The following is a 144,179-nucleotide window of genomic DNA, read 5'->3' as shown; positions in this document are numbered from 1 at the left end:
CATCAGTGACTTCCGGAAGTGAGGAATATTCATGGCAATTCAAAGCTAAAAAAAAAAGGCCCATCACTCTGCCAAGAGAAGTTGCATAGGAAAATGCTGCTGTCTGTGGACACGGAAGCTGAGAGATCCCATTTAAGCTGGAAGGAGATTGACCACATTTCCACCATGAAATGCCTAGTACACTCAGACTTGGAAGTCTGTTTCAGTTTCATTTCCCATCAGGGCTCACTGCAATCACAGCTCCACACCACAACTTTAAGCATTTGATTTTCTATCTGCATCTTGACATCCTTTCTCTAAAGAAAAGAAGTAACTCTAGAATTCCTCCCTGGAGGTCTTCTGAGATTTGTTTCATACTTGGTCAGCGACATAAGGCCCTCAGAAGGAAGGTGAAAAGAAATGCAAGGGAGGGTTATTATTAACAAGTATTGTCCCTGGGGTGAGAATATCTCTTGCTGCAGAAAAAAAATCTCTGCTCTTTCCAACTTTTGTTACTTGAACTTGTGACGTAGAGTGGAGCTGCTGGCTTTCTCAGGAATTAAAGCTCAGCTGTTATTGAGGATGTTTCCCAACACATTTCCACAAAGGAAAAACAAACACAAATACCCAGTGTCTTACCAGCAGCAGAGGAAGTATTTGCAAGCAAAGCTTAACACATGAGGCTGAAAGTCTACTTGATTATACCAACACATAATGATGTGATAAAGGCACTCCCATGATCGTTCAGTAATTGAAACAGAAGGATTTTTTTCCATTCCATTCAGACCTGCCCATTCCAGTGACAATGAAGTCATCTGGGGTGAAAAATGTCATAACTGGGCCTTCATTAGCTTTGGGTTGCTGACAGATCTTCCCCTCTTTCATGTTCTATCACTCTGTCTCTTCCCTAGGAGAGCTGTGGGGAACCAGTGCAGAGAGTGGGTTGTACCCCAAGTCAGGTGTTTACTAGAAAAACTCAGATGTCTTCCCTCACTGTTGGGGTCCCTCCCCTGCCGTGTAGCCCTGGGAGAGGGGCCCTGAGGGCACAGACACGGGGTTTCCCTGCCCCTGCTCAGCCTCGTTCCCACTGGTTGGTTTGTGTTCCCTGCGCGGGCAGAAGGACCCTTGGTCCCGTGACTGGAACAGTTCCTCGGCAGAGCTCCGGCCATGCGGCTGGAGAAATAAACATCTCTGAAACAGCTATCAAGAATCTGTCTGTCCATATATGTTTCCTTTCCACGGGACTCCTGGTTTGATATATGCGTGTTGCAGGATCCCCACTGCAACAAATGGTGGAGATTTGTGAGCAGAACGATCCCCGATCCCTAAGCGACTGATTTGTGTGAGTAAACCCTGGAAACTTTGGATTCCTCTTCTTGGTTTTGCTTTGCTATTCCATATCTAAACTATGGAGGAACCGTGGGAAGACTCTTGGCTCTCAGAGCCGCATATGGACATTTATCTTAAACTTAAAATGATTCTTGAACAACGATTTGTGAATTTTAGCTTGATTCAAGCTCAAAAAGAACTGAAACACTTCCTGGCATGGTTGTTTAAGAACTTTTTCTATGTTTCTTGGGATTTAATTCTTACCAAGGGCTTTTGGAAAACCGTTTGGACACAGTTAATACTGGAGTCAAAATATATGCCGATGGAAGAATATTTTCGTGAATATTATTTAGTTACCGAGACTGTTGAGCAATGTCAGCTGTGTCCTGGCGAAGGGAAGCGTGGCGCAGGGACCGTGCGGCCCAGGCCACGTGCACCGAGCGCTCTGCGAGCAGCAGCGAGGCAGTTCCCGCGCGCGGGCGGAGCCACGCGAGCCGCAGTGTCGGTGGCGGAGCGAGGCGCGGCGGGACCCGGCAGGACCCGCACGGCCGCGTGCAGCGCGTGGTGGAGCGAGCCCCGTGAACGCCCGACCGAGAGGGGCGGCACGCGGGCGGCGGCTGGCGGCGGTGGCGGTGGAACGGAGCCGCGCCCAGCCGAGACGCGCGCTGGAGCGGAGCGCGGGGGGGTCATCGCTCGGGGGCCCGGCCGAGACGTGGGTGCAGCGCCCGGCAGCGGCAGCGAAGCTGCGACCAGAGGAGGCGACGCACGGAGAACGGAGCGGCACGGCCCGGCCCGGCCCGCGCAGCCCCGAACGCGACCCCGGGAAGAGCGCGCAGGCACGAGCAGCCCCGACAATTCCAACACGGGAGCGACTGAAAGAGAGAGCAAAGACGCAGCGAGACAGAAAACAGCAGCCACTCGGAAAAAGGAAAAGATCACAGCAACTAAGACCTTAGGGATAGTAAAATGGTATAATGTTAAGCAAAATTATGGTTTTATAACAAGGTGTGACAACCAGCAAGACATATTCGTGCATAGAACTGCTATTAAAAAGAATAACCCTGAAAAATGCATCCCAAGCTTGGGAGATGGAGAGGTGGTGGAATTTAATATTGTACTAGGGAGAAAAGGGTTACAAGCATCGCAGGTCACTGGGCCTGATGGTGTTCCTGTAAAAGGCAGTATATATGCAAAAAATCGTAGTCATGTTAGACAGTATCTCCATTGTAAGCCCCCCCTACAGTTTCCCTTTCCTAATCCCACCTTTCCCTTTTACCCTATGTCCTATTACCCCCAGTGTATTCCCAATCCGTTTTTTCATCCATGGTTTCCCTCACAAAACCATGCTTTTGCCAATTGTTTCCCCAAAAATCCCTTTCCAATGCCGAGTGGGGGATGAAAAGGGGGAGGGAAGAAGTTAAACCCTCTCCTGCCTCAGTTTCCCCACAAAGCATGCTCAGAGAGTTCTGTCTCCCTTCTGTCAGCCCTAAGATGTTCCAGAGAATCTGTTTGGACATTTAAAGACTCAGGAGGGTGGCTTGTTTTGTTTTGAAACTGTTCTTGTTATGTTTATCCAGTTGTTTTCATTCTCCTTTTATTAAAATAAAACGGGTGAGGTGTTGGGGTCCCTCCCCTGCCATAGAGCCCTGGGAGAGGGGCCCTGAGGGCACAGGCACGGGGTTTCCTGCCCCTGCTCAGCCTCGTTCCCATTGGTTGGTTTGTGTTCCCTGCGCGGGCAGAAGGACCCTTGGTCCCGTGACTGGAACAGTTCCTCGGCAGAGCTCCGGCCATGCGGCTGGAGAAATAAACATCTCTGAAACAGCTATCAAGAATCTGTCTGTCCATATATATATTTCCTTTCCACGGGACTCCTGGTTTGATATATGCGTGTTGCAGGATCCCCACTGCAACACCTCACCATCCCGAGCTGAGGACTCTGCTGGATCCAGTTGTCCACAGAGTCAAAAAGCAATCTTTTATCAAAGCCCCTGGTTATTGGATAGGCGAACCACTTTAATTTCTAAAAAAGAGCTCTTGAACACTGTCTCAAGTTATCTCACTACAGGTTTCTGTCTGGAAATGAGGTCACAGTTTTTTTATATCTCATCAAAAAACTGGCCTCATGCCACCAGCATTGTCAACCATCCCTATTACTTTGACCAGGATGGGCTAAAACATGCAAAGAGCCTCTGTTCAGCTACTGTCTCTGTCTCTCTCTGCGGTGGTCATCCACCTTTTCAAGCATTTCAGGAACACATTAAGTCACTCTAGACAAGCTTTGCTATGCAGCTAAACAAATGACCTTTTCTGAGCATCAAGCAAAATAAGAGCTGAGGAACAATTGGAGGAAGTGAACCAAGCAGACGCTCCTGCAGTAATTATCATCATTCACTTGGGGAAGAGGGGGAGCAGGGGAGCACCCTAGCTAGGACCACCCTCTCCTCTGAGGCTGGGGTCTGCTCCCATTGTTCTCACCAGGAGCCATACCTCCACCTCCAGCGGGAGCAGGACCAGGTCTTTTAATCCCCATTTCCTCTTGGCCGAATGAACTGCAGTGCATGCCAGTGACAGCTAAATGAAGGATTCCTTTTTCCAGAGGACCGGCAACAGCTCTTAACTCATAAACTCAAGGTAATTGACATTACAAACAAGCCTTACCCAGAGGGACCCCAAAGCAGTCAACAATTGTGCTTTAATGAGTAGGAAGGGAGAACGGGGGAAGTCTTTATATGCTGCAGTAGGACATTCTAAGAAAAGCTCTTTCCCTTTTCCAGGCAAGGCAATGATTAAAGTCTGTGCATGAAACCCAGCAAGGAGGGAGGCCTTGCTGAAAACGCCTTTCTTCCTGGCTTTCCTGTGGAAAAACAAGGGGGTTAAAAAATGGTTATTGGGACTTGAGAAGGACAACAGCAGCCAGTTAACAAACCCAAACAATAAAAGAGGAAGCCAAGCTCAGATGAAAAAAGTTGAAGATCTCAGAACTCTGGAGTTTTGCACACTAACAGAATTCATATACTAGTATGAACTGCCACAGAAGGGCAGAGAGTGGGGTGGAAGTAGCTAAGGCTGATGTAACACCACTACCCACCTAGTTTTGTGTTTTAAATACAGTAAACCTGTGCAAGGCAAATCAGAGACAAATTTAACATACAGACTCTTGTATAAAATTGACCATGGATTGCCTAGACCGGTAATATCATTTTGCTTGAGACCTCGAACTGAACCCAAACCATGTTCCCAACTTTGAAAGGCCAGTGCATTATCTGCTAAGCCATCCATCCTACTGGAAAATCTTCTCCATGTTCATACAAAAGGAAAATAAAACCCAGGCTGCTCTGGGCTCTAAGCCAAGTCTGAACACAACATACACACTCCCCAACAGGCAGGGAAAGTGTTGCACCAGGGTTTGGCAATTATGAACAGGCACTGATAGTTGCAAACTAGGCTTTGCCACAAAAGCCTTTATGCTGACAGCCTTGAGTATGCTCAGTTGTTTTTAAGCTGCAAGTATGTTTCCTTACTAGTGCTATTGCATTCCTTCTGGAAGGGAAGGCAAAGCTGGAGTATGCTAGCCCTCAGTAGAGGAGAGCTATTTACAAAGAGACTCTTGAAATGCAGGGCACCATCTTGCTTGCTTTTTCTTCTCTGCCTTTCTAGACTGCAAGCACCTTTGTTTTACCAGGACAGGTGCAGAGAACAGCTAGGCACTCAGAACAAGATTTTCTATCCTGTTCTTTGCTTTGAAATACCTGGTCATGGCACTCACCTAGCTGATGCTCAGTTATTCTTCAAGAACATACCCCATGTGAGGTTCCATCACAGTGTAGGTCTGTTGCTACTTACACTTTAACAATTTATTGGTTTGTTCCATATCAAAGCAAGGCACCATTTATTACCCTTTATCTGCATGCCAAACTCCCCTTGAAGTGACTGAAAATGTGCCCATATATTCAGCTGTTATATTGCAAATAAGCTGGTGGAGCACCAATGCTTGGGTCATTGGTTAATAGTGCTAGGCTGGCACTCACAGAAATGGATTCTGAAGAAGGTGCCTGGGTTTACTAGTGGACCTCCAAGTGGGAAGCTGAGGACTGCCTTAACACCAAACAACAGCTGTGTTAACTGCCCAAACTGCAATAACAAGGTAAATAATGCCAATCCACCCAGAGCCAGGGACCAGGGTCATCATGGCTGGCAACATGGGCTTCAGTCTTCACATGAAGGTTAGTGCAGGTATGTGAGGGTGCCACTGTCCATCCCTGTCAGTACAAGCAGGGAGTCCCACAGCAACATCAGAGACCAGCTTCCACAGGGACAGCGACAGTTTGCCAGCAGACGTGACACACTGAAAGCCCATTTCCAGGGGATACTACTGGATATTAATAAGGGATTCCCCCAACTTCTGCTTCAGAAAAACCACAGTGTTATGTTCAAGGAAAACAGACACAGTGCTGAGGGGTGGCAACACTCCTGCAGGACAGCACGGTGTGTGGCACTACCTGAGGGCCGAGCTCTGCAAATGAACTTCTCCACTGGCACTAGGAGATACCCTCTTCAAGGTCACACAACTACTTCTGATGGGGTATTTTTGTTATGGAAAGGCTTTTCCAGAAAAGTAAACGAGATGTATACACAGTGCTGGAAGGGAGCCTGACAGCATTACAAAAGATGGGACGGAGGGGCTATTTTTTGGATATATGAATAAAGACCAATAGAGACATGGAGAGAGCAGTTTTTTCAAAGATACATGCCTTTGAAAAAACTGCAAGGCTATTTTGAATTAATTATATTTATATTTATACAGCACAGACATCCTGTGAGGCTTGAAAATTCATGTACAATGTTGCACACTGCATATCAAGAAAGCTAAGGAGCTGAAGTGCATGCAGCCGACAAGCCTGATTCAGAGAAAAGGAAATTTATTCTGAGTCCTTCTGAGTAAACCCCTACTTTTATAAGAAACACCATGAACTGTATGGCTCAGCCACTTCTGCATAACAAACTGCTTGGTTTATCAGTTTCAGAGCAGCTTAAGGCAGTATCAATTTTGCCTAGATTTGTATCTACATTTCCAAAGCACAGAGATAAAATAAACTTGTGTTTAGACCACAAACCCAATGCCCCTACTCCCTTAGTGGGGTGCTTTTTCGGGATCTTTCACTGCTTAGGCATTGCATGAAAGAGATAAATTGACACTAGTTCACAGAATCACAGAATGGGTCAGGTTGGAAGAGACCACAGGAGAGCACCTGGTCCAACCTCCCTGCTCAAGCAGGGTCATCCTAGAGCACATTGCACAGCACTGTGTCCAGGCAGTTCGTGAGTATCTCCAGTGAAGGACACTCCACAGCCACAGTGGTTCAGAAACCATTAAAATGCACATTAGTAAGCATCAGTGAGCATCATCACCGAGGCCGTAATTGTGGGCTCCTTGGTCATACCCAAGGAGCAATGTGGTACTTTAAAACTTGCCAGGTGATGTGAGGTTCTTCCCAGTCACTTATGCTTGGAAGAGGAGTGAATTTGCATTTGGCAGAGTGAAAATCTTCCTGAGCCTTGGCATTTGGAAACCCTTACCCCCAACCAGATTTTTGGTACTGAGAAATCATCCTTAGCCATGAGATGCATTGCCACAAACTACTCCCCTGAAGCTCAGTTACCACTGGGAGTGACTTCGAGTACTAATTTATTTTAATTTCTTGCCTCTTTGGAGATGAAGTGTCCTATGAATGAAACTCACCTGGCCTTCCTCTAGCCACCAAATCTGCTTGGGATGGGCATGGGTCCAATATGGATGCCCTGGGGTTGGAAAGAGCCTATAGACCTTTGGCCTTGCCAAATCCCCAGTCAGTGCCTCCCTCAGCCAGGCCAAGCTGCCATCCTGGTCCTGACAGAAACAGCAAGTGCTGCAGTCTGCATGTGCCTCCAGCCGGGCTTGAAAACAGTACCAACCCTACTGTGATGCAGCAACAGACTGCTTTAGAGAGATATGCCTACAAGAGAGCGCTCCCTTCCTTCTCCAGAGTACGGCTTGTTCCATGAGACCACAGGCAGATTCACAAGACCACACGAGACCAAAAGGCAAGTTCCTCATCTTTCTAAGTGATTCTGTGGCTTCATTTTCCCAGACCCACTGAATAGATCCAGTGTCTGCTCCGAATAACAGGAGCTGTAGGCACTCAGCATCTGAAACGTATGGATTTAGGAGCCTTTATTCCCCATGATTAATCATTTTAACCCCTCTATGGTGTTCAGAGCCTTAGCTGAAGGGGGATGTAGCAACCAGGGATCAGACTTCTGTGGACTGTAGCCACGTAAAGGTCTCATCAGCAACACAGCTGTATAGAACTGATGCAGGCATCTGGAGAGAAAGAGAGCTGTTTGGAAAAAGCATCTTCCGCTCGCCCGGCTGGCCCAGCGCGGCCCCGGTGCGCACCCCAGCAGCCACGAGACGCACACGCCGCCCGCAGCAGCAACTGCTATTCACAGAGAGAGAAGGAGCCATTTTTTTGTCATTAACAAAAGGCCGTGTCTATTAAAAAATAAAAGGCATCACAAAACAAACAAAATGATTCATTGGGATTTTAGAACTCACCTCCAGACACAGCGGGAGGGGAAGAGCTTGCCATTACCCATTCTGGCTGCAGAATGGGATCAGCCCAAGAAAAAGCATGTTCCCACAGTAGATAGTTCGAGCTTGTTTTGTCAGACACTGAGGTTCAAATGACCTTTCTTTTTTGGCACAAGGATTTTGGCAGCCTGGAGAATGCTGGTGCTAAATAACAGTAACACCAGCTTTTTCCTGGTACCACATACAGTAAACAATGCAAACAGTGTTTCAGGGACTTGGTGGGGCTGAGCTGCTGATTGGGATGCAGAGACAGATCAAACTTTGGTTAGAGAATTAATAGCTCTTATTTACTTGTAATCTCCACCTTGGTGGGAGACACAGACATGCATGAGAGCAGCTCCTTCTTCAAAAAGATTTTTCACCTTACTTGTCTCTGTGTTCTTCTTCTTCAAATATCTTCCTGGATGTCATCTTGTCAGCTAATGTGTCATGCAGAAAAGGTACCAGTCACAGGAACAGTATTGAGAAGCAAATGTACAGTATTAACAGCTACAGAAAAAGTAAACGTAATCCTGCACTGCAAGTTTTTTATCTCAAGTTACCTTTTAATTCAGCTAGTTCTGATTTTATGTCAATTTTTTGTTTAAAAATGTTTGCATTCATAGGAAAATTTCAATGAATTTTGGCAGAGGGATAGGGATATTTTGTACTTCACCTTCTCACAAGGTTTCTGAAAGGCTTTGTGAGGAAAGAATTCCTCTTAAGTTCTGATACAGAAGGACCCTGCTCTCTGGGGTCTCTCAGACATTACTAGACATCAAAGAATCAAAGCAGAGGCCAGATTCCTTCTCCAGATCCGTCTGGTCTGCATCTTACTGAACAGCACTTCACTCCAAAAGTGAGCATGCAGGTATCTACAGCTCCCTCCAACTTCCTACCAGGAGCAGACTTCTCAGGAGGACAATAGAAGGCAAGAACAGGCATATCAGGTGGGGGGGGGCGGGGGGGGGGGGAAGCAATCCAAAAAGCTAAGTGTCATTATCTTCTTTGTCTTTTTATTAGGTTAGCTTTAGAATCACTCTAGGCAGCAAGGCAGAAGGCTTGCTGGGAACTCTCAAAGACACAAGAAAGGTATTGCATGGCTCAGAATTACCTGGAAATGTTTGATTTATTTCCTGAAGACACTGACCCTCTCGAATGCTCCAATAGCTTTATTTTCTGTCTGGCTGTTTTTTCACTGTTCCACTCTTGACCTCGTGGCTAAAAGACTTCCTTCAAATTAAGTGTTTTACACATTATTACAACACTCAAATGAATCTAGGTGGTAGTTTTCAAAGGAGCTGAAGGTAGAAAGTCAGCACCTAATTTCTTTCTAGAACCTTTGACAATCCCATCTTCAATCCCAACTCCCTGCAGCAGCATGCACAGCAGTTCACACAGGAAGGACAGGCAGGGAGGATGCAGTCACCCACCAGCTCAAAAGAAGGGCTGAGTCAGTGGTCATTGGTCTCTCGGAAGGAGCTCAGCTATGGTACCCACTTGGCGGGGAGCAGTGTCCTCTGCAGTCACTGGAAAGGATGTGGTGATGCAGTCTGAGCTCCCACAAAAACACAGCTGTCCAGGTCCCAGGCTGCAGGGAGTGCCAGAGTCTGGCACTGGAGCTGGATGACAGCAGAGACAACAGCTGTGTGAAATGCAACCAGGCAGATGATCTACTCATCATGATGGCAGAGCTAAGAGAGGAGGTGGAAAGGTTAAGAAGCATAAGGGACCCTGAGGAGGAGATTGGCTGGTGGAGCCACTCTACACCATTCCTGTGGCAAATGCACCAGCCGGCTGCATCACAAGAAGCAGAGGATCCCCTACCATCTCAGGACATCAGGCAGAAAAGGGGGACCTAAGAGTTTGGGGGGGCGGGGGGGGGGGCGGGTGGAATGGGAACAGTTCTCTGCTAGAGGCACAGAGAAATCCGGTGTAAAAGTTCTCTGAAAGAGAAATTACTTTTTGTGTCGACCTGAAATATACTGAAAAACATCAGGAGGTATTTGTCTTCCTCTGGAAACTGATGATACTAATTTTTTCACAGAAAGATCGTAAACATGATATTGCTTTTGCTCTGTTCAAGTGTAACAAATACTGCCCTAACCTCATGGCAGCAAAAAAGTTAAGACTGAGTGAAGAAAACCTTGCACAGAATCAAACCCTATTACATGCCAATTAACATCTACTCCTAAGGAAGGTACTTATCTTGCAATATGAAACCATTGCTCCTTTACATAAAAAAAACATATTTTTCTGAAAATAGAGAGTTCCTGGTACTTCTTTCTAATCTGACCACAGATTATTCTTCTGTATATCTTTCTGTCTGTCCATCTACTTCTGTTCTCCCCACAGAGATACCTTAACACCTCAAATGTAAAGAACTTCAAACTCCTCAGAAAGGTGAGAGTAACTCATGCTCTTGGTGAGGAATACCACTTTCTCATCAAGGAGGTGAGGTGGAGCACTGAACAGAAGCATCCAGGGGTCCCACTGTCAGTGGGAATCAGAAGAGACATTAAAAAAAAAAAATGTATTTTCCTATTTGTCCAAAAGAATGCAGAAAAAGGAAAGGCCAGAGGGTTTCTACAGGACCAGCATGGATCAATACAGCTAACAACAGGCATTTGATCACCTTAAGTAGAAATTTGTCATTTATATTTAGAAACATAAGCAAAAGTATCACCTGTTCAGAAAATAGCTCCCTTATCTAACTGTGGTGCAGACAGTGTGTCCACATAGATGTCAGTGGTACAAATCCTACTTGCTTGTGTCTGGTCAGATGAGTCAGGAGTATGAACAGCAGATTTTCAGGACCAAAGGCATCTTGGAAGTGGCTTGATCAGCTGCCTGGGTGTTAAGCCACAGCCTATCCAAATGCCAGGAGAGCTGTTAAATATTTCTTCCATTAAGCTCAACTAATGCTACCTCTGCTTTCCCAATGGGCAGATGGGGAAACCCGGCCTGATCCCTGCTGCAGCCCTTATACCCAGCCCTGTCCCCAGATCCCAGGTCTTTCCTTCCCCCCGAATTAGAGTTCTGTCTCTCTGCTTCAGCCTTTGCCTGAGGCACACTGCCTGACTGCTGCCAGCCAAGCTCTGAGACTGGAGTGGGTGGCAACCAGAGCTCCTTTCTGTTTCTGCACTCCTGGGATGAAATGCCCCATTTTCAAATTCAGACAATGAAGTTCAGCACCCTGACCTTGCATCCCATTTCTCAAGTGTCTTTTCGATTAGTAAAACAGGTATTTAGGGACCAGCGCACTCATTTGAATGTTCAGACACAGTAATTTGGCACCTGGTCCTGGTTTGAAAACTGGGTCAACTGTTATTTTCTCCTCTGATCTGCCTCCTTTCTCTGGTGACAGTCAGCAAAAACTACTTTTCTAATCCAAGTCAGTCTTGCAGATTAATACGGTAGAACATCAGCACCTATGTTGGAGAATTACTGTCTATGGGGCTGCAAAACTATGTGGTTCACCCTATTGAAAAGGTAGGATCTCAGCAGCCTTTGCAGAATTACCTATGTCCCGAGACATAGGACGATTCTCCCAGCAAACAGATGCAGCCAGTGTGAAAGAGCTTTTATACGTCCTTGAAAAACCTTCATAGGCTGATGTTGTGAACAGGGTCAACAGACATAATTTGCAGTTTCCCCTGAGCAGATGCTCAGGTAAAAAAAGGCTATATGAAGGGCAGCTGGAAAAACTGAAAAGGGGATTGATTGTGAAAAACATGTTCTATAGGCTGAGTGCATATTGAGTTTATATCAGTTTCACTTCCAGTCACCTATGTGCTGACATATTAATGAGGGCTTGCTGCTCACTTCTCAGTTTTATTATTTTGTTGTGTCAATCCTGTGCACAGAGCTGCCCACAACCAGAAAGCTTGGGTTGCTACGTATTTAGATTTAGAAATTGCCAGACAGAGCTGTTGACCTCAAGCTTTCTGTTTACTAGAACAAAACCAGAAGTCTGCAAATCCATGTTGGATTTGGAGATCCATGTTGGATCCAAAATCATTTGGATCAACTACACAGAAAAACCATGATCAGGCAGGGCTCAGTGTTTTACTAGGCTGTGCCAATCCTAAACCCCAGCCTGCTCAGTGGAGCCTGTGAAAAGGGACAACTGAGGCAGGAAAGCAAATCACAGAATCAGTATCTCGATGCCTTTCCATTGGAGAGATCATGGTACCCCCAACCCAGCTTGTCTCACCTGTAGGTGCCACAGTCCTGGGTGAACACACAAGCACCCTCACCAAGCCCAGGTGGGGTCCTCAACACAGAGGTTACTTGGGAACTCAAGAGGCAGCCTAGTATCTACTGACATCTTTTCAGCCTGATTCATTAATCACAGCTTCCTATACATAATTGGTGAGGGTGATAAAATTGTATCCAGCCCCTCTGGTTGTTGTCTGTAGCCAATCATTCCCTCGTGTCATCTTGTGTGAACTCCTGCCAGTTAACCTTCATCCCAGCCCAAACCTTCTGTAAATATTAGATCATCTTTTCCACCACACCAGCAACACCAGCTGTGGTGAAAACATTCCACTAGATTTCAGCCCCATGCTGCAGACACCACTCTTGGTGTTTGCTGGCTCACCCTCAGGGATTGGACACTTGAAGCTTCTGGGATCTCCCAAAGGAAAGAGATGGAGGTTATCAGTGCTTGATTGGCTTGATTGTAGCTTTGGGTGTTGCCATGATCTGCTTGCAGTGCCCTTGCCCTGGCCTCTCTTATTCTCAGCATGTTGGACACACTTTAATTCAGATTCTCATTTATATTTGGTGTTTCAGTATACACCCCACAAAATTCAAGTTCCTGTTTTGAGCAGCATGCTGCATGTTTTTGGTGATAAGTCCCAAGACACTCATCAACAGATGCTTGTTGCTCAGGCTGACAAATGATGTCTGAGATCATATACTGTGTTTTAGCTATGATTTTTTAAAGTCTCAATTCAAGACAATTTTTTTGCCAGTTTCAAAGCACAGCTGAACTACCAGAGGGACTCATGCTTAGCTTGCATGTATTTACTATCAAGTGTATTATTACAGCTCTCCTTTTTCCCAACTGACTGACCTTGTGCAATTTCCTTGCGACGATTTTGGAAAGAGATGCTCGGGGGAACGGGAGTTCCTCAGTGCTCTAGTGAGACTGATCCATCTCCAAGCCCTATTCAAAAAAAGTTACCCTGAAGACTCTTGTGGTATTGGCAGAGGCTGGCTCCAGCAGCGTGTCACCCCAGCCATCCTCTCCCAATGATAGGGCCAAAGCAGGGAGCTGTGAGGGCCAGCTGCACGGCCAAAGACTTTCAGCTAGTCACATCAGGATTTCTCTAGCCATACACAGACCTGGAAAAGTAACAAAATGCTGCGTCAGCATAGAGAATGTTTAAGTCTTCCAGAGAGTTTGTTTAATTTTATGATTCTGCTAATAAAACACAGGCAGTTGACCTGTTCCACATTGTTTCTTCTTTTCCTTACTGCTTGTTCTATATTTTTCTTAACAGTTGTCTTTCCCATAAATGCTGTTGCTGAAGAAATGAAGTTTTTCTATTAAAAAAAATTTCACTATCATTTCTACAGCCTGACCAGGCTCCTCTGTTTGTTACACTGTGCCCCACTAGGAACTGGGAGGATGAGCTCCACGGCAGGACCCCCGCTTCGAAAGCACCGGGATGCACGTGTGCATGAGTGTGTGCATGTGTGCAGAAAGGGAATGCGAGAGGGAGAGAATGTGTGTGTCCCCAGTTTAATTAGAAAATTTAATTGGATGGAGTTTGGGTCATTTTTTCCCCCCCTTTAGAGCTGGCTGCAATAAACAGACTTTTCTCTTTCCCTTTCATCCTTCAGTGGTTTGTAGTTCTGCATCTGCTCTGCTGGCATTGTCTCTGCTAACGGCCATACCGATCAGGATGCCAGAGCCAGGAGGCAAATGAAGGGACTGCATTGATACCGCTGATCACCGAGCCCCACATAACTGGCAACTGTTTCTGTCTTTTACCTCTGGAGATGAGCTGAACAGATTGTGTAAAATTTGGTGGCTTCCAAAAAAGAAAGGGGGGTGGGGGAAGAGGGAGGAACATCTTACTGCCTCGGGCCTCTTGCTACCTGGTACCCAGGGGTCTGTTCAAACAACATCCTCAGCACAGGAAGCAAAAGTGAAAAATTCGTGGAAGTGAGCAAATCCGCTGATTTCAGGGAATGTTTGTACAAAAGAGTGAGAGACTAAACACGCTGCTCCTTTTTCTCTGGGGGCAGATACTACAGGCTTAAGTCCTGCCACAGAACCCTCCACCTCTCAGCTTTGGCTCTGCTGTGGCAGGAGAGCAGGCAAAGCTTTGCACCACATGCTTGGGAAAGTGCTCATCTCGGACACCGAGGAACCAGTGCCAGGAAGAGTGACTAACATTTGAGAGAGTCTGAACATGTGGGACACTTCTCACAGATGCAGCTTTCCATTGCTCAGCAGCATCTCATCACACAGGATATGGGCCACAGTCATAAAGTGAGATGGATATTTGTCATCTCTACCCAGAAAAAATGGCCTGGGCAAACTGACTGATGGCTTTATTGTTCTCCTCAGTTTGACTTTCAAGCAAGATAGTAAAGATCTTCTCCCTCACCATGTTCTGCTGCCTTTCTGAACATGTTAGCAGCTCTCCTGATGTTTGCTGTGTGTTTGAGAATGAAGATGATTTACATGGAGGTGGATGTTTGCCCATCCTTGTCTAGCATAGACTAGGATTATGACAAAAAAAGCCTCTAATAGAGGACAAAATTTGATGCAAACAGTTCCTTTCTCTGAATTTTAAGACCAAAGGGACAAGGTGGGCCCCCACCATATCATCCTGCTGGTTCCTCAGGTGGATTAAGTTCAAACACAAGCATTATATGGTCCACACACCCTATAATCTCTCTCTCTTTTTCTTCTTGCTTCCCTGCCCCCGCCCCCAACCACATTACACAGTCAGGCCAGGATCAAATTCAGCTTACTTGAATGTATATCATTTCCAAGTTGAAGTCTAATCTGCAGCCTTGTCCCCAGTGAGATACTCAATTTACTACTCCTGTAACTAAAGCTCATTGTTACGGCTATAATAATCAAATGTATCACTTTCCTAAAGGATACTTCTGGTCAACATTTTGCATTTTTTAGAAAGTTCTCTATAAAACTCTTCTTTTTGTTATGTCACATGCAGGCTTCCTGCTCCATTCAACCTTTCTTTTTCTTTCTGTGTCCTATTCATTACACCAATGTAGAGGCAAAAAAAAAAAAATTATATTTCTCTTGGAAGAATCAAAACTGTTCATGTCTATGAAAGAATAATAGCATGACCAGGGGACTACAGATCAATGTTATCCAGATCAGCACTTAAATGGAAATCACTCTGCATGAAAAATTCACGATGCCCTCTATCCTTTACATGGATAATGGGGACATCTGGTTACAGCAGACAGAATCATTTTACGTACATATATATATGTGATATACAGAACTGTGGGCTTTCAGTGTAATCCAGACAATGACTGACATTGTCAGAATTAGTTATTTTGTAACTATTTTGAGGAGGCTAATAGACCTTCCTCTAATGAACACAAGTTCCTAACAGCATAATCAAGACAGGACAATGGGCTAGATAAGATCACTGATGAGATCCTGTGATACCCGCAGGTTTTACCTCTTCTGTTTTTTAATTGAAATTTTTCATATTGATACAAGGAATGGTGGCCAATCATCTTGTCCATTCATTTCCCCTTCTTTGGCCTCAGCCCCAGCGAGGTTTCTGCAGCCCTCGGACTCTTGGCAACACCTGCATTAAGAAGGAGGAAGCGCAGAGCCTCTCTACACTCCAGGCATTTTGCACACTTTTTGCACACAGGTGTCCAAAGCCATTTATGCCATGATGGACTCATAGAGCAGCTAGGGAAAAACTGTATTTTAAATCTCTGACCACCCTACTGAGGATTGTACAAACCACACGCTCACCTACCACCCTGACTCCCCTTCTAAAGGCTAATGCCTCCATGCTTTATGTCCCAGGACCAAACAGGACCTTCTTACCCTTTAAACACAGCTGGAGGACAAATGACAGCAGCTCCCCTGGCCTTCTGATGTGGTGTACTTGGGCTAGGAACACCCCTCTAGAAAGTAGAAAACGCAGCTTGGTCCCTTCCCTGGTCCCACAGGACTTGATCCCCTGCTCTCACCAGTCTGGGGAGGGAAAGCCTTGAGGAAGAGGCTGAGCAGATGGGCAATGTGTCCATCTTTCCTCCCACAAGAGGCTGCTCCATGAAGGCTTCAAAGGCTAGAAGGAAAAGCAGTGTCAAACAGAGCCCTGTGCTGCAGTCTTCACATTTAAAGACATACATAAGTCTCAATTTCTCAGCCTTACCCCTCTGTGGCTTTATACTTAACATGATCCTGTCCTTGGACAGAAGTTGCTCGTTTTGATTTGTAATGGGGATATCTCTGTCTTTAGTTAGGCTTTTGAAAAGAACATTAGGCCTATATTGTATTTCTTCTCACAGAACCCTCACAGCTGCTTTAGTTTTGCCTGAAAACACATCAGAAGTTTAAAGAAATCAGTGAGCTTCCCTCTTCTTTCTTGGGAAAGCCAAGGGTCAGTGAGCAGTGTTGCATAGCACCCCAGAGCCCACACGGTGCATCTCCTTTCTGTGCCCACTGGCAGCCAAGAACAGAGGACAGGAGGGCAAGTCTGGGATCCAGGAAGGGACACAGCAGCACCTCATCAGCGTGCAGTAACATGGAGGAAGGAAAAGTGGGCAGCAGCGGTGCTTTTAACTGTTAGGCATGAAATGTAAAGGCAGAGGCCAGCATGGAGACAAGACCAACCCAAATGGCTTCAGGATACGCATATACAAAGGTGCATATATGTTAGCATTTGAGATTAATACTTGGAGATAAATACCTTGTCTTATACCTGGAGAAAAGACATGAACAAAAGAAATACAAGGTCAGCAATCCAGAGATAGAAATGATAATAGATGAATCAAGATTATCTCCCACCATAAAGGAAAATCAAACAGCATATTAGTTGTTCAAGTTAATGATATGTCAGTATATGCTTTTATTATCTATATATATTTAGCTGTCTTGGATAATATAATCAGATTAGATCAGCAGAAGAGGATCCCATACTACACACTTATGTCCTAATAAATATGCACAAGAACTACTTCACACACTGCTCAGGCCAGAAGCTGCTCCCTCCACTGCCATTAATATTGATTGGTGTTTAAGCGGAACTCGCTGTCAGTCCATTGCACCAGCTCTAATGTGACAGCCATGGTTAGTGCAATTTCTGTTTCTAACACAGACTTAACCTTCCTGCACTTTCTGATTCCCTCAGTACTCGCTGTCTCCTCAGGTGCTGCCTCAATCAAATGAAGGCCCAAGACATGGTTTACATAGAGAAGTTTTCATATATGAAGAGCATAAATTTTTTCCCATCACTCACACAATTTTAAACATTCAAATGAGGAAATTAGTGTTGAGTGGTACAGACTAGATCTAATCTCATTAATCCAACAATAATAGAAATACAGGACTTCCCCTGAGGCCATGGATTAATGACCAGCTAGGTGGAGCTGCTGACATGAAGCACAGCCAAGTGCCATTAACCCCAGCCAGGCATTATTTAATCCCAGAGGAAATGTCCTGTGCAAAATTTGTTAGCTCTTGGGTGAGAGGAAGAGGGAGGAGAAAGGTGCATGTGGGCTGGGTGCATGGAGGGCGCCCTTCCGGCTGTCGCGCACGGGGCATCCCTGCAGACTCCCATGTGTCTCCCACATCTCTCCCACGTCTGCCCCAACCCACACTGACCAGCGGACACATAATTAAAATGAATGAATGATCTGAAGCAGAAACTGTGTTTAATGAAGCCCCTCTCAGACTTGTGTGCTAGTGCCAGCCCTGTTTGCAGACAAATATTTACTAACCCTCTGTGCATAAAGTGACAGGCCACCTGTTCTCCCCTCTCATTATGTCTCTCTAAGTCTAAAGGTAACACTGCCTGGTTAGACCTACAACATTCAAGCCCCTTCAGAGGCTCATAAATGCCTTCAACAAAGCTGAGTCAGATCTGCCAAGCTCTATTTGTTTCTTTTTTAACTCCAGCTATTGTACACGCCCTAGATGCAAACTCAACTAAATACTGTTGCCTCTTTTAGCATAAGACGTAATTTCCTGACTAGATTCCCACCAAATAATTTCTGTCTTCTCAACCAGAAGTCCTTTAAGGTGCATAGGTTGTTCCCAGACTTGACAAAGAGCTCCAAAGAGAAAAGAAATAGGCAACGTCATATTATTAGTTGCAATAATGACACTAGCAATGCTAATAATTGTAGAAGACATCATAGTCATAGCAGTTGCATTTAGCATCATTGTAATATAATTAATAACAGCAATGGTTTAAGAGCCTACTCTTGTTTTCATCGAACTAGATGGGAGTTTTGGGATTTACTTTAATGGGAACAGGGTCAGATCCTAAACAAACAAGTTATCTTACCAAAAAAAAAAAAAAAAAAAAAAAAAAAAGGAAGCAGTATAGGATTAAGTCTTCCTCCCCTTTCCACTCCAAGTAAAAGAAAACCAGGAAAGATTAGAAAGCTGTCTGGGAGACAGACAAGCAAGAGACAAGCACAGGTTAAAAAGCAAACAAGGCCACATGCATAGCACTGGGTGGTGCCCCTATTCACACCAGCAGGGGAATGTCCACCTGAGCAGTCCCTTGCCAACGGGAGTGAGGGACTCCATGCACAGCTCCTCTGGAGAAATTAAAATGTGCCTCACATTTCACCTCTCTGCTCAGTGGTTTCTGCTTTGATGCTACATTGAGGTGTTCGGTGTTCCTACACGCTCAGGCTGCCCACCCATCCCAACGTGTGAGTGTGGGGAGTTCTAGGATCCACTGGAGGAGACAATGTTCCCACACAGACAGGTAACTCTCCTCCTTTGGCACACAGGATGGAGGTTGCTGCACACAGACAAGGCAAACACACTGGGGAGAAACTGCAGCCTGGACATTCAAGTGACACCAAACACGTGTTTCTTTACAGCAGGCCAAGTCTGGTCTCACAAGAGCCAAAGCTGAACCAAAACATACCCTGTCAAAGGCCAGGAAAAAGAGCCCTACAGGCAGCCCTGCTCAGGCTGCACCATGTTCAGCACAGTTTTTGGTAAGCTAGACCGACCCAGAGGGGCAGGTCTGGCCCCAGAGGTAGGCTGAATCATGCACTCCTCGTAGGACAACAAAGAGTGGTTCTGAGCGCAGATGTACTCGACAGCTTTTTTTTCACCTCTGCCTCCTCTGATCTGCCATCAGCCACAAAACTTTCTGTTTCACATCTGTATTTTCCTGGGAATGGCATGACACAAAGCAAAGCCCCATGGTATTACAAGGTCTTGAAAAAAGGCAACAAAAAAAAAAAAGAAAAAGGTACTGCCTGCTTGTTCCTCCATCTCACAGCAGCCAAACATTAACAACTGACTGTTCCTTTGTAGATAGTTGACTGCTTCCAGCCCTGACATGTGCAATCGTTTTCTGGTGTCCCACCCGACAAAGCACAGTGTGAAAGGATGTACACATGAAAGCTAGGGTAAATTCAAAAACATCAGTCCCAGGCTGCAAGGGAGCTGAATTCAATATCAGCAAAACATACAGGAAAGGACAATGTATAATGGAAGTGGAGGGGGACAGAAGGGAGGGTGTGCAGGGGGAGGGGATAACGTAAACATTCACGCATGAAAATATTAGATGATTCTTGTTGCGCAGTGACTTGAATTCAAAGCATTTATGTGGTCATTTCCATTTCTTTTCCCAAGAGGGTGCTGGGACTGGCATGGCTGTCAGAGGAGTGTGAGAAGATGCCAGCACAGGCAAGCAGTTTCCAAGGCAGAACTACAGCAATGCCTGATATTGTATTAATGTGAGTGCTGGCCATCTGGCCATTAGGGACGAGCTGCTGCCAGGGTGTCTCTCTTTTTCCATCTCATTTCAGAAGCTCTGGAGCCTGGGACTGAGACCCCTAGGGAGATTCTGGCTAAAGATCATTCCAGCATCCACTCAGATGTTGTAGAGAAAGGGCCAGAGAGCTGATAAGGCAGGAGAATGTGCTCACACCCACACAGGAAAAAAAAAAATCAACAGAGAATAACACTGAATGAGGGGGTTAAAGGCAGAAAGAAAATGAGAGCAGATGAACAAGGGAATGGTTTAAACAAATAAGAGGGAGGAAGCAGGAAAAGGAAAAGAAAAATAAGAGGCACAGCACTTACTCAAAGGAGCCTTTAAAGGAGGAAAGAGGAACAGAGAAGAAAAGGAGTAGAAAGGGTTCAATGAGGAGAAATGGCTATCATTAAAGGCGCAGGGGCTATGAAAGGACTACCAGCACAATGCACCTTTTTGGATTTTAACTACTCAGAACTAAAGTAAGGGCTTTCAGTCTGCCCTCTTGAATAGTACCTTGTCCCAGGAGCCTGCTGAAGCCAGTGCTTGGGTTAACGAATTAGGGAGTGCGAGTAGAGGTGCCAAAACTCCGCCCTGTCAAAATAAATGCTCTTCCTTATGTTTATCTACTTTTTAATCATCATTGGAGCTGCTTAGATTGGGAATTTTTTCAGTGTATAGAAAGACAAGTGCAAAGTTGATAGCCAGTATTTCATATCTGTATGGAAGATTGCATTCCTGGAAATGTCAGCGTCTTACTTGATTGCTGCTAAAAAAAGAAGGAAGGAAGGAAGGAAGGAAGGAAGGAAGGAAGGAAGGAAGGAAGGAAGGAAGGAAGGAAGAAAGAAAGAAAGAAAGAAAGAAAGAAAGAAAGAAAGAAAGAAAGAAAGAAAGAAAGAAAGAAAGAAAGAAAGAAAGAAAGAAAGAAAGAAAAAGAAAGAAAGAAAAAGAAAGAAAGAAAGAAAAAGAAAGAAAGAAAGAAAGAAAGAAAGAAAGAAAGAAGAAAGAAAGAAAAAGAAAGAAGAGAAAGAAAGAAAGAAGAGAAAGAACGAAAGAGAAAGAAAGAGAAAGAATGAAAGAGAAAGAAAGAGAAAGAAAGATGGGCAGCCAATTCTTCTGTAAAATAAAGCAAAACATCACCCTACAAAATAAATCTTGGCTAATGGGCAAGAAAGTGTCATGGAAGATCACGAGCACTAAAATGACAGCCTGTGAAACCTCACTTCCTGCAAAAACTGCTCAAGAACCAGAGTTACAGTGATTTCCTGAGTAAAGTACTGAAAAGCATGCATCATGTGCAACTGTTACTTCTGTTGCTATTATTACCACACTACTATTATTTTGGTCCAAGAGAATCCACAGGCAGGCCTGAAGTCTGAAAACAGGATCCCTTCTGAGATTTCCCATACTTCCTCATTTTACCTAACATCTGTCTGGCGGCATTTAAAGGATCTTCTTTAAAAAGACGCTTCTGGCGTGAAAGCTGGGGTAGTAACTCCACACAGAGGAGCCTAAGTCCATCTCTGTATCATGCCAAACTAAGAGGAGCAATCTGAACTGCACTGTGACACAAAGGACATTCAGGTCTCAGTGGTGAGTCTGGTGTGGGTCGCACAGTTTGGAGTTATCAGTAATTCCAGAAGATGGATTACAAGAGAGAGGAGCTGGGAGGAGAATGCTCTTCATTGACATGGGGTCTCCCACATCAGGAGACCCACTGCAGGAGTGGTCAAAGAGGATACCAGTGCTCTCTGGGGCCTCTGGGGCCTCTGGGTTAATCTGGTTGGACAAAGCAAACCCAGAGCCCAAGCATCTGCTGCCCAGTGGGGTTAAAGATAAGAAATCAAGGTGTTTCCTTCTCTCTGTAGATCATGTGGAGAAGTACAATTTTCCCCCACCTCTGAGAAGCCTGCAACCATTACTGATTCCCCAGGGAGGTGACTTGGGGCACAGCCTGTCCTGGAGTAGGAGAATAGGGGATCCCCATATTGTTCAGAGAGGTAACACTCAGCAGAAGGCTTCCTTGGGGCACCGCCTGCACAGGTGCACTCATGGTACTTCTGCTCATTCTGAGGCCAGGAGGCAGCCACCACTGCTCTGTGGCAGCAGTCACACAGCTGGGGCATGGATACAGCTACTGGTTTTGCCAGGAGCACATGCTCTTGCAGCTGTGGAGATATCTCGCCTCGTCAGCTTGAGACAGTGGAAAGAAGCAGCACAGGAATGAATAGAAGTGAGATGGAGACAAAACTGTGAGAAATCAGAGCAGGATACTGCCAGCGCCTGCCAAAACAGGAGTTTGCAAGGGGCATTTCCCAGAGCAACCTTAGAAATTATCATAAAACTGTTATCAGTGTGGTTCTGTGATCTTGGCTGGACAGAGAAGCGATGACACAGAAATCGACGACAAAGTTTCCCACAGTGTCAGTTACATGAGGTCCACAGCACAGGAGAAAGCTGAAGATCATTCTGCAGGAAAGCACAAACCTCTACATCACAAGTAGTGCTGAGCCCAGCCTTACATTATTTACACCCTGTGATTATGATACTCCCTGGTTAGGAGAACAACTAGCTAGCAATAATGGATTACACATGTTCTTTGGGATTTGATTTTGCCCTGTCCTGTGAAGGCAGAAAAACTATGAAGGACTTATTATTCAGAAATAAAATCATTCACAGTCCAGAAAAATCAAATCCTAATTCAAACGTTTAAAAATAAATACGACCTTTTCCACAATATTCACTTTAACATTGGAACCTAACCTTGACATGTCCTGATAGACAAAGTTCTTCCAAAACTAAAGGTTCTCATTACCTTTCAGGACCAGCCCTTAACCTCAGTGTCTCCTTAATGTTCATATGGAACTTTCTTCCCTTTTTAGGCTTATTTTTGTTTTTAACCAAGAGCCAATTAGACAGGTTTTGAATAAGGTTGGAGGACTTTTTGTTCAAATGAGAAATTTTTAGTCCCTTGAAGTGTAATGGGTTTTCAATAGAAATCCTCTCCTGCTGTGCATTGATCAGCTATTGATTGGTGAGGGTTTAAACTAAATTATCACTGCCAAATAAAAGACTTTCAGGATGAAGGAACTGAGCTGAGCAGAGTGTTATATGAAAAGTAAGCCAATCCTTTGTGATGGAATCGAAAGGCCCTGGTCACACTTGAAGAAAAAAAATGTTAATTGAAAAATTCCTTAAATAGGTAACAGCTCTGAAAGTCTGCTTTACATAAAAGATATGAAATCACAATCAGCCGACAGAGAGAAAAGGACCCTGCAGCTCAAGTGGTTTTTCTCTCTAAATGGTGCTGATTACTTTCCCATTCATGGATGACATGGAGTGATGGAAATTAGTCATTTCAGAAGAAAGGACTAATGACAGCTGAACTTGTGGGTACTGGGGGAAGTTTGACGATTGGTTCCTCGAGACAGAAAGTTAAAACAAAAGAACTTCCTATTGGGTAGAAAGATTTATCCCAAACCTAGCAGGAAAACAAATACACAGGCCTGGTCAGGCTTCAAAAGATCTGGGTTTTAATTTTTGCTTTCACCGGCAATCACAGGAGTTTCAAACTTTTCACAAAGAGCAAGGGAAAAGAATTGTGCTGACCACACACAATTGGCTATTAAAAAAAAAAAGTTCTCAAGCCATTTTCTTTCAATTTGGAAATTAAAAGAATGGATCTTGCTGATCATCTGAGACAGGTGTGGGAGGTCAGAGCTTCATCCAGCTGTTAGAACTTCAATCAAAGACATGATCTACAGAGGCACTAAAATGCTTTTGGCAACCTCTGTATAAGTTAAAAGGGAGCTCAGTATTCTTAAAGACAGGCCAGATCCTTGAGGAGGTAACTCCAGATACCTGTATCTCAACATGGACTGCACTCTGCCAGAGTCACAGAGCATTGCAGTCACTCCAAAGTCTCCAAAGCTGCATCCCCATAGTCCCACTGGAGCACAAACATGTCTTGTCTTGCCCACATCCTTGACTACATTCACCTCTGTCTCTATGCTGCAAAGCCCACCAGCACCACCCTGGACATGGCTCTGCCTTTCTGCCTTCTCTGCTGGGAAACGTCTTTGCTGTCAGTCCCCAATATGTCTTTTTATGGGCCAGATGTTAATACTGAACATCTTTCTTATCATATCAAAAGGTAATATGGAATAGGATCATTCAGTCAACACATTTAAGTATGTCATTTTATTACAAGCAAAGTTATTTCAGGAGAACAAATCTATGACCCTGTTTGCAAGATTTCAGTACCTCAAAGTCCAGGATTCAGGACAATTTTTTTCCCATTTCTGAACAGCTGGCTCAACAACCCAATATGGATTCCAAAACACCACCATTCAAATTTGTATTTATAGGGCTCTGTAGTTCTGGTTTAGGGATTAGTTCAGTATGTTATCCATACCTCTGGAAAAGAAAGGTCTGGTTTAGACTCCACGAAAATTCACTTTCAGTCTGGCACTTTGTACAACAAAATCATGTGCATTTCAAAACTTCTGAGGTGTCAGACCCAACATGGTTGCTTGGTTTCTTTCAGTCAGAGGAACCATATCTATCTAGTAAAAGCAGTCTCTTTGATTATGCTACTCTGTAGACACTTAGCTGCTGGTAGTTGTAAACTGAGTGAGTGCTTGTCCAGATTTTGATACAAATATTTCCTCCAATAAGATCCAGTAGAAGCCTGCCATATAGCAGGATATCACAGCAATAACAGAATAAATACTCCTCTCTCCTAACTTCTATTTATTTATATCATAAGTATAGTGACCAAAGCCAGAGCCTTCAAAAGAATAACAAAATGTATCATAAACCCCTCAATATTGTAGCTGTAGATACCTTGAATGTTAATGTCCCAGAAGAGCCTCATCATTCATCAACAAAGACTGGATAGCATTCATGTAGGTAATCTTTTTATCCATACAGGTCTCTACTGCTTTTTAATTTATTTTACTTATTAATATCCCAAAGATGTGAACATCATTAGATAATCACTTGTGTATCAGGAGAGCACAAGCTGTGCTTTAGGCAAGTATGCATTGAACCAGGCTTGAGAGAAAGGTAATAGGAAAAAATGTAACCTTTTTGATAAACAGGAGGTCAAACTAAATTTTCTAGTTGTCCCATCTGGCCCACAGCTCCGTGAAACAATTTAGCATAAAAAATCATTCCCTTCTGCTCATTTTACACCCTCTGCCTTTTAACAGAGACAATTCATTTTTCATGTACTCTGTGTGCTAAAGTAAGTAGGAAATAACATCTATCTCCAGTGCAATTTCCTGTTGAAAACACAGATTTCCCCCATTTTTTGTTAAATAATTACAACAGAAGAGTATGTTGGATAATGAAACGTAGGTTTTTTTACCATTTCAGTAGTGATGAGTCACCTGGCCTTAGTAGGAGTAGACCCTGAGGCAAATTAATTTGATGATGCCAAAGACGGCAGTCTGGGATAAGGAAAACATATGAGAAGGAGAGTGCAAATATTTTCTTCCCCTGCTGGGCACAAAATATCTTCTTCATTCTTGTTCATCCCAGCATATTTATGCAACAGACAGATTAATAAATTAAATAGTGCCTCCCTAATCTCCAGTCTATCCCCAGCATGGATAGGATGAATTTTAGAATTGGAATTAAAAGAAAAACTTCTAATGAGGATGCAGAAGTTTATCATCCACGTAGCAAATATTGACCAAATCATGTCAAGTTAAATCTGATGGTTTTATTGGAGGACCTGATTTGACCCACAACTCATTGCCAGATACCCTGTTATGTCTCTAGGGAATCAATGCTTTGGGTGGCCAGGACGGTCCACTGGCCTGGAAAGTCAGGGTGCTGGAGCAGTGCTGGGTGTCTTCCCAGAACACTCTGCACAAGCCTGGGGCCAGAGTTTGAAAAAAGAAATTCAATAAAGGGAAGCCAAGTCTCACCTCTCTTGCACCTTGAATTTCAGAACCTACATTTTATGTGTCAGTTTCACATTACAAGCGCCTTACTGTCAGACTTTGGCATCTGACACAACATGCCTACTGGGCATGTTTTTCAGACTCCAGAAACTCACTGGGCAAATGAAGAACAATTTGTTTAACCATCCACACTGCTCCTTTGATGCGGGTATAATGAAAATGTCAATTTCATGACAGAGAAAACTGAGGAATGGAAAAAATATCACCTACCTAAGGTGAGGAAACCAGCATCACAGACAAACATCACAGAATTCAGATCCTCTAATTATTGGACTGTGTTCTTCTAATTGCCAAATAAACCCACAGCTCTAGAACTGGAATGATTATGCCATCATCACCATCCTGTTTACTCAACAATCCAGTAATAGAGCAATGACTGGGAGAAAATACACTTTGGTTTTGAAAAATTATCTCAGAGGTTTGACAAGTCCTCACGTAGAGACCTGTAATGAGTTCAGACCGCTCTTAAAACTAAAATCTAAAACACGCTTCTGAAAAGGAATCTGTGTCACTTTCTGAATTGAACTGTTCATTTATATTCCTTTAATGATCTGACGGTATTGAACCCAATGCACTGAGCAACCCATGCAAGAAAGCTCATTTACACTTCCAACTTTGTTTTTCCAAGGGAGCTGTATTATTTACCTCCTCATTTCCTTTGGAGCATTTACGACGGGAGCTATAAGCTAAATGTTTCAAGCAATACACGGAAGATGAAAGGTGACCAAATATATTCAAGCGGATAATAAACAGAGAGCATTTGTAGGTGAAAACAACCAGCTTGGCAAGAGACAGAGGGAGAGAGGGAGAGGGAGAGGGAGAGAGAGAGAGGGAGAGGGAGAGGGAGAGTGAGAGAGAGAGAGAGAGAGAGAGATAATGCAGTGGGTTTAATAGGAGGCTTTTAACGTTTCCTGTTCAGGATTGGCTGGCTTATTAATGATTTAAGCACAAATTGAATTAACCAAATATTGAACATATGTTCTTTTAAACTCTCTTAAATCTACCAGAGCCTTGCACGAGAGAGCTATGTGGCCATGCTGTTCAAGAGGGGGGAGGATGACAAGGGGGTATTGAGGGTGACTGGGTAAGTAAAACATAACCTGAAGGTGGTCAATTTAATGCTGTGTTAGTGGCCTGAACTTTCAGTTCCCAAAGGGAAAGGATGATTAATGCCACTACCAAATGTATACCCATACCTGACCCTGATCTCATCAAATCCTGCTGCCACCATCTGCTGTTTTTAATTCCTCTGCAATATTTGTATTTGCTACCTCCCTCCTACAAAGAGAGGGAGAAAAAAAAAATGTTCCCTGCTTATGAATGGTGTGATCTGGTTGTACTGGCTGAACGCTGGCCAGGAGGCATCTGTTGCTTATAGTCCTGACAGCATCTGCTACTATTTCTCACTTTTCCCAGCATGCTGTGAGATATGGTTTCTCCCAAAGGTGGCCTTTGTATGCACCATTGTCAATTCCATCATTGTCTGCCACAGCCTGTTCCCACGATGCAGTGGTAGTTATTACCACGCTGCAAAACCTTTTCTTGCACGCTATCTGTAATCTAAGATATTGTGTGATTGAGTTATGCAGTTAACCCTTTTCCTATGCATCAAACCATTAAAATAAAAAGAAACAGGCTGGACCATTTTTGGTACGAAAAGCTTCAGAGCTTGCAATGGATGGGAAAACGAAGCAGATTTTTTGTTTTGATTTGTTAGGTTGTTTTGGTTTGGTTTTTTGGGTTTTTTTTGCTTTTAAAATAATGACAGTTTGGCATTAAGTCAAGGTTTGAAAACAAGCAAAGATACAAAAAGCAAAAAATGGCCCAACTAGCAGTTTTAATTCCTTTAAAAATACTATAAAGGATGCATTGTTTTTTCTCCTGATTCCTGATACGGCTATTAAGCATTGTAACCAAATGTGTGTGAATGCTATTATTTATGTGTCTGATCTTTAAATACCCTCTGCTAGTGGGATACAGACTGAGACTTCTGATGGACATAGGCGTCCCAAGCTGTCATCTTGCCTTGTCCTTCTGTCAAACAGTTAGTGTGTCAAGCGCTTCTCCTGGGAACTTTTAGAGTACGAGACTGGAAGCGCAGAACGGTCCCGTCTCCAGAGAGCCACTTTTAACTCACGACAATATCCTTGGTGTCAGCTCAGAATAGCCCACTATGGGGCAAGGAGAAAGAAAACGTAACAGATGTTACCAGTAAAACCATGTTTACAATTCTGTAAAGTTATTGCCCTTATGCACCTTCTGACCAAAACCCACTTAAAAGACCAAGTTCCTAGCAGCTGGATTTTTTAAGTCAATTCTGTTCACAAAAATCTTCATGTAGAGAACCGGTGCTATTAAAGTAGACATCACACCTCTCATGTATGCGTCACTCCCATTCCCACCGAATAATCTGTCACACTGTGGACTTTCAAATAATACAGTTACCACTTACATCTGTATTTATGGCAATTTCTAGATCCACATAAGCATTGTAAATATCTCTCCCTATAATACATAAATCACAAGTGGTTTTATCTCCCCAAATGCCTACATGCATCTTTTATCCTCTTTTTTTCTTCTTCTTTTTAACTCTTCATTAATTTGGAGCTACTTACTACACATAAAATCACACCTAAATCCCCTCAGAGGTACTTTTAAAATTTCATAGTTGTTAAAGTAAGCAAGGTGGCTGACTCTGGAAGTAGTAATGATAATTAGCTGAATTTTTTAATGCATTTTAGTGATGACCAAAATACTGGAGAGAGGGAAGGGGAAAAAACAACTATGGAACTTGTGAAGAAGGCTTTTAAAACTAAGCCCCCCCTCCCCAAATCATCATCTCTCCTTCTGCCTAGTCTCAAGGAACTGTCAGGCAGTGCAATACAGCACATGGTGACAAAGCAAGTATCAGAAAAACATTTACAAGACTACATTTGGCTACTGTTTCTATTAGTCTCATTCATATTACATTTTTTGGGGGGGAAAATACTGAGGAAAGGAAAAATTGTGCCATTTATTATCTCTGTGATTCCTATTTTAAATGGGGACTCATGCTAGTCTTTTTACACTGCCACCTCCAATAAGGCCAGGTGCAGTACCAGCATGGAACTTAAACAAGTACTGTACAGACAAACTACTCTCTTTAGCACCAGTTCACCTTGCCTTCACACATTTGCGAGTTATTTAAGGTCCATTTTCAGTTTTATCATAAATTTAAATGAGGACTTCTGATTTAAAACTGGTTTGTGTTCTCTCTGTGCATGTACAAGGTTAGGGAGAATATGGGCACTTTACAGGCTAAGCCAGGTGTGATGTTAGACAACAGATCTGCTGAGTTGCTGCTGGTCAAGACCCTTTAAAATACATTGCTGAATCCATGATCAAGGTCCTCTCTGCAGTCTGAAATCCTTTCTCCACAAGCAGAAACAGAAGGAAAACCATGTGTTGGTAACTCACTTGCAGCTTTTCTACCACTAAAATGAGATGAGCCTGGGGAAGTGCAGACTGTCTAGAGCTGGACATCTGGACTTAGTATCTAGTCTCCACAATGGCTACAAAATCTGAACAAGTTCATTTGCATGGAGAAATTCATTATTTCCTTTTTTTATATGGAGGATAAGAAAGCGTGCATGTGAAGGAATCCACAGGTACAAACTGTGTATGATCCACTTTTATAAAATTTTATATCCATAGGCAGAAAGCAATAAAATTATCTTAGCAGCCAGAAAACATGACTTGTGACATTGAGCAGGATTATAACATACAAATGCTCTGAACAACAGATTTGAAGCTACAGATTCTTCCCAGGCTGGCTGTGAGAGCTCAGTTGCTGCAAACCTACCACCCACCATTCCTGAGACTGTACTTCCCTGAGGCACCACTGTATCCTTTGCTATTGCCATTAAGACACGGGATTCTTCTTCACTGACAGCTTTTTTTGCAGGACGACCTGTGTGTTTATTACTTCCTGTAACAAGGTAAACCAAGGCAAGACCATCATGAAGGGCACTATGACCTTCCCAAGATCTTCAGTAAAACACAGTAAACCCCAGATGTGATGTCAGGAGGCACATAAGCACTGATTTCAACAGAAAGAGATTTGCACCCTAATGGCATAACATGGCTTCAACAAGCTTCACTGGATATTTTTTCCAGTTTCAGGCTAACCATACAGACCCTGATGCTCTTCATTTTCACCACTCTCTGCTCGTGGCCTGGCTGAAGCCAGCGCATGGCTCCCATGAGAGGTGACAGCCAGGCACACAAGCCCCACCTGAACTAGCATCAGCCAGCCTGCCAGCAGCTCCCCTGAGTGAAGAGCAGCACTGGCACATTTACAGACAAGCCCGTGTATGTTTTCTTGTGTCAGGAAATATTGCAGGGAGGCAGCAGTGATTTTTTTTTTTTTTTTCCCCTGTTGTTCCAGCAGCAGGAACAACTATGGACACAACTCCTTTTAGGATGGGTGTGCAGGGTATTTAGGTGAGGAGCTGTTGTCTCTCCTCCTCCCTGCAGCATTACTGCCAGCAGATCCGTTTGCAAACTAGGAAAGGGCCCCTGCTGTGTGCGGGCAGGTTCGGAGGGCAAGCGAGAGCTGCTGGCTGCCCCTGCTCACCCACTCTGTTCGGGGTGGGTTTAGCCAAGCAGCTCCAGCTCCCGCCCTGCGAAACACAGCTTGAAATACAGCACAGTAGCGGCGGGAGGGAAGGGGTCACAGGAGGAGAAGATCACGGGTGATCGCCCACCCCACCTCAGCAGCGGTCGCCCAGGTGCTCGCCCCAGGTGTCAGGGCCATGAGCGACCTCCTGCCCATCGCCCACGAGGCGTCAGCCAGCGGCCTCCACCCGGCCACTGCACCAGCGCCCAGCAGCGGGGCCGGCTGGGCTCCTATCCTCCAGCCTCCTCTGGCCTTTCCGGCCTTCCCTGCCCTCTCCCCGGCCTTCCTTCCCCGGCAACAGCGGGGCGGCAGCCAATGGGGCCATGGCGGGTCAGGGCGGCACGGTGGCGGCCGCGGCGGTGGCGGCGGCGCGGGCCTTTGTGCGGGGTGGCAGGTGACCACGGCGGGAGAACAAAGCGGGGTCAGGGCGGGAGCCGGGTCCCTTTTCTCAGGCCCATGTTCTCCACTCCTCACAATCTGTCTGAATTTAACTTGCCATTGAGGGCCCTGCCTGTAGAAAACAGCTTTATGTCGACTAATCCAGGCAGAAGTAAGGGTAGACACAGAGACAGGTTTGAAGGCGGGGACGTGGCTATTCTCTTGCCTCTTTTTTTTTTTTAAGTCCCCCTCCCTTCCCCACTGCCTCCAGTGAAAAGTTTTCTGAACAAAAAAAAAAAAAAAAAAAAAGGCAAAAAAAAAAAAAACCAAAAAAAATGGTGACAAGATTAATCAGCCCGTGGAGCTGAAACACATGCTTGACTTAAACAACCTCTTTGCTGTTATTAACAACTGCTCCAGCATTTCTCTTGTTATGCTAATGGTACAGATTAGAGTAAAATCTATTCCTTCTTTGCTGAACAGGCCAATTGATAGAGGCTGATCTATTTTCCTCCCCCGTTTTAATTCTTTTTTTCTCCAGGCACAAGTGTTTGCAGCAGCAAGAACAACAGAACATGAAAAAAAAATCCTAAAAAGCAAAACTGCACATAAGAATGACTAGCCCCCACATTCATTAAAATCTTTAATAAATACAAATCTATATCATTCTCCACTACAGCCTGGAAATAATGTCTGAGTGTTGTAAGGTACTGACCACAAAGGACAGGAAATTCAACATCGAATCTGATGTCCTGTCTTTAACTCATTCATTTATTTTTTAACTTGCAGAGTGCCTGCTAAAGGAGATGGCTTTGATTAGTTTTAATACATTCCTTGGATGAAAAATGAAGGAGAAGGGAGTGTTGCTGGCAAGTCCTGGAGAGGGCAGCTTGACTTGACACCACACCATGTGCTGGAGTGTCATTCGGATGGAAGGAGACAGTCCTGTTGCCAGCCTAAGTTGTAAGGCTCTTTGCTCTATGGCATCAAGGGGAGCAGGGAGGGGCCTGCGTGTCAGTCTGGGCTTGGTGGTTTGTGCCTCCTGTTAGCTTGGGCCTGACCCTACGCACTCTTTAGTTTTACGATATTTCCCCCCCCAGCTTTCTCGTAATCAAAGACTGGAATCTGTGTCACAGGTAACAGCAAAGATGACACTGCAATCTATGAGTCTACAATATTTCAAAGCCTAATATGTCTGACCTGTCAGAGAGGAGCATTCAGCAGATAATAGCTGCTGAACTAGAATAAATGCACCGACTTCCATTAGCAACGTGTGTCTAGTATTTATATTAAACCCTTTATCACCTCTTCTGGATTTGAATTGTTCCTATTTAAGTAAGTGGAAATATCATAACCCTGGTTTGGCATAATCCTAAGTCAACTTAAATCAGTGAGAATCCTCCCAGCAATCTTGCTAATTTCTAGATTTGGCCTACCAGTATACAGTGTATCTGTATACAGTCACTGCCAAAAGGTAAACATCTGCTGCTGCCTACCTCCTACTTCAACCTCCCCAGACCCAGTCACAGCTGGTAGATACTGTAAACTTGTTCAGTTTCAACATTCCATTACTTCAATGAGTTCCTCCACTTGTGATGCCTGCAGTAACACCAGGCTGATCTGCCTGGGTCCAAAGACATTAAAGACAGTCCTGGTCCAACCCTGGATTTGGAAGTCTGCACTTTGCTAGCACTAAATTTGATCAGACAGATTTCACAATTGCACAGAGTCAAAGACCACAGGGATTTTTAGATCATCTGCTCTGACTTTCTGCATACCATATGCCATAATATTTTTCCCAGTTTTTCCCATATTGAGCCTAATTACCTGTACTTGATTAAAACAGATCACCCATCCTGCTTTAATGAGTAGAAATTAAAAAAAAAATAAAAGGAAACTACTACCTCCTGTGGTAGTTTGTGCCAGTATTTTAATGACTTTAAGTTTCAAAAACATGTACCTAATTTCTCTTTTGAGTGGGCCTTGCTTCCATGTCCATTTTTGCCTGGTTTGGCCTTCCTGAACCTGACATTTTCACCTTGTAAAAGTATGTAGATTTCTTCGCAAACCTGTGTCTAGATATAATTTTTTTGACAATATAAACTGGTTGAACTCCATAAGGTGTTCACTGAAAGCCACTTCCTTGATCTTTCTTGGCTATTAAGTGAGGATTTACTACTGTCACTTGCAAATCCTGTGCAGGCACCCAAGGACTGCTTTGACCCCTTTGCCATAGCTCAAGCAGCTTGTCCACTCTAAGTGCCACCCCTTTCCAAAATTGTCATATTCCAGGAGGCAAACCCACTTTTTGGGGGGGGGGGGGGGCACCTACTTTGCTCCTAAGTATGCACGATTTTGCAGTTTTAATGTTTTATCTGTCTGACACACGATCACATTGCTTCATATGAAATGCTGTGTCCTCAAGCATTCTACTAATCTTTTTATGTAAATTTATATTTAGAAGGGCAATTTTTTACTCCAAGATGAGCAGGATGAGGCTTGCATCTGGCTGTTTTCAAGCACACTAGGAACAATCTCGTTGAAAGATAATTACCCAGGGACACCTTCTTTCCATACAGGCCAATATCTAGCTATTAATCTGTTTATAACATGATCTGTTGTGATATTTTAAAGGATTTCAGTCTTATTTAGTGTCCCATAGCATCAATGCCATATGAAATATATTATATTTCTGTATATTTCTGTCTTTAAAATTTGAACTTCAAATCTCTTTAAAGGGGTTGGTAGTTATCTGGCAAGTTCCGCTTTCTTTGGTGTCATTAATCCAAAAAATATTTCCATCATCTAATTCTTTATTGATTAAAATCTTTACCAGTCTAAACATTATTTCCCCTCAGATAAATGGTAGGCTAATTGGGTCACTGTTTCTTGAATCCTCCTACTTGCTCTCTTTGAATATTTTGCACTCCTTACAGCTGAAGTATCCAGCTCTGAGGTGAATTTAAACTGAATGTCAGCAAACTGAAGATTTTGTCAGTCAGTGGTTTCTGAATTTCCATGTGTAAGTTACTGATCCCTGATGTTTCATAAATTATTATTACTAAAAGATGTTGCCTTGTTTCTCTTCTAGTAAGTCAGTGTCTGAAAGGAACTTTTAGGAACATCAAGGAAAAAAAAAAAAGCTGTGAAATACCTATTTATCCACATCCAAGTAATCCGTTTCTGTAATCTTCATCTCCTAATATTTATATCACATCAATAGAATTTCTTTTGTTCCTACTGTAGTTGAAAAATTCCTCTTCATTGTCTTTAGCAATTCCAGATACCAATTTACTGAACTTTGGCTTTCCCTTATCAATTTTCTAAATTTCGTCCCTGATTATATCCTTTAGAGGAAGCTATTAGGTTTCAAGCAGAGTCACCACATTGGTTCGGTACTAATGCCTCTTGTAGCAAAAACCTGTAACCCAGCATAGTATTATTAAAAGGGATGAAAACAACTATTCTTGAAAATCAATGAGGAAAGAGCAAAAGTGGCTATAGTTGTATATATTAGTTATATCATAATATTTGCTATTATTAGTGTTGTTATTATTACGCATCTTTTTTATTCCTGATGCTTCAGCCAGAGACAGTGAACTTCCTGTCACAGCAGATAGTTGGGAAAGCTGAACAAAACTACAATTTCCATTTACTAGCATTCACACAATTTGCTTTGGTCAACATACCATGCAATCCCTGGTTTACCCAAAAATAGCTTGTAGACAGAATCTGTGCCTAAAAATAAGCCAGCAAGGGAACTAAACACAACAATAAAGAGACTTTGGTGATATGTGTACATTTTTCAAAGAATTGCACAATATCTAGCAATAAACACTTTTACAAGCTTGAACTACTCCATAGCTAGTTGTGTTGTGCACTGCCTTCTGTGTGGTTTATGTTTCTGTAGCATTACAGAGTCCTATTTGTGGAGCCATTATATTTAGGCATCAGCACTCTGTTGAACAATACCAGATTTTGTGGTCTTGCAAACCAGCTACTGGTTGGAGAAGTAATGCAGAGTTGGGAGATTTTCTCAGTGTGGAAGTTACCAGGATTTCTGGATCAGAGACTTGTGACAGGCATTCACATTTCTGTCTGTCATATGGTAACCTTAAACATTCACCTCTTAGCTCAATGCACTCCAATGGGAATATTGTTCCATAAACTAGCTCTTTGTACAGCTGATGCTCTACTGCACTCAGGCTGGAAAACAACTGGTTAGGCAGTATTTCATAAAAGCTCCAGGGGACAGAGTTTTTGAAATGAATCAGAACATATTAAAGAAATGCCTAGACTCTGCATCACTGTCTTAGGGTTTGGCTGCAAAAACCTTTGTAGGCTGACACAAGCTCGCTCTGCCCACACTCCAGGCAAGCACAAACTCTTTCCACCCTAGTCAAAACCAAGAAAACTTTGTTCTAGCGGCGATGCAGCTGTATTAGTGCTGCATGGATCCAAGGTGGTTTCTCCTGCATCTCTCAACAGGACTTCATAGCAAAGGCTCAGCATCCCTGTAGCCACAGATTTCACTTTAGAGCTGCCATAGGTCCAGTTACCTCACTGAACAAGCAGATTCTCACACAGCACCATACATTCTGTATACTCTTGTGTGCACAAGAGGTGGGCAAAAAACACTCAAAAGTCCATTGCATAAGACCTCTCAGCAAAAAATATTGCTGTACAATTCATAAGAAAAAACCTTGTTTCTAGAATTTGTTCTTGTTAGACAAAAACAGGTCAAAATCTTTTAATCTGGAAGTGACTTCTCCAGGAAAGAGGCAAAAATATCTAGTCTAGCAGTTTTTCAAGGGCAGAATAGTGTTCTTCCCAAGAAAAACAACTGGTAAAGCCACAGGTACCGACCCCATGCCGGGACTGTGCCAGACTGCAGTTGTTGTATGCTCTCAATGAATGATGCCACTGCTGTAATAATTTGGCTTGTATAAGAAGATACTCTATTTTCATAAATATGTGTAATTTTATAATCTATCTTCTATGTTATTCATATATATAGACTTTACAGCAGGTATTGTCAGTGTGTGACAGTCCTGTACTTAGCTCACCATTGGTGCTCTGTGCAAATTTGAGTATAGCTGTTGAAGCAAGATGCACAGAAATTGGAGGAAACCCAAAGAAGATGAGAGAAGGCTGAACAATTTCAGGTTGTCACATTCAGAAAAGTCTGATTGGCACTAGGATAAGAGTATTCAAATACACAAAAGATCTCCAGTAAAGATGAGAATAACCTGCTCTCCTTAACCACAAGTCAGGAGCTTATTCAGACGTTAGGAAAACTTTCTGACAGTTGTGACGGTGAAGCACCCAACTGGATCACTACGAGTGGTTGCAGGATCTGTGTCACTAAAAGTCTGAAAGAAGCAGATAGAAAATATTTCTTGGGACGGGAATGATTCTGCCTTGGTGCAGTGTTATGGACTTGTAGACCTCCCAGAGTGCCTTCCAGGACTATTTTTCTGTGTTTTCAGTATTACTGCCTGAGTGTAAAGGGCTCACTGTGCATAAAAGAGAAAGAATTCTCCCTCTAAAGACCCAAAGACCAGTATGTTAGCAAGCTCCAGCTTGTAAGTGCTAAAAGCTTCAGAATAAGGGCTAGCGCCAGCAGATTTCTGTGGGTTAAATGAAAGTGTCTGGAGGAATTAACTGCTGCCCATTCCTGGTTCTCAACCATCACCCATGTGCTGGAAATGCAACTGCAGACATGACAAAGAAGCAATTATCCCAACAAAATCAGTTATTACCCGTGATTCATATGGTAATGATAGTGGTGAGGATGATGATGGTACTGCTGAACTGTAGCGAGGATGATAATAACCAGTGTTTTAGGGGACGGATTACAGGTTTAATCAAAATGAATAGTTTATCACAGATAATGAATTTTACAGGGGAATATGGTCCTAGAAAAATGCCTTGTTCTGAATGCCTGAAAATTACATTGACTTAAGTAGTGGGCTACCATATTTGCACTATTCATTTAGGAGAAGAGAGAATGTAGCATTTTTATGTAGATGTTCTTTGCCATCCTTAAAAATGAGTATTAATGTAATGATCATGGCAAGGAGAACCATTGCAGAGCTCCACATCTTTATTGGCATCACTTTTATCAGCTCTAAAATTTTACTTGAGTCCCATTATTTGTTTTGTCCCTGACATAGAAAGAAAAAAAACTATCCATATGCTAACATAAAACTAAGATTTGTGAGCATCTTGTGAATTTCTCAAGCAACAACTCAGGAGAATGTTGAGGCTCCTATTATTACAGTGGGACTTAAGCATAGATGAGAGGAAAGCTCTCTCTAACAAAGAATAAATGGAAAAGGTCTGGAATAGTATATTATCACAAAAAAATTTGTTAAGCATATTCATTTCCTAGCATATGTTCTTTTTTCTAACAAAAAAAGGTTAGAAGCTTCACTTATATGTTGTAGGGGGAGGCTAAGGAACAAAAAATGAGAGAGAATGGTGTGATAAGATAAAATTAAAGAGTTGTCCATATTTTCAAAATGGATAGAGACATTTCAGATCCAAGAGAACCCCAAAAGAAGCAGGTCTGGGCTACTAGCATATGTCCTGTCCCATTCATTTAACTTTTCCTTGTATAGTTCGCATGTTGAAGTCTCTAAGACTGATTCTCGTTCGTGCTATTTTGCTGCCGTTGTTGATTTCGAACTGTTGACTTCTGCTTTACTTCACCAAGTACCCTCCAAATTCAAACAAGCTGCAGAAATGCTGAAATCAATACATGCCTCTTGAAGGATAGATCTTTTGTAACACAAAGGGGAGAATGACTAATAGATTACTGAAGCCTTAACAAAACCTCAACAGATCCCCATATGGTACATTGCAATTAAAAGAGTAGAGGATGGATTTCTAATTTTTTGGGTGGAGAAAAGAAAAAGAAAAGAAAGCATTTTGGACAAGAAAATGAGGGAGATGGAGACAGAAGTGATGTGTGACCATACACCAGATAGAAACCCTTCTTTCTGAGCCTTTCATCTCCGGGTCACTGGTTCCAATCGAGCCCAGGTCGATAGCGAACAAAAATCATTTTAATCTGATGGCTGTTTGCTGACCTATGTGAAATGAACTGGTTGTGTCAGTCCACTTCCCAGCTGACAGCTCTCCCCATCATCAAGGCCATTGCTACAGGTGGCAGTAATTGGTGTTTTTTGAGGCCAGATCATCTAAAAGGCTGAAGAACGGAAAAATCAGTAGGGCTGAACCACCTCCTCCTCTTGTTCAGCTGCTCCCTCCAGGTGAGTGCTGGGGGAAGCTGGCACTGCTGTTGCCTGCACCACATCTGCTCTTTGAGCCAACAAAAGGCTTCAGGGCAAAGGGGAGTTCTCTGAAGTGGTAAAGACCTCTTGTCAACACAGATCTTGGGGAGGCTGAGGGGTAGTCAGGCCCCTACCCTGCAGGTGGATACCATTGTTTGGTGGTGGCCCCAGGAGAGTGTTGGTGTAAGCATGGGGCACTGAAAGGACCAGTCAGGCTATCAAGCCCAGTCCTTGGGGCCTAATGGTCTATAGTTAAAATTCTGCCTGCAAAACAGCACTGAGGTTTAAGTCCAGCTTTGACTGATGTCAGTGGAGGGACATCGGGGCTCACATGCGGATATGTCCAAAGAATTTTAATAAGCTTATGTGAGGGGGGACCTGACGAAATGAGCTGAATCTAAGATGTTAAAATAATACAGGAAGAAATAAAAGATGAACTTTGCAAGCTTAGTAAAAATAATGCCCTGGAGAGGACAGCTTTAATCTTTAATTTGATCAGTGCTTCTCTAAGCAACTGATACCTCCCCTGTTGTGAGGAGATAAAGTATTAAGAAGAGGATATTATGAGGAGGACTTTCAGTTACACTGTAAGCCACAGCCACCTACCTTGTGTCCCTCAGACGCCTCCTGGAAATGGTGATTTTGCCATGGGACATCAGAGCTGCCAGGATGGTCTGGCTAACTGAGGTACCAACAGGTGCTCCAAAGCCTGCCATCATGGTGCTGGCCAGTGATGTTTTCCACAAGGTAAATCTGTGCCTGCCCCACTGCAGACAAGATGGAAAGCAGTGAAGGGTGTCAGAACTGCCAGCAAAGCTGTGAAACGAAACCTCAAAAAGTGGGGAAATCCACCTTGTAAGTATCTGTTTTCCCTTTCAGGGATACCTACAGAAGTATTAAGAGGGTGAGTTCCCATCAGGCAATTTCCAAGTGGAAGGATACATGCTGCATGTGAATTACCTGACATCTGAATGAGCTACGCCCAACATTGCACTTCACAAGAAGATTGTGTGCTAGTGCAGCTATGAGACATAGATGCATGGGATATGGACAAGGAATGAAAGAAGCCTTAATAAATTAGGAGGAATCTGTATGTTGCACATCATTCCTTGTGCAAGTGTCTTTGCCATACATGCTCCTCTCATATACACAAATGTCCTTATCAGCACCCACATGAAGCATCACTGTTAATTGGCAGACTAGGTACTAAGGAAAGCAGCACCTCAATTCTCAAAGTAGATTCAAAAAATACCATGGTTGTCCCTCATGTGAGCTCCCACAATTCCCTTTCTATCATCAGATGGGCTGTGGCTAGAGGCAATCTGTGTGGAAGGCTTGAAGTGGTCCTCACTGGCATATATAATCTCTACTGCATTTCTCCAGTGTTGGAGAGAAATAAGTGATACATCTGCATGGAAGATATTCCTTTTCAGTTTTCATTGGTGATCCCCCATATTTCTGTCAAGAAAAGAAAATTACTGGAAACTTTCAGCAACTTCAGTCTGGACACTAATGAACATGGACCGCAAGCAAAGCTATCTGTGCACACTGAATTCCCTTGTAGCTCACAGTCTGAAGAGCGGGAATTCTCAGGATATTTCCAAAATCTTAAAGAAAGCTGTTGCTTGCCTGCTAGCTGAAATTATTAGGAAGGCTGTGGGAAGAGGTAATGGTTTAGTAGGCACTGGTCCCACCTGAGCCTGAGTCCGTCCTTAGGCAGGAGGATGAAAAGCAAGCACTTAGAGGACTGCGAGTCAGAAGTACGTGTGATGACAACTGAGCTATCTGGGCTTTGGCTGAAGTCTTTTACTTTCTAGGATCCTTTCTCTGTTTAGGTGAAGTTAAGCTTACTTTGCTCAGAGGTTTACCAGTAGGGTAGGTGCAAGGTTAATTTTGCTGCCATGGATAAAGAGTTGGAATGAATGTCCTGCCTTCGGCAAGGAAGTGAAATGGCAGAGCCAGGATGTAGAGTTTGTAGGATGAGCCCATCTCCATAGTAGACTGTGGGATATAAGGTCTGTGATTCACAAAAGGGTGAGGATTTATATTAAGAGGAATGTCATTCAGATATCATCAACGAGTAAACTAAAATATGCATTGTATGTTATATGCTGCTCTTCATCTCTTAGACTATAAACCCAAAAAAATGTTCAGAGGTAGATAGAAGCATCATCCAGAGGTGAATTGCACCTGTGAGGTTTCTGACCTTCCTCTGAATAATTTGATCTATTCGTAAGTTAGAATAAATAGGCTGCAAATAAATAGGCTGCAAATGGCAGAATGCTGTTTCAGTTGGAAACAGAGAAATTTCCACGGTGGCTCAGACCTCTGGTCTATTGAATTCAGTATCCCAGTGGAGTCACCAGCACATGCTTCTTCAGAAGTTGTTACATGCCTGTAATAGACAGTTCTGTGAAGATACACCTGTTTTGAGCTGTTTATGTCTAAATATTGCAGTATTGTCAGCTTTTCAGAATTTGGGTGAGCCTCAGTGAATATTCATAACTTGTAAGCTATGGGGTTTAGGGCATTGGAGTTTTGTGGTAATTGGGAATTACATGAGACCACCTACTTCATTAAAACAAAATGAAAGACAGAGTCAAAGCCAGGCCTACAAAGGTAAACAGTGCATGAATTCACTGCCTCCATATTTAAAGCCTTCAAAGCCTTTCAGTTAAAATCCTTTTCCGCTCTGGATCTCAGCATGAGTCTGGCTGCGGGGAGGTTTTGTGTGGTGGCCTGTCAGCTTCCATCTCCAACACAGTGAAATTCAACTAATTGTAAGTGCACATTGCTTCAGGCATACACTGCACACTGCCACTCGGGCCATGCACACGCGCCGTGACCCCATCCACCTACTGCAGAATGTGGCATTCTCTCCCCACACACACACACTTTTCTTTTTTGTTACTTGCAATCACTGAAAAGATGACAGGCCAGAGCAAGGAGCAGAGATCCCTATTGTGTTTCTGCAAAAACCAGTATGGAGGGATTTAGTCCCTCAACTACATATGTGCCAAGAATTGCAGCAATCTTTGGATTGTGCCTCCATTAATGAAAATGGGTTGGCTGGAGAGCACAGTGTGAGGCTGTGCCTGCCTTTGGGCTTTGATCTTACCTGCTGAAGCTGACCTCACTGCCATGTCAGGCTTTCTGCATTGCAGCTGAGGATCAGAAAGCATCAAGAGAAAATGAGGAATAGAAAAATCGGAAATACCTCACAGTTGAAAACCCTCCATGACCCAAAATAGCCTCTGTTAGTGCTAATTCTGAGTTGCTCCTAAGGTTCTGCAAGGTTCATAGGAACAGTATAGTCACAGATTACTGGCAAACTGTCCCCAGCAGGCTTTTTTTCAGCACATTCTAGTTCCTCAGATTTTTCCATCAGAATTTCACAGAAGTTATCTGCATTTGTTTCTATTTCTAGTTTGGATAGGCCAGTCTTTAGTTCAAAGCAGGATTTCTCCTCTCACTCCTTAAGCAAGAATCTTTTTCTACTGTTGTATTTGGCTATCAGCTTGACCATCACAGATTATGAGGGATGAACTGCTTGCATGAATGCCATCATCTTCAACTGGACTCTCCTCTGGAGGACACAATGTAGGCCTACATTTGCCTTCCTCCCCACTAAATTTCCTAATTCTCCAGCTGAGAGGATCATTTGCATCACTTCTGCTGCTGCCAGTTTATCAGCAAACTAAGATGTCTGCAAACCATACATTTTATCCTTCTATGCTCACATTTAGTCTTTGTGTATTCAGTGAGTTAAGCAATCACCCACTCCACCTGATCTAGCATTCTTTGTACAGGCTTCCATGTCTTGGGGTGCATTAGGATCCAGACACACTGCGAGATCAGCCCCTTTAGGGTTCTCAAGCAGAGCACAGATGTCTACAAAGTTCAATGAGCTTGGCCTGGAGGCAAGCACCTGCCCCCAGAATCATAAAGCTCCTGTAGCAATGGGGGAATTTTAGGGAACTTTGTGATCCAAAGCTCAGAAGCTGAATCGTACCAAGCATCTCCCCAGCAATGAGGAACTGGGATTCTGAATCAATCCCTTTGTGCCTCAGTCTTGTTTAGCTCTTGTATAAGGTCCTGGAAGGGGTAATTTCAATCTCACCCTATGCCTTTATCATGTGTTAGTACCTTATCCTTCACTGGTGACTCAAGGTGCTACAGTTGAATGAGTTATTTAATAAGATTAATATTTGGTTATTTGTTATCGCAACTTTCAGACTGATCCTCATAAAGTTAAGCTCAGTTCTGAGCAACCTTCCTGATGTGACTAGCTTTTATTTTTTTCTGTTACTCTACTGCAGAAATGTTTCTTATCCATCAGACCATCTGATAGCTCTGCTCTCATATTTGACCTATGACACTCTATAATTCAATGCTGCTTCAGTGACAATAATATTGAAAATCAACCACACAAGATCAACAATTTAAATAAATAGTTCTGACTGCTCTAAAAAAACTTATAATCCAAAAGACTTTCACTGCCACTCACCACTGAACCTCACCACTTATGTTCACCTAACTATGCAACACTTTTCTTCCCAAGCCGTTGCACCTGAAGTGCTGATTATACTGTACTTGGAGTTCTGTATGCTCTCTGAAGGGCTGTTTGCCATCTCTGTGAGGCTGCTATTTACTTCCTGATAGAAGTGATCCTATTGCTATTTCTGCTTTGTTTTGGAGGGAATAACTGAAGTGCTGATGTTCCAGGATGCTTCTACAACATTGCAAGAAGTACAAGTGCAACAATTCCTTTTTTGGAGATGGAAAATTGTAGCACAGCAGTTAGCCCAAAATCTTGTCCTCATTTTAGTGTGAAAACTATCATCCAGAAGTACTAGACCCCTCTCCTGACTGTGAGAACACCTTTGTCCAAAAATAAACTCTAGTCACAGGAGCTCTGAGGAAGATAATAGCTGCCACTAGTTCCGTCTGAAATTCATTGAAGATAAGACAGTCTCAAAAATATTTGAGGCAACAATCCAATTTCATTAAATAAATTTTAAAATCTCTGAGGAGTTCATAGAAGGAAACAGAATATGGTGATGTGTGTAGTGTATGTATGCATGTGTGTCACAGAGATATGGATACATGTAAAGATACATATATGTAGAAAAAAAAATATCTAGTCTCTCCCTAACAAAAGTATTCTCACCAGTTTTATTGCTTCATTTCTTTATTTCTAGGTGTTTTGATAAATAAATTTTAAAGAAAAAAGTAATTCTAAGCACTAGAGTCAAGAATGACTTTTCTTGAACTTTTCATGTTGATATGGAATATACTGGATTTTTCTTACAGAGCAAAGACAGCCTCTGCACATACAGACAGAAGGAACTAGTGTGCCTGTGAATTCTTGTTTTGAGGACTTAAATGCTAGGGACCTATGGCTTTTTACTGATCTTCTGCAAGACATGAGTTTCATGCACAAGACTTCACAAGGTAAAAAGTGGCACCATAGCAAACCGGAGACACAAGTATACCTCTTCTCACTTGGCCTGAAATGTCTCACCCACATGAACTAACGTTTCCGAGAAGAGATTACAATTAGGAAGAAGCAGATTAGATAGAATTGAGTGGGCCAGCTGATCTTCACATGTGGTCTGATAGGTTTTGTGGTTTTGGAAGTAGCTATTCAAGAGAGTTAGGGCTCCTTCCTTTAAAGGACACTCTAGGTCTGTCATACCAAATGGACTCTCTCAGAACACCTTACCCACCTTGTGGTCAGAGAGCCAGTTTCTAACAGCAAAGAGGGAAGTGTAGGAAGCAGAGCTCAAAATAATGAAGAAAATAAATTGTGTGTCCTCACGTGCCCTTCTTTACATAGGTTCTCAAGAACGGCCAGACCCACCATTCCCACAGATTTCTGAGTCCTGACTCTCGTCTCCTGCCTTAACACTGTTTTCTGCAAAAGACTATTAAATTTTTCCAACCAGGAGACTCTCAAAGGATGTCTTCCGACAGCTGAGCCAGTGCAGGGGAGCAAATGGCTTTCCACGCTTTAAATTCACTGATCATCTGCCTGTTGTGAAACCTGGATTTTTCCTCCAGCATTCTGGATGTGAAAGCAGAGCATTTTCTTACAACAGGTTAAATTTACTTGCCTGTTGTCCCCTGCAATTGCCCTATGGTTTCTCTGAGAAGCCAGAAGTGACTAGAGTGATTGCTAGCATGGGTGATTTTTGCCATGTTGACAGTAAATGGTAGTCATTAGCAAGGAAATACTGAATTCCCCATGTTGTATATTTTTCTTGCAGCTAAAGACATTTTTCTTCTCTCTCTTTCTTGTCATGCTTCTTCTAAGATATCCATAGGGTACAAAACTCACAATTAGTCTTCCACTCTTCTATTCCTAATCATGATATGCAATATTTTTAAAGAGTTACTGAGAAGTAGGGAGGAACTGTTGGTTTGAGGTGCAGCAGAAAATTGTTAACCTGCAGCTAGTTAATAATCCCCAGGAAATGTCCACCCTGCAGACATTACTGGTCTGATGATAAAAAGTGTTATATAAAAACAGAGTATAATTATGAGGTGGGAAGCAGGGGAAAAAGTTTTTTTTTCTGAAAGTGCCCTCCAAATTTTATTGGTTTTGATTTCCTTTTCCTAAGAGTATTAAATGTAAGCAGAATGAGCAGTGGGTTGCTTTAAACCATTTATTCCCTCATATGTAAGCCAGTTTGTGCAGGCAAGGGGGGGTTTGGGGTGGGTTGTTGTTGTTTGTTTTTTTTGGTTTGGTGGTTTTTTGTGGGTTTGGTTTGTTGGGGGTTTTTTTGTTTCTTTTTTTTGTTTTGTTTTGTTTCTCTGAATACTGTTTATTTAAGTAATTGTTGGCTCTTTTCCTGTCCTTTGTTGACCCCAGGAAGCAACTTTTTTTAATGTGTTTCCATTCTGGGATTTCTATTATCTACTGACTTGTGCTGGGTGTACCTCAGTGAACAGGCCCAAAAGAGAAAGAGAGAGCTGAAGTTCCTATTGAACTAAAGACAACTTGTCCTCCAGTTTGAGGCCCAAGAAAACCATCACTTGAATCAAAGCACTTTAGAATGTAGTTTACAAGTCTACTTCCCGAGAAGAAACCAGGATGCAGTGCTATCACCTTCAAGAAGTTAAAGGAGGTGGTTTTACGATTTAGTGGAGAGAAGCCATGCTGTTAATTAGTCACATTTATTTGACAAAAAAAGTAGGGGAGGGTGAAAAGGGGAAAGGAAGTTGGGAAAGGAAAACAGAACAGAAGGGAAAAAATCTTTATGATGAGGTGCTTGGCAGGATGAAGGAACAAAAGGAAGGCTTTCTGCCTGTCTCCTGATATTTTCCAACTCAGCAAAAAAATCCATTGTGTAGCTTAAGGGGAAAAAAAAATTTGAAGTTGAAAGCTTAGTGTGTGAAAGCAACTGCTGAACCATTGTGTAATATGGGCTAATGTAATGTCACTGTTTCCCCATGATGTAAGTTGCAATTTTTGTTCCAGTTGCTGTGGTCAATGTTATCGCTTTCACTTTTCAAAGGGGGCAAGGGGGTGCATGGAGATGGTATTTCTCTTTACCCACACCACCCCTTCCCCACTCCCAAACAAATACTTCTGTTAGGACATATCAGTGCTGACCAGATGTCACTGATTTTTTTTTTTTTTTTGCATGTGTCCCTTAACAGCTGGCAAGAATATCAGCTCAAATTATTCACCACAAGCACACTCTTTCTGTTTGTCTCCAGATAAAGGGATTTGAAATCCTGGTTGTCAGAGAGGGATGCTGAAAACTGTGGAATGGATTTCTTTGGGGAGAGGGAATACTTCTTGAAGAACTTTAAACCAGTTGGGGATGGTCATGCCTAGCATGGACATCCAAAGACATCCCTTAGGGTTGGCACTTCATGTTTTCTGAAACTGTTTTTAAGCCCAGGATGTTTTCTTGGAATCACTGTGAAGTGTTCATAGCAATCAGTAATTCTAAATGTAGAGATGCTTTTTGTTTTGGTCATGTCAGCTAAAAAAAAAAATCAGATGTGGTTACAGATGAGAAATACAATGGGTGGATAGCAGATAGAGACTGCTGTGCAGGATGTTCTAGAACTGCTTGGGACCATATCCATGGGTCTTTGCTCCACTGACCTGCAATCTCCACATCTTGCAGATGGGCTGAGGGCACAAGACAGCACAAGGTTTGTGGTGGGCCCACACACAGCCCTGGTGTCACAGCACTCGGGAGATGGCAGTGGGGACACAGCAAGTGGCGTTACACCCGGAACCACACTCAGTGGGTACCATGGTGCACAGCACACAACAGGGGCTGATTTATCCACATAGATCATAAGCTACTGGCCTGTGTCATCCATATCATTACCTTCTGCCTAGCCATAATCTTCTCCTTCTCCCCTCATATTTACGGTTATATCTGCTTTTCTCTTCAAAACTGTCACAACTAACTGGAGTTGCATAGAACAGTGGAGTGTGCTCCCCCAGTTACGGCTCTGTTGCAAAATAAGTGTGTTCTCCTTACGTGAGCAAAGATAATTAAGTGGCTCAGTATGTGGAAGTCATGGCTTGACAGCATTTTTAACATTATCTTCAGACAAGTGAAAAAGCAAGATCGGATGATGATAACTCAGAGTTTCTGCATACTCATAGACTGGGAATGCAAATCAAAACTTCGGCTCTGTCTCTAAACTGGAACAAATCATTGCGTTTATTTCGCACTGCATCTTGTCTTTGGTGATGTTTTTAAATAACCACCTTAAAAGAAAGAGACAAAGAATTTTAATGAACAGTAAGCACAGATACTCACCTAGGAAGAGCATGTAACAGATGACATGCCCCAGGTATGGTAAAGTGATGCTTCACCATATTAAGGCTTGTATTCTGTTACTTCCTGTCTCTACTGTTGCCTCACTGTTGATATGAACAAGAATGCTTTTCTAAACCATGCTAAGCTCTTGAAAATGTTCTTATTGTTCATATTTACCTACCCTTTAGTGAGGAAACTCTTAACATTTTATTATGACATGGAAGCCTTTCCATATGCCTCACCACCTCCACCAGTCCCTGAAATCTGCTCAGTTATGAGGCCACGTGCTTTGAAATGCAGAGATGGAAATTGACTGTGGGTTCTGTCCATTGTAGGATGCAGGGAGATGGGGCTCTAGACTACTGAAAAGGCAGTCTTAGGTGACATACATTTCTGTAAGAAATTCTGTCTCCATCTGAGTCAGTACCAGCCTTGCCATTGACTTCAAAGGGGCCAGGATAGCAGTCCCTGTGCCATTTTTGCTAAAAAAGAGAGATTATGGTACTTCATTATTTCTGAAATGGTTTTACATGCACATAAAATAAAATTACTAAATAAGAATTAATTCTAATTATTACTGTATTTTCCATATTATTTTCCATCACACCGTTTTGTTTGTTTCCCTGATGGCCCCAAGGCACAGAGCAGATGTTTTCACTGAGCTGTCCTCAGTGACTTTTAAATTACTTCATCACTGAAAAATGGCAACAGTGCCAGTCTTTCTTGTGACATTCAATCTCATCATCCTTCATATGCTTATAAAAAAACCAACTTCAGGGCTAAATATACACAGCATTGGAACCACCATCTCCAGATACGTCAGGTACAAAGAAAGAGATAAAGGGGAGGAGAGAAAGGGGAGGAGAGACAGGGGAACAAAAACAGACAAAACAAGATGGAAATTGGCAGAAAAAAAAGAAATTAAAGAAAACAAGTAATTTATGTAATTGAGAAGCATTATGGTTTGAATCTTCCTCAATTATTGATGGCCTGAAATTCAAATATTAATTTAGATTAAATCTTGAATCTGTTTAGCCTTAGAAATAATTGGGGAGCACATTATTAGAAAAAGGAAAAAACATTCCTCCAATGTCTTACAATGGAGTATTACTGAAAACTTCTGATTCCCCCAACAGAAAACCTATTTTAAAAAAGACAAGTCATTAATCAGTAACAGCTGCTCCCAGCACCTGTTATTTATTCCCGTCATTAACACTTCCTTTAGCATTTCTGACAGAAATGGGTATCTTTTCTAACTGATAGAAAAGTGATCTTTGGAACATCCCCAGAACTTGGTGGCTACATTTGATCTACAACGTGTGTTTACAGCTTATTGCAGCTTTTCTTTTTCACTTGTGGGCTCTTTCTTTTTGTAAAATGTAGATTTTAAAAGCACTGAACATACCATATCTTTTGTTGAATATTTGTGCAGCCTCTAATTTTTGGTATGCCCTGGTCAGCTGGTCACAGAGGCAGGGGCACACAGTGACTGTGAGGTGTGTACGAGTGCCAAAGCATTCCCAACCGACACGGCTCCCCCAGTGCCTAATTCTCACTGAGGTAAGTAGAAATGCAGAGAGCACACAAACTGGGGTTTCAGTGCTACAGGTCTTGCAAGGTTTCTGTGTCAGTTTTGTCTTCTGTCAGAGTCTCCATCTCCCTGCTCAGATCAAGCATAGCCAGGGTACCCCACAGAGCTGCAGGGGAGGTTCCTCACCTGCCTTCCCCCACCCTGACACTGTCTAGAGGAGCAGGGTTCCCCAGGCAAAGCCATGTCCTGCCTCACCTCTTCCTACAACAACCCTTGGCTGCCTCCTGCCCTTTCCCTTCCCAATGCAGGAGGCATCCAAACCTGGTGAATCAGGAGAAAACAGGAAATCAAACAGCAACAAGCATCATTTAGAGGCACTGTCCTTTATGACTGTTGCTTGTAGACTTCCAGAACCAAAGCTAGTTGTGGAAAGCCCTACTTCCCACAATAATCCAAAACCCTCATGTGCATGTGAAGAAGTAAGGCCTGAAAGGCAAGCCTGGTTTAAAAACCTTATGGTAAGCAGTAATTTACAGTATAAAATAACATATAAAAGATGTGTAGATGTGGCTTTTGGGGACATGGTTTCATGGTGGTTTTGGCAGTGCTGGGTTAACAGTTGGATTTGATGATATTAAGGGTCTTTTCCAACCTAAATGACTCTATGATTCTCTATTTCTGTGCATAGTTAAACACAGCACCAGTGAAGACATATAAGCATACATGTAATACTGCTGCTCTTTGTCACCTTTTTCTTTTTCTGGGTCTCTCTTTTTGCTTAATAAATATCTGTCAAATCTGTTTCATGTTTATTCACAGTTAAAACATTGAGATTTGTTGTGGTTTCCTACCACCTTTAGAAAATGCTTTTCATCTGAAAGCCACTGTTTTCATTTAAGACTGTTGAAGTTGTGACAACATTTCTGTTAGTCTTGGAGTTTATAATGTTGTTTTAGTAAAAAGTATGCATGGGGTTGGATTTAGGAGAACATTGTTTCTTTAATACAGATAGATAAAGAAAGCAGTGTATTGTATTTATCAAAAGGAAATGTCAGCAGAACTTTATAGTCTGGTAATTAGACAACACAGATAAGTCTGCTGAGTTTGTGTGCTCACAACTGCCATTCCAGATAACACTTCCTGAAGTCAATTAGAAGAACTTACACAATATCATACATTTTTCACAGTTCCTTTCTTTAAACTGATACAGAGAGAAAGAAAGAAAAGTAAGATACAAGCCATAGCCATAGCATGATATGTAGTCGTTCCAGGTTAGTTTTTGCTCTGAACAATCCTACTCGCTTTGAGTGAGAGTAACGGGCATCTAACTTTTCCAAAGACACCCACAGTCACAGAAGCAGCAGCTGTGTCAAACCATCACCACTGCAGGGCAATGGAGAATTCCATGGGCCCTTTGATTCATGCTAAGGTAAAACCAGACCGAAGGGAGAGGCTTACATTTTTCAGACAGGTGGCCTTGGTAAACACCCCCGTTTACATGTATGGAAAACCTTGTAAAGGAAAATCTCTTAGTGTCTTAAAAAGGAAAGCACACAACTAATAGGCAAATTATCTTGGTTGTAGAATTTGGATCAAGTGGAAGGCCTGATTCTCCTCCATACAGTTTTTATTTTAAATGTAGATGAGGTATTTTCACTCTGTGCCTGTTGTAAACTTTCTGAATTATTTAGACTAATGGTAAAGTATTATGCTAAAGTTCATACCTCATAACACTTTTTGCCTCATGTAATTAGTTGTTCTTTAGAATACCAGTTTTTCCTTATCCAGGCTACCATTAAAAGTATTTTCTGATATATGGCCAAAAATGCAGTTTGCTTATACTAAGTACAACCCTCCTCAGTACACTAAAGTGCTACTTAGGGCCAGAAAATGGGATAAGAGGGAGAACTTATCTTTAAAGATGCTCACATTCTAAAGCAAAATCCAAAGTAAAATATACAACTTTTTAATGAGATAAAATTCCCAGATCAGTTCTATTTTTGGTAAAAAAAAACCAAAAAAAATAAAAAGAAGTTTCCAGATAATTTGTTGTTTGCTGGGAAACACTTGTCATTTTGCTATCTTGTTTCACGAAGAAAATGAAACTCATAAGAGGTTTTCAAGAGGGTATTTCTGTTTACCATAGCTGAAAAACAGTTTCCCCACTGAAAATCTCCTTTGTAAAAACATTGACTTGTAAGTGTTATGGAAAACATAGTTTTCTGGTAGGTAAAAATTCTGATTAGAAATTACCATCAGCTGCCTCCAGCGTGAATACCTTGGCACTGGTGGGAGCAGAAATGGCTCTGTGTCACGTCCTCCCTGCAATAAGTGCTGGTCAGATTTGTCTATCTTCTGTGTTCTTTCCCACAGAAAATGCTGTCCTCACAAAGTTCCAGTTTCATGTTACGAAAAAGAACACAGGTCAGCCCAGTTCTTATCCTTTCTCCTTCTCAGCCTTCAGCACCCTGGGAAATTACCATGTGAAGATACACACACTAACTTGCTGTAAGCTCTCAAACCTTGTCCGAACAACCATGTATTCTTTGAATAATACTTTCTTCTTTATAGCTGCACAGCCATGCTCTGGAGAACACAATGGTACAAACTTGCTTTTACTAGCACACTTTAGATAGATAAACAAGGGAAGGGTAGGAATCTGCACTGGTGTACATGACATTTTTCCAATATAGCTTCATCCATACTGGCCGTTCAGATGGTAGAGTTTTATACCATTTAAAAAATTGCCCTGTTCATACGTAACACATGCATAGGGCAGGCTTTAAAATAAGCAATGCCAGTTTATATAGTTGCCCTAGCAGGTGAAATGGATCTGCACTGACCCTCAGCTGACACACACCATTCCTCATCTGTGCCAAGGAGTAAGGCATTCCTGAATGTGTCACTAAGATACTCTGGATACACCTGTCCTGGAAAACTAAGCAGCTCCTGGTCTCTAAAATGCAATCATTTGTAGGGTTGCATTGCTGTGGAGGTCCCTTGGGGGCAAGCTTTTGCCCTCACAGTTATCAGAGTCCCAGACTGTTCTTTGGCACAAAACAGAAGCCATCCATCACAGGCAGTGTGGATGTAAGCAGTTGATTTGGTGGAGTAAGGCAGTTTAATACTATGGTTGCAGACTGATTCATACTGACTGGCTACAGGGCCAGAGAGCAGCCCCAGTAGTGTTGAATTTATTGGTGCAGGAGATGAGGCTGCAGCAGCAGGAGAAAAGACTAAGGATGTTTCTTCCTAAGAAAAAGGCCAACCTGTCACAAGGATGCTGTGACCTCCAGCCCCACCTCCCATACCGCCCTGCCCCACTGACTAGGCAGCAAGCCCCCACATGGCAATGGGTCTGTCATCCACCTCTGCTTCACTGAGAGCAGCAGGATCAGCTGTCATGTTGTCACAACAGTAGGCTCCAGGTTTCATCTGCAAATCTGCCTCGGAGTACATGTTGGGTCTTTTCCGGCCAGGCTCTTGATTTCTCTGATTTGCATAGCAGGTAACACAGACACTGGCAGAAAGCCAGGTCTTAACAGCCAGGTGAAAAATGTACCTCCCAAGGAGGGAAAGGAACAGAGAGGCTCCTCATTCTTCTGACACAAGTAGATGTCAGGTGTCAGAAGAGACTGCTTCTGAGGTTGGGATTTGGCCTAGGAATAGTTCTCAGGTAATTTTATTTGAAGTACCTGACTTTGGATGTTAGGCTGTAACAATAGGGAAGTTTCCCAGGGTCTGTCAGTAAAAAATTCCCATCTGTATCATTTCTGCAGCTTTCTTCCTTGACTGTCATAGTTCTGAGCTGAGTTTAATCTGTATCTACCTGCAAAATTGTTTTGCTGTAAGAGAGCCTACCACAGCAGAGAGATGACAACAAACCATGCTTGCAGATGCTGATCTGCAAGAGGAGGCTGATGGCACTGTGGCCATCCATGTCAACACTGTGATGTGTGACATCCTTTCTGGGCCGTGGACACACAGCTGTATCACATTCCCCCTGCACACACTGTGCACACACTTATACCACCACAGCTGCCTCCCTCCCCCTCCCAGTTTGTCTCCTTGCTGCCAGTGCAGGATTTGCATATCCTCTCTGAGATGATGGATGTTTCAATTGTGATAGGGGTCTCTATTCCATGCAAGCATCTGAAAGCACTTTGCAAAAATAGCTCACCACCTCACAGACAAGCAGTCTGATGTGCAGAAATAGGAAATAGCCTTACTTGCCTCGAAGGGTGTTTTAACATTCCCCACCACCACGGTATCCTCTCACAAGCACAAATGACCTTCTCCCTATTAGAACAACCAGGAGGCCCCCATTTTCCTAAGGTCCTGGAAAGATTAAGTGACACAGGTCCAAGGTTGCACAGGAAGTCTGGAGGGAGTGCTGGAAATAGAAGGGGGCCCTCCTGAGTCCCTCTGCAGTGCCTTGACCACAAGACCATCCTTCCTCTCCCAAGGTTACATATCAGGTCTGTGGTGAAGCCAGGAATAGCACCCAAGTTTCCTGACACACAAATTGTCCTGCACTGTGTACAACGTAAGCACAAATATATATTTAAATCAATTTATAAAGCCGTGTCTTGTAATTAAACCTAAGACTGCTGTCTGAGCTTTAAGTTTTCTATGTATTGAAAGATGTGATACTTAAGAAATCCGTGTCCACAACCAGAGCAGCTAATACCTCCCAGCAACTAATCTCTTCTGCTTCTTCAGTGCTTCTAATTTCCTGAGATGTCCTGTCTATGCCAACAATGCAAATGCCACTTGCCACAGAGACACAGGTTTGCTGGCAGAGGTGTGGATGGAGGGGTGCCCTCTCTGGCCACCCTGTTGAGAACTGGCCCTGAACAAGGAGGCCAAGTCCTTCCTGGCTGCTCCAGGACGGAGAGGAGGAGACATTGCAGGTTGAGGTATGAACATGAATTAACAGTGCCACAGTGACAGCCTGAGGAGGGACCCCAGGCCTCCAAAGTCCTGGCACAGTGCGTGGGCTGGCATCAGGGAGATGAGTGCCCAGGGGACAGACCTGGCTAGGCCAGCCACAGTCTTTGATATCCACCACCCGGAGGGCCACACGCTGCATCAGTACGTGCAGCTTCCCTGGGGAGGGACGGAGATGTGCTGTGTCAGGAGGGGCACGGTGCCACGTGTCCCTGCAGTTTGCTGGAACCTTTCCATTAATTTAATGGGCTTTGGATCGGGCCCTGAATTCTCAGCTGTCCCAGCTAAATGGACTCCCCAGGCAGGCTCTCCTCTCGTTTTAGAGTGAGGAGGCCTTTCAGAGACCCTGCTGACCAGGAGGTTCCTGCCATTCTTTGGCAGCAGAGCTCCTGGAGCGAGCACAGGATGCTCCATTCTGGAGCGAGCATTGTCACTGCTCCTTGGCCACAGTGTGCACCACCTGCACACACGGCTCCACAGCTGCTTCTGCCATCCTCTCTCTCAAGCAAAGACATGCACCACTTCCACCCCCTGCCCAGATCATCCATTTTTTTATCCCAGTAAGGCCCAAGTACTACAGGTGAGGAGCGTGGAACCAGTGCTCCACACTGCATACCTCAACCCACTCTGGTCACTGAGGGCCACTGTATACACATATACTCAGAACTGGGGCAATTGGTAATCCTGTAAAAGAAATAAATCCTCTGTGTGTCTCTAGCCCCAACCCTGCTCAAGACAGAAACAGAAGAAGCTATTGGGCTGATCTGTGTAGCCATCATTGCAGGAGGTGCTTCAGAAGGACAGGACCACACCCTTCCCTTTGCCTACAGTTTTCTGTCACTCACCAAGCTCAGCACTGCTGATAATTAGCACACTTGGACAAACTTAGCTTTTCACAGGTGTTTTATTTTTAAGCAAAGATAGGTAGATGCTGATGCTGTGCATCTTCACAAGAGCAAGGAGCTGTGTGCTTTTCCAGACCTTTACCTGACAGTAAATTAAAGTAGATCCTGCTGTAGCACCAAAGACCTAATGTTACAGAGGTACTCAGCCACTGATGGCCTTCCTTTTGTTACTGCTATTTCTACAGAAGCAGCATTAAGAAGGTCTAGCCAAGACCATTGCACTGACTATGCAAAGTGCCGTACATTGTACGAGACGAGCCTGCTCCATAAAGCTTGGGAAGAAGAGGAAATAGAAATAAATTGATTTGAACAAGGTTGAAAAACAAATTAGCAACAAAGATAGCAATAACACCTTCCAAGGCTCGCTTTTCTGTCCAATCTGTGAGATTATGTTGCTCTGAGCACCTGCTGCTGTACACACCATCATGCCTCATTTAATATATGATGCATTGACTGGTTATTGACAGGTTGTTATGTTACTGCTCAAATTGAAACTGCTGTTCAGACCATCACTGACAGGCTGGTTTTCAATATCTCACATCACTCTCCTTATGAAAACTTTCCTTAAAAGGACACTTTGGGATAGATGAAGAAGATAACCGTGTGAGGTCATTTCTTGAGAAGTCTGTATGGCTTGTCTAAGGTTTCACTTAGCAAAAAGCTAAGCCTATAAACAGACAAGCCTCTGCAGTCAGTGTGAGTTTTCCACTCACCTCACACCAAAGTAGAGCTTCAGTGGTTCCTGTACTTATGCACACTAAAATAAGGGGAACACATAGAGATCACCAGCTGCAATAATTGCTTGATTGTATCTGTTATCCCACTCCTTGTGTTTAGGATAGCATCCCCCTTCCCTGAAGTGAATGGGGACAGAGGATCTTCATCGTCTTTGCAAAGCTGCAGAAGGTGGCCCACAATGATTGGGGTTCAGCTTAAAATGAGATTATTCCTTAGATTCTCCTTATTTTCCTGAAGTGGAAGAACCCTTTGCCTGTTTCTGAAGGGTCTCTGCTGATTAACATGCAGCACAACATGAAGGTGAGCTCATTGGAGCAAACTAAATTGGGGAAATTGCCTGAGCATTCAGAGCCAAGCCAAGGGATGGGATCACACTCTGTCCCATTATGAAAGCAGCAGGCACCAGGGGCAGAGCAGAAACCAAAGACGAAACTGGTACTTCAGGCAGGTGTCATAGCCAGGAGAGTTGTGACCACCGGTCAGTTCACTGTTACCATTTCCTGGAGAGGGAAGTCTGGGGGAGCTCACAGCCCACGGGCGCACATCAAGGACCTGAGCTAGGGGGCCTCCCTTGCTGGTGTGTCCTAAACTCCCCTGTACTCCAGGCAAGTGTTTGAGCTTGCAAGAAATGAGGAGTTGAGTCATGGCAAACCCCATGTCTGGATTGCAATGGAGTGCACTCAATTCTTGCTCTTCCTGAGGAAGTGACTCCATGTGTGTTTATATAAACACACAGCCCAACATGATCGGGCAAATATTACTCAAGGTTTTGCCATTTGCCTTTGGGGTAAGACTGAGCACAAGTATGGGGTCAACAGGTCAGAAGGTTAGGAGGGGAAAGATGGAGAGTCTACACACAACAAGTTGTTCCCCAGTCTTTGTAATAAGTGTCAGTCCTACTCAATGCACCCATGAGTCCACAGAAGCCTGTCGGATGCCTGGTTGCAAAGTTCAGTCAGTTCATCATCAGATGTGGAGTAAACATAGCACTCTGGTTATCATTAATAATATTTATTTTGGAAAAATATTTTAAAAATGAATTTCTTCATTAACAAAACGGTAAAAAAAATCAAATAACATTTGCACAATATTCCATAAATACATTTATATACAAAAAAATATAGTCACATAGACCCGAAGTGCCTTTGTACATATTTACCAAAAAATTTAAATTATAAAAAAATGAACATCACAAAATACTCAAGCTTTACAATTATCATGAAAATATTTTTACAGATTCAAAAAAATAACACACTTTTTCTCACCTAGTAAAAACACATTTTAGTATCAAAAAAGACAATAAAGGCAGTGTTTGTGTCTCTAATTCAAGAAAAGACTGGCTCATAATAATCCAAAATATACACTTCAGGCAGTGCATGCTTCTTATGTAGTAATTAAGTCCATTCATTTAAATATATATAGAAAAGCAACTGACCATAGTGCAATGATAAAATTCATAAAAGGCAGTGCAACAGTAATCCTTGAACACAGACCCTTGCCTGGTGTCCATCTTGTTTCTTTATTTTGCAGTCACTTTGCTAACTTCAGTAGAGAACCAGCTCAAGCCTGAATTTAGTTTCTCAGCAGCAGTCAGTGAAGGAATCTATCTCCCATTCCTCTTTCAGCAGCATTCATCGGGGCACGTCTCCTCTGAAATTGTTCTGAACAACCACCTTGCCATATCACCTCTGGTTTACACCTGGTAAGAGAAAACACAAGCAGAGATCAGGAGAGGTTAATGAAACACACGAAGAGGGCTGTAAGGCTGGAGAGGGTCAGGACTCTGCATGAAGCCCACCAAGGGGTGAGTCAGCACACCTCAACAACACTACCATTGTACCCTAGTTTACAAGACTTGTCAAACCCACAACATCCTCAGCATCAAGTCACTGAGCTTGTCTTTACAACATCCACAGCATCACAAACCCAAGGTGGCTAGATTTCAGCAGGTACAAACCACCATGGCATTATGGAAAGGAATTTATCTGCCCTGGCGTGTATTGGATGAGAGCTGCAGACTGACTTTTCTCTGCTGTTCCAACCCTACTAACCTCAGTTGCTATGATGCACTCGTCTTTCTCTTCTGATATGACATACACCGACTGGTACTTTGTGTCCTTTGAAGTGGAATATACTGAATCTGGTCGCTTTCTTTCAGAAGTATCACTATTGAAGGCAAAAAGAGAAAGAACAGGTCAGATGGCTGTTGCTTAATGCTATGAGATATACACTCCCCCTTCAAAGTGAAGCTTCCCCCTGCACTCAGATGTGAGATACCTCTTTAGTTGTACTGCACTTTTCTCCTCTGCCTCTGAATCATACGTTTCACACTTGGCTTCACATTTGCTGTGCTCTTCCTTAACTGAGTCCTCATTTTTGAGTTCATGCACCAAATTGTAATCCACTGATGGGTATCTGACTTTGTAACCATTTTTATCAGAGTTATCGCTGTGAAAGTCTACTTTCTTATTTGTGTTTTTAATCTGAGTGGCACCAATGACACTTATGGAAATGTCCTTCTCGCGCTGGCAGTTTGCCAGGTTATTCATAGTCTCAGTCTCACTCCTGCAGGCATCAGGCTGATGGTGCCTCTTCTGCACTCTGAGCCTGACGCAGACGACCACAGCAGCACACCCCAGCAGCAGCATGAGGACCAGAATAATCCCAGCGCAGACAGCGATCCAGGGGAACTGGGAGTTATGGCCTTCCGTGTACTTCTCAGTGAAGTCAACGATGACGGGTCCCTGCGGCGGCTCAGGGAGCAGAAACTGGCAGTTGAGCCCACCGTACCCCCGGGCACACTCACAGACATAGCGGTTGTTTCTTTCGTGGCAGGTGGCCCCGTTGTGGCAAGGGTTGTGTTCGCATCTGCTCACTGGGGTGCTGCAGTTCTTCCCGTTGTATCCTGGGGGGCAGGTGCAGGAATAGTCATTGATGCCATCCTGGCAGGTCCCTCCATTGACACAGGGGAAGGAGGCACAGTCGTCCACATTATCATCACAGTGTCTCCCAGTGAAGCCAGCCTGGCACTGGCATATGTAGGAGTTCCCCAGATCGACGCACTGGGCTCCTGCAAGACATGAAGGGGGACGAGCTGAGTGGTGGGCAGCCAGACACAACAGCCTCCCACTCACTGCTCTCGGGGCAGCTGGCACAACCAGCAGCTGAGGAAAGTTTTTTTTTGAGAGGTTAGTTCAACCTTTGCCAGGTCTGATCCAACATTAAACGTACATGTTTTTAAGAAAGATTTTTGTTAAGCAGATTTACTTCTCATTCTCAATCCTATTCCTTTTCTAACATTTCACTCAGCTCAGACCAGAATACTAGTCCAGGTCAGGTTATCACCACATCTCATGTTACAGAGTTTGAGTGGCAATGAATAAGGAGGACTACAGTAAAGAAAGTCTTCACTAGTTTAATCAAAACAGGAAGATTACTGCTACCATATTACAAGTAATAATGTTTAGCACTCATGTGGCATTTGCATCCACAGACCTCTAAGACTCTTTGCAAAGGATTTGTAAGTATGATCTTCTATGCCTTCATGCATGAAGCTTCAGACCAAGTTACTTGGACACAGCCACCCCATCAGAAAATGCAATCTGCAGCAGTGGCCCAAGCCACGCCGTTGCTTTCTTTTTCATAGGACAGATCCTCCACCAAGTCAACTATTGACATGGCAAGGACCTTTTTACAAGAGGATGTAGTGATGGGGCGAGGGGGAATGGCTTTAAACTGAAAGAGAGCGGGTTTAGATTAGATATTATGAAAAACTTCTTTACTGTGAGGGAACAAGTTGCACAGAGAAGTAGGGGATGTCCCACCCCTGGCAGTATTCAAGGCCAGGTTGGATGGGGCTTTGAACAACCTGGTCTAGTGAAAGGTGTCCTTGCCCGTGGCAGGGGTTTGGAACTAGATGACCTTTAAGGTCCCTTCCAACCCAGACCATTCTATGATTCTATGATTGACCAGTGTGCCTTGATCAGTGTGCCTTGTTATGAACTCCAGACCAGAAGCCAAAGTAAGTGTATGGTCTCCTTTCAGAAGACCACTGTAGCATGTTTGGCCTTACCATTAGCACAAGGGCTGGAACTGCAGTAATCGATTTTCTTCTCACAGTTGAACCCAGAATAACCCAGTGGGCAGCGGCAGCTGTAACCCCCATCAGGGTTGTCGGTGCATCGCCCACCATTGAAGCATGGTCCATCAGCACAAGTCATTGCGCTCAGCTCACAGTTTTTCCCATAGAAGCCTGGGGGGCAGGTACAGGAATAGCTGTTCTCAAGATCCTGAGGAGAAGAAACGAGAAATTACCAAAATATTTGTCTAAACTTGCTCTGAAATCCAAAAAGGGATTTTGAATATTAGTAAAACTGACATTAACTCCTCCCTTGGAGTTCCAGATGATACAAACAACTCAAACTTACAGTGCAGCTTCCACCATTCTTGCATGGGTTGGCATCACATTCATTGATTTCAATCTCACAGTTGGAGCCTGTGTACCCAGGGCGGCATGAACAAGTGTAGCTCCCCTGACCAGTATTGGTGCATGTGGCACCATTCTTGCAGGGCTTGTGGTGGGTGCAGTAGTTCAGGTCTGTAAAAGATATATTTTCTGTTTATAAAGAGAGCAGCCAAGGTGCTTGCTACTTTGCAAGGCTGGGACAGGGTGGGTGAGCTGAAATGAGTTGCCTGCTTTCTGCGTTTTAAAACAGATGCTCAGGCAAGGAGTGAGAACTCACCCTGGTTGCAGAAAAGACCACCCCAGCCTTCCTGGCAGTTGCATTGCCATGGCTGCTGACAGGTACCATGAAGGCAGCCTGGGTATCGGATGCATTCATCACAGTATCGCCCCTGCCAGCCCACTCTGCATCTGAAAAAAAGGATGACAACAAAGTCTCATCAGATTTAGATTTCTCACAGTTGGAAACCCTATCATAAACTCTGCAAACACACTGATGCCAGGGATCAAGTTTCCTAAAAGCCCTCAGTGATCCTTCATGTGAGAAAGTCACCAGGTCCAACTGTAGCATCAGCTTTCATCGGTCCTAGCTTTTTCTTCCACTTCCTTAGATAGACTCATGGTTCCAGTTAGTTGATTTGTTTACTCTAATAACAAAGAGCCAAACCTTACACACAGCACTGTAAACCCATTAAGTTAATATTAATGGCACTGATGTTTGACTTATAGAATAATACTTTGATCCGGCATCACCTGGATTTCTCAAATTTCCATCTACTATGAAGAAAGGCCTTTAAACCAACCCTTCAAATGTCCAATGGCTTACTTAACACAGAGCATCGACACTGAAAGACAAAGAAGGAAGCAGGAAGGGAGTGGAAAACTTACTTGCATTCCCCAGGCTTGTCGCAAAAGCCGTGTTGTTCATCACATCCAGGCAAACAAATCGCTGTAAACAAACCAAGGAGGGAAGGACATCAGCACTGGTGCCAAAACAACTCTCTTTTACAAGTCTGATTCTGACAGCACCTTGTGGGTGGGGAGGGAGTCCCTTTTACTAGGTCGGGGCAGTTAAGCGCAGCTGAATTAATCTCTGGAGTCTGCAGGAGTATTGATCTTGCCCCGTAACTGGGCACTTTACTTATCACCGGGGATGAGCATTCTTCTTAATACAGTTGCACACAGACAAAAGAGGGCTCACAATTGCTCCCTTCCCTACAGCCCCTCACCCCCCTTCCCTTCCCAGTGAGGGTCAGAAGTCCTTTTTTCCAATTCTATGCACACAGCTCCACCTCTTAATATCCCCCGAAAGTGTGTGTGCAGATAAGAGTGGACAGCTGGTGTGCAGGGTGCCAGTGCAAGACAGCTGCTCTATTGTCTATTCTCTCCCAGCAGCTGCCCCACTGCAACAATACCCCGGCCCCGGAGCCAATGGGGCCGGCGGCCGGCGACCGGGCAGCCTATCCCTGCCCACAGCTAATCTATGGCACGCGCGTGATTTCGCTGCAAAAAAACTTTTTTTTTCTTATTCAAATAAATAAGTCTAAAGTTCTTCCTCCCTCCTTCCCCCCTCCGCCCTGCCCTGAAAAGGGGCGGGTGGGTGGGTGCAGCCCTGGTAAAAGAGGTAAGCGGGCCAGCAGGAGGGAGGATGAGAGAAGGGAAAAAAGGGACTTCTGCTCATTACTTCGCCTGGTTATGGAACTCATTAAGCAGGCACTGCAAAGTTTTAATTCAACAAAGCCAGCCGGAGACAATGGCATGCGAGGGGAAGGAGGGGGGAAGAAAAAGAAAGAAAGAATCGGTGCTGATAATCAGATCGCCTCCAAGTTGGAAAGAATGGAGCTGGGGGCAAGGCAATGGGAAGCAATCTGCAACTGGCAGCTCCACTCACTAACGGCAAAACATTCTTTTTGCATGCACACATAAACACATCTCCCCTGCCTAGTAGGTTTGTGTCAGTGTTATAAGCTGTTTTTTTCTGAGAGGGAAAACACAGCACAGAGTGTGCGTAATGAGTCAAGAAAGATGGACAGCCTTCTGCTTCGCTGTGGGAATAGCAGAGATGTACAGGCATTCGAAAGTGCTGACAGCCCTGAAAGAGCTCATTATCAAAATGCTTCCTTTTTCCCCACCCCTTGACACAACTGGACTAGGCACTTCTGATCATGGGAAAGGTTGTAGCTCTTATTTAAAACACTATCAAAGAAAATGCGAGCCCCTCTGCCTGCTCTTTATTGTGCAACATCGTACCATGAACTGCTAAAAGCATCCTAGCAGCCACTAACAGTGTGAATAATCAATCAGGGATCGTTTGATAGCAGCTCAGCTGAGACCACAGTGTTGGTGGCTTTAAAGAGAAACAAAAACACAACAAGAAGAAAGCTGAGAGCCTGCTTTACAGCCTGGAACTGTTTTCTTCCTGCCTGCCTGGCCCTCTGATAACTGCAGAGGAGCACTCACCCGGTACGTCATCTGCCAGCATATTTCAGATCTGTGTATTCACACAAACAGAGAATGCCATCACACGCTGCAGCAGGGGCTCTGTGTGCACATTTGGGTGTACACCACTATGTATCTACAAAGGGCGGAATCTTGTACAACCGGAAAGTATCTGACATCCTGGACTATCCTGCCTATGATCTGCTTACTGTCCCAGCTTTTCCTGCTGTATCAACACACTACATTCCTCAAAAACTTCAAGCTCAGGGGTATGTTTCGTGTCCCTCACTACTTTATTAGTACCAATGATCATGGCAATGGCACAGAAGGGAGCTGGGGAAGAAGTTGAACGTTCTTGTGGCCCCATGTGCAGCAATTTCTGTTAGTGGCAGCATATGAGTACCCCAAAAGATAAATGTACAGTCTAGAAGCCACAGAGAATGTCCTGGACTTCCTGATATTTTTCTCAATACAAGGTCACAGAAGATGAGACCATAGCAAGCCTACCAATAAGCCTGTCACATGGATGTTGCCAAAACCCAGCTCCCTCCCCTGAAGCTGTGTACCCTGTAAATGATGATATCAAAGTTGTGTGGTTGGAGGGGTGGATAGGTGTAAAAAGTAGTCCTGATATATTTTAATAAATCCTCAAACAACTGCTGAACATTTTGCTACCAGACTTGATGGTCTAAAGTAAACAAGCAAGAGTGTAGTGTTGGCACTGACATTTTGTTGGCTTGAGAAGGGGCTGTCTGCATTAACTTTCTGTGGCAATGCTGAGGATCTCCCATCCCTCACGCTGGTAAGGCTTGGGCACAGAACCAGACATCCACGCACGATTGCTTGGTTCTCTCTCCCCATGAGGCCTGATGTCAGAGAAACACCCCTCCACCAACCCCAAGAGCTCAGGAGACACTGCTGCAACAGGCACCCAAGGAGACAAGGAGGTGGATACTCACGCTCAGTGCAGTACTGGCCTTTCCAGCCCGGGTTGCAGACTTTCTCTCCACGCTCCCCACAGGTGAAGTGGCCAAAGGCATCATCCCGGGGACGGCAGAAGACAGAGCAGCCTTCTCCATAGTAGTGCTCGTCGCACACGAAGCGATAGGAGTACTTGAGGTCAGTGCGGCCGCTGCTGTGCAGGTCCTGGGACCACTCTTCACCCACTGCCAAGTGTCTCTGGGTGGCCAGGCGGCTGATGAGGCGCTCAGGGTTTTCTGTGTGAAAGTGGAGAGGAGAAGAGTGATTAGAGAGCCCAAAGCAGGCAGGGCATAGGGGGGTCTCTGGTGGGAGGGGAACTGCAGAGGCAGGATGACATGGCTGCATGCCAACAGGTTGGCCTCTCTTGCCACGGGTCTACCATAGAGGAGAATGTGCTGCACACTGCGGAGAAAGGGGCCAAGCAGGGCTGCAAGGCTGCGATTATTATGGGGAAAAGTGTGTTTCAGAACACTTACCTGTGGTGAGGTCGTCAGGTGAGTCCGTATGCAGCGCCTCAATGATGAGCGAGAAGGTGCCCTGTGGAAAGAAGGAGCAGAGACAACCCACCAGGAGAGCATGAGAGCAGGTAAGGCCCAAGGGGCAGAGCCACCCCAGAAATCGTTATCTCACTCCCATCTTGACACTTCAAGGAGATTGGATGCCTCTTGGAAAGGCACGGGACGGGACGGGACGGGATGGATATGTGCCGCCCCCTCCAGCATCGCCCCCCACTTACGGGCCAGGTGAAGCCGAAGGGGAAGCGGATGGGATTGCTGAAGGCGGGGTCGGCGCCGCCCGCGCCGTCGGGGACGCTGAAGGAGTTGGCGCCGAGGACGGGGGTGATGGCGCTGCCGTAGGTGCAGGGCGGCTCGGGGGACACGCTGGCCTGGTAGTGCTTGAGGCAGACGCGGAAGAAGGTCTTGCAGTCGCACTGCTGGAGCCCGCCGGCGCCGGGGCCGCCCCCGCGGCAGCAGTTGCGGTTGCTGAGCAGCCCCTTCTTATTGACAAACTCCTGCAGCTTCAGCTCGAAGACCCCGGAGGAGCCGACCTGCGGGGAGGGGACAGAGGCCGTCAGCCCGCCGAGTAGCCCGCTCCCCAGCCCTACTCCGACCCCGACCCCGGCGGCACTGGCACCCCCTCCCCGGTCCTCAGCTGCAACAGGCAGCGACAGTCCCTGGCATCCCCCGCGGAACTCCCCGGTGCAGGGACCCCCCGGTGCAGGGACCCCCCGGTGCAGGCATTCCTGTCCCCCACCCCGCGGGCACTTACCTGGCAGCGACTCAGCAGCACCGAGAGGACGGCGAGCGTCAGCAGGAACCGACCTCCCATTTTGGAGGTGCAGCTCTGGTGCCCTCGCTTTCCTCTCCCTTATCTTCTCGTCAGAGGGAAAAGGGGAAAGTGTCTCTCGGGGTAAGGGAAAAAACACAGCGGCCAAAGCCGCTCGTCCCAGCAGAGCTGGAAGAGTTAGTGTCACGGTCTCCCTCTTTCAGGAGTGTCTCTGACTTTTTTTTTCTCCTTTTGTCGATACCTCTAGATGTAGCTTGTCAGCAACTGGCAGCTCTTTCGGATGGCAAAAGAAAAAGAGAGGGGAAAAGGACGGGAGAAAAAAAAATGTAAATATTTATCTGTTAAACTCTTTTTCTTTCGCAATCCACGATGCTCCTCCTTTTCTCCAGGAAGAAAAAATAAAAATAATAAAATAAAAGCAACTTAATTCCCAAAAGAGGCAGAGAAAAGGCTTCCCAAGGAAGATTAAAAATTGGCGATCTGGAAATCCCTGCAGAGGCAGCGGCGGAGGCAGCGGCGATAATTCCCGGTGCGGTGCGATTCGGGAGCGGCTCTGCGCTGCTGCGCTCGCCCTGCGCACGTCGGGGCTGGTGGGTGTCAAACAGCAGCGGTGGCGGGCAGGTCACGTCGGAGCCTTGATCCCCGTTTTTCTTTTTTTTTCTCTTTTCCTTTTTTTTTTTTTTTTTTTTCAAAGGAAGCGAAGCTCTCTTTCCTTGTTGTGGGTTTACTTTTGTTTTTAGAGGAATTCCAGCCAACAAAAATAAGCTCGTGTCTCAACAGCAGCGAACAGAGCGTGTCCGGGTGTGCTCCTACGGGGGAGGGGGTGCCTGCTCTGCTCTGCTCTGCTCTGCTCTGCTCCGCGCCGCGGCTCGGCTCGGCGGCTCTCTCCGAGGGTGAAGCGCTAAGGATCTGCCTCTCCTAGGGCGCCTGCCGCCCTTATATCCCGCCGGCCGACTGCATGCTTAATGAGATGCAAATGAGCAGCCCCCCAATCTGGCTAGAGCTGTCACAAAGGAGCCACTTTTCCAAACCCTCCTCTCAATGGATCGCCAAATGGTCAGTGAGCTGTAAAATGTGCAACCCTCCTCCCCCTCCCCTTCGCGCTCACAAAACGTGTTCATTTACATTCCTGCAAATTTGGTAACCGCAAGAATCCCCCTTCTGCTCCGGGGAGAGGGTAACACCCCCTGTGCACCGGGAAGAGGCAGTGCAACACGCTCCGGCCAGAGAGCAGCCCCGGGGACGGCGGGCTGTAATTGCCTCTTGGAACGTGCAGAGCAGCCGCCGTGACCCCAAAAAGTGACTCGGTGATCGTGACCACTCCAAGGGGCATCTCCGGCGTTAAAGGGACGAGGGAGGTGGGAGCCAGCGAGCCACAACGATGGGAGTCCCATCCCATGAAACTCACACTGCATTTACCCTGCCATAACCGGGGTAATTGGGGAGGGGGGAAACGAATGTGAACGAAGTGACCCGGGGCTCGCTCTTCCCTTGGCTCCTCTGACGGCGTGCGTCCCGCCGGCGGAGGCACGGGGGATCCCCGGGGTCCGGCGGCGAGGGAGCGCCCGGGCGGGTTCGTGGCAGGGACTCGTGGAGGGGACCCGTTTGCGGGGCTCCGCGGGTCCCGTCCCCGCCACCACCGCTGCCGGAGAGAGCCACTCGCTGCGCCCGGGTCCCGCACCCCTCTATGATTATTACCATCATCACCAGCAACTTCTCCCTCTCTCTCCCTCTCTCTCTCTCCCTCTCTCTTTTTTCCTCCTTCAGCTTAGTAAAAAGTGAGTTTGGTGTGTGTCGTTCGCGTGGCTGTCATTAAGGCCGTTTGTTATTGTGTGAGGGCTGAATCAGTTAGCTCTTTGTGCTCTCAGCTGTATGGTAATGTAGACAGCACCTGCTCCCTGCACAATGCGAGGGAGAGAAAGAGCTCCCCTCGGCGCACGCTACTGCCTCTACAACAATGTCCGCACATTTTTTAAAGAAATCCCTTCCAGCACTTCCCCCCTCCGCAACACATACACACACATACGCACAAAATAAACTAACCCAAATTTACACCAATCATCACCTTTATAATTTTTTTACATATCCATCAGACAGTACAACTTTTGTTTTGATCTTTAAAACATGGAAAGGAGTTTACCGGTGCGGTGAAAAAGGGATAGAGGCTATTACCATTTGAGCAGTTTCTTAATGATGGATGGAAGCAGGGGATAAAAGTTGGAGGGCGACTCTGGCATGTCACTCGAAGCAGGGTTTTCCACTTTGTTTAGGCCCTCTGTTTAAACACCTTTGGTAGGCGCAGGCGGATTCATTAGGATGCAAGGTGTAACTGTCTCTGTAAATGTCATTTTAATTGTAACAGATCATTTCAGCACAGATTAAGCTTGTGTGCGAAAGGAGAGGATTTGGCTACAATAACCTCACTGTAGGTATGCCGTGCTAAAAGCCTTATTATGGCGACTTTATTGGGTTGAAACGTGCATTTGCATGGCAAAATGTGACTTCCATTGAAGCAGATGTCTTGATCACAAATTATCTTACAATGCGCTAGGAAAAAAAAAAATCTTAAAGACTTCTTAAAGTAAAAGCATTGAGTAATACCAATTAAAAGAAAATCACTAATGAGTTCATTCAGCCCAGCTCTTCTCGACTGTTCCAGGACTGTAGCTGCCCACATTCATTTACTAGGGGTTTGTGGCACCTACCCCAAACCCAGGCCACCTAATCCAAACCTCGGAACAAGCATCCAGATCTTTGCAACCTTTTGCCACTCAACGCGTGTCCTTTACATCTAGCTGTAGTCGAACGAGCCATCTACATTCAGGTGCTCTTCTTCTCTCCTCTCTCCGCCCCTCGACGCATAAGCAAAAGTTTAAATGTACAGGAATGTTTGGGTTTGATTTTTTTTTTTTTTTACCCCGGAGTTGCTCCGGGCAGAGAGCAGACCAGCGATCCCGCAGGCACAGTGCGGAGACGTAGGGAAGGCGGCGCAGGACGGAGGGGAGCGGAGCGGACGGCGGATCCCCGGAGGCCCGGCCGCCCGCCCCCGCCGTGCCCAGCCTCGGCAGCGGGGAGCGGGGGGGCGCATCCCGCAGCAGCGCCGGTTTTCACTGCACATTACTTTTGCCACCTAGCGTCAACATCTTTTCAAGTGGTTTGTCGCTGCTTCGCAAACTTTGCTGCGGCGTTATCCCCGGGAAAAAGAGAGAGAGGGGGAAAACATCACTTCGTATGGGGTTTACTAAGCGAGTGGGGCGGGGGGGGGGCGGGGGTGAGCGGCAATATTTGCCTTGAAATTTGGGTGGTGGCCCGTCGGTGGAGGCGAGAAGTGATATATCAACGCGGATCTTTTAATCTACGAGAGATAGAAAGTTGGTCCATTGGCATCCCCTTGCTTAAAAAACTGGAAATAAAAAGTTACACGCGCGAGGGCTTTAACCTAGCGATAGGAGGAAAAAAAAAAAAAAACAAAACACCAAACCGAAAAAACTTGCCCCCAAATCCTTAACAACCCCCCTTCGGTACCGGGTATTTGTTAAATTGACGTGGCACAGATTTCTCGATTACCGCTGCTGAGCGTGACTGAAAGGCGCCGTGAGAGCCGGCAGGATCCTGCCCACGGCGCTCATTCTTCTCTGGCTTAATTTATGCCACGCGATTCTGTATTGGGGAAATCAAGCAGAAAGCTCCTTTTTCTGCTTTTTTCCCCCCTCTCCCTCTCTCTTTCAGATGCTGGACTAACGGGGAGACTGTTTAACTTAAGTGTTTCTATAGGAGGCTGTTGTAGTTTAACTCCTGCCCACCAGTAGCTGAGGCGAACAAAGGAGGGACTCGAGGTCTAACTATTCATCCATTCTCTGCACTTTAATTTTCATTGATTTCGAAGACAAGGGGAGCCCTTAGGGATTCTCGCTGAAGGGGGATGACACGCCTTTAGACGCGATCAGCCCCCCAGCCAGCCATCTGCTCCCAACCAAATGGCGCTTTTTCGCTCCCAACCGCGTGTCTCCGCACCGCGCTCGCCCGCCGCCCCCCGCCGCCCCCCGCCGCCCCCGCGCTGTTAGCCGTGCCCGCGCACCGCCACCGGCCCCCGCTGCCGGGCACGGACGGGCGGCCGGTCCCGTCCCGCCCGACGCCCTGCGCGGCCGCACCCGCCCCGCCGGGGTGAGCCGGCGGCGGGACCCCCCGGGGGCGGGCGCGGGGCCCGGGACCCCGCCAGGGCGCGGTGACCCCGCACGGCCGGGACGCGGCGGGCCCGGCCCCGCCTGCCAGCGGCTCGCTGGGGCTGGTGGGGCATTGTGTTCTCCCTCCCTGCCCATAATTGATACCTTTCCCGCAACGCCGGCCCCCCTCTCCTGCTCCGGAGAGTATTTACGGTCGCGCCGCGCACCAGCGCGGCCGAGAGCTCCCCATCAGCCGCAGCTTTTATTTCTAAGCGAGCCAGATTATGGGAAAAGTCACTTAAAAAGGGGGGTGGGTGGGATATGTGCGTGTGTTAATTAGGGCGACGCGCTGCCATCGCTGGCGTGCAACCCTGATTTTTCCCGGGACGGAGAGCTCCGGGCATATGGCGAACGGTGCGTCGGCGGAGGGATGTGTACGTGTGGAGCTATGTGTAGCCGAGTGTGCATAATATTTTAATTAGGTGTATAGTCCCTACGGAGGTATGTGTGCGCGGCTGCCCCTCCGCCGCACGCCCCCTTCACCTGTTCCTCCGGGCCGGGCCGGGCCGGGCCGGGCCGGGAGGGAAGGGATGGGAAGCGGAGGGAGGGCAGGCGGGGTGCCGCTGGGCCGGGGCCCTGGCTCCCCCGCTGGCTCCAGGCTCGGCGCCGTGACCGGGGTGCTGGCGCTGCCCCGGGCCCGAGGCGGGTGCGTGACGGGCGCGGAGGAGCCGCGGTGCCGGAGGGGCGCTCCGCCGCCCTTGCCGTGTGCGGGGAGGAGGATTAAGAAGTTTAGCGTGTAGGTTAGCCCAAAGTTGCAAAGGCATGTGCTGATTAGAATAAGAAAGGGCAGTCGCGTGGCTCAGCTGGCACACAGCGAGGCCAGATGATAGATAAGCAGCTCTGGGTCTTCCCTTCCCCCCAGCCCCCTTTTTCAAATCGCAAATCATCTGCTCCGGCCCTATCCTAGCCCCTCATTTTCATTACAATGGTTGTGTGTTTACCTGTGATCCTGGGACGGGGCATTCCTTTGTCTCCCGAGGAGATTACCGCAGCCAGCTGCTCTCCAACCCTTCCCTGGGCAAATCCCGAAGTGGCCCCTATATGTGTTTTACTGATTGCACACGAGGAGAAAGCGAGATACCCCCTCCCCCCGCCCCGGCCCCGTTTCCCTGCGCTACTTGTTTGTTTGGGTTTGCTCCCTGGCTCGCTTCCGACGGGATTTTGCTTGTGGGAAACTAAGAGGGATAAAATTGGTCACTCGTGTGCGTGAGCTGTCGTTACTCCCAAAGGCGGAAGGCTGAAGGGCTGCTTACCTCCGCCCGGGGGCAGAACCGCGGGGCCCCCAGGGAACGACGGGACATCAGGGGTTCGGGGAAAGAAGGATTACTCCCGCCTTGCCCTCCCTCAGCCCTTGGGTTCCCCCCGGTCTGGGACATCACTTTTCCTGAAACCTCCCGTGGGTGCCCTGAGCCGGGCAGGTTCCATTCCTTCCCCCGACCGCTGCTCTGGGACACACAGTTTCAAATGCTCTTCCTGCCCGTGCCCCTCTTGGGAGCACCTCGGCCTTGCATTTGGAGTACTGGCATCTTTGCCCACCTTGAATTTCAAGAATACTCAAGATCTTCACCACACCAGAAACCAGAGACCACATTTGAACTAGAAAACCTTCTGAAGTCCCTTACCACATGAAATATCCCTTGATCCTGTTGTTTACCCTGCATCCCAGCACCCCAAACACCCGGTCAAGCAAGCCCAATGTAACCCCATGCAGCGCTGAGGCCTGGCTTGTCGTGGTGGGGGTGTCACAGAGAGTGAGGGTGAGCAATAGGATTCAGATCCTGTACTGATAAAAAATGTGATGGCACTTCTCAAAAAAAAGTTCTGCATTGTAGCTGAGAGATTTCCCTGGATGGAAAGATTCCCTTCTGCTACAAACTTCAGTAGCAATATTTGCTGCCTTCACCCGTTCTCGTAGGAAAACTCCCTCTTTTGCCCAGCATTATTAATCGTCATCGTAAGCCAGAACTCTAAACAGTAGCTGCAAACTACCACTCCAGACAGTAGCTGCACAGGCCACTCTCTAGAGCCCTGTGACAGCACAGCGTGCTGCTGTACTGCGCTGCATTTCATGCATGAAGGGTTTTTCTGTTCCCCACTTTGCACAGTGTGCACATCTTGTGCATTGCATGCTGGCTGCAGCGCAAAACCTGCTGCTAATAAACTTTGGGGGAGGAGAGGGGACAGCAGTTTGATTATACGCTTCCAGGGCTTTCCAAGCCTCTTCCAGTTTGGGCAGTTTTTATTTCTTTCTGCATCTCTCCACGTTCAGGGTAGGCAGGGGGTGGGAGAAGGTGGGGGCAAAAACTCCTCTGCAGAAGGTGATTATGAGAAAGAGGATGGGTATGGATGGGGCGGGCCTGAGCTTTTGGAAATGCTCTCCCCTTTTCTGAGAGCATCTGCCCGGAGACGAACAGATGTGGGCACCTGCGGTGACAGGCCACATATGCTCCATCCTATTCACAGGCATTCAGACACCGCTACAATGGTGAGGCTTTGTGCACTCGGAGTCACCAAATATATTAATCTGCACTCCCCAGAGCACCGCTCTCTTTTAATTTTTCACCGGCAATAACATCTGATCTAATCTTCCCATGGGCTCCCCCGTGTCCCTCTCCCCCCTCCCGGAAAGATGTGAAGTTATTCAGGTCCCCACCTGTTGCCGGCGGGCTGCGAGCGGGTCTCACTCCCGGCCCGCACCCAGGGCGTTATGCCGGGATATGCGGCCCGGGGAAAAAGGGGGGTTCCCCTCCGATGGCAATCGCCGGCCACGACAAAGCGAACCCACCATCCGCCCCCCCGGCCAAAGGTCGCGCTGCCAAGGGGGGACATAAATCTCCCAAATCTCCCAAGCGCGACTCGGGGGGGCTGAAGCGGTTTCGGTGCGCGACGCTTTCATGTCCCCCGCCCCGTCCCCCCGTGCCGGCCGGGTTTGTTCGGGGCCACAATGGCCCATCCGCTCCATTGTGGCCGTACGAAGCCGAGGGACCACAGCCCGCGGGCGGGGACAGCGGCGGCCGACACCGGCCCGCCCCTCACGGGCACGGCCCCGCCCCGCCGGCGGGCGCAGGCGCGGGCGCGCCCCGCGGGAAGCGGAAGCGGCGCTCGGGTCAGTGCCGGGCCGGGCGGCGGGGCCGGAGCCGGGGCCGGGACTCGGGGGCTCCCCGGGGCGGGGCGGTCACAGCCGCAGTCCCGGTGTGCGTGGGCAGCGTGGCCCGGGCGCCGCACGAACCCCGGGGTGGGGGGCTCGGCCCTGCCGGGCTGCGCGCAGCGGCCCCCGCACCTTGCGAGGTCCTTAAAGGCCCCTTCCAAACCCAACTGTGATTAAAGAGGGTGGTATTCAGAACTCTGTCTTTAACTGGTAGGATTCGGGAATGCTTTTAAAAGCTGTGTATTCACCATACTTTGTTAACTCGCCTTCCTTTCTTTCCCTTTTGAATACCATAAGCATGTATATTTTTTAATAAAACAAAATCTATCTTTGTTTTTCTAGTACTCTGTACTTTTCTGTATGCTATTAACCTGAAATCCCCCTCACTGAAGATACTCAAGAACTGTCCGAATGCAATCCTGTGCCATGTGCTCTAGAATGACCCTGCTGGAGCAGGGAGGTTGGACCCTGTGGTTCCTTCCAACCTTACTCTTTCAATGAATCTATGAATTTTGTTTGGTCATATTTATGAGAATCTTTTGATATTTATATTTTTCACTGATAAACAGAAGTGGAAAGGAAAATGAATGAGTACTTAACGTTTAGTTTGCTGATTTGAAGTAAACCATTTCAAATTGTTAAAAACCAGGATAAGACAATGATCTATCAGCAAAAGAAGAAAAAAACCCCAGTTCTGTTTCCAAGCAGCTTCTTTTATTATTATTGTAGAATTTCATTGTTTCTCAGTATTGCATTTTAGAACATTGTTTTTATTTTTCTTCTTTCAGACTGCTGTGAGTTTCCAAGATCAGCCATGGGTGTTAGAGGCTTGCAGGGATTTGTGGCAAGAGTTTGCCCTGATGCGTGCAAAACAGTAGATCTGAGAGAAATGGCAGAAAAGCATCGCATCGATCATCCTGATTCCCCACCTGTTATCGTAGTAGATGCCATGAGTTGCGTTAGACGCTGGTACACACCAGAATCCTGGGTGTGTGGTGGCCAGTGGCGGGAGTACCTTGCCATTTTAGAAGATTTTATCAATGCTTTTATAGCAGCTGGCATCAAGTTGGTGTTTTACTTTGATGGGGTGGTAGAAGAGAAAAAGAGAGAGGAGTGGATCAAACGGAGGATGAAGAATACTGAGGAAATAGCCACATTGTTTCGTTTTATCAAGACTCACAGGAAACAGCCAGGGAGAGAAATGTTTGTTCTTCCTTCAGCTCTGCCTACTTTTACACGTTTTGCCCTGAAATCACTTGGTCAAAAAACAGTCTGCACATTGCAAGAGGCAGACTTTGAGGTGGCTGCATATGGTTTGCAGCACAACTGTATAGGAATTCTGGGGCAAGATAGTGACTACCTCATCTATAATACGTGTCCCTACTTTTCCATTGAGAACCTCCATTTGGACAGACTGGTCACTGTTATGTACTCTCGAGAAGTTCTTTGCCATGTACTGGGTATTAGTTCGACACACCTTCCTCTCTTTGCATGCTTGCTTGGCAATGATGTTGTTCCAGAAAGCCTGTTGGAAGGCTTTTGGCACAAATGTTTAACCACCAGTCCCCACAGGAATAACAGCTACAACAGAAGAACAAACATACTGCTATCTGTAGCAAATTACATCTCAAAAATTCCATGCTCATACAGCAGCCTGAAACACTTGGAAGAGATGCTACCTCTGGGATCAGACAAGTCATTGCTTTACAGAGGAGTGAACTCCTATCTTTTGCCTGGGCAGCAGTCTCCATGGATTCCTCCCAATGTAATAAATTGTCAGATGTCATCCCTTCAACAACAGTCAGCTCTCTGTCAAGATAAAGAAATCTTTCAGGTAACTAGTTTTTTAAAACTTGACCACTTTATGGCCATGACTACTTAGTGGAACTTGGTAATGAGTACATCAATCCTGTTGATTTAAATTTGCTTGTGCAAAAATCTTTTGTCTGTTAAGTAGACCCCCAGTTAGGAGTATTGCATGCATTAATATGAGCATAGATGCAGCACATTTAGTAAAACGTGGTTTCTCTCTTTTTGAAGTGTCAGGTAGGTCAAATAATGGGGAGCAGCTCCTGTATAGGCCAGCAGCTGGGCACAGAAATGTACTTCCCATGTATTATATGATTTCCCATGTTTATATGATTTGTGTATTGGCTTGTTTTTTACTTTGAGAACCCACAGGTCAGCCATAAGCTGGTCAGTGGTTTGCTTGGCTGTGCCTGGCACATGCAGTTGAGGTATCAAATGTAGCTGTGCTAAGAATGCAGAACTTGAAATTGCTCTTATGGTGGAGATGTGGAAACTCCTACAGAATCACGTCATAGAATCGTAGAATGGCTGGGGTTGGAAAGGATCTTAAAGATCACCTAGTTCCAAACCCCTGCCCTGAGCAGGGAGACTTCCACTAGACCAGGTTGCTCAGAGCCCCATCCAGCCTGGCCTTGAATACTTCCAGGGGTGATCCAACTCCTCTCTGGGCAACCTGGGCCAGTGCCTCACCACCTTCACAACAAAGGGCTTCTTCCTAATATCTAATCTAAAGCTACTCTCTGACAGATTAAAGCCATTTCCCCTCATACTGTTAATACACACCCTTGTGAAAAGTCCCTCTCCAGCTCTTTTGTAGCCCCCTTTAGCTATTTGAAAGCTGCTCTAAGGTGTCTCCAGGGCCTTCTCCTCTCCAGTTATACAACCCCAGCTCTCTCAGCCTGTCTTCACAGCAGAGGTGCTCCAGCCCTCTGATCGTCTTTGCAGCCCTCCTCTGGACTCACTCCAACAGGTCAAAGTCCTTGCTATGCTGGGGACCTCAGAGCTGGACACAGCACTCCAGGTGGGGTCTCACCAGAGCAGAGTAGGCAAGGAGAATCCCCTCCCTCACCCTGCTGGTCACACTGCTTTGGATGCAGCCCAGGGTGCAGTTGGCTTTCTGGGCTGTGAGCACACATTGCTGGCTCAGGTCAAGCTCCTTATTCAGCAACACCCTAAAGCCCTTCTTAGAGCTGCTCTCAATCCATTCTCTATCCAGCCTGTATTTGTGCTCGGGATTGCTCCAACCCAAGAGCGTCATCTTGTACTTGGCCCTGCTGAAATTGATGAGGTTTGCACAGGCCCACCTCTCAAGCCTGTCCAGATTCCTCTGGATGGATCCCTTCCCTCCTTCATGCCGATGACACCACACAGCCTGGTGTCACCAGTAGACTTGCCAAAGGAGCACTCTATCCCACTGTGTTGCTGGCAAAGATGTTAAACAGTGCTGGTCCCACTACCAACCCTTGAGGACACCACTTGTCACTGGTCTCCACTTGCACATTGAGCCATTGACCACAACTCTTTCAGAGCGACCATCCAACCAGTCCCTCATCCACCAAGAGGTCCAGCTGTCAAATCTGTGCCTCTCCAGTTCAGGGACAAGGATGTTGTACAGGACAGTGTCAAATGCTGTAAGTCTGTATTTTGTGATTTTTGGTTCAGGTTAAATTACCCTTGTTTTCATTGTCCCTGAATGACCCAAAAGCACTTCACTGGGTTTATTAATTCCCAAAGGGCAGGTCTGCAGTAGCAAGTTTTACTTATGGCTTCCCACACAGACAGGGATGCACTGGTGTTGCGATGAGATACTGTATGTCAGATTGAGTCACTCTGGGAAATTGGATGTATTAGCTTAGGGTGGCCTGCCTGGCTGATAGAAAATGGGCTACCTGGCATCAGAGTTTATGGAACGGTGGTAAGTCTAGAGTACAATTCTGTAAATTCATGGCAATTAAGATAACATTGGGATTTTTAAAAAAATGTATATAAGGAAGTGTATTTTAGACCCTATATTAGCCATCTGTTACTCCCTATTTTATTAGGTCTGTGTAGACTTCAAACACAGAAACTTTTTTTCTTCCTCTTGCTTATCTTGAGCATTTTCTTTAAAACTATTTTTCTGTTTCCTCATATTACTCTAAAGTAATTATATAATTTACATTTTCCTTTCTAAAAAGACCAAAACATTTTAGAACTACATTGCAACCTATGCAATGCTCGTTTCAGCTAAACTGTAGATATATTTGATCTGTTATATTAACCACACATAGACACAATACATATAACTTCTGACTGGTGTAGTTAAATAGAAGATATTTTAAAAAATCAGCAGCCATACATCATAATAAGGTGCTGAAAAAGACTCTTTATGCTTGAAGTGCAAGGAAAAAATAGCCAGAATGCAATTATCTAGGTTGGATTATGGCCAGGACAATAGTGGCAGTATCCTTACTCCTTAAGAGAATGTACCATGCAGTCTTTATGACAAGTGGTCATTATTTCGTGTCTTGGTCTTTAATTTGAAGGGTTGGAGTTCTGAAGCATCATGCTGAGCTACTGCTCTAATAAAATAATAATGTTTAGAAACTCTATTGAGGAGTGCCTCACGGTTGTTGCATGAATCCTACATGAAGCCAGTCCCTGGGTCAAGGAAATTACAGTCAAAACGTTAGACATGTTAACTTCTCTTTTGTTTTTGTTACAAGTGTTCAAATATTTGTATATGTAATGTGTGTGCTTTGCTTCATATTTTGAAACCCATGTGTAGTTCTGCTTACCTTGCACATTGTCTGGACTGCACGTAAATGACACACAAAGCTCAATTCCAACCATGAGGACATACCCTCATGGTGCTGTTTCTCTCAGAAGAGCATAACTTTCTAGCTGATTGTAGGTACGAATCAGAAATATTTTTCAAGATACAGACATTGAATACAGCAATACTTTTGAAATCACCTTGTAGTTTTTTCAGTACATAAGGATGTGTAGATGATTGGCAAGTTGCAATAAACTAGTGTTGTTGATCTCATATCTCTGGATTCTGTGAAATAGTTCAGTGCTTCATTTAAATCATGCTTAGAAATACTTGATGCTCTGTTTTTATTTTATACAAAAGTATACTTGGGGGATTACAGTGTTTACATATATTAGGAATACTAAAGTATTTCTTGCAGGGAAACCATTGATTTATTGTATAAGTGCTCTGTTGATTGGCACTGTACACAGAAAGTATGACATTTCAGTAGAATTAGTTTTGATCAATAATGACCCAGTGACTGACTGCAGCTTTCACCAGCTGAGTTCCCAGGTTTGCAGATACTGGAATTCTGCAGAAATGGTGAATTTGGTTCTGGCCAGTGGTCCAGTAACTCAGTGAAAGAGTCTGTGATAGCTGTGTGGATGGCAGAAACCGAATAGTACAGATAGCACAACACATGCAGGGAATGCAGAGCAGAAACGTCAGTGCCTGCTCACCATATGGCACGGGTCCTGGAGAATTTATTAGTGGCACCCCATGGAAATAATTTGCTCCGCTCAGCTGTTTGAACACCCCCAGAGTTTTGGTCTGGGGTTATGAAGTAGAAAGTCTATCTGGCTCTGCCCTTGGCCAGTCCAGATTGCCAGTGTTACTGGTTGGAATTCTGCACTGCCTGGGAGCATCTTTGTTGCTTTCTCATCTAGGGTGCTCCAGACCAGCAGACCCTGTTGGTACTGAGGCTGCTTGTAGCCAGCTGCTCCAGCCAGAGGCATCTGCATCCAGTGCGTGGTTAATGTGCAGCCTGGGTGATGTTGTTAATTCTGCTTTTCAGCAGCACGCCTGCAGACCTGGTTTTCCTCACTAGAGTAGATTTCATTTCTTTCCACAGTGAAGAGCTATTGCAAAGTGAAAGTATGATGAAGTTAAGTATTCTAATTTTACCAGAATGTAAACTACACCAAGTCAGGTCAGGAAAGAAATACAGCTATCTTATATAGTTCATCTTGCAATATCATAAGTTTGTATTTTGTCATGCCTTCACTCACTGTTTAAAATGAGAAGGTACATTTTCAGGTCACCAAAGGAGGGGCAGCTGTGTTGGAATTCAGAATTCCTTGTAAGAATAATTACTCTCTAGAAAACTGTTGTTCAAGTTCCCAAGTTTTAAGAATTAAATGAGGAGTTAAGAAAGGCAATCATGGTTTTCCTGGGGATTCCTGTCCACAAGAAGAGGGATGTCTGAAAATATACTATACTGGTGTTATTTGAAAAAGCGCTTGTTGCCTCCTTGGCTGTTCTCTCCATTTCTACTGATAGAGAAAGATCTATTTCCTCCAACAGTGAATACATTTTGTTAGTTTTTGATTTTTCTTAATTTTGGAGATAATGCCTTCTTTCTTTCTTTGAACAAACAGTTAGCCAAAGAACAGCATATCCAATCTGAAAATTATTCAATCTTCAATATCCTGAGTAATGGAGAGATTGAGTGCAGCAACTCCTTGGAAGATGACTATGATACAGAGATTCCTGGACAGGCACTTATCTACCGCCCTGCTCGCCAGCATATTTATTCTATCTTGTTGGAATCTGGAAAAGGTAAGGATTAAACTACTTACACCATTATTCAAGTGTACTTTCAATTTTGAAATATGAAATCTTGAATTAATTGCTTCAGTGGCTGCATCAGCATTTAGGATAAAAACTCTGAGCAGCTGAAATGTACATCTTATGGAAGTAAGAGAAAATGCGGAGGTGAAACTGTGGGGCTTTTTCTACATGCTGTTCCATTTCAGTGCTTTTAACATGATTCTTAAAAGTGGAGGTTTTTTCCTTGCTAAATGGGAAGTTGTGATAGGTGTTAATGATAAAAAGATTGAGCAAAACAATGATCTTTAGGAGATTTTTGAAAGTTTGAGGGTATATGAAACCTAATGGTTCTTGGATAAGTGTGGCTCTGGATGAATTAGTGAGTTGTAATACACTTTTACAGAACAGTAATGCACTGTTAAAGTTTTACCTTCTGTTGATTCTAAGTCTGCAATTTTCAGAACAGTCAAATATAGTTACTGTAATAATACAAATGCAAGTAGTCATGCCAGCAATTATTAGTTTTTTCATCCAAGTGGAAGAAAATACAATTTCCTTATCCAGCGGAATAAACAGATTGGGTAGCAGGTACTCATATCTGTGCTTGCATTCATCTCCTTGAAGACAGAGAGTTCTTTATTCACATCCTTGGACCAATTTCATGTTCTTAAGACTTCCATTAGTTAAGTGTTATCTTTACAGTGTCTTTCAGCCAGTGAGTTGAAAATTAAAAGTGTACTGAACTTTTCTTCTTTTCAATGTGTTGATTTCTCCGTAGTAATCACTTTACATTTTATTGATGAAAGTGCACCGCCATCAAACCTAGTATTCAAACTATTTGCTTAGAAAGGCACAAAAAGGTAATTAAGTGCATGACTTCCTTCAGCAGTCAGAGGTTGAAGTTGTGCCATAATAGGAAAAACTGAATCAGAGTTTACATAGCAATTTGGAGAGAATAACAAAAATCTCAGCAGTAATCATGCACATCTGTCATTTTTCATTTTTTGGTGTACTGCCTCTAAATTTTGTATATAATTATAACTTGGTTGGATTTTACTTATTCATCTGAGCAGCAGGATATTCACTGATGTTTTCAGAAAAACTCAGACCAAAATTCCTAATTAACAATTGTTGCTGCAAGATGGCAGGGTAATAGGCACCTTTGCATTTGTTACAGTGTTTTTAGTACTCAAAGAAAATTAGAATTGAAATACAGAAACATTTATTTAGAGTCATATTGAAAATGAAATTTTAATGCAAAAGTCATCTTCTTTTAAGAAAGCAGTTTTAGAATAAAACCACAGATAGCATGTGCTATTTATTCTCAGTTCAGGCTTCCAATTCCAGAGATAATTTTCTAAAGTAAATCATAGTACACCCTCAATCCTTAACCCTTCCAGAAAGGTAGGTAGATTGTGTCTGCATGGGTGCCTCTATTAAATTTGCATTTTCAGTGCATGCATCTACCTCTTAACTGCTTTAACCATGTCACTTCCTAGTAGTTAATGGGGTTTTTGTTTATTCCAGTGTATAGTTGCTTCTAAATCAAGAATGTAGATCATTAGTCACAGTCTGTATTGGAAGGTATAAGTACATGTAAGCCTTATTTTTTTATGGATTCACTGCTAGACCTACAAGGAAGCTTTTTTCTTTACAAAGTAAGTAGAAACCTTTGCCAGTTTCCCTCAGATGAGGTTAAGTTGCCTGGGTTTTGTAATTTGATAAGGGATAGGATGGGAAGAAGTAGTCTACTCTGTATGTAAGTTGCAGTATAATGTAGAATCACTTTGGATTAGCATTAAAAAAGAGCTTACTGGAACAAGACAACCAATTAAATTAGTCCATGTGGAGTCTGCTGCCATTATACAGCTGCTGATGTAGCACATTTGAAGCTAACTCAACTAACTCTACACAATGTTCCAGTTTGCTGTGGTGATGTATGTGCTAGTGATCCTCTGTTTTGCTCCTTAATATTGTCAATTAAAATATGGTGGAAACTGACTTCTTTGCAGTTTGCAGGTCTGCTTATTTATTGTTAATTGACAAAGCAGCCAACATTTACTAAAAGCAGTGGTTACAGTTTTAGTAAGAACAGGTTAAAACTAATGTAAACTGTTTCCCCTACTCTGAAACAAGAAACTTAGTTTTGAATGTCTAGGTTGAGATTTCCAAGGGTGCCCAAGAGACCCACAAATCCATAGGAGCAGGATGTCATATCCTTTGAAACCATTGGCCCATACCATGCCACTTTGCCTGAAGTCATAGTGGGATAAGTGTTTCTTTTGCTATCTGTGCCACTTAAAATAATTCTCTTGCACAGCCACTCATTTCAGTCCCTGTGCATCGTCTCAGTTGTGCTGGTGCAGCTGTTTGTGCAGCTGTGTGGTGGCCTAGTTTGAGAAACTGAAAATAGCTTCTGTCTCTCTTCCCTGCCTTTCTTGTAGCCAGGTAACCGGGTTCTGTTTCCCTATCTGGCTCTGTGTAGCCACAAACAGCTGTGGTGAAACACCCCGAGGGAATGGGAGAGAGTGGGAATGTACAAATCAGTGCCTGCCTGTAAAAGATAGCGATGCTGCTGAAAGATTGCTTGTATAACGTTGCCTTTGGTATAGTTGGATGTATGGTAAGTATGTGTGGACCTTTACTCATGGAAATGTTGGAGAATCACAGCCTTATTTTTGACCCTACATAAATAAATAAGGGGCTGGTGGTGATTCTGATAACGTGGCGTTTGTTGCCTGTGTATTTCAAAAGTACATTTATAATTAATTGAGCTATTTCTTATCAGTATGTGAAATATTGCATACAGTGATATAAATTGCCAACGCTTTAGCATCTTTCCGAGAAAAAGTACTTTGGGAAAAATTCAAGCAGGAGGGGAAAATAACAGTAAATAATACACCCTGATCAGCCAGCCAAGCTCTTCCTTATGTGTGCAAAGAGTTCAGAACAAAGCCAGCAGGTTTTGGCACTGGTGCAGTCCATGGAAATACCTGCACCTGCATGGCCACTGCCAATTAGGAGGTTATGTAATGTAGCCTGAGCCCGTGGCCAGCTCCTCGAAGTCCTGGCATCACTCCCAGTTCTAACATTAGCAGGCCAGACTGATCCTCACTTTGACACTGTCAAAAACAGTCCATTAGCAGAATTTTTGCCATTTATCACCAGTGACTGCTCAGGAGAGCTGGCATTGTTACAGGTGTAGAGGAACACACATAACATTTTTCAACTGTCTTGTGATTTGCACATAGTTGAAGCTTTCCTTAGGCTGCCTAAGCAGTGCTTTCACAAGTCATTCAGAATCTGTTTAAACAAAGGAACTGCTATTTTTTTTTTATTTCATTGGTGATATTCTTTATATGCATTGTGGGGGAAAAAGTTTGAAAAATTAGTGGGTTTTTTTCCCCCAAGACATTTCCGTGCAGGGAGGGTTGACATTTAGTAATCATATCTCCATTTCGTTCTTGGTGTGTTAGTGTGCTGTCAGTTTGCAGGGCCTTGCTGTCAGCTGTATTTATTTGGCTGTTTATGTGAACAGTAATATACTTTTGTTACTAATGGACTAGAGTAGTGAAAAGCACTTAGTTGATGTGGTGCTATGTCCTGTACCTACATTCACAAACATTAAAAGAATGAAACTGTAGACTTCCTATTGACTTCTCTCTTTACTGTGCATGAGTTCAATGGTTGATGTAAAAAATAATCTCTCACTGGTATTTAGAATCAAGACACACTTAGGTAAGTTTTTCTGTGAGTTGTGGAACTCACAAAGAGCAATGCTCCCCACCAGCTTCCCCCCAGCAAAGCTTTTCTATTTCCATGCTTCTTTCTACTGTCTTAACTTCTCCTCATGACCTTGACAACTCCCTCCTGCAACATACAGTGTTCCTAAGCATGTTCTCTATTGCCTCCTGCCCTTCACAAATCCCATCTACCTTTTTTCTCAGCTCTAGCTCTTCTACAGCTATTTGTGTACTGATTTACCATTCAGTCTGTTTGGATACAGCAGGTAAGTTGGCTTTCCTGCCTTTTGTTCAGTTGGTGCCCTAATAGGATCCCTCTGTCAGCTGAGTCTCCAGTTTCACAAAATGTTTAGGACTTTAATCCATTTGAAATCACTTCTCCTTTGTCAGATTTAGTTGAAACAGAGCAGTGTATCCCTGAATTAATTATAAGACAGATGTCCTAATTGTATTAGGTTTGCCTCCTTAAGAAACCAGGCTAAAATTTAGGAGTCTGAGTGAGCTGAATAAATTGAATAAAGCAGGGTAATCTACACACTAAATCTTAAAACCGAATGCTAAAACATCAGAATGTTTCTGAAAGTGACTTTAGGTTATTTAATTGGAGGGTTTTGTTCATGAGATAGCATTATCATAGACAGTGATTTATAATCAAGATGTGAGACTATTCAGCTACTGGAATGTACAGCTTAAGGCTTTTTTTTCCTCCTAGGGTAGGCATTTTTAGTTTTATTTTTAATGTCATCAGTTTTTGAACAGTGAAGCATGGCAAGCCAGGTGTAATACTGTCCCTCATAGTCCATGTGTTGGTTCTTCAGTCCCTCACCTTTATTGGGAGTTTGTGCTGTAGGTCCATGGAGAGGGAAGGAAGGAAGAAGCAGGGTTGTAAAACAGATTTTGTCATGTTCTTTTTCTCTTCTCTCACCCCTGACACTACAAATACATCTGAGGAATTTCTGCCCTTGCACAGTACCACACTACTTGTTCATTCATGCCAACAGTTATCTCCAGCACTGAGGTATGAGTGAGATCAGGAAATTAGTGTGACAAAACCTGTTTGGGTGGAGAAGGAAAGGACAGTGTTGGAAAGATTTCTTTGGTTTGTTTTAATCTAGGGGAAGTTGTTGATTAGGGTTCACAGCGTGGTGTCAGAAATACTTGTGCAGTAAATTTCAGGGAGATTGGAATTGGTGATAAAAGGCAGGAATTTTTAAGAATAATTACTTCAGTACTGGCTGAGAGCTTGAAGAAATTAGAGGTGCCATTCTGTGAATCTGGAAAGGGACAAGGGAAAGAAAAAAGAAAATATTTGAAAACTCTACTCCAAGTGCCCAGGACTAGCTAAACCTCTTTAATTCATACTGTTTACCAGACTACAGAGAGTGGAAATTTAGGGCACTATGACATGGCTACCATAAGCAAAAATCTGGACAGAATGCAAAACACCATTGATAGTAACACTGATTCTATGTTTGTTTGGGTTTTTTTAGTGAAGACTTGCATTGGAAAGATTTTGAGCTGACTGTTGTAAATTGGATAGTCTGCATTTCAAAAATTCTTAAATGCTTGATTTTTTTTCTGAGGGTTGGTTTGTTTGGGTTTTTTTAAGCATCAAGTAGTTAAATGCACAATTCCTGTAGTGAAATTTTTAATTTAAGGGGCTTCTTTAGGGGGGCTGAGCAGGGTTGAGGTTAGGGACTAGGAAAGCCACTTGAACTATTATGTATAAACAATTCCTTTATGCTAGGTAAAAGGTCTGGAACAATGGGCTGTAAAAGCTCTGCATGATGGTGGGATGACTCCATTGCTGTCAGCTTTCAAATAGCCATCAAGGCCTCCCTATAAAGATTTTGGCTCAAACCCTGAGACAGGAAATGTCAGGGCAAGTTGGGAGGTGAATCATATTAAGCACTGCCAGGATATGTGGCAGTGTGACAGTGCTGAGAGACTGAGGTAGGTCATGCAGGTCCCTAAGCTATGCCACATGCCTCCAGAGCTTCCTGAGCTGCGTTGGAGTGGGAAGGTCTAAGCCTGTTTGAGGATGTTTTCCACAGACTCTTGTACTTACATTTTTGGTTGCAGTTCCCCACTCCAAACTCGTGTTTATAGTACATAATTGAAACTCTATTTGTTCTGATGATTGGTCATAAAGATACTAAAACTATTTTTTCTTGGTTTGTTTCTAAAGCTGAGCAAACAAGTCATCATGAAATGCCTTCTATTACTTTAGAATCGTGGTCACAGCTGATTCCAGCTGTTACACTAGTGTCAATACTTGCATTTGACTTACTGATCCAATTCTGTCTTTTTAGGTGAAGCCTATCCTTTGGTAAAAGAGTGGTTTGTCTATTTTGGAAATCCTCTCAAGCAGCCGGAGCTGATACAACCTGTACGGCCTTCTGTTACAGGTAGAGTAAAAATGTGTTTAAATCTAAACTGAAAGAATGACTTCTCTAAAATGATGTTAAGCAATCCATCATATGTTTGATACAGAATCCAGGATGACTGGGGAGAACAAGGAGCTAAAGAACTGCATGCTTGTAATTGCTTTTAATTACCCTTTGTAATTATAATAGGATTCAGCTTTGAGACACATGTTATTGCTGTGTCTTGTTAAACCCAGTGCTAATTCAAACATCAGTTCTAAAATGCAAACAATTTCTTAGAGGTTCTAAATACTGCCAGGATAAGTAGTACGTAGGGCCATATTAAAACTTGTCCATTAAGCTGTTTGACAGACTGTGTTAATGAGAGTAGTGGAGAATGTAAAAAAGAGTCATTTTTAGATCATTTCTGACAACCCAGAAAGAGGTTCCAACTTTCAATAAAGAAAAATAATTAGGCTATCTGTTTCTGTGAAGGTGTTTCTGTTCTCTTAAGACTTCAGTATTTTGTGTGGTTTTGTCTTCTTCCCTTTGGTAAAAAACACATTAATGAACACTTTTAGTGAAATTAGAGTTATGAGAAATATGTTACATTACAAATGTCATACATTTCAGTGAAAAGATTGAGTACTGTATATATATAATTGTGTGTGTATATATATATATATATATATATACAATTGTATCATGCAATATAAGTTTAGGATGGGAAGTAAACAATTATGTTATGTCAAGGGGAAGATTGTTCTAGGTGTTCATTTGCCCATGCTGTTGTAGTCATCCTTGTTCTCACAGGTCTCTCTCTGTCAAGTCATGTGCTATCAAATGGATCAGCAGCTCATGGGTTTTTCTCATCTTTCACATGAAATATATACTGATATACAATACCATTGACATCTTGTTAAGAAAAGTTATTGTCTACTCAACTTTTGGAGAGTAATTACCAGTGGATCTTCCCTCAGCATCCAGAACCTTTTGTAGTAGTCCTTGTTCTGATCTGGTCTAAATCCAAATTCAGAAGCTGAAATGCAGGCACTTTTTTATAAATTTATAGTAAAATTTCTTTTTAGGTATCCAAAGATTGCACATTTATCTTCAAATTTGAAACTCATATATTTAATTAGAGTCTTTGAATTCAAAGAGGAAGGAAAACAGTTGCTTTTTAGATATCAGCCTTTTCAAAATCCTTTTTTTAAGGATTGTTTGGAAAGAAATGGGTTACACAGACAAAGTACCAATGAGTTTTCATTTGATATACAGTAGTTTCAGTATCCAGTACCCCTGACACAATATTAGGGGAGTGATTATCTAATTGGCTTTATGATAACATGAAATTGCTGTGAAATTTTCCAAATGGAATATGAATATGCAGAATAAATATTGATCAGTCTGTCCTGTGCAACTGTTTTGTTTCAGCATAAAATGGTCTGGGAACATGTTGCAAAACAAGGAAGCAAAACTCAACGAAGTATAAACTGTACCTATGTAGTTACATTTCAAATTGTCTGGAAAATATACTGTATTTATTGTTGTGAAATTTTCCATCCCAGATAGTATACTTCCTCTATTTCTGGGGAGGAATCCACTTAATCTCATGTACTCTGGTTCTGTAGCTCTGCAAACATGCAACACATAGAACCCACCTTCATGTTGACAATAAACAGGATTTTAAGTGTGTTTGTTTGTAGCAACCACGTAAGTGGTTTATAAAAACACAATCTTCTCAGATACAATCTTTACTAACTCAGTAATAAAAGGCTGTTCAAGCAGACAAAAAATGGGAGGAGGACTTTTAGTGTTTATTTTTAGTGCTCTGTTGTCATTCCTTCAGCAGACAAATATTTTTCTAAAATTTTTGCAGTCCATATTTGTATGCCTTACATTCGCTCATGCATCTTTGATTTGCCACAGCATGACTTTCTAATTCACCAAATAAGGTTCCGAACCGCACATCACATTTTTCAGACAGGGATCATATTTAGAGCTAAATTTAAAGTTGTTTTAGGAAGTTAAGAGTTCAAGTTGTCAGTCAAGATCAGGTTACTCAAAAACAAAAAAATTTTACTAAAAATGTATTTGAAACATCGAAAGTGCAATTAATTAGGGAAAGCTTGCTGTTTTATCTTTCTTGAAAAAACTGATAACCTTACCATCAAAACTAGTTTATAGCTGTACTGAGAATATATGGAAAATCCTGACTCTTTCCAATTTGATTTAGATTAAAAAGCCTAAAGAAATCATGAACTTTGAAGTGTAGTGTCCATAATGATAAATATTTTAGATTTTGCATTGATTTTTAAAAAATAAGTAGAATTCCTGCTAACTTTTTGTGTGTGTATAAAACAGCAGAAGTGCTTTGCATCTGGAAAGGTTGCAGGTGATGGATTGAATGATAGCTTTGTTTTAGAAATGAAATATTGAATCCTAAAGTCAGAGTACTAAGTAAGAGGATAACTTAAAATACGTTTAAAATATAGTATGTATTAGGTATATATATATGTTTTTTTTTTTTTTGAGAGACAATTAGCATGAATTAGCATCTGTGCTTGCTTGCATTGTCTGTGTCTCTTCCTTCCTTCTGGAATGGTTCTTTTCAATTGAATGAATATGATCATGATTTACACACATTGACAGAGAGCCTTTCATTGGTGTGTTCCAAAACGAGACAGCATCAAGTTTCCTTTCCCAGAGTAAATAACTCATGATCTATCAGTACCTCTTTTTCCCCAGGCACAAGTAGATGTTTCTGAAAGTGTAAGAAACTGTTTGTGGAAGAGATGTCTCGAATTTTTTGTTGAGCTCTCTCAATATAGATCTACAATCTTGAATATTGATGCAGTTACTGGTTTTACTCTGGAGAAAGAAGGATTTCTATTAATAGGTATGCCCCTGGATACAAAAGAGAACTTTCCTTTTAACTGATTCTTGGTATATCTCCTTGTATACAGAAACCATTAAAACTATTTGAGTTTACCCATGTACAGATTGTCTCACACATCAGCGTTGCTTAGCCTTGGTAGGAAAAGTTGGCTCTGTTTTGGTTTCATACATGTTATATTTGATTTTTTTCCTGGAAGTCAGTCTCTGCTGTTCTTTTTTTTCCTAAGGCAGCAATTAACCAATATCAAAACCAGTAATGTGGGTCTTACTGTGCTGTCTGTACTACTCCACGCACTGCCACTATTTGTGTTATCTCTTACCTGCATTTCTACCTCCAGTCCAGCAACTGGTATTTTTTCTTAATAATACATTTCCCATAGAAATAAGGTTAGAAACTTATGGATGGTATGATAGTAGTTCTTTTTATGGTTAAAACTTTTGACAAGAGAGTTAGTCTTAAAAATAGTAAAGGAAACATCCATCAGGGAGATAAAGAAAGAAAATACTAACTTTTCTTCTAGTTTTCCCTCTCCAAAGAATTAGTGCCATTTGGTTAATGGGCTTTCCTGGCTAAATAAACATCATCTATGTAGATTTCAGCACCTTGTCACTTTAACCATTTATTATCACCAAGTGTTCCTAACTGGTCTGCAGCTGCTGCATGTCACATAAAAAAGGAAAAGGTGTTACCAAATGTAGCTTAATTAGTCTACATTTAAAATTCACACCTCGTTTTATTTAACTACAGAAGCAGCCGTACTTTATGGTACGATTCTGTCTTTTATTGAGATTCTCAGGCATAACCAGTTAGCTGTTCTGTTATTTCACGTGCATTAGTGTTTATTTTGATAGCAGATTAAATGTAATTTAAATGAGGAGCAAATTTTGCATTAGCCCACACGTGTCACAAGCTGGGAGATGGCAGCATGGGGTAAATATTAAGGATTTAGAGACAAGCGTGAATGAGACTAGAGAAAGTCTGGAAAGATACATTATTCATAACTGATGACAGTTCTTTTGTGTGTGTTTGCAACAGCGTTTCATACAGTAGCCTAGGACGTGAAAAATACCAGATCGCCTGGGTTTTTGTTCCCAAGCGGGAGGGAGCGTGCTGCAGAGCAGGCATGCCCACACAGTGCCTGGTGGAGGATGCGTGAGCCCCACCAAGCAGCACAGGTGACCAGTGTGTTCATTAGAACAGGTGACCATGAGGGAGACCGTGTGAGGATCCTTTGAGGACCCCTGGTATGTTAAGTCTGGGAGAGAGAGAAGAAACAGATCTGGTCGTTCTCTGCCGAATCACTGTTTTGTGATGAAGTGAGCCTCTTTTAATCCTGTGGATCGCCAAGGGAATGAACGCACTTGTAGGCAAACTTTGCCCTTGCATAGGTTAAATGCCTGCTGTCTCAAGGTTGTCTGTGCTATTGTAAGAATTAAGTTCAGTCCACTCTGCTTAAACACGACTATATTCAATAAATTTTATTTAAATTCAGGCCTTTTTTTTTTGTTAATTTTTTTTTTCATATGCAAGTTTTGTCAAATACATTTTATTTTTGACTCTGTGGTCCTTGCAAGTGCCAAGAGCAGATCACTCATTTCCTTTCAGATTGTAATGAGGTCGACATGTTTTATCTTGTTGCTGCCAAAATAAAATAATGGATTTATTTTGTAGGTGGAACACCTAATTTGAAAACACTGTGGCTTGCCAAAGGGCCTGACGTGGAAAAGCAACGTTATAGTACATTTCTGGCATGCTTTTACCTTCAAGATGAGATGGAAGAACTCCAGGCTCTGGAAGCACCTGTTGCAGGATTCTGCTGCTTGCTGGCCTATCTGATGATGCAGGTAAGAGGGACAGTTGCTTTTTCCTCAGCTGCCAGCCCTGATAGATACGAAGGACAAATAAACTGGTTTTTGCTAGCCTGTGCTGGGCATCTCTCTTAATCCTTACTGTAGGCATAGCTGATCAAATATAATCGTACTGCATTACAGTAATTTTAATTACTCCGCTTAACGTGCACCATCCTGTTCAAGAAATACTTGGGGTTTTTAGTAGCTAATCATAACTCTCACATGCCCATGACAAAACCCCTTGGGCAGTCTAGCAGAGAGAGTATAAACTGAGGATTTCCCCTGCTCCTTGGGACCTGTTTGTAAATTAAAGTTGCTCCTTTTGTGTTTCCTTCATGTCATCAAAAGGAGACATTCCCTCAGGTGACTGTGTAGGCTGTGCAAACAGTATAAATATGTAGTCAGCTTTCACTACTTTTTCACAGCATCTTGTCAGTCTACTAATTTTAAAGCCAGAATTGAGGATATGGCTCTTCTCATTAAATTCTGAGTAATAGGGGATCATTAGATAGCATTTCTGTTATAATTCCAAATACTTGGCAGCCTGCAGGCTACCTTAATTGTAATAAAAAGGGACACAAGATTAAATACAATATTGCTTCATTATTTACTTTTCTCTTAGGTATTTAATATATTGTCTGGACTTGCCACATTTCAAATGGTGATCTCACAAGCAGATTTTCCTCTCTGAGGAAGAGCAAATTATGCTTTTATCTAATCTGATAAGCTCAGCTTCACTTGTACTTAAACTGAACTGCATTTTGTCTTTTGTTTTGCTTTTTTAGATTTCACTTTCCTCAATAACAGACTTGTACTGGTGTGTGATACATGAAAACAAGTTCTCCCTGACTTTTCCTTTCATTTCCCTTCATGTGTTTACTCAAACTTAGATGACATATTGAGGAAGTACATATGGGAACTACACAAATGATCCATATAGGTCTTTTTTTCTTTAATTTTTGTATAACAGAATACAAATTGAAAATTTTTTGAAGATAATACTTACTAAACATCATTTCATGCCTTGCAGTTTGAAGTCAGCAAGATATATATCATGTACCTACCTTTTAACATACTTGAAGTGTTCTTCCTATTTGGATATGAAAATGCAGTTTCATTTATCACTATTTCACTTATTTATTTAGTTATTCTGTGCACCCTTTCATAGCATGATAACTAAATCATTTGAGAAGGGTTTCTTTAGTGGGATTAAGAAGAGGAGTAACAGGATGGAACACCTACAGAAATGTGGATTTACTGAACTTTGATCACAGGATATTAATAAAATAGAAAGAAAAAAAAAGCTTGTCAGGAAAATGGTTTTCAGAACTTATAATCCAATGGCTACTGTTATAAACAGAGAAGAGTCCAGATTTACAGCTCTTGCTTTCAACAGGAATAACAGCGGAGAGATCATGCAAAGGGCTCCGTTTGATGGAAGGCTTTTCATGGCAGTGCCAGCTTCTCAAGAACTGCCCCATTTTCCTGATTCTCTTCTGCCCACTGAGTTGCACTGATACAATCTACCCCGTGAACTAGACTAGGGAATCAATTTGGAGTAAAATGTTTTTCATCGCTGCGTTATTTTAAACTTTGATTATTTCTCTATATTGTCTGTTTGTTCTCTTGGGATGTTTGAGAGGAAAACATGAGGGCAGGAGTGTCAGTAGCCATGCTTTGAGCTGGCCATATTGCTTCCATTTGTTTTATAGCTGAGAAAACAAAGCTTGTCTAACTGTGACCTGACTCTTGTCTCTACACTTTAGTCTTAAATTTTTATTAGAGAAGGAAGGTGAATTGTTTCCTCAGAAATTATTCAAGTTGAGAAAAGTGTAGGTTGCCTTGAGGCAGGCCTCAAGTCTTCCTTCAGCTCGTGTGAGGGAGAATAAACTTCTTAAAAATTTCATTACTAATCATTTAATCTAAGCTAAAAATAAGAGTTTTACAGGAACCAGCACACTGACCAACCCATCTGGTTTCCTCGGAATGTATGTGCAAGTATTTAATGAAAACTTTAGATGAATTTTTTGAAAGAGAAAAAATTCCAATAAACAAACATTAACTATGTAAAAAAAGTGTTTATATGAAAAATATCTTTTTCCATGGTACCTTTTGAATATTCTCCAAATTAGGAACAAAAATAGTGAAAAAAATTACGAAACATTAGGTCTGTCTTTAAAGTTGGGAAAGGTGGGAATGAGTTCAAATCAAACTGAAGCCTCCAGACAAAGGGGAAGTTTTCTCTTTCAATCTCTAACAGTTTTGGAATAAATCTGACAGTGGAATTGTGATAAGTCACCAAGTTTGATTACTGAATAAAATATTTCTCTAAAGAAGTGTTTTTACATTCATAAGCATTTTTGGCTGATGTGCTCTTTTAGGGGCATTTTCTTGCTGTTGTACTTGCAATCAATCTTTGATTTCCTTTTCTTAGGACAAAATTGTGCAAGTATTAAGAATTGTTTTGTAGATAAAAGTCACTTTTTGTTATTTCAGTGTATAAAATGTGCAGGTTTAGTAAACCTCTCTTGTTGCCATCTACACAAAGGTGACACCTGGCTTGAATTACAGGGTAAAGTAGGGCCATTATCAGATCTTAGCAGACAGGTGGAGTTAATGAATACCAAGGAGCATTTTCAAAGCTTAAAATGTTTCTGATATCACATTCTTGTGCTTTATGCAAGATTTAACAGCATCATAGAGGGGAAAGTATTTTACAGTGGGACAAGCAGTAGGGCCTGATTTAAAAAAAAAAAAGTATTTCTGAATAGTGGTTGAATGATTTTTATCCTGAGGAGGAAAGAATGGGTCACTCCTTCTAACGCAAAAAATGAATGACATAATTATAGATGGCCTCTTAGTGCTTCTTTTCCCTGTTGATTTACATCAATACTTTCTTTTAAATTTTTCTCTCCATTTTATCTGTCACTAAATAGAAACTCTTACTGGACTGAAATGCAATATACCAATATTTCCCCATATTCAACCTGTTAAAAGAAAGGCAGTGCAGAGTTTTAGGCAGCCTCTTAAGTGTTCTGTAGGCCCACAATGCACATTTCCACATTTTGCAAGAGAAACCTTTCCTCAAGTTCCAATTGATAAGAATTTGTAATGCTTTATGGATCTCACTTTGGAGCTCTCTGTATGTCCTCGACAGCTGTAACAGATATGAGGTCTTGGTGCACATGTATAATCTATAGTGTTTCATAAGAGGAGGGAAAGGATTAGAACTCGACTGGCACTGTCATGGAATTATCCCAGCTGGTCTCAAGGTACTGTCTTTCTTCTGAGCTGATCACATGCCTCTGCAAAATCTCAAAACCCTTTTTCACAGCAGAAAAAGTGCCCATTCCTCCTTTGCTGATAGAAGTAAACTGTTATGTAAATTTGGAATTGTCATTTCTGTTTCCCCACTTGAACATTTCAGGTTTTTGTTTTGAGTTTTCCCTGCTTCCATATGCAGCCTTAAAATCTGAAAGAAATCAAATATGTTTTGATAAATCCTGAAGTTTAGGTTAAAATAGGTAATTGAAGTATTTTAGAATATTTTTGAAATTTCTCACAGATAAATGTGTAAGCATTTTTAGAAAATCCTAATGGTCGTTGTGTCTGTGGCTCATTGAGGTGGTTTTTATCCTGTGTCTTGATTACAGAGTAATTTTTTTTAATTCTTTTTTTTTTTTTACTATGCTTGATGTTACAGAGAGGGAGAAATTTCCTGTTATTAAGAAACTCCAAGGGAAGTGGAGAAGGGAATAAATGAAGGGTGGGCATTTTGTTTGGTGTGTGGAAGTCCATGTGTATGCACTATACACAAGTGTTGGGGTATGCACTTCATTCAAGCTGTGAAAGAAAGTATTTTGTTCCCTGTGTGTTTTCCTAGATGATGCATTCATGGTGGTCATCATTACATGAGGTCACTGTTCTAAGTTGGATGTGCTTGAACAAGAGGATTCAATTTTCAGAAAGCTCCTCTTCAGAGCCTTCAGATAATATGTTAATTTTTTGTCTGTTTTAGGTCAGTAGCCTTTCTCTGGAGGACTTAAATGCATTTCTGGCACTCATTCTCTGCCTCAAAGGGAAGTCAGCAGCTCAACTGACAGGCCTGCAGGTATGGACTGGAATAATTGTGTAGCATAAAATACTCATGGTAACATTATGATAAATATTCTAGGGGTAAATCATTCTACATTAATTTTTTTTACAGATATAGGAGCTAGGGGTCATGGAAAATATATAGGCTTTTAATGTGCTACATTTCATGTGAATGCTTATATTTGTTAATCACACAAGAAATTAAAATGGAACAGACATTTTCTAGTGGTTGCAGTCCTAGAGTGAGCAAATTAGTCTCAGATTTCTTCCTTCCTTAGCTTCCAAACTTCCATCTGATGAAAAATTGGTAACAGTGAACCCTGTCTTACAACATTGCTTCAGGTTTTTTTACTGAGGAGGATTTTAGTTTTGGCCATAGGTTGTATGAAAACCACTAGATTAAATTAAATTTTGGTATTGCTGCTTGAGGGAGAATATAAACAGTGTAAACCTAACCAGAAAAAAGTTACCTAATGTGACTCACTGCAGGGAAAAACCATTAGGATTACACTGTTCTGTAACTCTGCAGAAGTTCTTTTAAATATTTTACATATACTCCATGCAAATCTGTTTTTTCCTTTCTTAGCTTCTGCCTTTCCACACGTGGATTGAAGATGGTTATTGCAGAAGAACCATTTAAGTAGTTCTTCCTGCATATGAAATTATGCAAGAGTATTTTCAAATTCATAGCCTGAAATTGTAATCAAAGTATTAGCAGTGTACAGCACAGACCCCACATGCCAATGGCTGTTTGAGTGGTGGGTTTCTGCAAACTAAGTGGGAAAGACTTAGAAGTGGTTAGAACCTTAACATATCTTTATTCTGTAAATCTTGCTTATATTTCCAATAAATTCCCTGTTTCTTTGAGCAGTCCATGAGACAATTTTGAAAGTACTTTTTGTTGATCTCAAGGTAACACTCCTGTTACTATCCATTTGTTTCTAGCACACAAGTACCAAAATAGCAAAACTAGTGTGATTCCAGTTCCATTATTTGATTCCTTGTAACAAGTGAAGTCCAGACTCCTATAAGTTTTTTCAAACTCATCACAAATTTGTTTTGTAGCTGTAGATCGAGTGTTAGATCTGTGTAACAGAAGAGAAGCAATGAAATGAAGGCAATATGGAAAACAGCAGGATTTATTAAATGTAGGATTTATTTCTGTCAGGTACATTACTGCACACAGTGTTGCACTCAACATTGTGAGGATCAGTACTTCATCAAGCCTGCATGGCAGTCATTCAGCAAAAGAATAAAGGAAATCAAGCCTAAGCAGGGGGTGTTGAAACAACTTGTTTGTAGATGCACTTACAGGGATTGTTAAATAAATTTCTAAAGTGCTTCAAAGTTTATTCCGCTTGAGTTAGAGGTCTTTGTGTGATTCATTTGTGTCGTGGCTCTTTGAAAATATAAATCTGCATCCAAACACGTAATATTAATCAATGTGTGCTACTTATCAGCATTGTACTGGTTCAAAGTTGTTCACAAAATTATTACTTACCCACAAGGCTTCTGGCTGGTCAGCTGTGCACACAAAAGTACATGAAGTGTGAAGCTGGTCTTACACTGTGTCATGTATCACTCTATGGAATGGACAGAGTGTTGTTGGAATTGACTTCTGCGTGCCACTGGCAAGTCCTTTCCAAAGTTATGTCCCCCTACTGCGTGTAAAAGCACTTCATGCACTGTCCCACAATGCCTTCTGCTGTGCTAGAAACCAACAAAAGATCATGTAACGTAGCTGAAATGGTTTGTATCAGGCTACTTTGTAGATCAGCTCCTTGTCTTATTCTATCAAAATTCACAATAGTGCCTTTGGTAATAGTTTGAGCCAGAATAAATTGTTCTGAAGGGAATAGTGAGGAAAGATTTTGGTCTCTTTCTCTTCTGAGGTTGTGAATACATAAATAAGAGTTTCAAAACTTTCCCTCATTGCCTTCAAATTAACTTCATTTCCTGTGTTTTGATGACCTGAATTTCCCTGTGGAAAAAAGTTGCTGTTTCTCAGTTGTATGTGTATCTGTGTCTTGTCAAGCTGTATCAAGAACAGAGAACTTAATAATGTCCTGGGAATTTTCTCTTGAAAGGGCAGGAGACTAAATAAATAGAATATCTTATACAAATATTCTAAGAATAATGATCAATAAAGCAGTCTCTCTGAGAATTATCATTCAAGCATCTAATTTTCAAGATCCCATCTCAGAATAGCCTAAACTGTTTTTACTCATTGCTGTGTTTATTTAGTTATTTTACAAAATTGAGTTATGCTCAACAGAGTTACTGAGTTATTTTAATAGTTGGTGAGTGGGGTATCAATAGGTATTTAACAGCTTAATTTTCTAGATATTTGTGTTTAAAATCAAAGGATCCGAGAGCAATGACTTATACTAGTACATAGTTAATTAATAAATGGAGTTTATAGTAGGAAGTCAGGAACAGAGTTTAATCTGTTTACCATACTTTTTATTTTCCATTGAAATGTTAAAAGTGATCCCTAGAAACAACTTAATCACAGAGTTTTCAAGGAAGTTATGGTAAAATTAATCAGCATCTGCAAAATTTTATGAAGATATTTTCTCATCTGCCATTTTGGACTTAACATGATAGTGTTATTTGAAGTAGAAAAAATGTTTATTTCTTGTAACCAATTCTGTAAAGAACATTAATTTGATTAAAAAATTCCCTCTTTCTGTAAAGAATTCCATTAGCAAGTATGTTAGCAGAAGAATACTTAACTTCCACCATGAAATATGAGAGAAAATATAAATAGAGCCTGTTCTCATGGAATGAAGAGAGCCTTTCAGCCTTCACTTTCAAATCTACTTTCTAATATGCTGTCCATATTTCATAGTTAATGAGATCCATAAACCCACAAGTCTATGAAACAGAAATGTCTATGGTTTGAATATAGTGGGTTAAAGCCATAAAAAATATAGTTTATCTCATGCTGAAAGAAAGTGGGCTGTGGACATGTAACTACACTGTACATTAAATATTACTTTCTGAGAATAACATAATGTTTATACATGAAGATTTGATTATTTTTCAAGATCGATGGTTTCAAAATACCAAAATGTGCACACCATAGAAAAGACATTTTTCTGGTTAGATTTTTTCTCGTCTTCTTGTGCTGCCCCCCTTATATGGTAGATTAGTATTCTACTTTGCCCAAGTCTCCCATAGAGCTTATACATAAGGTCAGAATTAAATTTTGGACCCCAGGTTGTCTATTTCCCTTCTTTCTATTTTAATTTGGTGTGTGGTGTTGGCAAAAAGCCCAGAGAGCCATCAGTCGAACTTTGAGGCCATTGCAGAGAAAAAGAGGCACCAGCAGTCATGCTTCCAGTTTTGTTTCTTATATTGTGCTGGCCCTGGTTGTTTACAAGTGCAATTACAGGTCAGCTTTCACCACTAATGCATGTAAAATACTGCCTAAACAAGAAAACCCATAATGACTTGTAAACACAATTACATTTTTTCTAAGATTGCTCTAAATATTTGACTATATGAAAAATTTGTGTTGGAGGTGTAAAGCTGTGAGTCACGTCTTTTCTGAAAGTTGTGACCAAAGATGAGATGGAAAAATTTGGTTAAAAAGGAAGTACAAACTGGAAATTGGTAGATGAATTTTGGGTCCTGATAAATGGTTTTAGAAGTGAAATCTATGTCAGAAAATAGGAAATCCAAGTTAATAGCAGGTACATGGGTGGGTATACACATCACTGCTGGGATTTAGAGCACTTGCAAACCCTTTATAGCTTTGCCCTAAAATGTCCCATTATGCCAGAATATCTGCTTAAGAGTGATAACATCTTTTGTACCACTTGTAAAAGGAGCAGTTTGGCTGCATCTGAGGTATAAGACAGTCAAGCACTGAAGTATATTCCTTCAATTTTTAAAGAGCTTTTTCTTATTTAAAATTATTAATGATATGAAACGAGCACAATCATTTTAGATCTGAAATTATAAGACTCAGAGAGTCTGCAACTTGACTGCAAATGAACTCTCACACAATCTATATTAGGTATTATTTAATTAGCTTTTGGAATAATAATAATAAATACTCAGCAAAGTAGTTAACTAGTTTGCAAGCTGGAAATAGCTTTAGCAAGAATTTTAGTTGCACAGAACTTTTGGGTATTTTTCATTGTACAGTGTCATGGAAGCAAGATTACCTTGGTTTTATACCTTGGTTTACCTTGGTGTTACACCAATATTACACAAGGTATTTTTCTCTGAATATTTTCCTGAGGGATACTTAGCCACATCCATTTAAAATAGCAGTTTGTTTTAGAGTCGTAGGTAAGAGTGTAGGTGTCTTGGTTAGGATCCCTCAGATTTAAAGAAGGACATTGCTACATCTATTCTGTATTTTTTTTCCTATGCTGTGCAGGCAGAAAAGCATAAATAATACTCAGATTCTGGACATTCAATAATTTAAACCTCCTGATGTATTTGGCAGGCCAAGCTATGTTTGTCAATGCCATTACATGTGATATTTTTCAAACAGACCCCAAACAACCTTTGAGAGGTGTCTGTATTTTTCAAAATATGATTGTTGAAAAAAATCTTTCCCCCCCCCAGGAAGTGTATGTTTATTGTGTCTTTGTGACTGTTTCCTAATTAATATTTGCTTGAAGTCTAGTTGGATTGAGTAAAACATAAAATGCAAGTAAGAATATTGTAAAGATCCTACGGATGAACCCTTCTTATATACAAAGGACGTGCTTCTGTCATGTACATTAGTATTAACTAAAATGGAATTTGAGTGCATTCCCAGATGCTTTACTGGATCAGGGTTTATATTCCCTCAAAATTTGCATCTGTCAAAAGTGTTTTAAAAATTATAGACGAGATTGCAACTGACAGGTGGTAGAGAACGGGGGGGATTGAGGTGATTTGCTGATCTTGGCATTGCTTCCCAGCCCATGTTCTCATCTGCGGTCTTTAGGTTTTCTCTGTGTTCTGGGCTAATCTGGAACTAAAGTGCAGCAGTATGGGATGTGATTTCAAGCTGGGATTGGTTCAGTCCCTGTTCAAAATTAGAAATATTCTTCTGATAGTCTGACTTAAGATAGTCTTAAATGAACCAGTCCAAATAGAACAGTTCCAGTCCACTTACATGGGTCAAGCATTAGTGCAAATACAATTATGTGTCAGGAGCTGAAGTTACTTACTGTTTATAGCGCTTTTCAAAGACCCATTTCTAAATTTGTGTCTATTTTCATAAGCATCTTTTGAAGTTCTGAAGAAAGTTGTCTGAATCCACCAACAACTGGCTCTACCTTTTTTGCTGCTGTTCGTTCAGAAGCATATTAAAAAAAAATCTTAGGCTTAATTAACTTATTCAATTTGCAGTCAAGATTGGTGTTCTGCCCTACTCTCCCCATTTTCTTCTTGACAAAATTTGCTATATTTATTTGTATTACTAGAGTCTATTTCCCTGAACATTTTTTGCAGTTGACATTAGCTCCAGTATCAGAATTCACATAGCCGTGTGAATTCTATTATATATCATTGGCACAAATGCAAACCACAGCATAACTAGATCACAGAATTTTCAAGTTTGGAAGAGACCTTCAAGGTCATCTAGTCCAACCATCAACCCAGCACCACCATATTCACCCCTAAATAACATCCCCAAGTGCTACCTTCAGTTGCTTTTTGAACACTTCCAGAGATGGTGACTTCACCACCTCCCTGGGCAACTTACTCCAGTGCCTAACCAGTCATGCAGTGAAAAAAAATTTTCTATTATCTAATCTGTATCTCTCCTGGTGCCTCTTAAGGCCATTTTTCTCTTGTCCTTTCACTTGAGAAACGGCAGAAGAGACCAAACCCCCAACTCACTACAGCCTCCTTTCAGGTAGTTGTAGAGAGCTGAGTTGTAGGTCATCTCTTCTACCTTGTGAAAAAAATTTGTTTGTTTAAATGGATTCAGTTTGCCCAGGGAGAAAATGTTGAGCAAGGTTTTGAGCAAGGGTCTTAAAAAGAGGATTTTTATTCCTTTGGGGAAGATGGTTTTGCATTTTTCTCCATAATTGTGTAAGTTTGCTGTGCATTTCTGTGAGTTTTCCCCTCTACTGTCTTGTAGCTCATTATTAGCAAGGTTTCAGCAACATGGAAATAGCAGCAATGTTTCAGTTATAAATTGCTTTTAGACTGTATATAGCTTAAAGAATATTTCAGGATGCTTAAGTTAAAAGACACTCTGGAATTTCAGATAACAAAATTACTGTTAATTTTTAATCCATGCCAAATAATATTGCAGGAAGTGAAACATAGTTATTAGCAGTGAGGGTAATAAAGCTCTCCCAAAATATCAAGCAAACTGACAGCTTTGAGAAAGTCAGAGATAACTTATTGCAGAGAGGGAAAAATAAATATTTCCAGTATCAAATTACATTTTCCTCCCAAGTTTGTGTTGGTCAAAGTGTATGTTTACTCCTGAGTTCAGTAGTTTTCACTCCCCTGCATATGGTGTGCTAGAAGGAGCGAGCAGCCCATGAGGGTGGGAGGTGGTGTTGGCGTGGCGTAGGTGGGGTTGCTCCCCACTGCCTTTAAGGGCTGACCTGTGTGCCCCAGGGCAGGTGACGTGCCAGGGCTGGAGCAGGGAGGGAAGGCAGCGTGCCGTCGGGAAGCGGTGGCACGCGCGCACCTGCCCGTCATCTGCTCGGGGCTGCCTGCACCTGCCTGCGCGCCTCTGTCACGCCTGAGCAGGAGTGCAGGCTGCACATCTGTCCAGGCTTTCCCTGCAGAAGCAGATGGCTGTGTGTAACTTCAGAGAAGCAAAATGTTTTCTGAAATGAGCCACTTGGAGGTGGATGCATTTATAGGCATATGGTTGCAGTGCTTTGGTGGACATACTGGAGGTTTTCAAATTACTATGTAGAAATGTTCATCTGGAAGATATGAGAAACAGCAAGGCCAACCAAGAGCTGATTTGTTCCTTTTCTTTTCAAATGTATTCTTGATTGACGTGGTCATTGTCCAGGGGTTAAAAGTCAAGACAGTGTCCAGTTCCTCTCTGTTGCTTCTTCTATGACTTTGGTCAAATTATTCAGTTCTTTCTTGTATTTTAATTCTTGCTTCTAACAGTTGTGCACCAGTAGTCTCAATAATAAAAGTTTTTTAGCCAAAAGTGCTGTGTAAATGTGAACTTCTAATATGTTAACATTAATATTGATGTCATACATATATTCTCCTCCCCTTCATCTTTGTTTTGGGGTTATTTCATTTGATGTTCACTGAGAAACAGCTGAGATGTGGTTGAAGGAACTTTTTATAAAGAAATGGAGCTGTGTTAAGAGAAAAGCAATAAAAGTACATTATGATATCCCTTACCAGCATTATTTTTTAGCATCTCAAGACATCATCACTTGTTAAGACATTCTAATCCCAGTGTTACACGTGAGGAAAGAACACATAGGGACAATAAACACTAAATGTGTAAAGGTAGTTGTGTATTACCTCCAAAGGAAATTAGTGACTTATGGAGAGATTTCATTTCTTGCTTAGTAATCTCACCAGCATGTCTAGTGTCACACCAGCACTATGCACATTAACTAAAAAGGTGTATTACATTCATCCTAGGCTGCTGTGTATTACCGTGATAGATTCAAAAGAAGTTCAGTTCCTTGCCAAATACAAAGCTCTATAGGTATTGGTTTTAGCAAGGACAGATAATGCGTACCTAAGCATCTTTTCCTATTTAGCAGTAGTTTTCTATATACTCTCTGTGTGTAGAATACACAAACACGACTTGGCAGAAAATGTTTCTATGTTAGGACTTATGTTCTGTAAGTTCCCCAATGAGAGCTTTACTTTTGAATGTAATAAAAGCAGAGCTATGCCAGTACACTTTTAAAAATCCATCCCTCAACCTCTCAGTGCTTTTAACTTTCTAGCAAAATCATACAGTTGTATGTTGTATTTGTACCCTGAGGCTTCAATACAATAGAGGAATAGTTCAGGCTAGGAGCAATGGTAAGTAGTATTTTTCAATTACAGGAGGCTGAAAGTGTAGTGGCATTCTGCAGGAAGTTTATTTTGGCACAGCACCTTCTGCATAAAAAAAAAAATAAAAAGGTACCCTTTGTTCTAAAATGGCTGTGGAGCAGTTCCTGAGGGTGAAATGTTATCAGCAAAGTGCCTGCAGAGTCCAGTGCTGGCTGAAGGGCTGCGATCCCAAAGTTTGGCTTATTACAGAGCATGCATTTTCTTTAAAACAGCATTCTTCTCTCTGTTCAATATGTCTTTAAAAATGGCCAAGTTACTCTCACATAAACTCTTTCCCTGTTTAATTTGCTCTGACATAGTGCCAATACAAGAAAATGTAGAATACTACATGTAAGTAATCTTTTTTTTTCCTTAAAACCTTTATTTGTAGTCAGTTCTTGAATAGCTCAGAAGACCATCTTTATGCAACAGCTGTGTGCACCAAACAAAGGTTCTCTAATTTCTCTGTATGTATTCATCTAAACCATAGCACAGCATTGGCATTCTTGTATCAAAATGCAGCAACTTTCAGGCTGTGTATGGCATTTCCATTTCAAAAGGAATAGGTGTTCTGGAAGTGGTTACTCTATTGCAGCGTAGTTACAAATGAATTCCTGATGCCTTGAACATACCTGATCACAGGTTACAGTTTGTCAGTTCCCTTCGCAGGTCATCTGAAATGCTGCTGCCTGACTCATTTGATTTGTCTTGGACCTTGGGATTGTCATGAAATAGAAGCAGACAAGTTCTTCTTTCCTTCTTCAACCTGTGGACTTAACACCTAGAAAATTCCTTAGCCAGAACTGTTTACCATGGACTGTATCACTTCAAAGGGTGAACCGCAGTATCAACAATGTTATTGTGCAGCTGCTTTGCAATACAAAGAAACCCAGGGAGAAACAAAAACCAACAAAACCTATATTGCACTGGCAAACAATATTTGCTCTACTGGAATTCTCTACACTAAGTATCTTGGTTCAATGACAGTTTTATTTGAAGAGTTTATGACATGAATAACAGTCGTGATAATGTTTCTGGAAGCTGCAGTGCTTCAGACATGCTAAATTTTGTCTAATCTAATTCTGTTGAAATTCAGTGACCTTTCTGTTGGTTTCAGTGGGAAATAAATCAGGCCCTTGAGAAATATAAACTCAAACAGCTTAAGAGTGGGGATGGTTGTGCCGGTTTGGCCAAATTTAGAAATATATCCTCTGAGAGAAGGCAGGTTATAAACCACCCCTCCCCCACCAGGTTCAGGAAAAAAAAGAAACACAGAAGCAAAAAAAAAAAAAAAAAAAAAAAAATGCAGGGAACGAGAGTGTGTTATCTCTGTCTGCATCCTTGAGGGGTTTTTTTCTTCTCTCTCTGCTCAGGCTCAGTTTAAAAGCATAGAAAGGTATATATACAAATTTCTGGGCATAGTGCAGCGATAGGGAATACAGCATCAAGTCACCCCAAGACAGTGGTCCTACGTTAGGACAATTGAATAAATCTTGAACTTCTACTCTGAATCTAGGGAGGGAGAAAAAGAAGACTAATTTTCAAGCTTGGCTAGTGAAGCTTGGGACAATTGTAGCAGTGAACTGAGCAGTTGCAGGCCTAACCAGTCTGACTGTGGAAGGACATCCTGCATTAGCAAAGGCAGCATAGCACACTCTGCTGAGTAGTTCTGTTGGTGGCAGAATTTTTACTCCTATAACTTTTTTCCATGGACCAGTCCTATGATTAAATGAAGGGATCGTACTGGATTAAGGTGTGGATAAGGACTTTAGATCAGGAGTATGCTCAGGATCAGGTAGCAGCAAATGAAGACCCTCATTTTGAAGATTTTGTTAATGGAGCTAGACAGTGTAGAGTAGAGTACAGAAATAGATAGTGAGTGTCAGGAAGTAAAGAAGTGGAAAAAGTTTGATGTTTGAAGGCTTACAATGAAAAGTTACTGGGAGAGAGGTGACCTTTTGCATGCTTTTTAAATTTCTTCTCTGTGTTCTCTAATAACGTTTGAATGTGTTGGCCAATTTCAGCTGCATTTGACAGAGATGTAGGAGTCTGGGAGCGCAATACTTACTGCTGGTTGTTTTAAATAGGCAGCAGGGAAGATGGAGAAGGCACTCTAAGTTGCCCAACAGGAGAGAACTTTAGCATGGCATCACTTTATTAGGGCATCCATGTGAGAGGGAGACATCCCAAGAGGCACAGGGAAGAAAATTCTAAAAATTACTGAACCACTTCAGATGCCAGTGACGCAGCACATTCAGGAGCTCATCAGTTCGTGGTGCAGATGTACCAGGAGTCTGCTGGCAGTTTGTCACCCATCAGGGGGACAAACTTTATCAGTTGCAGGGCAGGTGGAGTTACTAATAGTTTGCCTTCTCATAATTCCACAACATGTAACCATTGTGTGATTTTTAAAAAAGGAAAAAAAATCAGACTACAACAATTTTCAGAGTCCCAAACTAATAAAACATATCTTCCTACCAACTAAATTAAATATTATCTATGTGATGGAAAGGTGAGGAAGTTCAAGGATAAGTATGTCACCAAAAACATGAGCAAATATATAAGACACTAAAAATTAAAATCCAGATGAATCCATTCACTGTTATAGAAGGGACATGGCTGCTGGCTGGGCTACAGTCAGATGGTTAGCCTGATGACTATAATTCAAAATTGATATGAACATTCTGTAGATGTCACAGGTATTGTGGACTGTCATAAGCACTTTAGATCAGAGTTGAACAATTGTGGCAAAATAAGAGAAGTAATGTTATTTCAGTCTTTCTGCAGGTGTTAATGTGCTGTCCATTGCAGAGCTGAATAAATAAGCTGAGAGGACTAAACTTTTTACCTGTGAAATTCATTATCACAGAAGTGTCACTTATGCTGGGGTTTGTTGTGGGTATGATTAAGAGTTCTGATAAAGGCAACTGTTTCTGAAAATTAAACAAGAAATGAGATGTAATCTTTTTGGAACTGAAGGAGATTTTTTTTTTTTTGGTTGCAAAGTGGTTAGCAGTAGTACTTTTGTGTTATTATTTGTAGAGTGCTTAATGGTAAAAGCAATTTTTAATTTTTTTTTTAAGTTTACTTCAGTGGTGGTTTTGTCTTAATGTAAATAAGAGTGTTGTTCCACAAAGAGGTATCATTTTACATCAAAGTCCTGATAAAACCCAGTAAATAAACTTTCCTGAACATATAAATACTAAACAATTGGGTTGTTTACAGCTAAATATTTACTTCAAAGTCTTAGAAGTGTTTAAAAACTGGTTTTTCTAGTTTCTGTTGCAGCCAATTCTCTCATAGGATCTCTTTTCAATCCCCATTTTCCTTTGCACACACCTTGTTTAAGCAGGAAGAGCTTAATTTAAGCCGTAATCTTTTATCAGAATAAACCTTAGTCTGTTTTCAAAATACTGGTGCTCCTCTCCCCCCTCAATTTGACAGGTCCCAGCAGCTTAGTGCTTAAAGCTGACTGATGCCTAGTAAATGCACTGTTTCACCAGCCCACCTCTGTAGGGTGACATTCCTTAAATTTACCAACATTGCACCAGTTTAGGTTATCTTTCTCTCAAGAACAGAGACTAGAGCTCTGGTGTGCAGGGGCTTTAGCATCCTTTGCCAGCTCCCACTGGGAATTTATACTAATGCCTGAAGGCAGGACGATCTGGTCTCTGTCTTTGGGTTGGGATTGTTTAGTGATGCTTTCCACTGCAGAGGCTTTAACTTACATTGTCATCAGCCGAGCGTTCATCTCTCTATATTTAGGACACAGTGTGCCTTAGTGCTCTCAGGCAAAGCTAAGCCTTACTGTTTTAATGACAAGTTCCTGAGATAGGATCTACCTGCTGCCTTTATTGCTCAAGCATAAATTGCCCATGGTTAAATATTTGATCATTTAAGATACAGGTGGCTGCTGGGGGAGTTAGTGTAAGAAGCAGCATACTGATGATATACCGGCTGAGTTCAAATGGATCTAAAAGGAACTGGTTAAACTAGACAAGTACACAGATTTTGATCACTACCACTTGAATTCCAGCAGTTTATTGCATGGGACAAATTGCATTGATTTGTAACTATTGTTATTGAATTGATTAATTTTAACTAGAAATCATCAAATACTAACCTGTCCTTGTGTTTTATGTTTTCCGTTTTATCACAAAAACAGGTGTGTTCTTCTGTAGGTGGGTGGGGAAGGTGGGGAAGGGAGGAGTGGGAGAAATGCCTTATGTAATTTTAAAGTTACTTCTTTTAAATGTATATCTCAAAATGTTAGTCACCGTCATATCTTCTGTATTCAACTTCACCACAGGAAGAAGGCAACAGAATAGGAAAAAAGTAAACTTTAACCTAAGTAACAATTATTAATACAGACTTTTTACATTGAAAAAGAGTATTCCCAGAATGTTGTTGAAAATCCTACTAAAGGAACCAGTTTTTAAATGAAATGTCGTATTTACTACATTGAGATACAGAGGACATGTAAAGTAGCACAAGTAAAGAACTGTAAAATTGTCATCATATCTTTTCTTCTTGGTTTCTAGAAATTCAGGTAGTGTGATGACTTTGCTGGTGTGTGGTTCTGGCCTTCCTTTGTGTCTGCTGACATCTGGCATGTTCAGATACTCGCCCTCACATTTCAACTATCATAGAACTTATTTATCATTTTGACAGAATTTGATCCCTTTAAACTCCAATCAGTTGAGGGACAAAGGGTTTTTTTAGTATGGTCCTGGAAATAGTTTGTGCAGCTTTCAAAATGCATAGTGTAAGGTTTACACCTCTATCAAAAATCCCTTGTGAGTCCACAAAGACAAGTCAGAGGACTAATAGCATTTCCTTAAAATATAAAGGTATTTTTACGTCCTGATTATTTTCTAAGTGTTATTTCATTAGATGAAATTTGAACTGGAAATTTGCATTATACAAGATCCATGTATTTTCTCTTCCTGTAAGTTAAAACTGTTCAGCAGGATACGCATTCTCTCGGTCTAGATTTGCAAAGTGATCCTGTGAGCAAACACCTTCCACCCTGCAAAGCCTCTTGCTGTTGCCAATGTACGTGCCCATGGCCACAGAGATGGGCCTGAACTCAGTGATACAGGTCTATGATGACAGCTCTTCTAGCAAAAAGATTTCTCAAATTGTTAGAAAAAAAAACTTAATACATAGTGTTGTGGATGCTGTAGCACTTCTCTTGCTCTTTTCAAGTGGCTTACCCAGTTCAGATCAAGCCTCTGCTATCAGTAACCTCTGCTGCAATGATGCTAGAGGACTGTGAGCTTTTGAGTTCTCAGTCTTCAGCTGATGCTGGCAAATAGGAAAAGTAATCTTTTTCCCCAAGTGCTGGGAGGGTGGGGAGCTGCCATTGGTAGGCGCAGCAGCAGGGGCACAGCACAGGCAGCTGGTGCAGGAGGAGCAGTTCTCACACATTCCCTGTGTCTCTCACACAAATGTCATCAGCTGGTGGTAGGAGTAGCAGCAGCGAGATCACAGGGGTGTATCTCACCCAGTTCACTGGGGTCCTGAGTTTATAGAAATAGTAAAAAGAACAGACAATTTCCGAAAGGAAGTAATCTCTAGGGTGTGATGCCCTGCAAGACAAGACTTCTTTTCTTTTGGAATTTTCCACTTCTCATCATGACGTCTTAACATTGCAGACACCAAGCAGTTGTGAGCATTCCCATGGCAAGGCAGCTCTGTGGTTTGCCATGTGCACAGCGTCATTGTTACAGACTCACTGTGCTTTCATTTTCTTTGGTTTTCATTGCCAGACATGGAAAACAGAAACTACCCTTTAGTTAATGTGTTTCCTGTCCTATTAAAATAAAGAAATCACTGTTGATAGCTCTTGCCTTGGTCTTGCTCATGCTAATTTCCATTAAAACACCAAGCCTTACCTGATATCCCTCACACAAACACACACACACCCTCCATCCCCCCGATACTACAGTGCTTTAGGAAAGTTCTGTACTGATATCCCTAGACAATGAAGTTTTTTACCTGTGAAACCTGTCACCAGCAACATTATTTTATCTTTTTGATCAATATGTCTCAAGTGTAATTCAAAAGAGCACAGCTAAGGTTGTAAATGATGTGGACACACTTCCTTAGCAGGTCTTAAGATTTGATCTGGTGAGCAGAAACAATCTAGTAAATGCAATGTAAGAATCTCTCAGCTGTAACATGGTGACTATGTGCAGTCTTGCAGTTTACTTTAGTACAAATACTACTGGTTCTCTTGAACTGCATTCCTCTTTCAAGTACCCTTCAGCATTGTTAAACAGTTTGCAAACTCCTGCTTTACTTGCCAGAGCAAGAGAGTTATGAGAGTGCATGTAGTTACTAGTCTCAGCTGGCAAAATGGTAGCTGACATTTGGAGGCAATAACTTCCTGAAACTCAGTGGCCTGATCCCCTACTGAGAATACATTTCTTTTAAAGGGAGGGTAGAAGAGAGTCTCCTTACTCAAGTATGAAGTGTCATGATCAGAAAAATATGGACCTTTCATTTTCTAAATGACTGCTCAAATTCTAGTGGGAGGTGTCCCTGCCCATGGCAGGAGGCTTGAAACTGGATGAACTTTAAGGTCCCTTTCAACCCAAACCATTCTACAATTCTGTGAAATTACATTGTGTTTTCTGTATTTGTCTGGATGTCAGTGGTTGTCTCCAGTTGTCTGCACTGGCTGAATTTCAACTACTGACTGTCATGTTGGGTCAGTGCCCTGGTGGCCAGCTTGATGCCTTTCCAGGAATCGCTAGAGACAGCAAAAGTTCTTCCCAGAGGGCTCTGAACCTCCCTGCCTGGCACCTCCCTGCCTGCACCTTCATAGCTAGGTCCTCTTTTGCTTTTACACTGTAAAGAAAACAGCCCATGGAGATGCACCTTGTATCTTCAAGTCAGCTTAACAGAGCCCTGCTGCCCCTTGTCTGTGGTTAGGGGCAACCCCATCATAGAAGCCAGCTTCACCTAGTCAAATTATGCAACAGAATTCAGCTCATTGCGTTATAGTGCAAAAAACCTAACTCCTTCACCAGGATTTGGCTCTATTCTCCAAATGATTTGTGATTTTCCTTTTTGGAAGAAGCTTTGTAGCTCTTTATTGCTAGCAAAGGTTTCCTGATTTTGTTATGTGGACCTTAGGAAGGAAAAATTCTGATTCATAGTGCTACATTTCATGGATTTTGCTACTACTTGTCATTTTTTAAAAAATAGGGCACTGATTGTGTATGTCCATACCTTTAAGTCTTTTGGAGATCTTTCAAGATGTAAGATGTAGTAATAATGGTCAACCCTTTCCATTGCATTTCAGACAAACAGTTCGCAGCTCTCCAGGTGCTAGAGCTAAGACAATTTGAGTCACTTTTTGCCCTTTCTGTTCTGGACTGGCTTGGATACTATTCCATTTCTGGTATAATTTATACTGTAAGGGTACAACAGCTACCACAGATTACAGTATTGATGGCCACACTGTTACGAATCTCTCCTGATCTAACAGACTGCTTCGGTACAGACTGGAAAAGGCATTGCCCACTGAGGAGCTTTGTACAGTTTAAACAATACTTAAAATCACAGTTTTCCCTATACTGGATTCAAGGTTTTTGTATTTTGCTCTGCTCTGCCACAACAGGATGTTAAATTCACCCATGTAGTTTATTTTGGCTGTGAGTTTTAATTGTCTTGTTGAGTTTCTCATTTTGCATTTTCTAAATGTTGTCACACGATTCCAGTATTTCTTCTGGAGGCATCCAGGTTGAAGTGAAATAATTTGACTTTCAGATTACAGTCAAAGGAAATTATAGAGTGTTTAAAATAAAAGCTTGGATACAATAAACTTCGTTCTGTCAAATCCTGCAATTTAAATGATCTCTAAACTCTGTAACATTTCTGGGGTAAGCAAACTTTGGAGGGTCAGTGGATCACTGTACACATCAATTTGTACTCCCACTTCATGTTTTGCATTCCACTAACAGAATTTTTTTCCTGCCAAACTGCTAATGCTTGAAAAATACTATGGAGAATAGCCATTTATTTTGTCTTTCCATTTACATTTTGAATGTATTTGTCTTAAAAACTTGAGTGAGATGCTGTATTTGTTAAATTTCACTTCTTTCACTTTATTGAATAAAACTAGATACAGAATCCTCAGACAAATTCTGCTGTGGAGTAGGGGGCCATCATTGTCACAACATCGGGAGAGTTTATAATTTTTTCTGCTGTTTGCATGTTTATATGTGATGGCAAGATTCCTCATACTCCTGGTTTGTGAAGACCTGCCTTTGTGTGTGTGTGTGTTTACAGCTTGCACAAGTGGACTCCAGGGCTGTACATCTGGGCGCTGTCCTGATCCGTGGCCTTACAACTTTGCTCATGGCCAACAGTGCCTGCGGCTTTCCATTCAAAATGGATGATCTGATGCCTTGGGCAGTGTTTGATGGAAAACTTTTTCAAGAAAAATACCAGCAGTCACACCAAGGTTGCTCTCTGGAAGAGCTTTTGGAAGGCAATGTGAGTAATCACTTCCTTCTAGTTCTGTATTCTTTGTAAAAATGTACCTGTCCGTTTTCTTTGTTGTTTTAATATTCATGTTTACACTGTTCCCCTTTCTTTGTATTTTTCTTCTCTTTCTTATTTCTTTTTCAATCTCTCCACAAAAAATAATAAAAAAAAAAGTAGAAATGCTGATCCTATGAAGGAAGCTGTAATTTTACCTTTTTTTTTGTTCCCACACTCAGAAGCTAATATAATGGAAAATAGTTGTCAATTTCAAAAATGAAAATGCCCATAATAGTTTTCTAGTACTGAGATACTGATGAGACCTTTTCCCATAAGATTTTAAGAAACATATTAAGAGCACCTTTAAAAAAACATACTGGGTAACCCCAATTTTTAAAATGTTTAAGAGTGATATTTTTAAAAGCATTAAGGAAACTGAATTTTGAGATGAAGTTTTGTCAGATTCAAAGAGGAACTGGAAATCAGAAGGTATATATCCTGGTATTTATTTTAGAATCTCACCAAGTACCTTCCCATGGTTCCAAGTACTTATTTAGTTCTCAGTCCCACTTTATCTTGCAAATCTGGGGATTTATAAGATTTTTGTGCTATGTTACCAAAAGACCAGTATGATTTCAAACATGTCTGGACAGGAAGGTACCAGAGTCCCACTGAGCACAGTGCATTGGAGTGACATCATGGCCAGGCTCAGAGGCAGGGTCTGCTAGACTGGCTGCAAGGCTGTATTGATGCACTGGTGAAGCCTCAAACCAGACCTGCCTCGTGCCCCACCAGCACAGAATATGTGGAGAGGTGCTTGGGTAGATCTGCACCCATCTGTGAAGGTAGCTCTAAAGACCTTCAATTAATTTGTCTCTTTTCAATGTGGAACAGAAAAGCCTGTATCATTTAATTATTTTTGAAAATCTTACCTTTGAAATGTTTTTACCTGATACTGAATGTATCACTTGAGGTTAAAGTAAAGTAATTACAGAGAAAAAAGGTTTCAGTTTTGATTTGTTTTAATCTCATGCATTCAATGCCAGTTGTTTTTGTATAACTGGTTTTCTTCTGTGATTTTGTGTCCAGTTACATACCATGCTGGTCTGGAGTGAGGAGTGCAACTCTTGTGGGTGGGTGGAATGAACATGTTTTTAGCATGAAGGAGGAGAATAATCCTTTCCATATGTATTCAATTGTATGATTAGGACCATAACCTCTCCCCAAATCCTGTGGTTCCTATTAATTGGTCTCTTGATTTCAGTAGATTTAGATTGGGCTAATGGTTCATCCAGGAATTTCATGCAGGACTTTTGCAAAACAATAGAGGGCTTAAAAAATAAATGGGAAAATGTAAAAGTATCCGGATCTGTGTGAAATTGATACTTGTTTTCCATTTGAGTAGAATTCAGGTTAGTGGATAACTTTTACAATACGTATTTAAATCTGTACAACAGTTATATTAATTGATATAGATATTTCTTAATGTGTTATGTTTTAGCTAACATTTTAAAATCTTTGTGTGTTAATCTTAGAGTTCTATTTTACTCTGTTTTATAACGAAGATGAAAAAAGATCATACTTTCCTAGAACAGAGTTAGAAATATGCTTGGTCAACTGAAATATCTAGGTTTTTAAAAGCCTGATGCTCTGTTTTAAACAAACCCCAGATAAACTGTTCTGTTATGAGGAAAAATACTCTAGCTATGTGAACTTTTAGAGTAGTTTAAATACCTTTTTCTTTTTTAGGTACAATTTTATGGTACATATATGGCAGAGATATGTACCCAGACTAATAAAATAGCTTTCCAGCTTATCAGTTTGAGGCAAGAATCTGTTTTGGGGAGAATTGCCTAGAGATGCCAGTTTAGCTGGGAACACTGGCAATGCAACAAGTATATGTGATTGGTTTTTCCTATTATTATAAGTTCAACTTTAATAAATAAAAATGGTGCTTAGTTCCTGGCAGAGCTTAATGTACTGCTGGAAGCCAAGATCTTTCAGCACTTGTTTGTTAACAATCTAACCTTGAGCATCATAAATCTAATCTGGTGATAGTGACAGCATTGTATTCAGAAAAAAGTTATTCTACGTGGGATGTTGTGTTATGGAAAAGAAAAATAACAAGAAAAAGTTACTCCTTTGGTTGTTCAGTGCTTGTCTCCTAACTCCTAGGGTCCCTTCTCTATTTTCTGGACAGTTGCACTACTTCAGGGACTCAAGGCAATCTCAGAATCAGTGTTGTTTTGAATATGATAGGCTTAAATACAGTTAATAGGTTTCTGAAAACTGCAGTGGAAATACAGTCCTGGTTAAATATTTACATGTATAGCAGAAGTTTTAGGGTTTGCTTCCTACAGGTTTTTATACCAAAAGAAGAAAATGTGTACATTAAATACAGTTGATATTTTTGTGGGCAAATTTTTGAGTAGCTCAGCTCTTTGTAGCCTAACAGCTGCTAAAGATGAAAAATGGACAGCTTCTGATAAGAATAAAAATAGAGCCATCTTGTTTTTTAAAAAAAAATATGCTAAGCTCATATTATGCTAGTTCTCTGTTTTTCAAAACTGTAATCATATTAGTTTGCTTATCCACACAGAAAATTGGCTATAATAGTCTCATAAAGAAGTGAGGCAATGATATTATCACTTTATTAGCCTCTTTACTGTGCTTCTCACTAATGAGTGTGTTCATGATCAATTTTTTAAAATTAAAACCAAATTACATCATAGGGTCGGCATAAATGATGTTTTGTTCTTTTCTGATCTTGCTTCATACATTCTGATCTGACCTTCATACATTCTGAATTTATTCCCCCAAGAATAAAATGAAAGGTTTTTCCCATTAGAGGGGGTTCTTTACAGGCTGGACCCAGTTGGTGTGGTGAAACAAAATTTTTTAAAAATCTGTGGATTTTATTTAAATGTCTATAAAGACATTTGTTAAAAAATCTAATAGGAAAGTTCTCAGCAGGGTTCAGGAAGTCAGACTCTACCTCTAATTTAAGAAACCTCTCTAGTTACTGCAGTCTTGCTACCTATTAGATTTTTTAGCTTATCCTGTCATCTTCTTCTCTCCTTCCTGCTCCTAAAAAAGGAATTGTCATCCTGTAAAAATCAGTTCAATTTTATGAAAATCACAAATTATGCTATTGTTCTAAAATCTCTCTTTTCCTCATTCTCTTCATTGTGTACTAAATCCCACATGCCTGGTACCAATCAGGAAAAAAAGAAAAAATAAGATCTGTCACTTTTTCAAAGCTCACAGAAATCAGAGAAAGTTAAGGATGTGTGATATCTCTCAATATTGTATCCTTAAATAGCTTCAGCTTGTCCTTTTGACAGTAGAATTTTTAATCACACCACAAGGTATACACTTGAATTTAATTCCCCTGTTTCTTTTTAGATTTAGTTATGTTTTATCAGTCAGGAGTTGGAGCAGATGTATTACTGTTGGGTTAAGTTAAGAGACTGATTTTAACTGGTGTGTTTTCTATGAGTTCATCAGTCCTTATCTGGAGGCTTTAACCACCTCTGCCTGAGGTATTGCTGATGGAAGTCTAGTTAAATATATCTACGGTGCAAGGTGATAGAACAGGACAGCAAGGGACTTACAGATGTGAGCAGAGAAGGAAAAAAACTTCACTGAGAAAGGGGAAGACATTTCTTCTGCACCCCTATTCATCCCTCCAAGTATCCACATTTAATATTAAATGTTTAAACTTTATTTCCTGTACAAGTGTGAACCACCTTGATGCATGCACAAGTCTTGTAGTTGTGTGTGTGTTTAATTTGTGCTACACCTGAAGAAAGAAGAGCAGAAGAGTCATTGATTTTTAACTGTGTTTTTTGCAGGAGTCTTTGTATACACCCTTCCAAAATCTGAAGTCTCTCATTTGCAAGGTTTGCATGGCAAGGAACAGAACGATACAGAGCAGACCAAGAGGGAATGGATTTAACACAGGTTGGCATTCTGTGAATTTTCTCAATAAAGTTAATGTATCAATGAGGTAAATTACCCTTCAACAGCAGCAGCAATTACACAGGCAGCCCATCAAGCTAAGTAAATTGTAAGTTCTTTCTCCAAGAAGCAAATGAAGAGATCTAAGAAATATTTCCCTTTTTAGCAATTTATGTGAATTTGATTACCCGAGTTTACATAGAATAATATTTGCATCTAACTACGTGATTAGTGAGATATATGCAATAAGTATCATTCATTGACAGAAACATCACTATTTATTCAGTGACTAAAGTTACTTTTACAGGAGAAATTAAATGACTCAGAGCTTTTTTCTTTCATTCCCTCAGGGGAGCTATTTTAACACTGATAGTTGAAGGTATGAGTAAGGTACTGAAGATGAAATACTTCTTATTGGACTCGCTGACATATTTCAAAATAGAAGAGAGCTTTTGGGCAATTTGTAGAATTGTGCTTTTTTGTTTTAAGATCTTGCTTTTTCCCCCCAATTTTATGGCTCAGTTCTCTAAAGCCATTTGTTTTCCCTACCTGATCTGCCTGACTTTCAGGGGAAAAAACATCTGAAAGGTTTTTAACATCAATCACAGACCAGCCTGAATACTGAGGCTTTTGAGATTTTGAAATAATTTACACTGAATCTCAGTGTTTATGCTCATATTGTATTTATTACTTGCTTAAAACCTGATCAGTTATAATGGCTGTGAGGATAAAAATTACCCCTTCAGGATTCCTTGAGCAAATTACAACAGACAGAATGATTTTCTGCTAGTTCAGTACTTTGCATTATGTGGCAGCAATACTTCTGACGTGGCTCTACAACATGCTCATGCTGGACACTCAAAATTAAGGATATCTGTGGGTGATTTATAATACCAGACCTTGGTAGCATCTGCTTTTCCTTGAGAGCTATATTTAACCATTTTAATTATGATTTGTGATTCCAATTTGGACAGAGATTTCTGTTTGTTTTAATGAATGCAGTCTCCAAATCTGTGTCATAAAATTTTCATCTGGTTTCTAAATACACTTGTTAACAGCTTGTAATCATAATGTGCATAGATGGAAATGAGGACAAGAACCATGCTTGTTAGGCTGACTTTAGTTTGGAAAGATCATAATTGTGCATGAGTATTTTGGCACAAAACTAAGAAATACTGTTTCCTGAAAAAGAATACACTGTCTCTCTTTTTCTTCATTTAATCTTACATACTGTCAGAGTTGATTAGTGAATACTGTTTTTCAGGAAGAGAACAAAGAGATTTTAATCCCAGGTTCCAACAACCACACCGAAGTCATTTCGTTTCTCCATATCATAACCAGATGAGGGGGTTCACACAGAGACATCCACAGTCACAAGGTAAAAAATGGGTACATGTTTGTGGGTTTGGAATTGTCCCTATCAACAATATAACAGCTCTGTATCTATCTGCAGTTCATTTTTATGTGTGCAGTTACCCTGTGCCTACAGCAGTCAGCAACAAAACTTGCATCAGTTATACAGTTGTGCACTGCCATTTGCAAAAACTAACTCTGCAGGGTGAGGTGGAGTGTAGCGTTGTAATCTGCAGTCATCTTCTACTCACAGTGTTCTGGGAAAACAACTTTCATGTGGTATTTATAATTTTCATGCTTGGTCTCAGCTGAACTGTGTTTGAAATTGTAATAGTTCTAAAACAAATTGGCACAGCTGCACAGAAATGTGTCTGAAGTCTTTAGCTGCAGATCTTCGTTCATACTTCAACAAAACACTCAAGCATATGAATAAAGTTAAACACATTCTTAAGTGGTTTTCTAGAGCAGGGTCTCTGCTTCCAGGTCACTGCCTAACTGATACAAATGCAAGTTCTGTCTTGCCTTGGCATTAATCTTAAGTCATTCACCAGTCTCACTTCTTGAAAAGAACAGACATTTCAGTGAAATGCCACTGTGGATAACACTGTTGAGCTGACTTAAATCAGTTTTACTTCCTAGTTACTGTGAGTTGAAGCACATACACATAGATTAAAGAAAATAAGCAAAAGGAAGAGAAGTGTCTAAGAAACACCAATTATTTTATTAAGACTGCAGAGCCTGAATTTCTTTCATGTTTCCAGGTGAGATTTTCAAAGATGATTGATGAATGTGTTTAGGAAAAATAAATAATAAATAGGTGTAGTGAAGTCTTTAATGTGCTTCAGCTGCCACTGTTGAAAGCTTGAGAGTAAGATAATATTATTTGATTCACAAATAATATTCTTCGATCCTGTATCTAAAATATAAAGCTAAAATGTAGACTATTTATGCTGACCATAAGCAAAACCAAATCTGGTCATTGTTAGCAATTCTTGACCATCTGAAGAAACCTGGTATTCAGGGGCCAGATCATCTCTGACCAGCTCCAGAGATCTTACAGTTAGGTGTATTCCACAAAGTACATTCCACAGTAACTGTGCTGCTGTGTTATAAATGTCTTTCAGTAGCATTATTTAAATATCTTGGCTTCTTCTACACTAGCCCTATTTCTTACCCTCAGGACACTCTTAAAACATGATCCCATAACTGCAGTTAAATTGCCTGTGTAAAAAAATAAGTAAAACAGGTTTATTGGGAAAATACATCTGTCCTTATAAAAGAGCCCTGCAATGTTTTAGAGCTCCTTTTAAACTGATCTGCCAACATGACTCATTTTGTCAAAACTCTTTTCCTAAGTTTGCTAATATTAGCACAGGTATTTGGGTTGCTTCTCTCTGTAGCTGTCGTCTCTGCTATATGTGTGTCTCACCAAAGAGAGAGAAAAAAGAACAAAAAAGTAGCCATTTTCTGTTCATGGTATCTTATGTGATAAACCTTCCTAGTAATATTACTGATACCTGTCTATCCCATCCTCTAGGTACCTTTCCATGGTACACTGTTACGGCTCCTGCTGTTGCATATTGTATATAAATCATTGGATTAAATGCAGTGAAAAGTAATGGAACAGTAACCATGGGACCCATATCTTCTGTGTCAGGAGTGTACATAATGATTAGGCAGCCTTTGCTCTCTCTTATCAGTTAATGTTTAAGAATTCTGTGACAATGTCTCAACTTCAGCAGTGGAGGAAAGAGTGTTTCCACCAAGAAAGCATCAAGCTGAGAAGTGCTGGTATTTCTCTGAGAGGATGGCTTGGATCCCCTCGGGCAGAACAAGAACTGGACTTAGGCATCCTTCATTATATGGTCAATAGTAACCACCCAGCTGCTGTAATAAGCAGCTCATCTTCTAGCTTTATTTTGAGTGTAGGGAATTCAGCTGTGGGGGTTTTTGCGTTTTGGGAGGGTTGGGGATTTTTTTTGTTTGATTTTATTCATTTAACTTCTCTCCATAAATTTCTTGGCTGTGTGTTACAAATGGATAAGAGCACATCCATGTTACTCAGAGCAGGACATCTAAGCCTCACAGGAAGGTAGATTTTCTTTTAATATTTCTTGTTTGATAATTTATGGATTTTGGGTTTGTGGCTGCACCACCACACCACAGCCCATATACCCTATTGGTAGACAAACTTCATTAATTAGAAGTTAAGACCACCATTGTTTTCCATCACAATGTTAACTCATTCTATAAGAACCTAAAAATAAACAGAGCATTAAGAAGTATGGAGATCACTGTTAAGTATCCATTTCTTCACAGAATGAATTTGCATCAAAAGGGTACATTCACTTCAGTCTTAGCACACTGTAAAACACATAACTGCTGATAATACAAGCAGCCTCTCATTTGCAGGATACTTAGTCAAGTCTTCCACATTGGTGTTGCATTCAAGCATGTTTCTGATTAATAGGATTTTGGTAGAACTGTAATGCAGATGGGACCTGGTAGAACTTCAGTGCTGAAAAAGATTTAATTTACACTGTGAGCACTGCTTTGCTAATAGGACTCTCTAACTAAAGCAGTATTGTGCACAGGCACATTTAAACCAGTATGACAATATTTGTAAATATAGCTTATGTCTGGTTCTAAACAGCGTATTTTCCTTTCCTGAATTCATACAGTCAGACCTACCAGCCACAGATGAGAATCACTATCCCAACCCATTAAGTGGACTAGGTTTAAAAGCTACAGTCACCCAAGAGTTTTAAGAAGAGCTACCACAGACTTTATCCTCCAACATCTCAGAATGCTACCCATAATTACACACCAACTGGACAGGGACATGCACTTTTTTAGGATATATATAAATGTAACTTTTCTTGCAGGCTATCTTAATAAGCCCTTGTTTTGCTGCTTCTATGCTCATTGAATGTATTTAATTCCTCTCTCACTCTCTCCAGGTAGAGGATCAGGACATCCATACTGGAGGAGATATCACCTTCCTCCTCGGTAAAGAATTCATGTCTACGAGTGGCAAACTGAGATGGCAGAATAGTTGCCACTGAGATAGTTTTTGTTTATGAAAGCCTGTTTTTATGAACTTTGCAGAGTGACTGAACTGTATGACTGTGGAGGAAATCACACAAAGCTGAGGCTGTTCAGCTTGTTAATCACTTATCATGTTAGGTCTAAGCTTGTTAGGAGACCAGAATCACTAAAACTTAAGTTACTGGTACCTGAGGCACAGTAGCATCCCAGTATGGCTACATTGTTTTGTCCACTTGACAAAAGAAAGTCTGAACTGTTTTTTATAACATTGTGAGATATTCCTGAGTGTAAATTTAAGACTTAAACTATACTTTTTGCATATTTTTGTAATAGTTGTTTATATTCCAAGACTTTCCTCACCATGAATAATGTGTCATGTCTATGCTGTATTGTGGTTTGTGTCTTGATTGTGGATTATATCTATATCTTAAGGGTTATACCATTGTTATACCTGGAACCCTGAAAAGTTTGGAGCATGACATCACTGATGTAAGCATCATCTGCCAGTGAAACAATATGAGCTTCTTGTAAAATGTAACACTTTCTTACAAAGGACAGAAATTGCTTTTACATTTGATACTTTTAGTTAAGCAACTTTTTATACCTTTTTCAACTGAGGAGAGAAAGAATCTATCATGCTCTGCTTCTATAATGAAGAATACATATGAGAACTCAATATTTATTTTCTGTCCAGAAATCTAATTTAAACACTTACCTTCAAAATTATTTCTTAAAAATTGATATGTTTCACTCTGTGATTTGGTTTCAGTAATATATGTATTTGTTTAGTTATAAAATCAAGGGGGTGTCAAGAGAGGAGCCAGGCTCTTCTCAGTGCTGCCAAGCAATAGGACAAGAAGCAATGGGCAGAAACTGATACATGGGAAGTTCCATCTGGATATGAGGAAGAACTGCTTCACTGTGCAGGTGACCGAGCATTGGAACAGATTGTCTGGAGAGGTTGTGGAGTCTCCCTCGCTGGAGATGTTCAAGAACCATCTGGATACAATCCTGTGCCAGGTGCTCTAGGATGACCATGACTGAACAGGGAGGTTGGACCAGATGACCCCCTGTGGGGTCATCCCTTCCAATCTGACCCATTCTGTGATTTTGTGATTATTCTTTTATTGTTTCTTAGGCCTTGTGCAGGTAACTCCTTTTAGTCAGCTGTCAGTGGAACTTCATTCCTGTTTGGTGTCCATGTTATGTCAAAGTGAATAGCATTGTCAGACATACATAACTCCATACTCAATTTCCTCCCATGTATTTTTCTGTTTGTAACCTAATAAATATATTTTTTCATACTCTGTATATAGCAACAATCCAACTTAATAAATAAGCAGTAAGAATTTCTAGTTCTATTAAAAGTTTGAACAGAGACCATTTTTACACAACATGGTGTCTTGATTTGCATTTCAGGAAATGTACTGTCATGATAGGGGTATTCCTGCTTCCTTTTTCAATCATTTGCCACTGACTGTAATTGCACTATCAATTTTTTTACTATAATTTTCAACCCTGCCCTCCAAACCTTTTGAAATAATGTGATCTGAATTTTATGGAAAGTTCTCTGGTTTCAGGGATCTCATGATGTCTAATAGTGTATTTTAAAAGAATGTGATTGTGTGCCAAAATTTGTTGGTAATTCCCTCTTCAGGCTTTGATATGAGGAAAGATGTCTGTTGTCCTCAATAAACAAAGTTAAATACAGTTAGAGTGGGAGTTTTGCTGTGCTAGCTGTGGTATGAATTATTGGTAATAATTACCCTGACTACTGAAGCATTGATAGCATCTTTGTAAGGTTGTTTTTCTTCCTAATGTTAGTCCATAAGCAGAAGCTGCTTATTATTATTATTTCCAAGCCAAAAGATTTTTTTTTTCCCACCAGGAATAGTAGAGGGAAAGCAGAAGCATGAAGTTGAAACATAGAGGTGCTACTTTCCTGTCTCACTGAACTTTGAATTGTTCACAAAGTACCACAAAGTTTATGGACTCTAGAAGGAAATCATATAGGAGAACATGACCATAAAGGTTCCAGTTTAATAGGGTTTCCTTAGTATGTGGACTACAGGGTTGTTTGGAATTGTTCCAGAGCAGAGTAAAAGCAGACGTGGATTTGAAGTGAAGCAACATATGTTTGTGAAGAAAAGCATTATTGTTCAGCTGTACTGCTCAGTGCTCTCTAGCCTGTGCACTGGGTAGCTGCCTTTCATCAAACGTTCACTGAAATTGTGGATTGATTTATTAGCTTTATGTGTTCCCCTTCTGGAAAGGGATCCAGAGAACATTCTGTAACATCAGTAACTTAGTCAACAGTGACTCAGCAGAAATTGTTACGTGGTCATTGGGAGAGAGAGTGACTGACAGGAACACATCTATCAACTTTCCTCTTTATGTATCCTTCCTCTTAAATTACTTTGCTCATTTCTGACACCGTCACACTGGGAATCTGAATGTGGACTGAAGAAAACACTGAAACAATGAGTTAATCTTAGGATGCTGTGGCACTGCAGGTATCAAAACATATAGTTTACACCTCTTTCATTAAACAGGAGACTACAATTTTAATTGCTCTGCTATCTTAGCAAGTGCTGTGCTGAGATGGAGGGGAACAGCAGTGCTAAAGCTCTACAGATCTTTTTGTGCCATGCTGTCTGAGCAAAATTATAAGGATACTCCAACATATGGTATAATTTTGCAAAGGTGGTCTTTATTTAAGTGCTGGGGAGGAAGATCAAAGGTTTACACGTTCCCATTTAAACAGTGACTCCCCTTTGGCAGCTAAACTGGGAGACAGGCTAGTATATGCTCCTTCACTAGCAAGTTTGATGGGATATTCCTCTGTGGAGCAGAGCCTCTTTCTTAGAGTATCTTTTGCTTCTATAGAAGCATGGTCAGCCCAGTAAATAAGCAGAAACCTTGGTATGTTTATGCCATACAGGCATATCATGCTTGAGAGTGTAGGAATGCCATGAGGTTTTTTTTGGGCCCACACTGATGACCTGGTAAGCTCCTCAGTGTAGGTCATTCAGAACAGCTGAGGTTGCTCAGGACTGGGCTCAGTGATGGTGAGTATACAAGCACCAGTGTTTCCTGGTATCCCTGGTGCAGAGGTGACCGACAGCTCCATGCCTGCATCCTGAAGGCATTGCCAGGCTCTCCTCCTGGTCCTCAAAGGGGTTTGACTACCTGCAGCTAGGTGACCTTGGATCCAGCTGGTCATGAGGAAGACCTGTGTGAGAGAGCTGTGGGAAGTCTCCTGGGAGTGTCATGAGACCCTTGACTCAAGAGCTGCATTTAAGCCCAGGTCCTTGCCCCTGGTGCTTGCCTGATCTACTTTGCAGGAATTAATCCTGTGCCCAGCCTGTCCAATTCTGCCTTTGCCTTAATGATTTGACTTGCTCATTTGACATGGACATCCCCCATCCCCATGGATTTGTCCAGTGATGACAGGACTGTTGTGTGAACCTGGTTACCGCCATCAGATGTGCTCTGCTGTTCTTCAGGTACAGTGGGACTGCACCCCCGTCACTCAGGTCACTGCCCTACATTGCCCCTTCACTGCTGGCTTGCCTTCCCCTGTGGAGCAGGCCCCCCTTGCTGCTCCATGACAGCTTTAAGACCCTGACAGCACAGGGGGTCAGGAAGTTTGGCTGAAACTACTACAGTAATTGGATGGTGCCAAAACAATAGATACAGCCTGTGGGCTGAAAACTGCTGGAAAAACTGAAAATGGCTACAAACCAGCCAAGTGTCTTTGTGTATCCCTACAGAATTAGGGCCTTGTGTTCCTTGCTTTCCTAGACCTTGCAGCTGACACCCAGACCTTTCTCACCCATAGCCAGGCTAATGGGTACGATGTGCTTCAACAGTGCTCACCACAAGTGTGGAGCTGGTTCAGAGCACCGGAGCTCATTTGTTGAGCACGGGAGCTCACATTCTTGACACTGATACTCGTAGAGCTTTCTGGCTTGTACTGCTTTTGGAGCCCTAGGTTGGTGAGCAGGCATTAAGTTTAGCCTACAGTTTTTACCTAAAAGTATGGCATTGAGACAACACATGATGAGTTGAAGAGGTGTCTCTAAAAGACAGGGGTAGCTGGTAGGGTATTCTGTCTGAGTGCTCGCCAGCCTAAATTTATTTAATCTTACTACAAAAATAAGGCCTAATGTTTGGTTTTGCTTGTGCCAACTGGGAAAATACATCTTTAGTGTATTAAAACCCCTCGACCTTACAGTCTGGAATATTTGTTCAGGTAAGGAATCAAAACCAGTTACTGACCCAGATCCTGTACTGGGTGCTGCTCATTGCCTGGGTAGCAGCTATGGCAGTGCACAGCTTAAAACTCACTAACGCCTGAAATTGGAGCACAGGCAGGACATCAGCTGCAGCAATTGCAACTACTGACTCCCATATCTCTAAAAACTACAAATACAAATATACAGCACCAAGCCTGACAGTGCTCAAGAAGAGTTTGGACAATGCTCTCAGGCAAATGGTGTGACTCTTGGGGATGGGGCTGGGCAGGGCCAGGAGTTGGACTCAATGATCCAGCTGGGCATATTCTGTGATTCTGTGTGATTCTGTGAAATAGGGAGATAGGCAAAGAACTGTTTGGGGCAAAGAACTGTTCTGAGTGCAGAATTTCAGTCACACACTGTTGTATTCTGCACTGGGTGTTCATATTTGATACCAAAATTGTATCTTGCAAATAAGCATCACCAAAAGACTCTCATCAGTGATGATATTTGTGACTACTGTTTACCATTCCTTTGGAGATGAAGGACTTGATTTGGTGATCAGATACAATCACAAACCTGAAAGTTACACAGGCAAGGACAAGACAGAATGCAAGGGATGGGTGCATACAACATTTAATATTTCAAGGCTTTTGTCTTTGTGTTGGTTCTGATTTTCCAGTTTACTCATTAGATCACTTATCGAATGACCTTTAATTAGTAGTGGTCACATAGATAAACAGGGATATATTAATTGTTAATATAGTTAATCTAGGCATGATTTTTTTTATATGAATACATTTATATTTCAAATGTATTAAGCTTCTCTTTTTTGTGCCAGAAGACACAAGAAATACTAGGCACAGAAACAAATCCTGAATATAAGCTCTCTGAAAATGCTTGATAACTGCAGGCTTTTTAATAGAAAATAGTGCTACCTGTCTCAAAAATTAGGTAGCCAAGTCTGCAGCTGGCTTTTGGACTCAAAGAGCAAAACTGTACTGTAAGAGCTGTTCTGATATCAGATGTGTTTCCTAAATACGCTTTAGGTGGCTTAAGAATTCGATAGCAATCATAGTTTTTAGAAAAGTGATGGGAAACTTGCATGGAATTATGGCATTTGGAAAATTTAGGTCAAGGTAACCATTCATCAAGGAGTTACCTTCATCACATTCAGCTTTATTTTTAAGAAAGAGGTTGATTGTTAATAGCAGAAGACCAGCAGGTTCTGTATTTACTTCCTGATAATACTTTAATTTTTACTTGTGATCATGATGCAGCTCATCTAAAAGGGATGTAAGTGTATAATGTGCTGCCTTTTGATAATCGTCTTTGTCCCCTAGTTTAATTACCCATCAGGTCCTTCAGTCCTTCTGATCTGTATTCTGTTTGAGGGTTTTCAATTCCAGTGAAGTTTATAGAGGTCTGAGGCAGGGTGCTGGTGACAAAGCCAGACCTCTTGTTACATAGTACATCTATGAAAGATCACCACATTTAAATAAGGTGATAATGCTGCCCCCAAATCTTCATCATCTTTGAGCAAATTGTAATACTTCTCTCTTCAACAAAGCCTTCATTTTGTAGGTGTGGTTTAATTTCTACTCCACCTTCCCTATGCAGAGGGGGGATTTCACAAAGGAGCAAATAGGAGAGTTTCCAACAAATCCAAACAAAAGAGGGAGAGCAGCTACTCAGCTATGTACAGTAGCACAGAGCATTTAGAAGGTGGCCAGTGCATCTAGACCAAAACTTCTAGGCCTTAAAAACAAATCAGAAACCTTGAGCATATACTGGTTTGGAATACACTTAATGCAGATTTGTTTGTGTTTTTTATTGACTACCTGCATATCTAGGCTCGTTTTATAACTGTGTGATACCAGTGCGCATCTAGGCCTTGATTGTGGTTTATGCTTTAAATAAAGATTAGATTTTGAATGATTTCCTGAAGTTTTTGAAAAGAAATAATAACCTGCAAATTCAGGGTTCTTTTATTTTGATGGGGGAATTCTTTTACTTCTTTGCATTGCTGGTTACTATATTGATACTTCGTGACAAATAGAGCTGTAAGAAACTTTTGCTCCAAGCAAGTTAAAAAATAGCATCAAAGAAAAAATATTAAGTGCTAACAGGAGCCAGTTTGGATGTCTTAACACTTCCTTGTTGAGAGTAGGAACGAAATCCCAAATTTGTCACTGTGCATTTGTTTACACTAATGTGTTACTGCTTAATCACTCCACCATCCCTCTCCCTCATAAACACCCCCATCTGCCTGTAGAAAGAGTCCAGCTTAGCAAGGCTGATCACTTCTGATATTAGAAATTAGGAAGGGAGCGAGGAGAGGAGAGGGCAAAAAAAAAAAAAGGGAAATAAAGCTTTTCTTCTGTCCTTATGATCCAGGACTGAGTGATTCAGGGGGTTAACTGCTCTGTGTAATGCTCACTAGGGGCTACAGCTGGTGCCAGCTTGAGCATTTAGATTTTGAGAGGATGAGTGTCCAGCCTGCTGGAGGATAAGATGCCTCTCTCTGTGCTGGATATGATCTATCCTTCGAGGGGAAATAGTTTCAATCATAAAACACTTGTACTTTTAGGTATGTTAGGGTAGCGCGTAAACTTTCTGTAAGAGACCCAGTAGCATTTTTCTCCCATACAAAAAGTTTTCTTGCTCTCTATATGACTTCAGTTAAATCCCTGGAGAGCCAGAGGAAGGGTCTTTTATTTTCCTGAATTCTGTTGGTTTTAAGTTGGGCCTATCAAAGTAACTTTACAGAAGAAAATTAAGCAGATATGAGGCCAGGGTTGCTTGAAAAAAGAGAAATTAAAGGCTATGCTCTGTTTTAGACGGCTTGTGGAACTTACTTCATATTAACTGCATCCTTTTAGATGTGTTAGGCTGACAGTGCTGGGAAATTAGCCCAGGCCTTCTGACTTCTGGTAGTTTCCCTGACTGCTGGACTACGAACTGGCATGACAGATTGCATCCAGCACAGTAGGCTGCAGAAAGTAGTTAATGGAAAATAGGCTGCTTTGATGTTCACTTCTGGTGGGCTGATCCTCTGGTTTAAAGGCTAAACATCCATTGTCCTCAGTAGGAGTTTTCTTTATGAAAAAACTTTCACAAAATCTGTAATTTCCATTTTGTCTTCTGAGACTGTGGTTTGCTCTATTTCTACATTCAGTAGCCAGCAAATATTTTCAAGAGTGATTTGTAATTTTTGAGTCTCTAACTTCAGAGGCCACAGACGTGGCCTTATTTCTCAGAAATAAGCTAAGCATCTGTCCTCTCCTGCAAAATCAGATGTCTCTAAAGTATTTCCATCAGAGCACCAGAAACGAAGGCACCTAAACCCACTGCCTACTTTGCTGGAAAATGGGGCTAAGCACTGCAGAGATGCACCTTAGAAAACAGGCTTGGCTAGAAGTAAAATGGGGGGAGGGCAAGGAGAGTGAGAGCAAATACAGTAACAGCCTATGATTAGAAATCTTAACAATGACAGTGAGTTCTGTTTAATTCCTAACTGCTTAAAAGCAGGCCTGGGGAAATGCTCTGCTTAGAAATGTCATGGAAAGTGCAGCTGGTCCATAGGCTTTATCTTGAAAAGCAAAGGATCTTTCCCATTTTGCAGTAACACTGCCATTTACTGGGCCATACCACTAGCAATTTGCAACAATGGGAGGGAAAAAAGCTGCCATTTGACCTAGAATGCAATTTTCAACTAATTAATAAAGTGACCATTAGTGCCCGAGGGGATAATAACAGGAATAAGAACAAATTACTGTGGGGTGCAAAGGAGGCTTGGGCATTGTATTGCAAATTTCTTATGGCACTATTCTTTTTTTTTTTCCCCCCTCACTAATACTTTTAAAGTGCCCCCACTCAACACTTGCTCCTTGTAGGACCCTTGCAAACCACATAAGAATTAGCCCTTCAAAGATCAATCAGGATCTAATTGTTGTTAACAAAGTGCCACCTGGAGAGAAATGTTACAATATACCTTCATTACAAAGCATTCAATCTCTCTCACACTCACAAGTCCTGGCTACAGTACAGACAAAAAGAAGCAGTTGCTAGCATTAAGATCAGGCACCTGCAATTGCTTGTAAGACACTGCCAGTCCCTGCACAAACATGCTCCTAACATTGCATGAGCCTTGTTAGAACTGCTCTGTTTATGCTTCTTCAGAGCAAGTTTTGCTGGAATCTCTCTGTTTGCAACTCTAACCTGTCACTGGAGCCCTCCTATTGGTGGGGACGTCAGGAGAAGAAGCCACACCATTTGCCTTGCTTTCTCAGGATGTGCTCTAGGATATGCTCTCAGTAAAGACTCTTCTGTACTTTATGGCCCCTGCTCTCAGAGCCCCCAAGGCAAAGGTTCAGGGAGCCTCCAGTGAATTGACAATGCCCTGGTTTCATTTCTCTGCCTGAATGAGATTTTACTTGTGGGTGTAGCACATCCACTATAGGTCCTGCCTGTGGTCGCGCTTTGCAGCTTCAGTGGTTAGAATTGAAGACAAGACCCACCAGCATCTGTCACTTAATGCTTGGACACGTTTGTGGCTGTGTGTCCACAGAAGATGAAGTCAAACGATATTACTTTTGTCTGTCCTGAAATTTTCCAGTGGGCTGCTTTACAGCAAATTGAAAACTACTGTCCACAGGCTCTCTTTGCTCATGCCTTGTTTACAAAGTCAGGGAGTCGGCTTGACTGGGAGCTAACCTCCCCAAGAGACTAACAACAAGCACAGGTTTTTGATCAGTTAATCTGTCTGATGTGGCCAGCACAAAGAAGGGATGGACACTGGTAGCTGGAAGCAGGTGAGGGCGCACAGAACCTTCCCTTCCCTTTAGGGGAAGGACTGCTCCACATGAAGGTGAAACCAGTCTCGCTTCCCAAAAGCATTTTGTAAAACTTGTTTGTGGGGGTTTTTTTTAAGCAATGGGAGATAAAGAATCAGGGAACAGCCCAGGTCTGAAGTGGCCTTGTAAAATCACCTGATCCAACCTTCCATGGGAGAAGAAGCCCAGAGGAGATTATTTAGCACCCTGTCTGATCACATCTTGAAAACCACTTGATCACCAGAAGTGATGAGGACCCTACCACATCCCCTCAGAGGTTGTTCTCGTGAATGATTGCTCTCATAATAAAGAATTTATTTACTATATTGAAATGAAACCTTTCCTGATGCAACTTGTACCCCTTGCCCCTTGTCTTCTCCACATGGTTCCTTGGGAATAGAGAGCCTCTGTCCTCTTTGTAGCTGCCCTTTAAGTACTGGAATACTGTGTCGAGGTTCTCCCTGAGCCTCCTCTTCTCCAGAGAGGAAAGACTTCACTCCTTCAGCCTTTTCTCAGAGTGCAGGTTTCCAGCCTTTTGATGAACCTCATGAATTCCTTTGGATCCTCTCCAGTCTTTCAGTGAAAGACTCTTTTTTCCTCTTTCTTGAGCTATGAGGACAAGAACTGGACACAGTACTCTAGGTGTGGCCTGACAAGTACTGCGTAGGGTAGGGTAACTGCGTCTCTATCTCTGCTAGCAATGCTCCTGCAGATGCAGCCCAGGATCCAATTTGCCTTTGTTGCTGCTGCAGCATTCTACTGACTGCTGTTCAGCTTGTTGTCACCAGGAGCCCCAGGTCCCTTCCAGCAAGGCTGCTCCCCAGCCACACAGATCCTGGCCTGTACAGGACACTTTGGTTGTGTTGCCCCAGGTGCAGGACTTGGCTCTTGTGTTTGTTAAACTTCGTACTCTTTTTGCTATCCCAGTTTTCCATTCTGTCCAGGTCTTTCTGTAAGATGTGTCTCCTGTCTGACATGTCCATCTCACCACCCAGTTTAGTGTCGTCAGCGATACAGATTAACTTTGGACAAGTTGGTGCCTTACATTTGGAATGATGGCTGCAGGGAGTCAGAATGAAGGCAGGGCATAGGAGAGAGAGAGAACTTTTATTTCAGTAAACATGAATGTCCTGCTCATTCTGAAGATCAGGAAGTTGGAGAGTGAAGGAGAGGTGGAAGCAATCTCTCCTCTTTCTGTTCCTTGCTCAGATTACCCATCTGTTCAAGTCCTTATCCATACCGTTTCAGAGAACTGAGGGACTCACTCAGGTACCTTGGCCAGGTTGATTCCTTAATAGATGGACATGGAGGCAGGAACTTCTGGAGATCTAAGTAATGTTAACAGCCTTTGGCTGCTGGTTTTCCTAGAAAAACTACCTCTGTCCAGAAATAGCACACTCAGGGCCTGTTTTGTTGGATAAATAATCCAACTGCCCCACTTGCCTCATATTTTGGAACATATGTAGTGCAAATAGAGATACAGAAATTTTTTTTTTACTCATAAAAAGCACATTATACAAAACCAAGCCAATCCTTCTGGATCCTTAAAGACTTCATTTGTTAAATGTCATTCCAAATGTTGTTAACTGGCAGATACTGGCTGTATGTGCTCACCCTGCAGCTGTTTTGCAAACAGTCAGCATTATTGCTGCAATTAAAACACATGCTTTGGATTTTTCGTTTTGACTTTGGCTATCATTGACTGTCTTTAGCTTCCACGTAAGAAGACCATTCATCATAAAGGATCTGCACTGCTTTAACCTCGGTGAGGATTTGCCAGAGGACTAAATGGTGATGATTAAAATACAGTCTTTGGTGTAACTGGGACAGTGAAGCTGCACCAAAATATTATGTACAAGCTTTGGTTGTACAGGTAGTGGAGGAAAGGAACAAAGCATCCCCTATGACCGGAAGACCATTCCCCAAACAGCACTAAAAGAGATGGACTTCCAAGAGCACAGTCCCAGACTTGCATATCGCCTTCTTGATACTGAAAGTCATTGATGGCATAAAGCATAACACAGCCCAGAGCATAAAATGGTCACCTCTCAGCAGTTTGGCATCCTTGTGCTTGAAATTAATAAAAAATAGCTCAGCTACTCAGTCTTAGGTTAAAAGTGCTCTTAAGTGCCTTTGCTAGAGTTGCAGTGCTTGCCTCTGGAAGATAGCAGCAAGAGCACACTCTTGGGACGCCTCACTCCTTATGCAGCAATCTGCAGTTTGTGTGTGTCTGTCCACTCACTGACACATGTTGTTCATTAGGGAGTTCTCACTGAGTACATGTTTTCAGAGTTGATGAGTATCTAATTTGTTCTGCTGTAAGAGGATTCAGTCTAATCATTAGGATGGGGGTCAGAATTAGGAAACCTGATTGATTCCCCTGCAACTTCCTAGATCTGTAATTTCCTAACTCTGTTACGTTGCTCAAGATATACCAGAATGTTGTGACACTCGTTGTCATCAGCTGGAGCACAGCCTGCCATCTTTAGAAGTTTCTAGGAAGCTTAGAGAGATGGGAAGTGATTGCTGCAGTGCGTGGCCACTAAATGTGTAGAATATTACCCCAATAAATCTGTAACACTGATGCCAGATACTGAGCTGTGGAAAACTAGGAATCACTTGAAAATATCAGCAGTTGACTCCCTGTGCAGCTCTTTGCTAAAGAGCTGTATTTGCCTCTCAAAGAGACTGTAGTTTGAAGAAGGGCAGGAGATCCTCATGTGAATTGGGCTATACAACCCCAGAGCATCTGGGTAAAGCTCCAGTGAAGAAACTGTGAATAAACAGGAGGATGTACAGGGGGTTATCCAGACTGCAAATCTCTGACCAAATTCATGCTTTCCAAAGAAAGGCACAAGGATCAGAGATGGAAGCATTTGCCATTTCCAAAACAGCTTGGCAGTCCCCCAGGACTGCAGACAGGCTTCACTGGAGGGTCTGTTCTTCTGCTGACACAAGAGATGGATGTACATACAAGTCCCATTAGCATTGAAGGGAGGTGCCTGCTAAACTTTCCCACGCGCTAGCAGAGGAAAAGGCTTCTAAAGGTATCTCACGAGGTAACAGAAGGCTGTGGCTGCACATGTTGCCTTTCTTTAATATCTGCCTGAGATACAGCTGTACACTTACATCATTTGGATGTATCTACTTGACATCTTGCTGTCTGTCACAAAGAGGCACTTTGGAGCCATGCAGCACGCTTGCCCATTATCCTCAGTGCAAGTCTATAAATATACAACTTGTGTGTAACCTGTTTGCATACGGATTCTCTGGGTCCTGGATCAATCTGGTTTTGATTCCAAGGACTACAGTCTCCTTTGATTCCTATTTTTTATTGAATGTTCGTCAGCAGGAATATATGGGGTTGTTTTTTTTTTTTTCCTTTTGTGGCTGTTTTTCTGTCTTTTGTAGCAAGCATTGAAGTTTATTTTGGGCTGAGGAAAGTTATGCCCTTTGTGACAATGTGTTGTGGAGCTTTATTTAATCCTGTGGGGTATTTGGGTGCATTTTGTTGGGGGAGGGATAGAAGGAGTAAAAGAAAAAGCTGTAGAAATAGTGGAACTGGAGATCTAGACTCCTAGAAGGTGGCAATCTGTTAATTAGTGTTCTTGGGAAAACCTGTCTGTAATGAAAATAATGCCCCATCGTTAAAACGCGGTGCATTTTCCTTTTCTGCCCCTGAATGTTGTTAACAATGTTGCACTCTGGTTAAGTAAAAATCTAAAACTGCAGTGAAGTGTTAGTAATCGGTTCCTGAGCAGATTCCCTAATGCTATTCACTTTTCCCTGCTAATCTTCCTGTGTGAGTTATAACAATGCAGCACCAAATGAGAAGGAAATGTCAGGTTATGTTTCAGGGCCAGCCTCCTGCCCACCCTCCATCTGTGCTGATGTCAGTGCTTATTGGAACATATGCTGCCTGTTGCTCACTGACCATCTGTTAGCTGAGCTGATGAAGTGTTCCCGTTGCTGGGACAACCCAGCCCTTGATTGCCAGTGGCACCGCAAACATTTTCCGCTCAGGTTTCACTTTTATCTGTGCTCTGGAATGGCAGCTCTGCCATGGTAGGGGTTACCCCATCCCTGCATTTTCCCTCGATCTGGGCGGGGAGCGCAGTCAAAATTCAAGGTGCAAGTTTTGGGGCAAACTACTAAAAGGCTGCAGCAGAGCTAATGTGCCCGTGAATTAACTGTTGGCATTACAGCTTGGACACAGGGGCAGGCATGCTTTCCAGTGGAAGCCCAGGGTTGAGGGAGCATGTCTGGTAGTGGTTAGAAAGTTTTTGTGATGAGGCTGTGACTGGCATCATGCAGAAACACCCATGGCTCTGAAGACATGCAAGGCTACTGAGGGATTTTTGGAGCCAAGCAAAAGGCAAGGGATGGGCTACTTTCCCCTTGGTTAAGAGTCATTTGTTCTGAGACTTCTGCATGCTGTAGTTGTGCCTGACAGCCACAAATCTTTTGGACATAACTGAATCCAATTGTAACAATTTTTTTTATGGTGTGGGCCTCAGTTTAAGCCATAGCGGTGATAAAACCTGCACACAGCCTTTTAGCAGCTCTGTCTGGTCAGCTTTCCCCCTCTCTTAAAAATGTCTACAAACATTAATCAATTCCCATGACAAGCCTGTGGGGCTGGCAGGTGGTATTCCCACTTTACAGAGGGAGAAGCAAGTGTGAGAGCTGGCACGAGACGCGCGGCATGCCCACCTCCCAGCCTCGCCTGCTGAGATCACTAGACCAGATTGCCCTTCATTACACACCAAGAGCCCCAGCTCTGCCACAGTGCCAACAGGAGCTGCATTCCAGACACAAGGGCTGAGAAGACTCTGTCCTGTAGTTCCTTCCATCTTATATGTGAAGGGAGTAGAGCAGCATCTGATAAATGAACGCTGCTGGTGAAGCTGACCACGATAGATAGGGTGAAATGTGACAGCCGCTAGGATACAGAAAGTCCAGGTGCTTGGGAATGTTAAATGCTCTAAAGTTGTGAAACATCTTGGTCTTTCACTTTCTGTGTTGGTATTCCTCAGTGTTTTCCTCACTGAGCCTGGGGTTTTGGTTCCTGGATGACAGCAGTCACTTACCTGATCTCTGCCCCAGTTTTGGAACTGAAGACTGTCCCATCATCCTTCCATTTTTCTCACTTCCCTTCCCCCCAGCCTTGCCTCTTTCAAGTTTTCTGAAAATTTTTTCTCAGATATATTGTCCCTTTTCAGTCCCTAGCTTGCAAAAGCAAACTTTTCAGCCTTTCACCCAGACTATCCTTTCTGTTTCCTGCCTCAATTCAGTCGTTCCTGTAGCCTGGACAGTCAGCCGTACTCTGGCTGGTCTTTCTACCAGCTCCCCTTACTTCTCATGCTTCTAAAATCCTCTTTTCTTCTGTTCCTAGCACAAAAATCCTCTTCCCATTTTTGAATGCATCCTGTCAGGTATCTATACCATCTTTTCATAAGGCTAAGTTGTAAGTTTTTTCAAAAAAAAGGCTCTTTATTTTTCATCCTATGCCTCAATTATTGTTTTAATTAAATGACTGAATAGTACAATAATGTTGTGTGCTCAGAGACTACATGACGTGTGATAGAGCTGGATAAGATATGATCCATTCTGACGTAATCCTAGGTGTTAATAATAATGTACAATTTCAGCAAATGTTGCTATTTCAGTGTTTGCTGTTCTGGCAGAACAGGCTGGTTTTACTCACCCCGGGGACAAGCGCATGAACAAATTACCACAAGGCCAGCAAGGGTGGGGATTTACATTGCCTCATCTGCTTTGTGGTGAGTGCCTGAGTGTTGGGTCTTATTCTGTGGCACGTGTGAGGTAGTGCCCTGTGCTTGTGTCAAGCTGCAAGCTGGGTCTCTTACCTTGCCTTTATTGTGGGTATGATAAAAGCATTTATCTGCAGCTTATCGCAATTACCACGATGTAGCCTGAGCACTCTGAATTCAAACCGTCTCTTGTGGCAACTTGTTTCATGCCGATCTGCTTTTAAATCCACTTTGGTGTCCTTGTTTGTTGCCAGAATGGTGCAAATGTGCCAGCATGTAAATGAAAATTGGGTCAATCTTTTCTGCTCTCCAAGAATGTCATAGACCATGGGAGTTTTGGTATCTTTACAGACCTAGACAACTCTGCATTTTGAATCAAAACAACACAGAATTTAACACTTTGCTTCAAGATTTGACAGCTTGATTTTCCCTGAGTCCAAAAATGTGAAGGAAAACTGATATGATAGGTCATTGTAAGTCCAGCCCCCAGCAGGATTTGTAGTTCCCAACTGAAAGTGCTGCTTTTACCCAGAGCAGGACTGCACACTTTGTGGAGTTTTTAGGCCTAGATTAAATGGTGGCTCTGCTTTCTACACGTGCTGAGAAGATAGATTATGCTGTGGCTTAACTGAGTGCTATTTGAACAGTGATGGTGGTCAATTAAAGAGCTTTGAAGCCTTGAGGTGCTACTAACAAGGTGAGATGAGGCATATACGTGTACTTTACCAGAAATGTGCAATGACTGTGCATTTCTAGGGAAGTGTAGCAGCCAAGGGTCATGTTGAAACTCCAGATAGCAATTCCCTTGCTGCCATCATGGGCACCTGTGGAATGATTACTGTCCTCCTCTTAAGCAATGCTGGAGGTCCCTGGTACTGTGCCTGTTTACAGCACTGGAAGGCAAATTGTGGACATCTTATTGCAAGCACAGGTACAGGGATCTGAGGTGCACACACAGCCTCAGCCTGCAGAAGGCAGGGAGTGGTTATAAATTGCCTGTCTGATATTGCTTAGGCAGGTGTATCAGAGCCAGTTACAGAACCACTGTTGGGCTGCTAGGGAAGTTCATCAGCTGGGCAATGTTTATTGACACCATTAGAGAAACACTGATTTTTGCCAGCCAAGAACCTGATCTCTGCTGTGGCTAGAGTGTCAGGCATTCAGAGCTCTGCTTAATCACAGCTTTACCACATTTCCTGAGTCTTCTTGTCTGGATCCTGTAAGAACAATAAATGCTTGCACTTCTGTGCTCTAAGGTTGGCAGTGAGGGGCTGTTGTGTGTGTTTTGTGAAATATCCCGTCCTCACCACAGTGCTGGGGGCAGGCTGCCGTCGATATCGGTCGCGCGAGGATTTGCTCTGTGCTGCCTGGGCTGTGGAGATCACTCTTTGCACAAATTAATTAAAAGATGCCTTAGGTAGGTGTCCAGCCGGCACAGAAGGAACCCAGCTCCGTTACTAGTCTGCAATCCCCAGTTTTCCAGCTGTCACTATGTAATACAGTCTCCCCCTCACGTAATTCCTTCCTGTTGTCCAATAGAAGTCCTTTAAAGAAGAAAAAAAGAAAGAAAGAGGAACAACAAGCAAGTAATCCTGTCATACGATCTGCCCCAGTAGTTTGGGGCCTGTTTCTCTTTCAGGGGCTGTGAGCATGCTTTGAGGTGCACAATAGAGATGCCTTCTCCATTGACTGGGGAGCTCAATGAGCCAAACTGGGCAGCAGCCCCGGGAACAGCAGCAGCAGCAGCAGTGGTGCAGCGCAGTAAAGGGCCCAACTGTTAACTGATTTAACACTCTGCCAGCTGCAGTCCCTGAGCTCTGAGAGGAGCAGCGGGCCTTTGAATATTACCTTTCAGCCAATTAGACATATGTCACTTCATAAAAGCTCCCATGTATGCTCCCATCAAGGGGAGGATCTGCTGGGGAGAAGGAGGGAACTGCGTTACCTGCTGCCCTCCCGGACGCACCGTCCCTCCCTCCAGGAGGAATTTCTGGTGGTTTCTGGTATTATTTTCAGCACTGATGCAAGTGCCTGGAGAGGGATATGAGGGAAAAAGAATGATTCTCAGAGCTCCAGGAATTTTCCAGACAGTCTTACAGGCTGCCTGGGAGAGTAGGCTTCTACAGCAAATGTGGATTTGGATCATTAGATTGAAATGAGACCTCTTTCATCTCCTGAACACTGAGATGTTAACATTATCATCTGACTCTGGCTGAGTTTCCCGTATAAAAAACCCTGATCTCAAAGCAGCTTTGGATTCAGGTGAAGCTAATGAGTATGCAGATATCAGAGCACTGCAGGTGCTGAAAGCAAAAGCTTAGCCTAACAATCAATTTCACCCAAAAAAAATGTCCATAAAGTTGTCACTAGTGAGCTACAACTTAGGGCAAGCACTGGAAGCTGTCTGCTTTGTCCAAAGGAGATGCAGCGACAGCCACTGTACCACTGAGTCAGCCAACACAGCCAGGGTCTGCAGGGGTGGGGGTACATGGGACATGAATGTCATGCATGCTTATTTTCAGAATGAGTGTGCAAGGAAAAAGTGTTTATCTGGGTCAAAGAAGAGATATACCACTTTTTACTCCTTCAGATTAATTGAATATTTTTATTACAGTAAAGCTGAAATTCTTATTTCAGTCATGTCAGTTTCTTTATGGTCCTTATTTTAAAATACTCAAAAATGCAATATTAAAAGGCATATTAATTCATTATAAAATATGGCAGATTATGGTAAGTTTTTAAAACAAAATATTTATTAAAATGTATTTAAAATAATTTGATGACAAAAACCAATTTAATAACACGTGAATTGAAGCTAAGAAGTTGTGACAAAATTAATAAAATTAAAATTATAAGAATTTTTTTTTTGCATAGCAATGTAAAAATCAAAGCATCCTGGAGATGGGGGCTCTAATGGACAGAAAGACATTTACTTTAAAATCCTGACCTAAAGCTTTCATCTGGCACTTGTTGCTGACACTGTTAGTGAACAGAAATGAGTGAGCCAGAGCAGTGTGAAGAATCAGTTTGTTTTCCCACTAGAGATGAGAGACTTTCATGGGGTTTGCACACTATCAGAGCTCTAGAAACTGTGTATGGTATGGAAGAGAAGAGGGAAATGGGGGGATGGTTTTGCTTCCATAACTTGGGAGAGAAGTGCTGAGACTAAGTTAGGCTGGTCTCTGAATGAGTGTGAGCAATTTATTCAGCTTTGGCTTTTGGTTTTTGGTTTTATTCCTCAGTCTCTTCCATCATCTTCACAGTAGGATGTTCTCTGCTTTAAACTTTCAGTGCTCAGTAATCTGGCAGCAGTGATTGTCAAGGGCAATGAGACAAGATGGATTTTGAGGTGATCCAAATGTGCAGGAGTAGTCTTCAGGTATTCAGTCCTTTTCAGACGTGAAGAAAGCCTTAATCTTAGTTTTTGAAAAAGAAACTCTCTTTTCCAAAAAACTCTTCCCTTGCAGTGTTTTGACTAGCTTCAGGCGGTGATGACAGGACTGTGGAGTGGTAACATATAGGCTGAAATGAGAAGCTATTTGGAAGATCTCAGGATTGTAGTCAGACAAATAATTTAAGCCAGCATAAGTTGTCAGTATTGATGAAAGCAGTAGATCCACACTTCCTCTGCTTCTGACTGCTTGTTCTCACCATTGTGCTATTCTCTTACTTTCACAGTACTTTTACTAGCCTAATGGTGAACTGGAGCAGATTCAGCTGGAGCTGGGAGAGAACGAGGATGTACCTGAATCTACTTTCCCCAGTCTAATTCATTGCATGACTACACAAGCCCTTGTTTCAGTAGGCAGGACAAGGTACCATCAGGATGGACAGTGACATCCAGGACTAGGAGAGAGCAGGACCACTTTTTCCCTGTTAGCACTATCTTGTTGTCTCCACCGAAGTTTATTTAATTTCCATTTAACAAGGATAGTTTCCCATTCTTAGCAGCTGGATCACCTTTCAAAAGAAGAGAGCTGAGGTGATCTTACAAAGCACGAGTATCTTGTCCAGCCGACATCTGGTGAGCCAAGGTCAGGCATTCTTCTTGCTGATGGTTCCTGTGGTCAAAATTCTTCTGAAGCTCCTTGCAGGTGTTGCTGCCTCTAGACTTTGTTTAGATGGGAAATCTTCCTCAGTGGGGTAGTTCAGTGCTGCTAAGCATGTTTTTGTTGACAACCTTCACTTTATCAGGGTACATAGTTCTTAGGTAAAAAAGAGACTCTGAACACAAGTAGGGAACTGATAATTTTAAATATACCATAATAAGCAACATTACATTTTCCCCCTCTGGAATCATGTCAGATATTTGCTTCACAGGTCTTGTATAACATGATTATTCTCTTTTTTCATCTTTCTCTGCCAAATCTTCACTGAAGTGATCTTGCAAACTGTGCCTTTTCACCATCAGTCTTTTACTTGGTATAGCTTGGAACTTGCATATCTCTGTGCATTTGAATCCTTCCTAATACATAAGCATTCATCAATTTGGCAGGAATGGACATTACACATCTGTAATTCATAAGCTTCAAGACAGTTTTGGGTGATGATGATTCAGGCATCCACTGAATGTCCAAATTCCCTTTGGCATCAGTTGTCCAGCCATAACTTGCTGGATCCAGCAGACTGGGTTCACATTGCAGGAATCATATCCAAATTCCTGCTTAATGGTTTGCATGCAGTTCATGCTGGAATAAGCAATCTTTGCATGGGGGAAGCTGGCTGGAGTCGATTTCATCCCTTTTGGCAGGGAAGGATTGATAATGGCATCAGTTGTTGCACTTTTAGGGACAAACAGATGGCATGTGAATTCTTGTAATTTCTGAAAGAAGCCTGATGAAAGCTCCCAGGGTTGTCCAAACACTGAGAAGTTATATTGATAATGGCATTTTCTTTGCATGAGTTCTAGGGCTCCCAGTTTTCCTTTGTCTGAAAAAAACACCAGCACTGCATCCCCAGAAGACGTGCAGGCCAATCAGTGCCCTGCATGTGTCAGTCCTGGGGGAGCTCGCTATTATATCACTGTCAGTGAGTGATGCTTTGTGTCTGTTTTCTGACTTTCTCATGCATTAGCCAAGATCCATAACTCTGCTGGGTTTTGCCCATTGTTTGAGCGTGCAGTACAACACGCATCTTCCTTCTTTGAGAATTCCTCTTTTCTTGTGGTGGTCTCTGATTAGGAAGAAAGAGAGGATCACAGTGGAATTGAGATGTACTTTACTGTCATGATTTACACACACACACACACACACACACACTCACCCCCCATCTTTAAAGAAAGAATTTCATGAGGTTTGACTTGCTGATGAGACAAGAGAAAAATTTGTCTCTAATTTGGATTTCATGTCCTGCAGTTGCGTCCTTGAAATATTTGTGGGTAGTGGATCCTCTTGGATTTCTCGGTACCTTTTGTTGTTATTGTCTGGTAAATGCTTAACAATGTTTTAACTTCATGACTTTCTGCACCTTTGTATAGTTCAAATGAGCAGAGATGCCTTGTTAACACCACTCAGCCTTTGGACAAGTCTTTGTTAATAACACAGACAGATGGGATAGTGATGGTTTCAGGGGGGCTTTGGTGGATTGCTTTTTTTTTCCCATCTGACTAAATAAACTAAGTCTTAGTCAAAGAGGTTTATCCGTTGCTCTGTTCTTGCTGATGGGCTTAAGTCTTCCTTCGATCCTGTTAGCATTGTATGAAGAAGCCATGTGCGTTCGACTTAATTCAGTTCTGAGGACTGAAAAGGCCACAGCTCACTCTCACTGCGTACTTTGATGTCTGCTGTCCTCTGTAAAACTGCTCTACACAGCACCACTTGGATGCCTATTGATTTTTACTTGGTTGCTTTCAGCTCTGTGTTCAGCACTAAATTATCTTTGGCAAGCATATCCATCAACAAGTTGTCTAGATACGTGATTTGTTTTCCCTTTGTCACTCTGGATGATACATACCTAGTGTCTCCTTCAAACCTGGTCCTTTGGGCTCCAAAGGTTTTGTTTCTCAGCTAAACTATTATTTATTGGTTTCTATTTTTTCTCTTTCAATAGAACCACTCTTGTTTTGAGATAAAAGTTGCTATCATATCTATTCACACTTTGTGAAAAGTGCAAAGATCACTTGGTATGCAAAAGGGTTTTTTCCTGTGAAATATTCAAAATTTGGATTATCCATTTGGTATTTTTCAGTGTTGTTATTTTGGTTGCCTTTGCTTGAAAGTAAAATAGCAGCACCACCAGAAATTAGTGAGCTCTTGCAGCCACAGTTTCTCTATTGAAAATGGCAAGGATCCTGGTTCTTTGCGATGTTCCTTACTTGTGCATCAGCACATGGTGCATTACATTGTACAGGCGATTGCTCATCCTCTGTCTTGTCTAGTATTTGAGGTGGGGGGAACATTTGGGGGGACTGTGGGTTTTAAGTTTTGTGCTTCTTTTCTTTTCAAAGACAAATTCATACCACTCGGATCCTGGTTTTTTGTTTTTCTAGAAGTGTCTCCCTTTGCAGCCATTGCTGCTTTAACTCTTTGACCCAATGACACCCCAAAAGATCTATTTTTGATCATGGTTATTCATACTTTTCATAATCCTGAATATGTGATGCTTCACTTTTGTTCAAGCTTCAGGCAGCATCCTGAAACAGAATCTGGCTGCAGATTTAGGCAGCTTTCAGAAGAGTATTTTCAAATGAACAGTCAAGTGTGACTTTAGCTTAGGGCTTGGCATTCCAAAATTGTGTGAAGTGTGTGTGCTTTCTGTGTTATTTCAGAAACATTGACTCCTCCTCTCTCCTCTGCTTACTTTCACTGTTGTAACAAATTTGCAGTAAAAGATGTGTACAGGAAGCAGCAGCAAAGTTCACCATCATGTAAACATAAACAGAATGAGCACATGTATAATGAAAACTGACATCATGGCATTCAGTTTTCATTTTTTTGGTTACCATCTTGGAAAAGCTAACTAGATGGACAGCAGTAATTTGTCATCAAACTGCCAAAACACGTAGATAAGTTCTGTAACAACAGCCAAACCAAAGAGATAATGAAAAGTCTGATGATTCATATAAAAATAAAATATAATAAATCCATCCTAATTCAAAATTTGGCCCTTTGAATTATACCACCTAATTACCAGAGTCATTGATTATGAAGAACAGTGCTCTATTTTCACCTCAGAGAACACTCAAACAGGGAAAGGAGGAGGAATACAGATATTCTTTACACCGTCCCTGACTGCCCTTAGCCACACAGAGGGTGTGAAATTTTAGCAAAAAGGCAGTATTCGACAACTCAGTAAGATGCAACAGCAAAATAATGCAAAGATGGATTTCCATCAGGACAAATTGCTTTCATTCAATGCTTTGCTTTATTCAACTCACATAAATTTCTGATATTATTATTACTATTCTGTCTCCCCTTTAGAACCAGATAGACAACTCCCCTGGATTTTCTTATATATTTTCTTGAAAACTGAATCCTTTCCATTCATTCTTTACTGTCTCTGTAATAAGAAGCGACTAGATGGATCTGGACCAGAAAATTGTTGAAATGGATGTGTTCCTGGGAAGCATTTTATCTTTAACAAAACAACATATTTGGCAAAAATTTATGTCATTACAAATACCCTCATTAGACCCTGAGAGCAGTATTTGGTAGTGCCATAAATGAAATAAATATTACCCTCAGAAAGCAACATCCTGTGCAGAACACTGTTAATACAATTCTCCCACTCGCCTTTCTTTGATCACCTGCATTTGGATGGTAGGTTTAATGAGTGGACAAACATACAGGACTAAATAATCTGATTAATAAGGCAGATTGGATTGACTGCCTGTATAATGCTTTGTAATTTTGCTTTGATTTGGATGTTTTAAAAGGCCCATAATAAGCAAGACAGGGAAACTTGAGAATCATCCACCTAAGAAAATTAGTTAAAAATTTAAGGCAAGAAATTCATGGCAAGAGTAGAGGAACTGGGGGAACATGCTGTCTGCAGGATTTCTCCTTTGTGCTTGTATACTCTGATGTTTAAAATAATGTTGGCTGTAGTCAAGGGCTTTCCCCATAACTGAGAAATTTGTAATGTCTGCCAAACACATTCCCTGCACCTAGTAAGTTTTAGCATTTGCTAGGGACTTGTCTTCAATGAAGCCACAAACAGGATCACCTTCATCAACCCAAGTGTCTATTTACATGAGATTTGTAGGAATTTAATAACTTGTAGTATAATTTCAACTTCCATCAAACCTGGTGAAGAGTGGCCAGTTAACTTGAAGGCCATTAGGAGAGTTGAGTGTATATGAAGATACACAAACATGCAGAAAAATTATTGAAAAACCTTTTTTTATTAAACTTGGCTTAAAATGGTTGTTAAACATCAAGCTCTTATCTCTGTGCAATAATATTCCATCCTCCTAGTGCCTTTGTTGCAGTCGTGAATTCTTGATGCTTTGGGCAATTTGTTATCTGCTGATGTGTCCATTTAGGAATCTGATGTGAAGGTCACTTTTTCTAACAGCTTATTTCCTTTGGAAATTTAGGCAGGTACAATGAACACAGGTCTCCAAATGTGAGGTTTTGTTCTATTTCAGACATGCTCTGCATGCTTGAAACCATTGGTCATTCTTGCCTTTTTTTTTCTCTATGTCTTGGAAAACTTGAGAGTCAAACACAGGTACTACATCTGTCTTAGAGCAGAAAAATTAAGGTAATTAGCCAAAGCAACCACTCAGTCTATGCAAAGCAGAGCTGAGGAAAATAGGAGGAATTTCTCACCATGAAAGAAATAATTGAAGTTACCTCCATACTCTCAGTAACTGCTGTCAACATGCAAACCAAGAAGAACAATGCCCAAGCAAAAGGAAAAGGGAAAACAAGGCATTTAAGACTATCCCAGAGGAGATTAGATGAAGATCCCACTACAGGAACTCTTGACACTCCAGCTGAAAGCTTAAGAGGCTGCCCTGAATCAGATGTGTCAGAAAGCAGAGCTAACAAAAGCCACTGTGCCCAGCAGGCTGAGCCGTGCTCCCCGGAGGCCTCACTGTCCATCAGAAATTAGTCACTGGGACAGAGGAGGTGAAAGAAAGGGAGCTCTGCAAGTCGAGTGAGCAACATGGGTGGGAGGTGTCCCTCAGGATTGCTGTGATTGCCCCCGTTCAGAGCAGGGCTATGAGGTAACTTCTGCCAGTAGAGTGTGCAACAATATTTGAGATCTGATCTGCCACAAAAAGATACAGATGTTACTGAAATAAATCATCTGAGGTGCTTAGAGATGATGGAATAAATGTCAGAATTGTTTGGCTGTAGAGAAGCACTATGGCAGGAGTGAAGAGTAACATCTTGCACTTGTCTTTTTCAGCCCTTTGTTCCCTCAATATTTCCATTGTGGTAGCATTTGGACCATAGTGGGATATGTTGGTGCCACTCATACTCACCCCTTTCTTGGCAGCCAGTGGCTGGTGAGACATGGGTGTGACAGCCCTCTTGCCCCACAGCTGCTGCAGCTCAGGGAACACTTGGAGCCAGGTGTGCTCCAAGTCATTGCTGAGGTTAAGGAATGGTGGAGACGCTGCTCTACATTTAGAGTTCAAGCTTAGGGCATTCCTGGAGAATTCCTTGCAGACAGTGTGCCATAACACTACTTGTAAACATACTTCCACCTGAGCTCATAAGAAGAAATGTGGAAATGGTTTAGAGCGGTATATTTTCTGAAAACTCCAGCTCTTAGGTCCTGAGCCTGTGCATTGGTAGTACTATGTGTTGCTAATTCATCAGTGTGTTCAGCTAGGACGTCTGTACAGGGAGGCTGGGGCAGGGCTCCTGCTAGCAGGACTTGGCAAAATGTGTAACTCAGCAGGTGAGTGTCGTTCTGTTCAATAGGATCTGTTCTGCAGAGTGCTTTGTGTCACTCCTCTCAGGCACACACCATCATGCAACACTCAGGAGCACATACCTCTTGTCATTAACTCCACCAGCTACTGGTTTTCTAACCCTTCCCTTCATCTGAGTGTCAGATTTTTCACTTGCAAATATCTCCAGAGCAAGCCTTCTCATCCAGAGGAAGCAGAAGGAAATTGCCCTCCTTAATGAGCCTAGGCTAAAAGAGGAGGAATGCTTCCTGTCTTCTATGAACACAGTTGGTCTATCACAGATACTGTTTGATGTGCCTGAACTTCTCCTTCAAACAGACTGTAAAGCCAGGGCTCTGACTCTTTCTTCTGTTACTTTTCACAGCTGGCAAGTGCCAACTTGCACATGGCAGCTAAATTCCAGCTAAATTTGGAGTAACTGAACTTCTCCATCTTATCCACACGGTTTCAGTTCTCTCTTGCAGGTGTTGCCCTGAACTGTTGGGTAGCTCTTCGTAGGCTAAGCTGCTTCCTTGTGCCACACTTGTCAAGAGCAGCCTCATTTCAGCAAAAAACTGTTTTGCACAGCATTACCTACAGGCTGAATCCGATGGGGTTCTTACTCCAGCTTCTCTTGCTTTCCATAGAAATGTTGTGAGGAGAAGATTAAGGCAACGACTGCAAAATGCCTCCAATCCCAAGACTAAAGTCAAGCATACTCTAGTGCCAGTATTGAACTTAATTCCTTCTCTTCAGCTCTGAGGGGCTGAAAAGGCTGCTCTGTCACCAGCCCAGTGCAGCCATGGGGTCTGAGTCCGTATGTTCCTCATGTAAAACAGTGCTGTGGAATTCACAGAGTTAAAATAGCCTGTGTATGGATGTTGTCATCATTGTATGATATCTTCAATAGGCTAATGGGCTGATGGGAAAAATCCTGGTGTTTATTTGCTGTTGTTGTTGTTGTTTTTAATGACCAATAGGTCAGCTTAAAAAAAAAAAGTTTGACAGATTTAAGTAAATGTTCAAAAAGATCCTGGAAACAGAGGCACTTCTGAGAGCTCCAAGTGTGAAGCTGAAAAGTCTTCATATGCTAAAAAAAAAAGGCTCTTTAACACTTCAGCATTTGTCCTTTATTCAGCTATCTTGTGTTGTTGCAAATCCAGTAAGAACCGAAAACAGGCAGCCTCTTCACAGTGCCTTTTTTTGGGCTGTTTAATAAACATACACTAGATACAAATTTAGCCAATAAAAGGTTCATGTAGTATGTATGTATGTACAATACATGCACAAAAGGGCTATTCAAAATGCATAGCAACCACTCGGCAGGGTTTAATTTTCCTTAACAGTTTTCCATTTTCCTTTAAATTTGAGATGGGAGTGGGGGGTAGCAATCAGAATCCTTGGCATAAATAGGATAATAATAAGGAAGTTCCTGGTATTGTTGATGTAACAGTTCTTAGCAAAGCATAAAACTGAATTCAGATAAAAGAAAGTTTCATAATAAAAGGGACTGCATGAATGAAAAATGTGAAAAGTTATTGGAAATCCCTCATAGCTGTAAAACACTGTTGTGTTAATCATATTAGAAATGAAAAACTAGCTAATATTTTTGTGACACGTTTCTCAGTTTGGCTGACACTTTCAAAAATT

General features: G+C 42.3%; 2 protein-coding genes and 2 long non-coding RNA genes across 4 annotated transcripts; 2 read left to right on the top strand and 2 right to left on the bottom strand.

Moving 5' to 3' along the window:
- Positions 1–56,177: 56,177 nt before the first annotated feature.
- On the bottom strand, positions 56,178–65,170 carry DLL1 (delta like canonical Notch ligand 1). The gene is made up of 11 exons (XM_048298139.1): positions 64,266–65,170; positions 63,733–64,044; positions 63,473–63,533; positions 62,975–63,232; positions 60,465–60,525; positions 59,857–59,987; positions 59,542–59,711; positions 59,187–59,403; positions 57,392–58,184; positions 57,166–57,280; positions 56,178–56,813 (listed from the first exon to the last, which is right to left on the bottom strand). The coding sequence occupies exons 1-11, from the start codon at positions 64,323–64,325 to the stop codon at positions 56,808–56,810; spliced, it is 2,184 nt and encodes a 727-aa protein (XP_048154096.1). The 5' UTR covers positions 64,326–65,170; the 3' UTR covers positions 56,178–56,807.
- Positions 65,171–65,258: 88 nt separating this feature from the next.
- On the top strand, positions 65,259–66,082 carry LOC125323308. Its single transcript, XR_007202474.1, has 2 exons — positions 65,259–65,339; positions 65,435–66,082. It is a non-coding gene; the product is annotated as an uncharacterized LOC125323308 (long non-coding RNA).
- A 249-nt stretch (positions 66,083–66,331) lies between these two features.
- Positions 66,332–69,562, bottom strand: LOC125323307. The gene is made up of 2 exons (XR_007202473.1): positions 69,448–69,562; positions 66,332–67,638 (listed from the first exon to the last, which is right to left on the bottom strand). It is a non-coding gene; the product is annotated as an uncharacterized LOC125323307 (long non-coding RNA).
- Positions 69,563–71,570: 2,008 nt separating this feature from the next.
- Positions 71,571–119,545, top strand: FAM120B (family with sequence similarity 120B). Its single transcript, XM_048298140.1, has 10 exons — positions 71,571–71,612; positions 72,443–73,488; positions 77,856–78,036; positions 84,083–84,178; positions 88,707–88,879; positions 92,904–92,996; positions 109,280–109,486; positions 113,329–113,437; positions 114,699–114,812; positions 117,748–119,545. The coding sequence occupies exons 2-10, from the start codon at positions 72,469–72,471 to the stop codon at positions 117,798–117,800; spliced, it is 2,046 nt and encodes a 681-aa protein (XP_048154097.1). The 5' UTR covers positions 71,571–71,612; positions 72,443–72,468; the 3' UTR covers positions 117,801–119,545.
- The last annotated feature ends 24,634 nt before the right edge of the window (positions 119,546–144,179 follow it).

The sequence above is a fragment of the Corvus hawaiiensis genome, chromosome 3 (assembly GCF_020740725.1).
Source record: "Corvus hawaiiensis isolate bCorHaw1 chromosome 3, bCorHaw1.pri.cur, whole genome shotgun sequence".
NCBI lineage: Eukaryota > Metazoa > Chordata > Aves > Passeriformes > Corvidae > Corvus > Corvus hawaiiensis.
This window is presented reverse-complemented; position numbering and strand designations above follow the sequence as displayed.

Bases quoted from the DNA above. Each gene is read 5' to 3' on its own strand.
- DLL1 (XM_048298139.1), bottom strand. From the start codon at position 64,325: ATGGGAGGTCGGTTCCTGCTGACGCTCGCCGTCCTCTCGGTGCTGCTG. The intron at 60,526-62,974 runs GTGAGTATCCAC...GTTTGTTTACAG, and splicing joins AGGCCAGTACTGCACTGAGC to CGATTTGTTTGCCTGGATGT. The intron at 58,185-59,186 runs GTAAGGCCAAAC...CATGTCTTGCAG, and splicing joins TTCCAGCCCTTGTGCTAATG to GAGCCCAGTGCGTCGATCTG.
- FAM120B (XM_048298140.1), top strand. From the start codon at position 72,469: ATGGGTGTTAGAGGCTTGCAGGGATTTGTGGCAAGAGTTTGCCCTGAT. The intron at 109,487-113,328 runs GTGAGTAATCAC...TGTTTTTTGCAG, and splicing joins AAGAGCTTTTGGAAGGCAAT to GAGTCTTTGTATACACCCTT. The intron at 113,438-114,698 runs GTTGGCATTCTG...ACTGTTTTTCAG, and splicing joins AGGGAATGGATTTAACACAG to GAAGAGAACAAAGAGATTTT.